Source organism: Bison bison, unplaced genomic scaffold (genome assembly GCF_000754665.1).
Source record: "Bison bison bison isolate TAMUID 2011002044 unplaced genomic scaffold, Bison_UMD1.0 scf7180017864328, whole genome shotgun sequence".
NCBI classification, from domain to species: Eukaryota; Metazoa; Chordata; class Mammalia; order Artiodactyla; family Bovidae; genus Bison; species Bison bison.
In genome coordinates this window covers 3,632,177-3,733,538 of record NW_011494900.1, presented here as the reverse complement: position 1 = coordinate 3,733,538, position 101,362 = coordinate 3,632,177, and the positions used below count along the sequence as shown (strand labels likewise).

At 37.6% G+C, this 101,362-nt stretch overlaps 1 protein-coding gene across 3 annotated transcripts; it reads left to right on the top strand.

Moving 5' to 3' along the window:
• Positions 1-11,342: 11,342 nt before the first annotated feature.
• Positions 11,343-76,709, top strand: GPBP1 (GC-rich promoter binding protein 1). 3 transcript variants are annotated; one of them, XM_010853491.1, is made up of 13 exons: positions 11,343-11,665; positions 12,860-13,822; positions 46,014-46,133; positions 57,835-57,958; positions 58,091-58,314; positions 59,186-59,252; positions 60,299-60,358; positions 67,219-67,403; positions 68,009-68,149; positions 69,954-70,121; positions 70,577-70,764; positions 73,950-74,052; positions 75,740-76,709. In XM_010853491.1, the coding sequence occupies exons 3-13, from the start codon at positions 46,071-46,073 to the stop codon at positions 75,896-75,898; spliced, it is 1,482 nt and encodes a 493-aa protein (XP_010851793.1). In that variant the 5' UTR covers positions 11,343-11,665; positions 12,860-13,822; positions 46,014-46,070; the 3' UTR covers positions 75,899-76,709. The 3 variants fall into 3 exon arrangements, with proteins under 3 accessions (XP_010851793.1, XP_010851794.1, XP_010851795.1); XM_010853492.1 differs by having other exon boundaries at positions 12,860-13,836; XM_010853493.1 differs by lacking the exon at positions 60,299-60,358 and having other exon boundaries at positions 11,344-11,665.
• The last annotated feature ends 24,653 nt before the right edge of the window (positions 76,710-101,362 follow it).

Sequence of the window (101,362 nt, the reverse complement as noted above, 5' to 3'; positions counted from 1 at the left end):
GATGGCTGGATGGCATCACTGACTCGATGGACGTGAGTCTGAGTGAACTCTGGGAGTTGGTTTTGGACAGGGAGGCCTGGCGTGCTGTGATTCATGGGGTCGCAAAGAGTTGGACACAACTGAGCGACTGATCTGATCTGAAGACACCTGGGAAGACCAGTTGATGATTTTTAGTGATGTTCAGTATATGCTTGAAAAGAATGTGTAATACTGCTTTTTTCAGTATTGCTACTGCTACTGCTAAGTCGCTTCAGTCGTGTCTGACTCTGTGCGACCCCAGAGACGGCAGCCCACCAGGCTCCCCTATCCCTGGGATTCTTCAGGCAAGAACACTGGAGTGGGTTGCCATTTCCTTCTCCAATGCATGAAAGTGAAAAGTGAAAGTGAAGTTGCTCAGTCCAAATTTATATATATACATACACAAGTAATCTATTACATATAATAGATCACATAATTATGCATTATAATACTAGATTATATTATTATACAATATATGTGTATAAAATGTTATATATTACATATAATATGCTAAAAATTATCACTATATTAAACTTAGTTAACATCTGTTACTATACACAGATATTACATAATTATCAACCATATTTCCCACACTGTAAATTTCATACCCGAGACTTATTTTGTAAGTGGAAGTTTGCACCTCTTAATCTCCCTCACCTATTTCTCTCCTCTCCTCAATCCTGCCTACAATCAAACTTTGATTTTTATAAATATAGATGGTGTTATGGGTATCTTATTCCTTATTGCATCCTCAGCATTTAGCCTCTGCCTAGGTCGGAATAGGCTTTATAGGACTTTGTTGTTTGTTTTTAATGGATGAATGATTATGGAATTGATAAATAAATTTTTTACATGTAAGTTAAGGCAAAGAACAACAAAGAAAATTCTAAATAAGGTTATTTTTCTGTTTCAGTTTTCTTCTCTCTTATCCAGTTTATTTTCTTATTCCAGTTATGCTTTTCTCTCACTCTTTGAGTCACCAACTTTTTCCCCTTAAAGTGATTGCCTTCCTTCACCTATTCATTTTACACTCCAGAAGTCTGGCTGAATTCATTCTTTACAGTAGAAAAGAATGCTAACTGTAGGGAGACTTCCTAGAGTCTTTCTCAGATGCCCTTTTCATTCTGTGGAAGTGAAAAGAGTGTCTGCCCTGGGTAATAGAGGAAAATTGGATAGGATAAATTGCTTCCTTTTCAATTTATTTTCCACAAAAGAAATCCTGCTTTAAAGGGAAACTTATTTATAGATAGGATAAGTGAATTTGATTCTTCTTTGGGTTAGCCACAGTGTTGACACAAAAGGGAGAAAAACACCGGAATTGTTACACTTACCCCATTGGTGGTTTCAGATGGCCAGTTCCTTTACCAGAAACTGAAGGTCTTTCACAACTGACTTTGGATATCACGGATGAAAGAAAACATTGCATAGTATCAGCCAGCCTACAGGACAAAGACCCTAAATTCATAGACACTCCTAAACTGAAAGTGACAGAAATGTAAAGCAAACTAGTAAAGCAATAAAGAAAATTTGTTTGCATTACTCTTAAACCCAGGGATGGTCATTATTTCAGGTAGGACTAGGTCTAAGGACTGAAAGGACGTTAGGGTTCTGACTATGTTTACCTGTAAGAGCCACATAGTAGGCAGGATGAGAATTCCAGAGTTTCTGCACTGGAAATTCCAGATTTGGCCTCCCTCCGTTTTTAGTAACCCTAATAGAGAATGTTTTCTTGATAGTTCCTGTAAAAAAGTCTCAGAGAAGGTTCTGATGAGTCTAGCTTGAGAGAGGTGCCTCAAATCAGCACTGTGGCAATGGAGATAGTATTCCGATTAGGCAGGGATAGGATCCAGCTTCATACCTGTAACTGAGGGGTGGGGAGGCTAATGGCTAAGGGGTGGGGTCAGCCCCAAATCGTACAACACAGAATGGGTCCCTTTCGGAACAGACATTCTAGAAGTTTTCAAAAGAAAGGAGTACTGGCCAGCTCCCACTCTTCCATCAATATTTTTTTTATTGGTCTCCACTTTAAACTTTTTTCAAGTTTGACACTTAAAAGATGGCAATTTCTTAAAGTATCCTATTATTAATTCCAATATTTAGTAAATTTTTATCAGAAATCATCTCTATTTCCAATCAAGATTACTCATGCTCTAATTTACTTTTTTGTTGGAATCTTGAGAGATGTCAAACTTTGACAACTTTGTTTTAGCGACTTTATGGCCTGGAAAGAGAGAAAATTAGGAAAAAAAAAAAAGACACAAATAAAACAGATGTAAAATAACTCCAAGAGTGCAGCAGCATAATTATTACTGAGAAAATTGGTAGCCTTAGTTATCATTGGAGTCAGCAAGGGAGATTCTGAAATTAACTGGGATATAGGGCTTTTTGTGGAAAGCTAGCTGAGTTCTCATTGCTGTCCACTGGAGTTTGTGATCTGAGATTCAAATTCACAGTAAGTCTCAATCTGAATTGGGATTCCCATCTTCCACCTAATTTGTTTCTCTGCCTTGATTTCATAACCCAGAAAATGCTACCAGCATCAACACAGATGACCAAATTAGAAGCTAGTTTTTACTTGCCCATCTTCACAAACATTTAAACATAACATTTTCTGCATCCACCCTTGAATCTGTTCGAATCTTTCCCTGTCCATTCACCTACTCCACTCACTCAATTCCTCAAGAAATCTTGAGTCCACTGGGCCAGGTATATATCAAATGAATAACCATAAAAATAACTTTAATTTATAGTTATGATCAGTGCTATGAGGGTGAGTACAAGGGGAACAAGGAGCTCAGGGATGACTACCTAAGGAAGTGACATTTAAATTGAACCTTGAAAGCTTGTAAGAACTGGCAGAAAGTGGGAGATCACCTGTGTTCCAGCCAAGAGGAAGTTTGTGTGATGACCATTTACACAGTTGTGATGTGTTATACGCAGAAGGCAATGGCACCCCACTCCAGTACTCTTGCCTGGAGAATCCCATGGATGGAGGAGCCTGGTAGGCTGTAGTCCATGGGGTCGCTAAGAGTCGGACACGACTGAGCGACTTCACTTTCACTTTTCACTTTCATGCATTGGAGAAGGAAATGGCAACCCACTCCAGTGTTCTTGCCTGGAGAATCCCAGGGACGGGGAAGCCCGGTGGGCTGCCATCTATGGGGTCGCACAGAGTCAGACACGACTGAAGCGCCTTAGGAGGAGTAGGAGGAGGATGTGTTAGAAGGATCGTGGAGAATTACGGGGTGTAGGAGAAACTGAAAAATGGCTGCAGCAATCTCAAGACATCATTGTCTTTCACCTGGATGACTGCCATAGCATTTTAGCTTTTCTCTTCGTGGACTTTCATTTTCCTAATCTCTTCTTCAGAGGATCACAAGGAGGCTCTTTGTAAAGCATGAATCCAACATGTTTCTTTCTTACTTAAAGACTCTCCAAAGCCTTCGGGATAAACACCTAATCTCCCTAGCACAGAGTCAAGGCCCTTGGGATTTGTTCTCACGTGTTTTTCTGCCTTCCTCCCTCATGGTTCCTAGCAGTCTATGTGGTGGCAGTCGCTTCATCTGCGTCTTTGGAAATGACTTGCGTGTGTGTGTGTGTGTGTGTGTGTGTGTTAGTCGCTCAGTCGTATCTGACTCTTTGTAACCCCATTGCTCGGGCTTATTTTCATCCATGTACCTCTGACTGTGCAACAGATTCTAACTAGGAGGCCCTTCCCTCCTGGAATTATGTTCAACTCATCAGACTCAGTTTTTTAAAGGTTTCTTCTTGGAAAGCCACCTCACAGCACTCTGCATGCCTCTAACATAACACTTGGCACAAAGTCTTGTGATCCATTCATTTGACAAATATTGAGTGGTTACTATTGCTAGCACTGTTTTAGGCACTGGAGGATACAGTAGTGAACAAAACAGATATTAGGTCAGCTTTGCCCCTCAGGTTATGAGAATCTGGAGCACTGATTGTGTCTTAATCATTTCTGTATCCTCAACAGATGTACAACAGTGCCAAATATAATTAAATCTGAATTGAATTGAGCTAGTATTCAAGCCCAGGTCTGCCTAATTTCAAAGTCCATGATCTTTCCACTACTATGTGGAATCCAGATGAATCCGAGTCTATTAAAGTAAAAATAGTAACACTATTAAAGAAAAATGGCATGGATCATAAGTAATCAGGACTTGGTTCATTTTAAATGCTCAATAAATAATTTTGCCAAATCGTCCTTTTAAACTACCATCTTTGGCTCAATGAGTCACCCTCTGGCATATTAATTTTCCAACACTTCTCTCTCCTTCCTCTCCAGACACACTCTCTAAATTCAGAAACATTTATCACTATACAGTTTAATAGAAGAAAAAATTAGATACAATCTAAATGTTCTTCTATAAGGTACTGGTTACATAAGGTAAATTCTTCCAAAGGATTATTATACAATTCTTAAGTTAGCACTAAGTGCAACTGACAAAGAAAGATGACCATATATTACTAAGTTGAAAAAACAAGTTGCAGAATAATGTGTATAGACCAATTTTATTAAAATATATATGGATATGATACATACATGAATAAGAAAAAATCTACAAGGATCATAACTATTGACAAAATCTTCATTCTGGAGGTATAGTAGGATCTTCTCATTTATATATACTTTTTCAAAACAAACAACTTTTTACTAAAGTATAGATGATTTACAATGTTGTGTTAGTTTCAGGTATACAGCAAGGTGATTCAGTTATACATACGTGTATACCTGTTCTTTTTCAGATTATTTTCCATCATAGGTTATTATAAGATATTGAATATAGTTCCTTGTACCATGTAGTAGGTCCTTATTGCTTATATGTTTTATATATAATAGGGTGTATATGTTAATTCCAAACTCCTAATTTATCTATCCCCTGTCCTTTCCCCTTGGTAACCACAAGTTTGTTTTCTATAAGTAGGACTGAGATTCTTAGTTTAGAGACACCCCTGACTCTCCTAGAGCTTTGTCACCTGGGCTACGGGGGACTGACTGTGCACCCTCTGACAGAGCATATACCTTTTGCATGTATGTAGAAATGTGCTTTTTTCCCCCGGGGATGGTGTGCATTATCATCATTAGGTTCTCACAATGATCCTTGACCTAAGATACATTGAACCATCTATGCAGAAGACGGATGCTTAGGAAGTCCTCCATGAACGTCTTTTATCTCCATTAGGTTTTTAAATTTTTTTAATGTTTTATTGAAGTATCATTGATTTTCAGTTTTTTTAAGTTTTTGGTACATAGCAAAGTGATTCAGTTGGTATGTATATGTATTTTTGGATTTTTTTCCATTATAGTTTATTATGCAGGAGACTCAGCTTTGATCCCTGGGTGGAGAAGATCCCCTGGAGGAGGAAACGGCAACTGGCTCCATATTCCTGCCTGGAGAATCCCATGGACAGAGGAGCCTGATGGGCTACAACAAAGAGTCGGACACGACTGAGTGACTGAACACAAGATATTGAACATAGTTTTCTGTGTTATATAGTAGGAGATGGTTGTTCAATTTATATACTTTTGTATTGTTTGATTTTAGAATAAACTTGTATCGTTTTCATAATTAAAAAGGAAGATAAGGGTGAAAATATAAAAGATGCTCTGATAACATAAACTATTACCATATTAATTCCTATGATTTTGTTTTAAAAGCTGGTTAGTTTGAGCATAGCTTCTAGTCTTAGCAAAGTTGAAGTGATCTAGTACTCTTGCCTGGAGAATCCCAGGGACAGAGGAGCCTGGGAGGCTGCTGTCCATGGGGTCGTACAGAGTCAGACACGACTGAATTGACTTAGCAGTATTACTTAATTCTGAAACTTAAATGAGAAATCTTTAGTTTTACTTCCAGATCTGTTTGACTGACTTTTGACCAGGCCATTTAGCCTCCAGTCTGTATCCCTATATGCTTATTAGGCAATTAGACTTAGTGTTACAAGTGGCATTAACACATTTAGAATTATTTGCCGGGGTGGGGCGGGGGGCGGGCAGTGTTGCCACTCATTTTTACTGGGAAGCTATTGATTCAATAAACCTTCTAAAGTACGTGATGGATTTCCTTTCACTGAATGAATATTCAGAGCCAAAAGAGGATGGAGCTACCCCAAGATGAACTTGGAAACCTAAGAGGAAAAAACCAGGGAAATTTCATCATGGAGATTATTCCTAAGCAGTTTCCCACATATTGATTGTACCTAGAGTCAAGAGGTAGCAGAATAGCCCAGATCTTGACTCAGTTTCTCTAAAGTCACTCAGTCAGTAACAAGGTGCAGGGGATGGTGGCTATTGTACCTCCAGGACTCCTCATGTTTCATTTTCAGAGATCACAGAGGAACATATTGCAATAGATCTAAGACTTTTAAAAACTCTACAAAGCGTTTTCTTCACTTTATCATCAGTGATTTACATGCATTTACATGTTATAGCTTTAAATTATAGATACCATGCAAGAAGAGTCTGTGTTTTGAAAGTCACATATTGGAGAGAACATTTAAAAATTTTCTTGACAATTGTGCCCAAGCTAATGGTGTTCCTCCATATCTCCTAGAACAAAGAGAGGAACACAGATGTGGAAGTGCCAATTAGCAAAACTGGGCCACCCATAACTGGAGCCCAGAGAATATTTGTCAATTCACATATATGCTTTGAGTAAGGAGTAAGTGGTCAGTTCTCCAGCAATTAGTTCTATGCTCAGACAGTAAAGAATCTGCCTGCAATGCAGGAGACCTGGGTTCGATCCCTGGGTCAGGAAGATCCCCTGGAGAAGGAAATGGCTTCCCATACCAGTATTCTTGCCTGGAGAGTTCCATGGACAGAGGAGCCTGGCAGGCTACAGTCCATGGAATAGCAAAGGGTTGGACATGACTGAGTGACTAACACTGTCACAACTGAAAAACTCATCAAAAGGAGAAAATACATGGTAAATTTAAATTTATAATCATGAATTGAGTGAAACTTAATAGGAGCAGGGACCTTTTCTAGGGAAAGGTAGGTTAGAAAAGTGGCTCAAAAATAATGACCATCCTTATTGTGTTAAAATAAACAGATCATAAAACTAGATATCAAATGTTATGCTAATCCTGAAAATGAACCGTAGACAAAAGGAAGAATTTTTGAAATGTGGGAAGTTTTGAACATATGGAATAAAAAAGGGATATAAAGGTTAGCTTTACATATACGATGATACAAAGACATACTAAGAACAAATCCTTGAAAGGAATACATTAATAAAACTTAAGAACCATTATTTCTGGGTCATGGACTACAGGTAATTTTTATTTCTTTATACTCTTCTGTATCTGTCAAACGTTCTGCATGTACAACTTTTGTACTTAAAAATTGTTATTGGTGGTGGTTTAGATGTTATGTCGTGTCTGACTCTAGTGACCCCATGGACTGTAGCCTGCAAGGCTCCTCTGTCCATGGGATTCTCCAGGAAAGAATACTGGAGTGGGTTATCATTTCCTTCTCCAGAGGATCTTCCCAACGCAGGGACTGAATCTGGGTCTCCTGCATTGCAGGCAGATTCTTTACCAACTTAGCTACAAGGGAAGCCCACAAGTATAATAGAATGTGGCAAAAACAAAGAATAAGGCGGGGAAGCCATGCAGTTAACAAATATTTATGCTGTGGCCAAAACTATACTAGTTGCTATGAATAAATATGAAAAACATAATTGCTGCTTTCAGGGACCTTTGAGTTCTGTGGTAGAGACAAGTAAGGAAATCAGCAACTGTAATTATATGTAGAGGTATGATAAGGAAGTTCCTAGACACTTTCCAGGATCAAGATAGAGGTAAAAATGGGTAATCATAGATATGAACACAGGATTGCATAATGGGAACACAGAAAAGGAACACTGGATATAGTTTGGAAAGATTCAAGGTTTCCTGCAGAAATATTTTGCTTCCCAACTGCTTTAGATTTTTGGCAATTAAGTTTTAAACATCAAATTATTATAAAATAGTATATTCAAATAGCACAAAAGTGAATAAAACAAAAAAATCTTGATCTGATGAATAGTAAAGTTATTCTTTCATTATTGCTATATACTTTAAAAAAGATTCTGATGCTATATATATATATATATATTGTTTTGTCACATACTTTTACCTCTTGACATATTGAGTATCTTTGCATATATTGGCCCACCTTATTCTTAGCAGCTGTTTTCTACTATATGTATGCACATTAATTTTTTAACCAGTACTTGGCTGGTAGGGTCTTCCCAGGTGGCACAGTAGTAAAGAATCCTTCTGCCAGTGCAGGAGATGCAAGAGAGGCAGGTTCATTCCCGAGTTGGGAAGATACCATGAAGTAGGAAATGGCAACCCGCTCCAATATTCTTGACTAGAAAATCCCATGAACAAAGGAGCCTGGTAGGCTACAGTCCCTGGGGTCGCAAAGAGTTGGACACCACTGAGCGTGCACTCACACACACATTTGGTTGGCAGACATTTAGGTTTTCTGGTTTTCACTATTACATATAAGTTGGAATGAATACCTTCATTTACACATCATGTATACTTGAGCTAACATTATTTTGAAGCAAGTTACTTAATCTCTTTATGACTAATATTTATAAAATCACTGAAAGAGTTGTCAAATTTATCACTATTTCTTATATAAAGTGAAGCGTGTGTGCATGCTCAGTTGTGTCCCAACTCTTTGCGATGCCATGGACTGTATCCCGGCAGGCTCCTCTGTCCATGGAATTTTCCAGGCAAGAGTATTAGAATGGGTTAACATTTCCTACTCCAGGGTAATCTTCCCTACCCAAGGATCGAACCTGCATCACTTTAATCTCCTGCATAGGCAGGCAGATTCTTTACCACTGAGTTACCTGGGAAGCCCTTATTTCTTATACGGGGATTGGTTAAAAAAGAATTTTTCAAACTATTATAATGCTAGCCTAACTAATAAATTAAAATAATCTATTATGTGATAAATCCTTTGTTTACATTTCACTAAATGAATAAAATAATGGAAACCATATTACTGGTTGAAGACAGATTCTTGTATTTTTTTTAGTTAGCTTGTTTTTTAATGACTGGAAAAGTAACACAGGCCCTTAACAAGTATAAAGATTCTCTACCTGGAAATAAACATTGGTAACATTTTGATATCTATTCAGTCAGACAATCTTTTGATGTAAAGTTTTTCTAGGTGACAGAAAATGGACAGTCCTGTCACTGATTTACTTTTCAGTAATGTCTGCTGTGAACATCTTTTAATGTTATCATTTTTTACAAAAAGTGTATCATCATTTTAAATGGCTTTTGTAATTATAAGCAATTTATCAATGGATATCTTTATAAGTTGTTGGACACCTTTCCTTTTACTAATAAAAATTCTCAGATGTAGAAAGGCTGTTGATACACAAATGCCTATTCCTTATACCTTCATCTAGTTTTTATTCTTTTTAAATCTTTGCCAGTCTGCTAGGTGAAATGTAGTACAGTAGGTCACTATTAGTATTTTTTCATTTTTTCTGATTTTTAGTGAGGTAGAACATCTTTTCATATAATTACTGACACACGACTGGCTTCTTCATGTACTTTGACCTTTTTAAAAGAGTATGGTTGCCTGTTCCTTAATAATTTGTAAGAGCTCTTAATGTATTTATTATGTAAATTAAACATTATTAGATATTTCGAATAGTAACCAACTGTATATAATTAAATATTAACACTTTCATCATCCATGTTACAACTGTTTCTCCATTCACTATTGGGTTTTCAGCTTTATATCTTTTGCCATATGAAAGGTACAATTCGTGTTTTCAAAGCATCAATATTTTCCTTTGTTGAATTGACACCATGCTTAGAAACAGAAGCAGCAGCAGGTCTTGTCCCAATACGTAAGTTATTTCTATGGAAGCAATGTGGTGTGGTGTAAAGAACGTGAATTAAGACCCAAACACATTTGAGTTCAAGTCTGGTACAGCCAAGTGGTGGCACCCACATTCTATGTTGTGTAACCTGAACCAGTTTCCTCATCTGCAAAAAGAGGAAAACAACACCACTTCAGAGACTAGAGTAAGAATTAAGTACTTGGCACAGACAAGGAATCCAGCAAGTGTTAATTCTCATTTCTTTGCACTCAGCGAGGCATTATTAATTGCCAAGTGTTCACGAAAACGAAAAGACTGGGAGGTGTAATTTTTGGTGAGTTTATATTCAAACATTCTTTCAGGTAGCTTTTAGAAGCATTTCATTAAACTACAAACCCCATAATGCACATAAAAGAACCATAAAGTTTCCGTGTATGAAATCTTCATGGCTTGGAGGAGGGCGAAGAGCCAAGGATTTTTTCTTCTCTGGTTTTTCCCTCGTTAAGACACCCTTTCCCCACATACTTCCTAAAGAAATACGGTTACTTTTCTTACTTCGCGATAACCCTTGAAAGGCTGATTTCACAGGTTTCAACGTGAGTCTTCAGTTTCAAGGCAAAAAGATATCGCGATTAGAAAACGGTGACGCCCATAAAATTCATTATACCGAATCTTACGAGCTGTGAGGGACCGAGACACTGCTGAAATAATCCTACCCTGCTGTAGATTTAATAAAGAGAAAAACGATAATTAACACGGTCATATCCAGTAGCCACTTTTATCCCTGAGAATCTGGGCTTCGTTCCCAACCAGCGAGTCTCGTCTCCTCAGTCACTGGCTTCGCGTATATTATTTATGTCCGACACTCTCGTATTTGCATACGACAGTGAATCCACTGCTTCACGGCGCCGGATTAGTCCTGCGCCAACTCCGCCGGCGCTCCGCCCGCGCAAGGCTGTGTACCGCCGAGCATGTGATCTCTCAGCCTCGCAGGCCTGAGAGAGGTATCCGGCGCCTCGCGCGCGCCGCGGCTCCTCAGAACATCCAGCCAGGGTAGACGCCGCGGCGCGAGCCACTCGAGCCGGCGCGGCCGCCTCCCGAATCGGCGTTCCCCTCTCGCCCTCCCGCAGCCCCACCATCCCAGGCTCCCCGGCGGCCGCGGACCCGGGGAAGGGCGGGAGGAGGGGCTCCTCAGGGAGCAGCGGGGAATTCCCCCTTCCACCGAACGTTCCCGATTGTTCACCATCCTCACGTCAGCAGCAGGGGGTAATCCCCGACTCCAGCTGCTCCTGACGTCACCGCGCGGAGCCACCGCCCCCCGCGCGCCCCTGCCTCCGGGACCTCCTCGAAGCCCCTCCCCTAAGCATAACCACGCCCTCTTCCCCTCCCCCAGCCGCTCGACGTAGCGGGCGGGGCTTCTTTGGCCGAGGCGTGAGCGGTTGCTTAGGCCAGAAGGTTCTCTGGTGGAGACGCTCCTCCTGCTGCCCCGCCCAGTAGGTTTGTTCGCACCGCTTCTTCCACACCCTATCTCCCTCCTCCTTCTCCTCGCCCCGCCTTTCCCCTCCCTTATCCTCAGCCCTTTTAGTTTCTTCCCCGCCTCGCCACCGTCCACGATCTCGCGAGACTTGGCCCAGAACATTGCGGATCGGGTCGGCGCCATTTTGGGACTGAGACTGGTTGTGGGGGAGGGAAAAGCGGCAAAAGGGGATTATTCAAAGTACCGAAAACCTCCTCCCGGGATCGAGCGCAGCGGCACCCCTAGGCCAGGGGCACCTCTGGTGTGGCAGAAGGTAATAGCGTTCTCTGCGCTCGGCGCCAGGGTCTAGGGATGGGAGGGGGTACCCGTGTCGGCGTTGAGGTTTGAGGGGTCGGGAGCGGCGTTGGCGGCGTGAGGTGTGAAGCTGCCCGAGGACGGGGGGAGGGTGGCGGGAGAGCGAGGACAGAGAGGGAAGGACGGCGCGGCGAGGCCCCTCTAGGTATTGGCTTGGTCCGGGTGGAGCGGAGGTGGCGGTTGTGGGAGGGGGTGGGTGGCTTAGCCCGGGCGGCTTGAGGGTGGGGGGTGTTGTTTGGCGGAGGCTGGGAATGGGTCCGACGCCTTTCGTGCTCGGTCTTCCTCCCTCCGGCCTCTCGCAGGCGCCCGCCTCCTTTTGCACCGCTGCCGCTGTCGGAGGGTTGAGAGAGTCGAGGCCGAGTTGTGGCCTTTGGTGATTTCTCAGCGCACCCGCTCAGCCCGCCTCTCCAGGTCCGTGGCTGTGGACCGAGGCGAGCGCAGCCTTGCCCCTCTGAGTCCTGTAGGGTCTGATGGGACTCGGTCTGGTTGGGGAGAAAAGCACTCTTAACGTGGTATACGAGAAGGGCTCAGTACCTTCCACCCCCTCAGTGTTGAGAGAAACCTGTTTTCTTAATTCAAGGAAATGGGAACCCTCACATCTCGTGGCTGCCGGGTAAGTCTCACCCTCGGGCGAATTTAAGGAATGTTCTTGTCCCACTTCTCGGCCACTTACCTTCCTACTCTGAATGGGGGAAATGTGCCCCTTTCCTCTGGACATTCTGGTTTGGAGGGAGCGTCTTTCTCTTTATATCCCTCATTCGCTAAGTTGCATTTAGTAATGCTCGGTAGCAGCACACCTGTCTTTGCGTTTTCTTTTGGTAGATTTGAATAGAAAATACGGAAGATCTCTTAGAAGATTGTTTGCTCGTTTGTAACATTTACTCAAAGTATAGGAAGGTTTGCTTATATAATCCCTCTACCTTATATCCGCACACCCTTCCCAGTTGGAATCAGCACTTGTCTTCCATAATACCGTTTCCCACCGTTTTTTCTCCCCCTCAACATATTTTGAAGTCCTTTTCATGCAGTAGACCTTTTTTTGGGTGCGGAAGTGCATTTCTCTCCAGAGGTTGACTGTTGAGGATGGGGATTGATTTTTAGTTCAAAATTAAAATTCAGTGTGTAATTTAAATTTTTTTTATAACTTTTACAGGTGATTGAATTACTCAGATATGAAGATCATCTTCTAGGTTTTGTGTAAAAGGCCCCGGATATTTCAAGTGGCCATTTTGGAATTACAATGTTTTTGGATAATTTTACCCCAGAAGTTTATTAAAATTGGCAAGAATCATCTCTGAAGTGAATTGATAGTAGTGAACAGTTCTGCAAGCTACTTAAAAAGAGATCCAGGCATTTCTTCAGTATTTTGGTTCAAACGGATTATATAACTGGTTTAAAGTGTTTTCAGCTGGTGGTATTTTTGCCTTCCCCCCAACCCCTCCCCTGTTGTTGTTCTTCAGCCAAAACTGTAAGATATGTTTGATTTGTGTACTGAGTAGTTTCGGCAGTTTCAAATTACTGTTTAAATATTGCTGAAGTTTCATGGCAGTTTATTTTTACCTTTATTAAAAGTTTTAGGAATTTTTGACCTCAGCCCTTTTCATGTCACAATGGGACCGCTTTTCTAAATGAAGACATTGAATGAATACAGAGTTTTTTTGCTTTTATCTTTTATTTACGTGGAAATTTAAGATGTGGCAGTTTCCCAGCAGCATGGTAGTATTGAGATAGCTGTGTGTCTCTTGTTTATGCTGATGTTTAGGAATGCTCTTCAGATGTGAAATTTTCTTTTTGTTTTTTCTTTTTGACTCATAAATTGGATTATTTCATCTGGAGTGGATAAGTACAACAGTGACAAGTACATGGAATAATAAAGAAGACTTTAAAATCTTAAAATCCAAGGAACTTGGCTAATTCTGGCGATAGCCATATGAAAACTTTAAAACAGAAGTATGGGTAGCTGACTGAAGTAACTCTATGTCAAATAGCCATAGGTTAAGTGTCTTCAAAGAACTTGGATATTATTTCAGAGGATACAGAATAAAAAAACAAACTGGAAAACATAAAGATTACAGAGACAAATCCAACACCTTCCTGTGCAGTCCTGTTGGAATTTGTAAGTACTATATGGTGAGCAAATCAGATGTTCATTTGTAAACTGTAATGAGTCAACTTTATCCTGTGTTATTCTTTGGAAGCCTTTCAGTTTCTTGCAGTACGATTCCTTGGCTTCAATTTCCTGGGCAGTCTGAAAAGAACTGTTAAGTAAATTGAAATGCAGAAAGAATTGTTAAGAATATTTCAGATGAAACTGTTCACATTTGAAGTTTTTGTACTTCTGAAGTAGACAAATCCATATGGTCAGTATGGCTTTATGGATTAATAGAAAGGTAGGAAAAAAATCAACAAATAGTCATTTTACTTCCTAAATATGAGTGTAGATTACATTCTGAATGCAGTTTAGTGTTCCAGTGTAGAATTAGGTAGTTGTTTAAACAAATTACAGGGCTTGACTTTTAATCTGGTCTTTCATGAAGTAAATTGTTTTAAGGGATAACAATTCCTATCCATTACAGAAATTTTTTGAAACACATTTTGAAGTGGCTTTGTATTTCAGATTGTTCCTTAAGTTCCAAAAAGTTTCAAAAAGTCATTACTAGGAACAGAAACTGAGAGGAAGAGAAGGTACACTAAGAACCTTTAACTTAAAAAAAAAAAAGAGTATACATTCTCTGCCTCCAGAAGGTAATGTTGCCTTAAGTTATAAACAAATCTTGGTTAAAAAAAAAAGTTGTGAATATTAATTGCTGTAATAAAAATCCTTTGACAAGAGTATCTTTTAATTGTTTATTTGAGGATTGACTGGTATTATGATTTGTTACTGCATTTAATTTTTTTTAGTGAGTCATAGGCATTCAGTAGAAGTGTTTTTAAAAAATTGACTAAATTTATTTTTGAAGCAGTTTTTATTAACAGACGAATGTAGCTAAAGTTAAGGTTTTTTTTTTCACTTAATTATCTCTCTGAAATTAAAAAATACCATAATGTTTGCACACTTTGCCAGGATAGCCTAATAACTGGTCATTTGGCTCATTTATTGTCTTGTTGTTGTTATGCTGTTGAATCCTGTTAGCTCCCTTAAAGCAGGAGAGGTAGGAGAGTCCAAAAGATGGTAGGTATTTAGATATACGTGGTATTTTATTTTCTGATACAAAATTGAGATTAGAGTTAAATAAATCTGTCAGAAAAGAATAGGATATTTCTAGTGTTCTTTGTCAGAGCTTTGTGTAGTACTTCTAATTGAGTTTCCACTTTGGTTTATATAAACCTGTGATGAGAACAATCCCCCTTCTGCCCTTTTCTTTGCTTCGGAGAGCCTGTATTTTATATATTCCTCAAACTTAGTGGGTTTTCAAGTTACTTATCTAAGAACATACATTTTGAATGTGATTAGGAATTTGAACTGGAAGTGAATGGCCTTTTTTTTTTTTATAGAAAAGAACACATAAGATTTACTGTTTGTGATTATTTTTCTTTAAATTTCTCCTGTTGCTCCAAGCAGTAGTATCAGGATAAAGATGACTCTAGTGATCAGGGTTTTTAACAATTAACTTTAATCCTTGAATAGTAACATTTGCTTACAGTAGTTGTTCAAGGGCAGCTTTATTCGACTTGAGTGTTTTCATAAATATTTCATTATTTTCTTGGCATTGAAATATACAGTACCAGAGTAATTGAAATAATGGCTGGGTTCTCACCCCTCACCCTAAGTACCTCTATCTCCCTTTCTCCCATTTTTTCCCCTACCTCTGTGCCTGAACAATATATAGGTCTAAAATAACAATTACAATGATTAACATTTATAGATGATGATTGTATGATACATAGTAGTGTATCGTAGAGAAAACTATTAGTTGTATAGGTGAGAAATTAAAAGTTTTAGAGAGACTGAGACTGGTGTAGGAGTCTTGACCAAGTCTCCAAGCTGGACTAGAGAGACCCAAACTTAATCACTAGCCATGTTTAATACTGTCTTCATGTGGATTTTATGTTTATTAATTCAGTTTGAACATTATCACTGATGTTTTTTTCTTCTCATTTACTGCTTTTCTTTGGTAAATAATGATTACTGGTGGAGCTTGGAGACCAGCTAAAAGAAGAAAAACCACTGTTTTACTATTTGTTAGTAGCTATTTGAGTGCTAACTTTGTTTAGCTAAAAATTAAAATATGGTTTCAGATTATGAAATGTGAACAGAAGAGAGAAGAAAATAAAATTCAACAAGGGAAGGGAATAAGGATGGGAACCTTTAATCTGAAAGTAAAATTACAAGTGAGGATAGAACCTAAACAGGCCAGATTATCTAATTGTCTTTAACTCAACCACTTTTTAATAAACGGGTTTAGATAACAATTTAGATCCAGTTGGGGTAGTGATGTAGGAAAAGGGTAGTTTTGGGGAATTAGGAGATTTTTGATCTAGGATTTGGAATATTAGAAAAGGGTCTTTGTGACCTTGCGTATTTACTTAAGGGCTTCCCAGGTGGTGCTAGTGGTAAAGAACCTGCCTGTCAGTTCAGGAGACCTAAGAGATGGGAGTTCGATCCCTAGGCAGGAAAGATTCCCTAGAGGAGGGTGTGACGATCCATTCCAGTGTTCTTGCCTGGAGAATCCCATGGAACAGAGGAGCCTGGTGGGTTGCAAAGTAGTCCTTTGGGTTGCAAAAAAAAAATAGTCCTTTGGGTTGCAAAGAGTCAGACATGACTGAAGCGACTTAGCATGCACGCACATATTTACTTAATCTCTTGGCTTTACTTTTTTCATAAAAATAATGGAAATAATGTATGTGAAGGCTTTTTTGTTAATTGTGAGGTGTAATTAATATACAGGTAAAGTTTTATTTGTAACATAAAATTCTGTTTAATATATTTTACATGTTAAACTAGTATTATGGGCTCTGAAATTATTTCTGTCTCTTGTTTCTGTTAACAGTATTACCTGCATCCTAGTCACGCTTTCCTCATTTCCAGTTTAATCTGTCGTCCTAGCTTGATCTTTGGCTAAGGAAATACCCTACTTTAGTTGAGTTTGTGTGTGTGCGCTTCGTCGCTCAGTTGTGTCCGACTGTTTTCAACCCCATGGACTGTAGCCCACAAGGCTCCTTTGTCCATGGGGATTATCCAGGCAAGAATACTGGAGTGGGTTGCCATGCCCTCTTCCAGAGAATCTTCCCAACCCAGGGGTCGAATCCAGATCTCCCCCATTGCAGGCAGATTCTTTACGGTCTGAGCCACCAAGGAGGTCCTTAGTTGAGTTTACAAAGTCTTTTCCTGTGGCCAGAGAAATCTGCCTAAATTACAGTTCTTGGTTTTGTTACTTTAGCAGCCTTTCAGCTAATGTTTTTGGAATATTTCGGAAAGAGCAAGTTGCAAAGAGATTATCTTATGTCCTCTCCTCTTTTAATGTTTCATGTGTGAGAGGCTCCTAACATGAATTCTTTTTTGGCTATGTGGATGGGAGACTGATTTGAGAAGTCTTTGAAATAGATGTATTTGAAGGTGCTTCCATGTATTTTTTGGGAGAGCAGTTTCAACAGCAGGATCATGAGACACAAAATGTTATAATTACTGATAAGACCTTTTATGATTGGATCTCCTTTTCAGTTTTACCTGCCTGCTTTTCCCCTTTTTGTTAGCTCTCCCACCCAGCAGAATACTTAAAGCTTATGTGCTGTATCTCTTAAAGTAATTGCTGTTTTCTGCGTCTTTTTATATAAGAGATCATACTCAGTTTCTTTAAAAAGTTTTTATTTATTTATTTTTGGCTGTGCTGGTTTTAGTTGCTGTGTGCAGATTTTTTCTAGCTGTGTTGCTTGGACTCCAGAGCACTGGAGTAGCTGCGCTCCTGCTGTGAGGCATGTGGGATCCTCCCAGGCCAGGCCAACCCATGTCCCGTGCATTGGCAGGTGGACTCCCAACCACTGGACCACCAGGGAAGCCCCAGTTTCTTTAGTCATCTTTCTGTTCACAACTTGGGCAGTGCAGTGTTTTCATCTTCATTTCCTACCTGTTAATTCAGTTTCCAGGTTATGTATTTTTAAAATCATATTTAGAAGTTGTTCCATACTTGTTTTTTTTTTTAAGCAAGATCTTAAAAATTCTAGTTAAATGGATTGTTTTGGTTGTACCTTGCAGATGCCTTTAGAAAATTATTTAACTGAAACATTGTCATTTTTTTGGTCTCTACGTATGTATGTATACTAGTAAAAACAGGTTAGCTTTCAGTGAACATAAATAACACAGTTGACTCTTGAATGACACGGGGATTATAGGCACCTGGATGGCATCACTGACTCGATGGACGTGAGTCTGAGTGAACTCCAGGAGTTGGTGATGGACAGGGAGGCCTGGCGTGCTGCGATTCACGGGATCGCAGAGTCAGACACGACTGAGCGACTGATCTGATCTGATCTTTGAATTGGAAGATTTGCATATAGTAGGCCAGACGTCTATATCTGACGTTTCTTGATATCTGCAGTTTTGCATGCACAAATTGAACCAGTTTTGGATAGTGTAGTAGTCTAATTTTTAATATTGATAAAAATCCACATGTAAGGTGGCCTGCACAGTTCTAATGACTATGTTTAAGGGTCAACTGTATGTTCTTGTTTTTTTCTTTCTAATGTCAAAACTTTTTTTTTTTTTGCTTAAAACTGTATTCTTTAAACAGGGGAGTTAAAAGAATACTATTGCACGTGGATTTTCTGTGGGTCAGAAATTTGATCGCAGTTTAGCTGAGTGGTTCTGGCTTCTTCTATGTCTTGCATAAAAATCTCAAAGGTTGCTGTCATTTGGAGGCTTGACTGGTGCCTAGAGGATCTCCTTCTAAAAAGGTGTTCCTCTTTGGGCTAGCAGGTTGCTGCTGGCTGGTGTCTAGAGCACTCAATTTCCTTAGCATATGTAGATCTTTAGCTGTTTCCATGGCAGCTGCATTTCCAGAGGAAGTCATCTGAGAAGAAAGGTAGGTAGAAGTGTGCAGTGCCTTTTATGACCTAGTCTCAGAAGTCACTTCTGCCACATTCTTTGCATTAGAAGCAGCCTATTAAGTCTAGCCCACAGTCAAGGAGTGAGAAATTAGGTTCCACCTTGTGTCAAAAGATTTTGTGGACATAGTTAAAAAAAACTAGGGGGTAATTCTTCACAACCTGTTGTTGTCAAAATGGGGGCTTCCCAGGAGGCTCAGTGGTAAAGAAATCTGCCTGCCAGTGCAAGAAGCAGGGGTGCGTTGGTTGATCCCTGGGTTGGAAACATTTCCCCTGGAGTAGGAAATGGCAGTCCACTCCAGCATTCTTGCCTGGAAAATTCCATGAACCCGAGAAGTCTGCAGTCCATGGGATTGCAAAGAGTTGGATACTACTGAGTGACCGAGGATACCCACATGTTGTCAATATAATTAGCTAAAGTCTTCACCCCCACAAATAGGTTGTTTTAAGTTTAGAGAAGAAAATAGATTCTAAATTTGTATCAGTTTAGCAGGTATAAGTCTTTTCTGCCTTTTGAGCCACTGAATGAGATAGAGAAGTAAAATCTTCGGCCCCCTTTGCACTAATCTCCCAATCTGTGTAATGAGGAACTGTTCTATCATGGTAAAATAAACATAAAATTTACCATTTTAGTCATTTTTGAGTGTACACTTCAGTGACCTTGAGTACCTTCACATTGTGCAATTATCACCATCCATCTCCAGAACGTTGTTTTATCTTAAATTGAAACGCTACCCATTAACTGTCCATTTTCCCTTCTCCCAAGCCCCTGGCAAGCACTGTTGTATTTTCTATGAGTGTGACTACTCTGGGTACCTCTTACCTATTGATACTGTACTCTTTGAAACGCTTCTTAAATATTTTGAAGGATATCTTCAAGGAAATCAGGTATGTTTATAATAAAATAGACTTTTGGGTTCTAATTAATTTGTGGCAAAATATGCATAACATGAAGTTCAGCATTTCAGTTATTTTTAAGTGTATCGTTGTGTGGCATTTAGGTACATTCATGTTGTTACGCAGTCATTACCAGCACTCACCTCCGGAGCTCTTTTCATTTTGTAAAACTGAATCTCTGTACCCATTAAACCATAACTATTCCTTGCTCCTCCCAATCCTTGGAAATCACCACTCTCCTTATGTCTCTATGAACTTAACTACTTTAGGTACCTCATATAAGTGGAATCATGCAAATTTGTCCTTTAGTTACTGGCTTATTTCCTTTGAATGTCTTTGAGGTTCATCTGTGTTGTACCATGGGTCGATCAGAATACCCTTTTTTTTAAGACAAAATAATCCATTATATGTGTACGTACCACATTTTGTTTATTCATTATCCGTTAATGGACACTTGGGTTGTTTCCACCTTTTGACTGTAGTAAATGCTGCTGTGAACATGGGAGTACAAATATTTGTCTGCATCTTTGCTTTCGATTCTTTTGGATAGATACCCAGAAGTGGAACTGCTGATCATACAGTAATTCTATTTTTAATTGAGGAACCACCATATTGTTTTCCATAGAGGCTGCACCGTTTCTTATTTCTACCAGCAATGCACAGGGGTCCCAATTTCCTCAAATTTTTCTCAGCATTTGTTGTTTTCTGTGTATTGTGTTCTAATGGTTGTGAAGTGATATTGTTATGGTTTTGGCTTGGATTTCCCTAATGATTAGTAATGTGATAAGTGATGTCTGGTGTGCTTATTGGTCATTTGTGTCCTTTAGAGCGATACCTATTCAAGCCTTTGGCCCATTTTTAAACCAGATTGTTGTTGAGTTATAGAAGTTCTTTATTCTTGATATCAACATCTACCATAATGGGTGGGTTAATCCATGTTAATGCTTACCGTGTTTCAAGCAGTATTCAAAGCTTCTTAACTATATAAACTAATTTGATCCTCATAGGTGCAGCTTGTGGAAAGGTTCTATTCTCATTTTATAGGTAAGAAAATGAAGTCAGAGGTTTTAAATTGCTTATTAAGGTTACACAGCCTATAAGTGGGATTTCTGAATCCGTACATTCTGCATCCAGAACCTAGAACTCCCAACCATTATGGTTCATAATTTTAGGATGACAGTAGGAAGAAAGTAAAATTCTATTCTATTTCAGGAATTTAGAAACTTTATTCTTAAGCAGCAACTAAATTTTATTTTCCTTAATGTGATACAGTTGTGACTTGTTAATAAAATGCTCACATAAGTTCTTTTTCAGGAATATTTTCCTTTAGAATCACCTCATTACTAATGTTTATATAGCAGTTTAATTTAGAAAGTGTTTTCCCCAATTATCATGTAAAATAAATGTTATTTCCGTTCAGTGGTTTAAGAAAGTCAGTCTGAAATTAAATAATTTATGCAAGCTTCTCACTAAGTGAGGGAACCATAATTTGGATTATTTGCATTGTTCTGTTACAATCAGCTTCCTTAGCAGTCTAAGGTTCTAAGTAGTAGGTCTTATTCTATCCAACAGAACTTTGTGAAAAGGTGTAAGATTCTGTGTCTCTTCTTTCAGTATAATAATCACTAGCTATGTGTCATTGGAGAAGGAAATGGCAACCCACTCCAGTAATCCTTGTTTGGAAAATTGAATGGACAGAGGAGCCTGGTGGGCTGCAGTCCATGGGGTTGCAAAGGGTTGGGCACGACTGAGCGACCAACACTTCAAGACTTCATATGTCATTATGGAGATTTGAAATGCATCTAGTGCAGATGTGGATTTGAATTTTAAGATTTGTTTAATTTTTGTTTAAATTTAAATTACAGCCTATGGCCACTAGCTGCCATATTGGACAGCACAGCTCTAGAGCAGTGGTACAGAATTCTGTCAGATTCCTAACCGTTTGTGACAAATACTTTTTAAAGTGCTCCTGGAATAAAATAGCCTATGCATATAGTAATATCACAATGTTATACAGCTGTAATAAGAAAATAGACATTTATGATAATGTATTTGAATATATAATAGCATAAGTATGATCAGATACCCTCCTCTCTGCCCCCTAATTTCCAGACCATACTCTACAGGTTATTTGCCCTTCTTAAAAAGAAGCAGATGATCTAATAAATACTCTTGTCCTTTAAGGAAGAAAAGTTCCTCAAGTTGATTAATTTTTCCTTTAATAGTATTTACTGCTAGGGTAGTTGAATGGGTAGTTAGCCAACATTAAAGCTATCATACAGTGTAGTAACATGATAAGCATCTTTTAATGTGCTTTGGTGAAGTGTCTATTCAAGTCTTTGATCCATTAAAAGATTATCTTGTTTCATTGTTAGAATTCTTTGTTTTGGCTATAAGTGTATTAGATAATGTATTTTGCAAATTTCTCCCATCTATGGTTTGTCTTCATTTTCTTAACTATGCTTTGGAGATCAAACATTTTAAAACTTGTAGTAAAACTGGTTATGTTTCTTTCATGATTTGTGCTTTTTGTGTCATAAGAAATTTGTACTTAACCCGAATTCATAGGATTTTCTCCTTTTTAGCTTTCTTCTGAAAGTTCTGTAGTTTATATTTTTAGGTCTGTGATCCATTTGGAGTGAATTTTTTTTTTTTTTACTTGTGAAAGGGTTGAGGTTCATTTCTTTCTTTTTTAAATATAGATGTCCTACTCTCCTGTTTGTTGAAAAGACTTTGTTTCCCATGAATGATGTTGAAATCCCTCTGTTGAATGTCAGTTGACTTTATACATGTGGAACTATTGTGGCTTCTCTGATATATGTCAGTTCCACAAAGCAGTAGTTGATAAATACAAATGGTAGCTTTTGACTTTTTGCTTTATTTTAAAACCTGATTGACATCTTTTATAGGAAATTTGGATTAAAAGGGGAAATTGTTTTTGTGGGGATATGAAATATGACCTGTTGTAAAATAATACCATCTTGAATTCATGGAGCAATTGTCTTTTGAATAGCTTGTGATGTTAGATATTATCTAATTTATACGTAAGCGTACTTGAAAAATAAATGACAACATTTTCATGTGGCAAATGAGAAAGTAAGATACAAGCATATCATCTTATTTATGGTAAAATATTGACTCAACAGTGGATCTGGGATTTTTATTTGAGTGTTAGTCTGTGCTAGAGATGTTTATTGCCTGGTAGATGTTTGTCTGTTATGTGCCTGTACTTTGATTGGTGCTGGGCATTTAGTAGCAAACAAGGTGATAATATAAGATTCCTAAACTCATGTAGTTTGTCTTCTCTGAAGTTCTGTGAATATAGAGTAAACACAGTCCTTAAATTTGAATGCTGATTTCATATCATCTAGTAAATAATAACTGTTTAATGTTGGCCAGGCCAGCCTTTTTAAGACTTTATTTTCTGCTCAGGTAAAACTAGTTTTTTTTTTCCTGTTTCACAAAGTTATCATTACAATCAAGTGAGATAATGAATGTTAAATGCTTTGAAATTGTAAAATGATGGCAACATAGTATTGTTATGGCTGGGCCATATAGATAGTAGTATTTGAGGATCATGTGATCAGCCAGGAGGGAGATTGTAGATAAGGGAAAGTAGGGAACTGAGCAGAAACCAGGTATATTTAGATTGCATTTATGACCTGTTTAAAATTGTTGAGCCATAGTCGTTTCACTCTTCTGAGGTAATTGCTTAACTTGCAATATGGTACCATAATTTTAAATGGCATCTTTATGCAAAAGATCTCAAATTTAAATCTCCAGTCCAGGCCTCCTCCCCATATTCTACGCTTGTAATTTACCAACCTTGACCTCTTTAACATATCCAAAACTGAACTTGTCTTTGAGTCTTTCCCAGCCCCTTTGTCCCTGCTTCCATTGCTCAATAAATGGTTACAGTATCCGCCTATTCAGACTAAATAATCAAGTCTTATGTTTGATTTATTTCCCTCCCATCTAGTCAATTGACTAGATGGGAGGAAGTCTCTTTGCTCTCCCAAATATATCCATTTCTGCTCCACTGTCACTGGGCTTGTTACAAGCCTTGATTTTCTCCTACTTGAACTGCTTGTTGTAGCCTCGTAACTTTGTGTCATTCTTGCATTCTTATAGTTCATTATTCCCAGAGGATGGTCTTTTCATCGGACCTAAGAATAACACGCAGAGGATATAGCCTACAAGCAACTTCATTGTCTCTTCTTTTTCTCTGCAACATTGGTCACTGTCATCCTAGACCATTGACTTCCGGCATTTTCTTCCTTAAATACACCAGGCATTTTCCTTCCTGTCTTTGGGCCTTTATGCTCTGCCTCTTTTTCCTTTTTTTAGCTGAGTTTTGACTCATATGTTATGTTCTGAATGACTGTCTCTAATCATTCTGTGTGAAGTGGGCAACCCCCTTCCTATAACCTTTGATTTCTCTTGTTACTGTATTACGTTCAGATCAGTCTCTTAATTATCTCCTCTCACCTATCTTTATTGCATAAACTTCTGAGGAGAGGTACCTTGTCTCGTTTGTTTATTGTTATATGCTCCGTGCGTTAATGTAGAGCAAAGACATCTTAGATAATGTAATCCATTCCCCACCTACGTTACCACCCTCGGTATTTTATTGTAGAACTTCTATTTAACTGCCTGGGGGCTAGGTAAAATTTGTTAGGGGATTATTTACAGGTGAATTTCTTTGTTGTCTGACCATTTAGAAGTGGTTTTATCTGCCTGAGAGTAAGTGTTAGTTGCTTAGTGGTGTCTGACTCTGTAACCCTATGGACTATATATAGCTTGCCAGGCTACTCTGTCCCTGGAATTCTCCAGGCAGGAATACCGGAGTGGGTTGCCATTTCGTTCTCCAGGGGATCTTCTGAACTGATGAGTCAAACCCAGGTCTCCTGCATTGCAGGCAGATTCTTTATGGTCTGAGCCACCAGCAAAGTTCTTAATGTGCCTGCTGCTGCTACTGCTGCTAAGTCACTTCGGTCGTGTCCGACTCTGTGCGACCCCATAGACAGCAGCCCACCAGGCTCCGCCATCCCTGGGATTCTCCAGGCAAGAACACTGGAGTGGGTTGCCATTTCCTTCTCCAATGCATGAAAGGGAAAAGTGAAAATGAAGTCGCTCAGTCGTGTCCGACCCTCAGCAACCCCATGGACTGCAGCCTTCCAGGCTCCTCCGTCCATGGGATTTTCCAGGCAAGAGTACTGGAGTGGGGTGCCATTGCCTTCTCTGCTTTATCTGCCTAGACTTAAATAATTGTTACATGAACTTCTAGTCTGCTTGCTAGATTCAAGGCTAACTTTGGGTTTGCTGTAACCTTTCTGAAGGGACTGCTTGATAAAGACTTCTTTTTATTATAATCCTGGCCTTTTAAAAAAATTTCCATAGTTTTGAAATGTTCAGTCAGAGGGGTTGAAATCTAGTGGAATTGGCCTCTCAGGCTTAAGGAGATAGAACACTTTACATTTCAAGAAGTGACCTTGAAATACGTGGGTAGCCAATTTTGGGCTCATTTTCAGAAATCAGAAAGGCCATGACAATTCATTTATATTAACTGATGTCTTTATTTAAGGAAGAAACATAATCCTTTTACGTTTCGTCCTCGGAGATGGCAAATGCAGATTTATGTCCATAGAGCTTTAATTATTTTTAGTATTGCAGATTTTCTCAGTTTGGTTTTGGCTTTGAATCTTTTAGATCCCTTCCAAGGGGGCTTATTTAATAAAACTCTGGTAGGATGGTAGACTTAAGGCTGCTGTAGCAGATGTCATTAGGTGAGTAATGAAATCATTGCTTCATGAACACTAGCTAGGTTGAAAACTACTTGATTATCAAGATATCTTAAGGACTTTTCCTATGCAAGCTTAGTTGCCTTAGGTTTTTTTAACTCATAGTTTAGATCGTTCACATTATGTACTCTTTGATCTACATTTAAAATGAGTTCCTTTTATAGGCACTTTGTGGAAATGGAGAAAAGTGAGTAAAAATGTTTTCACCTTAGTACTTTAAATTAGGGCCTTCCAAGGATTGAATCTGATGAGAAAATGAGTCTTATTTGAAGATAAAGTTGGCTAGGTTAGTGGAAAGCAAGTTGTGACTGTTGTAGAAGTTTAGACTATTTGTCTTCTTTTTGCCACCTAAAAGACTTTTTGTCTGGGAGATTGAGATCTGTATTTTCTATGGTTTGATATAAAGCTATAACTCAAGATGGTGCCTGACAGGTAAGGCAGAAACTTAAAACTCAGAAAATAGAGACTGACTGAAATACTTGTTAAACTTAAAGCTAATATTTTATATAACACACCGTCTCTACCTGATGTACCCTGGGTTATTTACAGTACGTGTAGGGTGTATATAGAGGTTAAGAATTTGAGCTACCACTGATTAGTACTGTGACCCTGGGAACTTCAAAATGTACTTCACATCTAAAAACCTGTTCTTCTTGTTTGAAGAAAAGATAATATCAACCTCCTGGGGATAGTGAGAACTAAATGAGATAATACTTGTAAAATCCTAAGCAGATTGCCTAACAAATTGTGTGCGTGTGAATATATATATTTATTGTATATTTTGTCTTCATAACCAGTTTGCTGTTGTTGCTGTTGCTAAGTCAGTTAGTTCCTTTAAAAAGTTCCCTGAATTATTTTCTAAAAAATTAATTTTTTACTTTTAGCCATGTTGTGTAGCCTGAGGGGTCTTGGTTCCCTGAGATTGCCCCCTGCAGTGGAAGCAGAGTCCTAACCACTAGACCACCAGGGAATTCCCCAAATCTTTAAATTAAAGATGGATTATATTAAAGTGTTTGAGGAGTCAAGAACTGGTAAAGCTGAGTCAGACTTAAGAGGATTTAAAATTATTTTGAATACATGCACCTAGTGCAAATTACAAATCGTACACGAGTTTTTGTTTTTTTTTTTTAATAGAAAAGTCACCTCCTTTTATCCAGCTATAGTTCTTGTCTGAAGAAACTGTTTTCTATGAATTTTTCTAGAGATTTTATAGATATATAAGCACGTGATATTTTTCTTTCTAATACAAGTAGTAGCATGATGTCCACTTGGCTTTTTTTTTTTTTTGGTCTGAGTTGGGTTTCATTGTGGTGTGCACGTTTAGTTGTGCTGCAGCATGTGGGATCCTAGTTCCTAGACCAGGGATTGAGCCTGTGTCTCCTGCATTGCAAGATGGATTCTTAACCATTGGACCACTAGGGAAAGTCCCTCCATCTTGCTATCTAACCTTTTTTACTTAAGGAATTATCTTGGAAGATTATTCCATATTAATACCAGTAGACCACCAGGAAACTCCTGAGAATGAAGATTTTATATATAAGATCTTTTTCTGTGAACTCTTTATATCCTTTTCTCATTTTTCTCTCTTTTCTATGAGTTCTTTTTCTGTTGATTTATAGGAACATTTGTGTATAAAGGTAAAAGACCTTTATATATGCTTTGTGTGACAAGTATTCCCTGCCCTCCTCCAGTATAATGATGTTTTATTTGACATTGATTGTGATTTTCATCAAATAGAATGCTTTTTGAGTTTATATGTAAATATGTTTTTATTCTCTTCTTGTGTGTCATACTTAGGAAGGCCTTTCTTCCCTTTTCTGAGATAATAAAAATTTCTCTTACTTTTTCTGTAATGACTTTGCCTTTTTTCTCCTTTAAATCGTTAATCTGTTTGATTATTTTAAGTAAACTTTGAAGTAGGAGACTTGTCCAGACTTTCCTCTTATACTAAATTTCTGTATGTGTTGTCTATGTGGACTTTTCTTTCTTTCACTGAGGTTTATTTCTGTTCACATATTAATGTTATGGTGCCTTAAAGTCACTGTGACTTTTAAAGTTGAGTTACGTTAAATAAAAAAGGAGTTAAAAAGCCATTTAATCCGTAATTAAGGAACTGCATATTTAATGTTTAATTTTTTATTTCCTAATTTTAGAAAATTGATTTGCCTTTGAAATGGAAATTATCAGGCCCATTATTCTCTAAACAGGACATGAATTCTTCCCTCCCTCTCTCCTGTTCTCCATCCAGTTCTTCATTCATTCCGTACTATTATGTGTTCTTTTGAAGGATGTTCTTTAAAGTGTTGGTTTGGAGTTTTGACTCCCTAGATTTCATTTTTGTTATACGAAAACAAATGTCAGATATTTCTTTATGGGAAGCTTGTTTAATAGAATAGCATATATTTATGCTGAATCTTTTGATAACTTGTGAAATGATTAAGGTTTTTCTTATGGAAAATTTTTATGCCTTTAATCTTTTCTAAGTTTTATTGAGATATAAATTGACATATGTAATTTGTGTAAGTTCAAAGTCTACAACAGCATGTTTTCACTTAACATATATTGTGAAATGATTACCACAGTAAGTTTAGTTAGCATCCATTTTCTCATGTTGTGCATAACATCCTGAGTACTTATCTTGTAACTGGAAGTTTGTACCTTTTGATTATGCTTCTCCATTGGGTTCCTCATTCCATCTCTGTAACCACAAATCTGATCTCTTTCTAGTTTTTTTCCTTTTTTTTAAGAGATTCCACATAAAAGTAAAATCATATAGTATATGCCTTTCCTTGACTTATTTCACTTAGCATCATGCCCTTAAGGTCTACTCTTTTTTGTTGTCACAAATGGCAAGATTTCCTTTTTTTTTGTACCACATCTGCTTTATCCATTCATCCGTGGATGGAAGAGTTTCTTAGAAAGGTAATAGTTGTTTATCACGTTGAGTTGAATTTTGAATGCTTGATATTTAAAGCACAATTTAAATTATAAACCAGTCTTAATGTATATTTATTTACTTTGCAGTACTGTAGAGTTCATATTGATACTTCCAGTTCAAGTTTAGGGCCACTGGGTTTTTGTTTATCGCCTTCTGTCTTACATGTGTATTTTCCTTTTTTCAACGTTTAGAATCTTCGTTCTCAAGGACACTTTAGTCTGTGTTTTTTTTTTTTTTTTAGTAATGGGATGCTTTCATGGTAATTTGTTTAGATTTTCTCTTTACTGGGGATATTTTTAGTAAATTGTCTTTTTCTAAAAATTGTCTATTTCTATATTTTCAGCTTTAATTACATAGAGTTGTTCAGATGGTTTATGATTTTAAATGTTGTCATTTTTTATTTTATATATTTGTGCTAGTAGCTTCTCTACTGATCTGTCCGAACCCCCACCCCACAGCAGTTTTGGATTTATAGTTCTTCAGCTTTTCCAGTTTATTAACTATTGGTTTTGTGACTTTGCTTCTTTTTATTTTGTTTTAAAATTGCACGTGGAAGAGGCTTGATTTTGTTATTTTTTAAGTTTAATTGAATTTTGGTCAGGTAATGTCATTTGTAGGTATGTTTGAAATTTATTAAAGATTTCTTGGTGACCTGAGATGGGTGCTTGAAAAGAAGATATACTTTCTGTGTTTAGGGGTTTAGCATTTGATACATAAAATCTGTTAAAATTTAAATGAGTATGGTTTAAATCTTCTGTATGCTTACTAATTTTTTATCCACTAGGTTTGTGTTGGAGTGAGCAAGATGTGTTCAAGTCGTCTGTATTTTTCTTGTATTACCTGTATTTTATGCTTTATGAAAGTGTATCACTGTTATTGGGATCATAAATATTAGAATTACCTTGTTATTGTACATTTCAGTTATAAAGTCTGTCTTTGTCTACTGCTTTCTAGTTTGAATGCTACCCTGTTAGTACACTTACTGATCATTTTCTTGTACATTATCTAATCTGCTGTTAATCCTGTCCAGTGTTTTTCACTTCAGATATTACATTTTTTATTTCTAGAAGCATTATTTTATGTTCTCTATTTTTCCTTTATGTTCCTATTTTCCCTGTCCGTAAATATTTTTATAATAGTTGGTTTAATGTTCTTGTCTGCTAATGCTGTCATATCCATCATATCTGGCTATCTCTTTAAGTAGATTCTTCCTCTTGTTATTGGTAGTATTTTCCTGTGGGGGAGCCACCCCCCCTTTTTTTTTTTTTGCATGACAGATACTTTTAATTATTTTTGTTTTGTTTATTTGGCTTCTCTGGGTCTTCATTGCTGCAAGCAGGTTTCTGGTTGTGGGGAGCTGGGGCTAGTCTAGTGCGGTGCGTTGGCTTTTCATCATCGTGGCTTCTCTTGTTGCGGAACACAGGCTGTAGGTGTGCAGGTTTCAGTAGCTGCAGCATGTGGGCTCCAGAGTGCAGTCTCACTAGTTGTGGCGCACAGGTTCAGTTGCCCCACAGCGTGTGAAATCTTCTCGGACCAGGGAGCAAACCTGTGTCCCCCTGCATTGGCAGGCAGATTCTTTACTGTTGGACCACCAGGGAAGTCTTGAGTGACTGATAATTTTTGACTGAATGCTAAAGATTATGAATTTCATATTGTTAAGTGTTAGGTTTTGTCATTGGACTTTGCTTTGGGAAACAAGCTGGAATTAGTTGGATCCTTTCAAGAAAAGTTCTAAGAGGAAATTTATACAAGTAAAACTTTGAATTTTGTGAAAATCCTGTAATAGTAAAATTGAATTGGCATGCAGTTTTTAAATTCTGGCTATGACAGAGTAACAGGTAACCAGATAACCAGATTTACCCACTCATCTCGGAAATTTAAAAAGCCAGACAAAACGTATGTTGCAGGCTTTTATACATTGGATAACAGGAGGTGGTCAGTCTTATAAAAGCCCTCATTGCTTGAAGAAAAGTAATAGGTTATAGCACGGGGCGGGGGAGTGGTGGGTTGAATTCAAACAGTCTGGTGGTCTTACTACAAGTTGAGGAGACAGCTGAAAATTTGGAAAGGTCAAAGTAGATAGAATTTGTGGGGCAAAGTAATAGGAAACTGTTGAGTGGAGAGAGAACTCAGAAGAATCTACTCAAGGCTTGTGACTTACAACTGGACCTGCATGTGCATGTTTGGAAGTGACTGAAGCCAGGGAATACAACCACCAGAAAGGAGTAGGTGTACCAATTCCAAAGATTTACGTAGGGTCAGGAAAAGTTTATGTTTACATCAGCTTCAGTGGAAAACCCACCTAAGATTTGGAGCATAGGCAGTAAGTAGAATATAGGCAAAATCTTCAAAAGGATTAGCTCCAATTAGTGGTGCAAAATTAACTCTAAACTACAAGCTTTTCTGGACCCACTCTAACTGGACATGGAACAACAGACTGGTTCCAAAGAGGAAAAGGAGTACGTCAAGGCTGTATATTGTCACCCTGCTTATTTAACTTGTATGCAGAGTACATCATGAGAAATGCTGGGCTGGAAGAAGCACAAGCTGGAATCAAGATTGCTGGGAGAAATATCAATAACCTCAGATATGCAGATGACACCACCCTTATGGCAGAAAGTGAAAGAGGAGAGTGAAAAAAGTTGGCTTAAAGCTGAACATTCAGAAAACGAAGATCATGGCATCCAGTCCCATCACTTCATGGGAAATAGATGGGGAAACAGTGGAAACAGTATCAGACTTTATTTTTGTGGGCTCCCAAATCACTGCAGATGGTGACTGCAGCCATGAAATTAAAAGACACTTACTCCTTGGAAGGAAAACTTATGACCAACCTAGACAACATATTGAAAAGCAGAGACATTACTTTGCTAACAAAGGTCTGTCTGTTTTTCCTTTGGTCATGTATGGATGTGAGAGTTGGACTGTGAAGAAAGCTGAGTGCCAAAGATTGATGCTTTTGAACTGTGGTGTTGGAGCTGACTCTTGAGAGTCCCTTGGACTGCAAGGAGATCCAACCAGTCCATTCTAAAGGAGATCAGCCCTGGGTGTTCTTTGGAAGGAATGATGCTAAAGCTGAAACTCCAGTACTTTGGCCATTTCATGCGAAGAGTTGACTCATTGGAAAAGACTCTGATGCTGCGAGGGATTGGGGGCAGGAGAAGGGGTCGACAGAGGATGAGATGGCTGGATGGCATCACCGACTCGATGGATGTGAGTTTGAGTGAACTTCGGGAGTTGGTGATGGACAGGGAGGCGTGGCGTGCTGCAATTCATGGGGGTTGCAAAGAGTCGGACACAATTGAGCGACTGAACTGAACTGAACCAAGAGTTTTGTAAGTTTGGTAGCTGAGTAGTTCCAGTATTTTAATTTGTTATTAAAATAGCTGGACATCTTTTCCCATCTAATAGTTTTTTTCTTTTTTAATTTGCCTCGGGTTTTTAGTTGCAACATACAGGATCTTTGTTGCATTGTATGTGATTTTTGTTGTTGTGCCTGGGTTTTCTAGTTGTGTGGGGCTCAAGGCTTCCAGGAGTCTTGAGCCACTCTCAGTCTTTAGAAGTTGTGGCAATTGGGTGCTCTAGTTGTGGCACACGGGCTCCATAGTGGACCGGCTCCATAGTTGTGGTGCCTGGGAGCTTAGTTGCTCCATAGCATGTGGGATCTTAGTTTCCTGACCAGGGATTGAACCTTCATCCCCTGCATTGCCAGACAAATTTCTTAACCACTATACCGCCAGAGAAGCCCCTAATGGTTAATTTTTTTTATGAACTGTCCATAAAGTGACTAGAAAATGTTGGTCACTGGTCTTAGTCTTTTTTTCTTTTGGCTGCGCCACACTGCATGTGGGGTCTTAGTTCCTCTATCAGGGATCAAACCTGCACCCCCTGCAGTTGGAACCCTGGAGTCTTAACCACTGGATAGCCAGGGAAGTCCCACTCTTCTTTTTCTTTCCTCCCGGTTGTTAGGAATTGCTTGTCTAAGAATGTATTTATCTGCTTCACTTTTGATACTTTGAGTATAGCTTTCATGATTCAAAATACTTTTTCCCTCAGCACCTTGACTGCCATTTTGTTGTCTTATAGCATGAGATGTTTAAGTAGTTTGATGCCGTATGATTTTTTTCCCCTTCATGTGGAAATGTTTTTATCTCTCAAGAAGTTGTTCTGTATTTTTGGGGTTCTGAAAATTCCATTTTGCTAGTTATTTCTTGAATTATGTGTTTCCTCTGTGTTCATGGTTTTTAGTGGTCTCCTTGCTGTTGCCACTTGTCTTAAAATGTTTGGTTATTACTTCACATTTAAAAATGATTAAAAAGTTCTTTGGGACTTTATGTGTGTAAACAGTGCTTTTTGAATGGCTGTTATGTTGAAGGACTCTGGAAAGCCAAATATCTTTGTGGTGTTAGTGCCTATTTTAGCTGTTTATTTGGAGAATCTACCCTAATTCCGTTCTTTTCGAGTACTGCTCCATACTCTATGTACATTCGTATACCAAGCAGCAAGCAGTTCTCCAGTTTTTTTTTGTGGATACTCAACTGGGTTTTCTACAATTGAATTCAGTTCGGATTTTCTGACACTTACCACCTGGAGTTAGTTTAGACTGTACAGGTTAAGGGCTCAGTCCCATAGGACTGCCCTTCTGGTCCCACTTCAGATATGAATCTCAAGTACTAGATTTTCAGGTTACCCACACTTCTGTCTGATTTGGTTTTAAAGTAGAGATGCCCATGGACACCCCTCCCACCACCACCAGTTCCCCCCTGCCATCCCCCAGGTTTCATATTTTTCTGTAATGGTTCACGGAATGCAACAGAACACTACTGTTACTGGTTTATTGTAAAGGATATTCTAGAAGACACAACTGAACAGCCAAATGAAGCAGTACATAGGGTGCTGTCTGGAATAGTCCCTTTGGAGTTTGGGGTATACCACTGCCTCAGCAAGTAGGCACATTCAGCAACCTGGAAGTTCTGCAAACCCGTTCTTTTAGGGTTTTTACAGAGGTTCTAGTACCTAGGAGTGAGTGATTAAATCATTGGCCTTTAGTGATTTGCTGCAAGTTGCCCAGTAGTTCTTGAAATTTTTGTTTCTGGTTTTCTGTTGGTAAAAAGTTTTCATTTGTAACACACATGCACTAATGGACACTGCACACAAAATTTTAAGTATGCAGTGTGTTCACAAGTGAACACCCTGTATTAACACCGTTTACCAGCACCCCCAAATGTTTGTGTCCTTCTCATTTTCTAACTTTGAAATGTTTTTCATCTTCCCTTTCTGTCTCCACATCCAGTTTCTGTCTTCACATCCAGTCCTTTGCAATCACCCACCTATAGGTTGTGTTTCTGCAGTCTCCCTCTGTCTCCCCCCCTGCACATCATTTCCATCGTTAATACCCCCTTATTCTTTGTTGTTTTTTTCTTTACTTGAAGTATAGTTGGTTTACATCCTTGTTGTTTATTTTATATATGGTGGTGTGCATCTTTTAATACCGAAATCCCAGTTTATGCCTCCCATTCACCTTTGGTCACTGTAAGTTTTTTCTATGAATCTGTTTTGTAGTAAATTCATCTGTACTATTTTTTAGATTCTACATATAAATGATATATAATATTTGTCTTTCTCTGACTTACGTCACTTAGTTTGATAATCTCTGGGTCCATCCATATTGCTGCAAATGGTATTTCATTCTTTCTTATGGCTGGGTAATACTCCTGTGTGTGTCGGTCGGTACATGTTCTTTATCCTTTCATCTGTATGGATAAATGTCCATGGTTGCCTCCGTGTCTTGGCTATTGTAAATAATCCTTCTATGAACATTAGAGTGCATGTATCTTTTGGAATTAGAATTTTTGTGTTTTCCATATGCATGCCCAGGAGAGGGATTTGCTGGTCATACAGTAACTCTCTTTTAGTTTTTAAAGGAGCGTCCATACTCTTTTCCACAGTGGCTGCAGGAATTTGTATTCCCAGCAACAGTGTAGGAAGGTTTACTTTTCTCCACAACCTCTCCAGCATTTGTTATTTCTAGACTCTCTGACGGTGGCCATTCTGACCAAGTAAGGTTGATAACTCATTGTTTTGGTTTGCGTTTCTCTAAGAATTATTGTATTGGGCGTCTGTTGATGTGCTTTTTTGGCCATTTGTATATCTTCTTTGGAGAAGAATATCTCTAGATATGGAGGACAAATATCTTATTTAGGTCTTCTGCCCATTTTTTTGTTTGGGTTTGTTTGTTTTATGTTACTGAGTTGTAGAAGATGTTTGTGTGTTTTGGAAATTAAGCTCTTGTTGGTCACATTGTTTGCAAATATTTTCTCCCAGTCTGTAAGTTGTCTTTATGGTTTCCTTTGCTGTGTAGAAGCTTATAAGTTTTATCAGGTCCCTTTTGTTTATTTTTGCTTTTATTTCTATTGTCTTGGGAGACTGGCCTAAGAAAACACTGGTACAATTTATGTCAGAATGTTTTGTTTATGATCTTTCCTAGGAGTTTTACGGTGTCACGTATTATATTTGTTTATAAGCTATTTTGAGTTTGTTATTGTGTGTGGTATGAGAGTGTTCTGACTTCATTTATTTGCATGTACTATCTCCTTATTCTTGCTCTCTTTACTTCCATTCTTTATAAGAGAGCTTTGAGTTTGGCTTTTATATTACAGTTTTTAGAAAATTGAAGGAAGCTAGCTCTTTTTCACTGAAATTGGAATTTTTTAAGTAACACATCTTTTGAAAGCTTCTGTTATGAGTGAGTGGTAATGGGAACCAATACCTTTCCTCTCAAGGTGATTTTCTGAATCCTCCCTGCCCCCTTTATTTTACAACAAACTATACCAGATTTGTTTTTTCTAAGCACATTTCCAGACATACAGTTGTAACTTTAAAACTTCTGGGTGCTTCCTTTGCCTGCTGAATTTAGTTCCGATTTCTCATTCCTGTGTGCTGTTCAAGGCAGTACGTAGTGTCCTCAGAGTACTTTCTCTACTTGGTTTTAGATATACTGGCGTGTTGAGTGGTGTTGGTTGACATTTTCATTACTGGGTTGATGTGTTGAGAGTCTATTGGCTAGATTCATTAGTTCAAAGAAGTTTGTAACAGAATGACTTAGTACCATTGAGAAAGGAAACCCCTAGTAGTAGTGGTTGTTTTTTAAATTACTTATTTTTGGTTGTGCTGAATCTTCGTTTGCTGCTCACGAGCTTTTGCTAGTTGCAGCGAGCCAGGGGCAACTCTTTGTTTCGCTGCTCAGGCTTCTCATTGTGGGAGATTCTCTTGTTGAGGAGCACAGGCTCTGGAACGTGGCCTTCAGTAGTTTCAGTACTCGGTCTCCGTGGTTGTGGCCCACAGGGTTAGTTGCCTGCATCATGTGGAATCTTCCTGGACCAGGGATCAAACTCATGTCCCCTGCAGTGGCAGGCAGATTCCTATCCACTCTACCACCAGGGAAGTCCCCCAGTGGTTTTAAGAGACCTGTTTAGAAATATTCTGTGCTTACTCTAAATTATTCACACAAAATGATTCCTTCAGGTTTTTTATTTTTTAGGATTATGTTACTGGCCAAGGTGTGGGGACAGACAAGGAGAAGCAGTGATAAATTCCATTTCCTTCCTGTGTCAGTGCCAGAGAGTGTAATTTGTTTTCTGCTTTGTACTTAATTGAAACATGACATTAAACATTATGGTTTTGTGTCTTGGGCTAAATAAATTTGAAGATTTTAAATAACAAGATCTTTAAATCTTAAGGGATGGTAATTTAGAAGCTTCTTGGTAATTATTCTAATTTATAATACCGTTTTTTTAAAATATTCTATATTATATGAAACATTGTCAGTTGTATCTAAGATATATATCTGTATTTAACCATAGTTATACATCTTTCTGTTTTTTTTCTCATGTTTATATTCCAGTTGAACTAAGTCATCTTTGGGATTTTACCTTGTTATAGCAGTGTTTTCTCAAACACACGGTTTAAGAAACCTTAAGGTAAACCAATCATCTCTGATCCAAGGTTATTTTAGTTGAATAAGTAACTTAAAATTTTTTATATTGAAACATATATAAAGTACCGTGCAGAAATTTCATGAGTTTGTACAATAGGACTTGAGGACGAGTTGTTTTGGTTACTTTCTGAAAATACATTTTGGAGGGTGCAGGTTTGTTAATTTTGTAAGTAACTTCTGTGGGAAAAAGTTTGAGAAATATACTGATAATGAACAATGAGCATGGTTTTGAGGCAGGAAGATTTGAGTTCATATCGTAACAGGCTCTGTAGTTTTTTTGTTGTTGTTTAGTTGCTAAATTGTGTCTGACTCTGTGACCCCATGGATTGTAGCCTGCCAGACTCCTCTGTCCGTGGCAAGAATACTGGAGTGGGTTGCCATTTCCTTCTCCAGTGGTTCTTCTGACCCCCAGGGATCAAACCTGCTTTCTCCTGCATTGGCAAACGGATTTTTGACTGAACCACCTGGGAAGGACCTAGTCTGGGGGTAAATTATCTCTTCCTATTCTGCGCCCCACCCCACCCCTTTCAGAGAACATATATAAACTGATGCCACATTTATTTTTTAAAGTGTATCTGTTTACTTTATTTGAACTCTAACAATATTGGCATTTTTTTAATGGCAAAACATCATTTTTTTTCCCCTTAAACTGTATATTCTTTTAACAAGGGAGTTAAAATACTTTTGCACGTGAATTTTCTGTGGGCCAGAAATTTGGTAGCAGTTTAGCTGAGTGGTTCTGGCTTCTTCCATTTCTTTCATAAAAATCTCAAAGGTTGCTGTCATTTGAAGGCTTGACACTGCTGCCTAGAGGATCTCCTTCTAAGAAGGTGTTCTTCTTTGGGTTAGCAGGTTGCTGCTGGCTGTTGTCTAGAGCACTCAAATTTCCTTTGCATATGTAGATGTCCAACTGTTTGCCTGGCTTCTGCATTTCAAGAGGAAGTGATCTGAGAAGAAAAGTAGGTAGAAGTGTGCAGTGCCTTTTATGACCTAGTCTTAGAAGTCTCTTCTACCACATTCTTTTCATTAGAAGCAAGCTATTAAGACTAGTCCACAGTCAAGGGGTGACCTGGGTTGGGAATATTCCCCTGGAGTAGAAAATGGTAACCCACTCCAGTATTCTTGCCTGGAAAATTCCATGGACAGAGGAGCCTGGTGGGCTGCAGTCCGTGGGGTTGCAAAGAGTTGGATGGGGCTGAGTGACGAAGTGCACACGCGTGCGCACACACATACACACACACACATAGTTTGCGCTTTTCTTTGGTTAAATACTTCAGATGGATAATTTGCTTATACCTTAACTTATGAAGGATATGAGGCAGCAACTTTGTTTCCATTTGTTAGCTGTTAAAGAGGGAAGACTGCCCTTTTAAATCTAGTATCTTCAGCAGTGTTTAGCGCTGCTTGTTTTTGCTTACATTGGCTGTTTAGTAAATGAGCTGATTTGAATTAAATTTTATCCTATATAGACCATATTGTTTGCAGTATAATTCTAAATTAAAATGTATCTTTACCAGCCCTTAAAAAAAGATCTCATTCAGGGATGACTTAAACTGTTTAGTATTGTGAGCTTGACAGAGAAGCTCAGTGAGTAAAAATTTGTTTATAGAGTAGGGGTTGTTTTTTTGTAGTGGTACATTTTGTATGAAAATTGTTAGCTCATTATAAGTTTTGGAGTACTTCAGTTATATTTTGTGTATTAAGCCTTTAGTAATCTAAAATCTCAAGAATTGAAAGCATGCTGTTTCCAGTCTTTTTTTTTCTCCTTAAATAGAATTCTTTTTGTAGGGGTGAAAGTAGCAATTTTCACATGTAGCAATTTAGCAAATAACAATTCTCATAAAATTCTTCTGTTTTGTTTTTTATTTTTATATGTAAGTAAAACAGGTTCTGAGCAACTTAATAAGAGATAAGCTGAGGGAGGTAGGGAACCTAACAAAATTCAAGGTTAAAGCAAGCCAATAATATGAAGCTTTTTAAAGGATGGAAATTTCTAATACTCTAGATTTCTTGTGAAATTTGCTGATGTTTTATATTTGAGAGTCTAATCTATAATTGAGAGTTTGATAACTAAGAAAAGATACTAGACACTTTGTTTCATAACTGAAACTGCAAAAAACAGTAGAGCAGTAGATTATTTTCCTGTGTTTAGAGGCCATGTTCCTTAGGCAAGAGTTTTTTTCTTGGTAAGTATTACAGTACTTACCATCTTTTCCTGATTATCATTACTTAAAGTACTCAAGAATAGAATTTTCAGCCTTAAGAACCGCTGAGTCAGAATCTATAGTGAAAGGATCTTTTACTTTTTATTAGGGAAATCTGGAAATCACCTACGTTTACTAAATGTTAATCAGACTTCATTAGTGGTATTGCAGTAGTGAAGCAGACACAACAGTGGAATAAGATGTCAGAATATACTTTTCAAAAGTTAAAAATATGAAACTTCCCTGGTGGTCCAGTGGTTAAGACTTCACCTTCCAAAGAAAGGGGGGTTCAGGTTCCATCCTGGTTGGGGAGCTAAGATCCCACATGCCTTAGGGCCAAAAAGCCAAAACATAAAACAGAAACAATATTGTGACATTCAATAAAAATTTTAAGAATGGTCCACATCAAAAAAAAGAAAAAAAACTTTAAAAAGTGTTAAAAACATGATGCAAAAATACAGAATAAACATGTCACAGCCTTATCATTTTAGAAAAATGATTTTTAAAAAAACCTGATTCTTGAAGATTTTGAGCTAGTTGTTAGAGTACATACAATGTGTCTCATATAATATCACCGCTCCAGGAGTTGGTGATGGACAGGGAAGCCTGGCATGCTGCAGTCCGTGGAGTCTCTCAAAGAGTCGGACATGACTGAGCAACTGAACCGAACTGAATGTCTCTCAAGTTAGTGCCTCTCCTGTTGAAGACAGGCTGTGCTTTGGTTAGGATATTACAGAAGTGAAATGGTGCCCTGTCTTGCTCATTGGCACACAATTTCAGTTTGTTCTTTTACTGATGATGCTTACTTTGGTCTGTTGATTAAGGATTTCCCAGGCTATGTGCCAGGCCATTTCATTGCAAAACTGTAGTAACCTTTTTTTTTTTTTTTTGAGGTACTTAGAAATTGTATAAATAACCTCTTCCTTCTAAAATTTTTCAGTTGTATATATATCTGGATTCATAGTGTTTTATTCAGGGGGTTATAATATAGCACATTTATTTTTATGGGGTGAAAGCCATGTTACATGAAATTAACCATTTAAAAATGTATAATTCAGTGTCATTTAGTACATTAACAATGATGTGAAACCAAGTTCCAGAACATTTTCATTACCCTCTAAGAAAAGTCTGAATCCATTTAGCAGCCAGTCCCATTCCTCCTTCCCAGCAGTCCCTGGTTAGGTCTCTGCTTTTCATCTCTGAATTTGTCTGTTCTGGATATTTCATAAAAATTGGGATTGTATAGCATGTGATCTGGCTTCTGGATGTTTTTGGTGGCTTAGCATATTTTCATGGTTAATCATAAGAGAATATGTCTTCTATTGAATACGTACACGGTTTGTTTTTTATTCATTTATCTATAGGTGGACATTGAGATGTTTCCACCTCTGGGCTGTTGTAAATAGATCTGCTGTGGACATCAGCATTCAAGTATTTAAGTATCCATTTTCAATTCTTTTGAATGCAGTGGTATTACTGAGTCATGTGCTATATGCTTTTAGCTTTCTGAGGAATTATCAAACTGTTTCCCCAGCACTTGCATCAGTTTACCTTCCCATTAAAAATGTACCAGGGTACCAGTTTCTTCATATATTTGACGACACTTGTTATTATTTTATATACTTTTAAATTTCATTTTTATATTATTTATATATATATATTTAAATTTATTTATTTTCATTGGAGGCTAACTACAGTATTGTAGTGGTTTTTGCCATACATTGACATGAATCAACCATGGGTGTACAGACACTTGTTTTTTAATTAATTAATTTTTGGCTGTGCTGGGTCTTTTCTGCACTTGGGCTTTCTGTAGTTGCTGCGAGGTGGGGCTACTCTTGCTGCAGTGGGCAGGCTTCTCATTGCAGTGACTTCTCTTGCATTGTGGAGCACAGGCTCAAGGCATGCAGGCTTCAATAGTTGCGGCGCATGAACTTAGTTGTCCTGTGGCATGTGAAATCTTCATGGACCAGGGATCAAACCCATGTCCCCTGCATTGGCAAGAGGATTCTTAACCACTGGACCACCAGGGTTGTCTAACACTTACTGTTTTACTCTTTTGTTTCCTTTCCCCTTTCTTGGAGGGATGCTGAGAAATGTCTGTTCAAGTCCTTTGCACATTTTTACATTGTCTTCAAGAATTCTTTATATTCTGAACACTGGACACCTGTTAGATAAAATTTGAAAATATTTTCTTCCATTTTGTTGTCTTTCCACTTTCTAGATGATATCCTTTGTATAGAATTTTTAAATTTTAGTGAAATCCAAAGGTGCTGTATCTAAAATTCTATTGCCAAATCCAAATTAGTGAAACCTTACTTCTGTTTTCTTCTGCTAGTTTATAATTTTAGCTTTTGTAGGTCTTTGATCCATTTTGATAGATATCAATAGGAGTTTATTGGGTATCCACTTGTTGAAATCCATTTGTTGTGGTCTTAGCAGTTTGGTTAAAAAAAAAGTCAATTGGCCATACATGTATGACTTTTTCTGGATTCTCAGTTCCGTTCCATTGGTTTATATATCTATCCCTTACACTATACCAGTAAGACATCATTTTGATCATTATAGCTTTGTAGTAAGTTTCAAAATAGGGATTTGTGAGTCCTGTAACTGTGTTCTCCTTTTCCAGTAGTGTTTTGGCTGTTTGGGGTTCCTTGCAGTTCCAAATGAATTGAGAATGGCTTTTCTGTTCCTGCAAAAAGGGCTTTTGGAATTTTAATAGAAGTTATGTTGAATCTGTTATTGCTATCTTAACAATACTTAAGTTTCCCAGTCCTTGAACAAAGCGTGTCTTTATATTAATTTGGATCTTTAAAATTTTCCTGTAGCAATGGTTTGTAGTTTTTAGTGAACAAATCTTAAACCTCCTTGGTTAAATTTATTTCTGGATAATTTTTGAATAGACTTGTTTATTCATTTCCTTTTGGATTGTTACTGCTAGTATATAGAAATGCTACTGAATTTTCTTTGTTGATCTTGTATCCTACAATATTGCTGAGTTTATTAGCTCTTATAGTTTTACCCACAGATACAGAAATCAGGGTTGTTTTCCTTTAGGATTGACTGGTTTGATCTCCCTGCAGTCCAAGGGACTCTCAAGAGTCTTCTCCAACACCACTGTTCAAAAGCATCAGTTCTTCGGCGCTCAGCTTTCCTTATAGTCCAACTCTCACATCCATACTTGACTACTGGAAAAACCATAGCTTTGACTAGATGGTTATGTGTCTTGGTGTGAATCTTTTTGTGTTTATCTTTCTTGGAGTTCAGTTAACTTCTTGGATATGTGTATTTTGTGTTTTTAGCTAATTTGCTAAGTGTTTAGCCATTATTTCTTGATTTCTTTTTCTGTCCCCCTTCTTTTCTCTCCTGAAACTTTTGTTATGTGTATGTTGGTATGCTCGATGATGTCCCACAGGTTTTTGTTCAGTTTTCTTTTCTTCTAGCTCCTTAATCTGGTAATTTTAATTGACCTCTTCACTCTTCAGGTTCTCTGATTCTTCTTTCTGCTGGCTCAAATCTGCTATTAAACTGTGTAGTGAAATTTTCATTTCAGTTAACGTACTTTTTAGCTCCAGAATTTGTTTGGTTCTTTTCTGTATTTCTTATCTCTTTATGATACTGTTTGTTGAGACATTGTTCTGGTTTCCTTTAGCCCTTTGTATTTAAGACAATTGATGTCTGTTTCTCATCAGTGGCAGTTTCTGCTAATGTCACAGCTCCCCCCCCGGCCCCCACCCCCCACCCTCGCTGCCCCATGGGCTGTACTGTATTGTTTCTTTGCATGCTCTGTAATGTTTATTAGAAAATCAAGCATTTTGAATACTGAATCAATAAGTTGGAGACTCTAGGAGTCAAATATTTTTTTCTTCCCATCGTTGGAGTTGCTTACTATTGGGTTGTGGTTGTGTGTTCATTTAGTGACTTTTCTAAACTATTTCTGAAAGTCTGTATTCTTTGTTTTGGGTAGTTTCTGAGGTCTCTGTCCCTCAGATTGTAATCACCTAGTGTTTTGTTGTTTGAGAGAAATAATATTTTAATAAAGTTTAATGCAAAAAGTCCATGGTGAATAAGAAGTTATCAGGCTCAGTATATTGTCTAAAGGTTGCAAATCCTTCACACATAGGCAAGCAAGAAATCAACTTAGTGCTCATAGCACAGCTGAGACAGGTTGCAGCCTTTAATAAGACTTTACTAAAGGTTCAGTGGTTATAGAAAGTAGTTTCAAGGCAATATAATAGTTTTATTTCAGCTGTCCGTAGATATGGCTGTTGTCAGAGCTCTTCAAACAAGAGCCATTGTTACCTTGTCCAGCTTGTGTTTTGTTGCAGATACGTGTCTGGAGCCTAAAGGGAATGAAAATGAAAGAAATAAGAACTCTCCCAGTCATTGTTTATTGGATCTGTGTTAGGGTACTCTGTGTTTCCTTTAAATATTTATTTATTTTTGGCTGCATTGGGTCTTAGTTGTGGCAGGCGGGATCTTTCTTTGTGGTGCCTGGGCTCTTATTTGTGGTATATGGACTCAGTAGTTGCGACTGTAGGCTTAGTTGCCCTGCAGCATGTGGCATCTTAGTTCCTCTGTTGTTCACCCGCTAAGTCGTGTCTGACTCTGCAGCCCTACAGACTGTAGCCTGCCAGGCTCTTCTCTCCATGGGATTTTCTGGGCAAGAATACTGGAGTGGGTTGCTGAGCCTGCCACCAGGGGATCTTCCCTGACGCAGGGATCAAACCCATGTCTCTTGTATCTTCTGCACTGCAGGTGGATTCTTTTACCCCTCAGCCACCAGGGAAAAATTTCTTTTCTCCGTTCCTGTGTTCTCTGGCTGGGGCTCTGTAAATTAAACTGAGGAAAGACATATTAACAAGAGAAAACAAACAAGTTTATTAGCATGCGGTCACTTGGCAGTACCTCTCACCGTGAGTAACTCAAAGAGGATGAGTAGAACTTGGGGTCTGTGTGTATACGTAACTTCACAGGGGGAAAGAATACTTAGTAGAAGAAAGCAAATGATTTTTGAGACAAAATGGATAACGGGGTCCTTAGGCGTTTGTGGCAGTGTCTGAGTATGGTGCTGAATTTTTTTTTTCTTTTTTGTTCTCCCAAAAAGAGAAGATGAGTTGCTCCAGGAGAGGAGATTAATAAATTCTTTTGGCAGTTTCTGCATTTAGGTTGATAAGAAATTTTAGGAACTCGCATGCCTTCAGCTCAATTTTTCTTATATCAAGGTGGCTTGTTTAGGGGATGGCATAAATGTGATATTAACTAGTATTGCTCTTTACCTTTTTTCAGAACAGGAAAACTTATACCATTAGCTATCTATGCTTTATTATTTAAGAATTGATTTAAATTAGAATTCATAAAGACACACAGAAAGAGATAATAGTAGTGGTGTGTCTCTTAGGAATAAATTTAGTGTGTAACTTACCATTTAATCTTTGGTTTTCTGTGGTTCCCGGGGCTACTCTCTAGTTGCTGTGTGCAGGCTTGGTATTGCGGTGGCTTCTCTTGCATAATGCAGGCTCTAGGGGCGCAGGCTCAGTAGTTGCAGCACGCAGGCTTAGTTGCCTTGTGGCATATGGGATTTTTGAGGACCAGGGATCAACCAGTGTCCCCTGCATTGACAGGCAAACTCTTAACTACTGGACCACCAGTGAAGCCCTGCTCATTTAATTATGTAAACATTTTCTTTACCTTAGTGAGTTAACCAGTTTCTGTTTCTTATATCTGACGTTTGTTGACCTTCACTCCGCCCCTTCCCCTTTCCAGTACATTGGATAGTAGAAGTGGAGTTTTTGTGTATTATCTCGAGAATTTTTATTTTAGGAAATACTTTGGTATGACTTAAATTCTGCCATAGCACTTACATTTGAAAGAATTTTGAAAAAGGATGATTATCAGTAGTATTGATACTTTTGCTTCTTAAAATTTCCCTTTTGAGATTATTCCGCAGTTGTAATTATAAGACATTAGTAAATTTAGACATTAATGTTCAGAAAATTTGATTTCTTCATTGACTAATTTCTAAGCTCTATATTGAAATGAGTACAGTTGCCCAGTTGGCTTCTTCCCCATTTTAAAAAAATCTGTGAATTTACTGTGTTTAGATTGGGCTGGTGACTTGAAATTTTTGGTGCAATTGAGAAAGGCTTCCAAAAAGTTAAATTTAGAATGTAGAAGAGTAGTGGATGCCCATTGTGATGATTGTAATTTTAAAAATCATTTTAACTGTGGAAATTTTCAAATATACATGCAAGTAGAGAGACTACTTAGGTACCACCTTGTACTAACATTTGTAACACACGGACAACTTTGTTTCAGTGACTTCCATATTCCTTGTTTTTTTCCCCTAAAGCAAGTTCCAGATACATGGATTTAATTGCAAAGACTTCAGTATATGTCCTTTTATATACAGTTGACCCTTGAATAGCATAGAGGTTGGGGTGCTGTCCATCCACGCAGTTCAAAAGTCTGACTTGAGAAATCAAAAAATCTTTACAGTTGGCCCTCCCCACTTGCTGCTCCACATCTTTGGATCCAGCCAACCTCAGGTCATGTAGTGCTGTATTACATATTTAGTGAAAAAAAATCTGTATATAAGTATCTCAAACCATGACAGTTTGAGACCTTATTATTGAAGGGTCCACTGTACCGTCATTGCACTAACAGTTACATCTACAGTGACTAATAATTTCTTAAAGTCATTTAATATTCAGATCATGTTCAAATTTTGGACTGTTTCATAATTTTCACTTTTTGAATTTGGTTGGAATAAGGATCTATGTAAGTAAGGTCCACATGTATTTGATTGATCTGTCTGTGAAATCCATGTATTTGTTGAAGAAGCCAGGTCATTTGACCTGTAGAATATCGTGTCATCTCCATTCGATGGGATTACTTCCCTCAGTTGTCCTTTAACTTATTATCTGTGTTGAATTTCCTGCAAATTGGTAATTAGATCAGAATTCAGATTCTGTATGGGCCGGGGGGAAGAACATGTGCTGTGTACATAGGTAATGCTGTGTGCATCATATTGTGTCACATCAGGAGACACTTTATAACTAGTCTGTTTCAAGACTATTATAATTTCAAAACTAAGCTTCATTGAGGTAGTTTATAATAAAATTATCCAGTTTTAAGTGCATAATTTGGTGAGTTTTAACAGGTGTCAACATTTGTATAATAACCTTCACCACAATTAAGATAAATACCCAGTTACCCTTGAAAATTTCTTTCTTCCCTTTGTAGTCATTTCCCTTCTCTCCAGGCCCTTTACCCTCCACTGTGCTGATCTGGTTTGTCACTATATTTTTGCCTTTTCTAGAATTATAATTGAAATCTTATAGTAGTCAGATCATTGTAATTTAAAGGAGGTATAAGATACTTTGGCCAGGAACTATATAGATCTAATGTTTTCCGCTTTTGTATGACAGGGACTTGCCATGAGGTGTTGAAACCTTGTTTCGCTGAGTTGGAGAGACTGGACCTAAATGGCGCAGCATGACTTTGCTCCAGCCTGGCTTAATTTTCCTACCCCACCATCATCAACAAAGGTATTCTTTCTTGCATCTCTCTTTTCTTTTTGTCTTTCTATCTGCTTTTATTTAGTTCATGTTGTGCACAGATGTAGTTAAACCAAAGCTTAATGTTTTGCAGAGAAACACCTAAACTTTCTAAATTATTTCATATTTAATGTGTTGGTTTATCTATATATGTCAATTTTCAGTATACCATCAACATTCTTAAACCATTTACTTCAAAAGTTATCTTTTGTGCTAAAGTTCTGCATTTTACAATTCAAGCCAGTTAAATACATTGCATTTTACTTTTGCGGCTTACCTCTCTGTGTACTATTCTTCTGATAACTAACTTTGCTTACTTTCCTATAGATAACATTAAAAAAAATCAGAAGTTTTTTAAGTCTTTCCTTAAAACTGGAAGAATTCTTTTTCAAATAATAAGACTTTGGCATATTACTCAGTTTTAGGAGTTATGAGAACATTGCAGTGTTGCTACATATCAGATGACTCACTGATTTTAAAATGTTCATTTTATATAACCGAAACAGAACTTAGTGTATAAGACATGCTTGACATGCTTGAAATTGTCATCTGCTTATAAGCCTTGCTGAGAGGGATGTTGAAATGGATTAGAATCAATCTATCTGGCTCCATACTATCTTCCACTTCGTTTTTTCCATAGTGCAAAGGAATCAAGAGGGAGGTCTTAATCATCTGCTTACCTTTTAATCAGTCTCTACCATGCTAAAGCATTCATCTAGGACCTTTTGGGGGTCCAAGCAGTTCTTACAGAACAGTTTGCTGAAACAGCTTTTATGGGAACAATTTTAAATTTGTAGAGTTGTTCCCCAGTAAGGACTTGTCAGATCATAATATATTGGAAAAGTTGCATTGGAGAAACAGCATGTGAACTGACTTTATTTTATGCAGATGGATTCTCTGGAAGGCTCATTGACTTGCCTCTTTTCATATGATTAGTGTGAGCCTAGACTAGAATCTAGGATGCATTTTCTATTTTGTAGTATTTTCATTTGTGAATTTTGTAAAATGATTAAACATTTTATTTCGTAGATTATAAAATGGGATCACAGTTGTTAGGAAATGGGAAAACCATTTCTTAGTTACAGACTCTGTTTGCCTGCCTTTCCTCTTCTATTTAGGTCTCTGAAATTTGCTTTGCTCTTGTTGTTTATGTCTACCCCACCCCCCTGGTTGCTGTCAGCTATGCTTTTCCTGGATTCAGTTTTTTCCAGACCTACTTCAGAGCCTGGAAGTACATGAATTTCTTGCTCCTCCGTTTGTTTCCCTTTTCTCTTTGAAATGAGTTAAGATTTGTTTTCATTTTTAAACATATCAATAAAAATTATCAGCACCTGGAAAATTAGTTACAAACATTATTGAGGATAATTCTTGTCTTCATTGAAGTGTTGATTAAGGTTGATTAAGATTGACTTTGTTTTGTGTGGTGGAATTCTTAATGTTTTCTAGAACCAGACATTTGATCTGAATATAGGCCCTCATGAAACGAAGTCTTGATTTTGCCAATTCTAAATTTTCAATTAATTCTAATTTATTTTAGCTTACCTACAGAAAATAATGTCACTTTGAACTCTTAGCTAGCAATATTTGAAATTACCTTCTTAGACCTTTCGCAAAGTGGTTTTAACAAATAAATACACACATCGTTGGGTATTAATGCTGTCTGTATCACTCAAAATCACTATTCGTGGGTTTTCAGTTGTAATTCTTGTTTTCTGACAGAGCCCTTTTAATCTTTTCCTGAATAAATGGGATAGTCATAAATAACTGTTGGGTTCTCTTTTTCAACTTTGTGTTAAGTCTTTTCTTTTATTATTTGAAGAGATGATAAGAGTACTTGAATTAAGGGTTAACAATGTTTTCAACACTGCACCTGAGCAGTTTTCTAAGGTGTGCAGAATTTTAGCCCCATCATGTGGTGAAATTTTAAACTGCATGTGGTTGTTTCTGTCTATGAAATAGCCATACTGGCATTTGAACTGTTCATTAGGACCCAGTAAGAAATTTTACATCATGTTTTCATATTCACATAGCTGTAACTAAAAAGTCATTTACCTATGTTCTTCTTTCTCTTGGGGTCTTTTTATTCCAATCAAAAAAAAATGCTAAAAACAAATTGTTACTAATTATGTGTCTTATTTATAATGAGACCTCACCTGCAGTTTGAAAAATAGAATTGTAATTACTTGCCTTCAATAATATAAGTAGTATCAGTTTGCATTGAAACTGTGCTTTTTAAACTTTAGGCTAAGAAAGGATGAGAAAATTTAGACTGGTAGCTGAATTCATTGAAACTTCTTGTTTACTAAGTAGTTTTTAACTGTTGATTCACATATTCTGGGAATCAGAAAATTATGCTATTATTTTTAAAAATTCAGAAAAAGATTTAAAATGTGGTAACTAATATTTCTCAAGTCATTACTGTATACCAGTCACTGTGTAAAGCGCTTTATAAGAAGGCAAACAAAAGCATAAAAGGTAAAATACTGTTCGGCTCTTCCACCACTACTTGCCCCAATCCATGTAAACAGATGGGGAACTGAGGTTGACAGAGACAAGTAACTTGACCCAAAGTGCTTGCGTTAGTGTAGGAACATATGTGTGCTTGACTTTAAATATTTATGTTTAATAACTTCCTTTTTTTGATTATTAAGAAATAGACTAATTTTCAGAAGTGAAATACTGGGATGTTTTAATATATATATCAGAATATAATTTTATCTTGGTTTGGGTAAGCGAATGAAATTGCTTTTATTTTTCCTTCAAGGGTAGCATCTCCAATAATCTATTTCTGAAAAAAAAAAAAAATCTATTTATGTAGTTAGTACATGGGTGTCTTCACTCTGCAGTAGCTGTGTACAGTTGACCCTTGAGCAATATGGGTTTGGGCTATTTATGTCCACTTATGTGGATTTTTTCTCCCCAATAAATATATGTACTGTACAACTCCGTGATCTGTGGATACTGATTTTGACCATACATAGAGTCGGCACTCCTAACTCCCTGCATTTTTCAACTGTCAACCTTAATCTTTTATTGAGTGAATCTACATAGATTAATTGGACCTATTAATGGACTAAGTTGCAGGAATGCTTGGCCATCTCTTGAATGTATTTGTAGGGGAAATTCCTAGCAGCAGAATCTGTGAATTAGGAAGTTTATACCTTTTGGTAGATAGTGCCTAATTGTTGTCTAGAAAGATTGTACCGGTTTATAATCCTATAAAAATTATATGGAGGGGGGTAGATTTTTCCCTATTGGCAATGCTGGCTGTTGCCCCATTTTTTCATATTTGTGAAATTCAATGAAAAACGACACTTCATTGTTTTGATTTGCATTATTTAATTATGACTGAGCATAGTTTTGTCTTACGAAATGTTATTCATGTAATTTATTTCTTAGTGATTTATTTGTAATAGCTCTTTTCATATTGAGGGGTTTGTTGCATATTCTGCATATATTTTCCTACAGTATATTTGTCTTAATAATTCTAAAAGAACCATATGGATAGTTCTAAAGAAATATTTAAACGTACAGAGAAACATGGAGAATAAGTCACATCATAACATTTTGCAGTTTTATCTTTGTGTCTCTTATGGAAATAAACAATTGAAGTCTGCTGTTGACTTCTTCACAGTCCTTTTTCTGTCTTCGTTTTTTCCCCAGAGATATTCTCAGTGCATGTTCTTATATTGTTACTAGGTATGTGAATATCAAAAGAGTTTTCTGTATATATAGAACATTAATATAAATGATTAACATTTATATTCTGAACCTTGTTTTTATATTTGTTTTTTATATCTTTTAGATTTCCCCCCATGTTGATATCTGCAGATTTGCTGTAATTACCTTAAAAACTGTTCCCGAGTCTCCTACATTTCAGGTGGATTCTTCAGTCTGAACCACCAGGGGAGCCTCAAAACTCTGTATTCTATTTTTTGCCTCTGTATCACACTGTGTTTATCTCATTAAGTTGAGATTGTTTATATCGCTGGGAAGGATTGAGGGCAGGAGGAGAAGGGGACGACAGGATAAGATGGTTGGATGGCATCACCAACTCACTGGACTGTGCTGTGGTTCATGGGGTCACAAAAAGTCGGACATGACTGAGCGACTGAACTCTATAATGAATACTGTATTGACTATTCTTTTACTGTCTCCTAGCATGCATAGATAAGAATTCTTTAGACTCCTTCTCAGACTTTAATGGCTATGAAAGTAACCTGGGGATTTTGTTAAAATGCAGATTCTAATTTCAGTAAATCTCTAATGGGGTCCTAGTCCTGACAATCTTCAAAGTATTGTTGATTCTGCTTGTCTCTGGACCACATTTTGAATAGCAAGGCTCTTACCTATAGTTAGAAGAAAAATTGCTGGAATTCAGTTCCATACTGCCAAATTTCTTTTCCATCTGGTATACTGATTTATACTCCTGTATGCTGTACATTGGAGAAGGCAATGGCACCCCACTCCAATACTCTTGCCTGGAAAATCCCATGGACGGAGGAGTCTGGTAGGCTGCAGTCCATGGGGTCGATAGAGTCGGACACGACTGAGCGACTTCACTTTCACTTTTCACTTTCATGCATTGGAGAAGGAAATGGCAGCCCACTCCAGTGTTCTTGTCTGGAGAATCCCAGGGATGGGGGATCCTGGTGGGCTGCCGTCTATGGGGTTGCACAGAGTCGGACATGACTGAAGTGACTTAGCATAGCATAGCGTGCTGTACATAACTATTCTTTTTACTTTGTACTCTTGTCAAGACTTTGTCAGATTATCAGGGTTAACATTTTTGCCGGTCTTTGTTATGAAATGTATTTTTACTGTTTCTTGGACATTGGGTTATATTTCTGTGAATTGCCTATTCACGTTCTTTGTTTATTATTTCTTATGGGCTGCCTTTCTGGGGGGAGTACTGGTTTGGCGGGGGAGAGAAAAAGAGAGTGTGTGTGTATGTATGTCTGTGTGTCATCTTTAACTGTTTTACATAAAGTTGCATAGTTCTTTTTCAGTCACCCAAGTATTTCTCTCTCTCTCTCTCTCTACACACACACACATGTACCCACCATATTCAATTGCTTTATAGTAGCTGTTCCTTTTTTTTTTTTCTTTCTGTAAAAGTCTTATTTATTTGGCTGTGCTGGCTCTAAGTTGTGAAATGCAGGATTTTTGGTCTTAGTTGTGGCATGTGTGATCTAGTTCCCTGACCAAGAATGAAACCTGGGTGCCCTGCTTTGGGAGCATGGAGTCTTAGCCACTGGACCACCAGGGAGGTTCCTATTTGTTGCTACCTTAAATGCTATTTTAAAACGCTTTCTTATTAAGTCTTTCTAGCATATATATTGTATCTTGAAGTATTAATGTTGTTGCTAGCAACATTGATTAATTTTTACTTGAATGCTTTTGGAATTTTTAATGTGGAAAATCAATCATTCACAAATAATATCAGTTTTCTTTCTATATTTTCAATCCTGTTTTGTGTTTCTAATTCATATTTTACTATGCTGGCTATATGTCAGAGTCTGAAAGGTCTGAAATTTTATCCTGCTTTCAGGATAACTGTAATAAGCTAGCTTGTTACTGTCATGGATGCTGGCAGAAGATGAGACTTGCAGGTCTCATGAGATGAAGTGCATTATTGCCACTATAAAGCCTGCCACCAGATGCGGCCCTGTTGTGACTTGACATTCACTGATAGGGTTTTGATGATAATCTGCAAGCAGTTGATTTATTATGGTCTCTGTGCAGTCAGGAGTCCATACCTTGTGGCTCAGCTGGCAAAGAATCCACCTGCAGTGCGGGGACCTGGGTTTGATCCCTGGGTTGGGAAAATCCCCTGGAGAAGGGAAAGGCTACTCACTCCCGTATTCTGGCCTGGAGAATTCCATGGACTGTATAGTCTGTGGGGTCACGAAGAGTTGGACAGGACTGAGCAACTTTCACTGTGCAGTCAGACCTCTCTGCTAATGGTAATCTGTATTTGCAGATGCTCCCCAGTGCTAGCATCACCATCTCAGCTCCACCTCAGATCATTAGGCATTAGATTCTCATAAGGAGTGTGAAACTTAGGTCTGTTCTGTGCGTGGTTCGTGGTAGAGTTCGCAATCCTATGAGAATTTAATGCTGTCACTGATCTGACAGGAGGTGGAGCTCAGGCAGTAATGTGAATGATGGGGAGCAGCTGTAAATACAGTTGAAGCTTCTCTCACTCACCCACTGCTCACCTGCTTGTGGGTTAGTTCCTTACAAGCCATAGACCTGTAGTGGTCCGTGGCCTGGCGTGTTGGGGACCCTTGTTCCAAGGGATAAGGAGATCATTAATTGTTCTCCTTTGTACCTGTGCTTTCTGGTGTTAAAGATGTTTGTTCTCCCAATTGCTAGGGTTTTTGCTCTCCCTGTATAGCCATGTAATCTGTATGCAGTGTGTCCCATTCCCATAGCTCTAACTTCACTTAAAAACTCTCCTTGTACCTAGATATTTTAATCTAGAGGAACTGGATGTGAGTGGGACAGGGGCATTTTTAAATAATTTTCAGAGACCCCATTTTAAAGATATCTCACCCTCACCTTCGTCTGCTTTGGATACTGTAGGCAGGGACTCTGTGAGAAGTGTACACAAGCAAATGGCTGTTGTCTACATGTCTAGGACTATGCCAGTTCAACAGGAGAATCCAGATGGCCAAACTAGATTTGTTTGAATTTCATTTTGGTTAGCCATCACCCTGTGGGTTGGCCTGGCCTGTAGTTGTTCTTAGGGAAAAGAAAGAAACATTATATCTAGGGATAATCAGAGCAGAATTTTTAGTGTAAGTCTGTTTACTGTCATAACTCTTCCACTTCTGTCATCCTGATTACTACACAAGAAGTGGCCAAGAGGAGATGATCCCCTTTTGGTTATGCTGCATTCATTCATCTTACTAAGATGTGGGAAGAGATGAGGGGTGTAGAGGTATAGTATAAATGGTTCTGAGTTGAATTTTGAGGGGACTGTTAAAATCCTTGTCTATACTTGTGAATAATAGTATGAAACATCCATTGAGTACTTTGAATATTGATTCATTGCAGGATGACCTTTTTGACAAAAGATGCACTGTTTAATGGACTGTTCTGGTCTGAATATACCCATTACGTGAATTAATTTCAGGAGACACAATACTGTGACCAGAGTTAGCCCATCAGACTGCAGCAGTAATAATGTAACCTGAAAAAGTTTCAGTAGTGATATAATTCCGTTGAGGACTCCATGAAGAAGTCAGATCTTTGATGTAGTTCCGTGTGATGTGGTGTTCTTTACAGTGAGACAGATGGACCAGCTTTTGGCAGGAGTCACAAGCTGGCATGCAGTAGAGGTTTCTGCATCAGAAAGATAAAGTCCTTTCTTTTGTAACCAGTCTGTGATAGTGGGTGTGTTCCATGTCTGGTGTGATAATGGGTCTAGGTGGTATGCTGAAGATTTGATCAGCATTCTAATTTCAGTCACTCTCAATGCCATTCACTCTCATCAGATAGCAAGCCTTACTGAATCAACATAAATGACTCAGATTGTCTCAGCAGCAGCTGCAGTTTCCCATCATGTGTGACCCCAAGAGATGTTTTTAATTGGCTAGTGATAGATGATGAGGCCATTGGCAACAACACAAGAGTTAGAAAAATATAAAATGTCTTGTCCTTAAGAATATCTAAGGCAGGGATCATAGCTTTATTCCATTGAGGTGATTGGCACTTAACCATTTGGTTTTCCAGAGTTGTTGGGGCTGGGTGGCTACTGTGTATACCAGCATCTTTTAACTTAGCTGAACTATCAGTGAACCAGGCTCAGTCATTTAGGGGAACTTTTCTGATTTGAGAGTTTATTGAAACACTGGCTTGTCATGGTGGCAGGAAGGGGAATAAAGTATACTGCAAATTTATGGTTGGCACTTCAAGGGCGAGGCCAGCTGTGTTGTTGAACACATGATTTCCATTTGATCAAGAGCCCTCTTGGGTTCTTTTATTGGTTAGTCCTTAGTTTAAGTTTGCTTTCAGTAAGAGCTCAGCATTATGGCAGGAGCCACATTCTTTTTTTTGGCCGACTAGGGATTGAACACTGAACCTTGGCCATGGCAGTGAAAGCCTGGAATCCTAACCATTAGGCTACCAGGGGAACTCAGTTTTTAAAAGGAGTGTGTACTTGGTGTGTGTGTCAGGCAGATGGTATTGCTGTACTGGAAAATAGTCTTTCTGAATACTGCAGAGCCAAGTCTTCAGCCACATATGATTTTATTTTCTTTCCTTCTGGAAGCTGTACTTTTTATTAGACCATTTTGAAGGGGATGGGAATCATCTTTCAACCTGTGACATTTCCTGAATGGGAGAATCTAGAGCATTTTTAGTACAAGCATGTAACGTTAGCACCAACTATAAAACACACTGGTACATTGAATTGGCCTAGTGGCTCCACCTGCAGGATCACTTTAATTTCCCACTCTTAATGCTGAGATTTTTTCAAATTTTTATCAGCCATGTTGGGATACTAGGGTCCATTCCATTCCCACCATGGGCACACAGACTAAGGTGTTTGTTTATTTATTTCTTTAAATTAATTTATTTAATTGGAGGCTAATTACTTTACAGTATTCAGTGGTTTTGGCCATACATTGACATGAATCAGCCATGGGTGTACATGTATTCCCCAAACTGAACCCACCTCCCTCCCCATCCCATCCCTCAGGGTCATCCCAGTGCTCTAGCCCTGAGCACCCTATCTCATGCATCAAACCTGGACTGACGATCTATTTCCCATAAGGTCATATACATGTTTCAGTGCTGTTCTCTCAAATCATCCCACCCTCGCCTTCTCCCACAGAGTCCAAGAGTCTGTTCTTTACATCTGTTGTCTCTTTTGCTGTCTCACATATAGGGTCATCGTTACCATCTTTCTAAATTGCACATATATGCGTTAATATACTATATTGATGTTTTTCTTTCTGACTTCACTCTGTATAATAGGCTCCAGTTTCATCCACATCATTAGAACTGAATCAAATGTATTCTTTTTAATAGCTGAGTAATATTCCATTATGTATATGTACCACAGGTTTCTTATCCGTTCGTCTGTCGATGGACATCTAGGTTGCTTCCATGTCCTGGCTATTGTTAAATAGTGCTGTGATGAGCATTGTGGTACATGTGTCTCTTTCAATTCTGGTTTCCTCAGTGTGTATGCCCAGCAGTGAGATTGCTGGGTCGTATGGCAGTTCTATTTCCAGTGTTTTAAGGACTCTCCACACTGTTCTCTATAGTGGCTGTACTAGTTTGCATTCTCACCAACAGTGTAAGAGGGTTCCTTTTTCTCTGCACCTTCTCCAGCATTTATTGTTTGTAGACTTTTTGATCGCAGCCATTCTGACCGGCGTGAGATGGTACCTCATTGTGGTTTTGATTTGCATTTCTGTGATAATGAGTGATGTTGAGCATCTTTTCATGTGTTTGTTAGCCATCTGTAGGTCTTCTTTGGAGAAGTGTCTGTTTAGTTCTTTGGCCCATTTTTTGATTGGGTCATTTATTTTTCTGTAATTGAGCTGCATGAGCTGCTTGTATATTTTTGAGATTAATTCTTTGTCAGTTGCTTTGTTTGCTATTATTTTCTCCCATTCTGAAGGCTGTCTTTTCACTTTGCTTATGGTTTCCTTCGTTGTGTAAAAGCTTTTCAGTTTAATTAGGTCCCATTTGTTTATTTTTGCTTTTATTTCCATTACTCTGGGAGGTGGGTCATAGAGGATCTTGCGGTGATTTATGTCAGAGAGTGTTTTGCCTATGTTCTCCTCTAGGAGTTTTATAGTTTCTGGTCTTACATTTAGATCTTTAATCCATTTTGAGTTTATTTTTGTGTATGGTGTTAGAAAGTGTTCTAGTTTCATTCTTTTACAAGTGGTTGACCAGTTTTCCCAGCACCACTTGTTAAAGAGATTGTCTTTTCTCAGTTGTATATTCTTGCCTAGACTAAGGAGTTTAGTATGTATATGCATATCAGAGTTACAGTCTAAGCTTTCAGGACCGCTCATGATTTCTTTAGCATGGAATGTGGGAAAGTTCAGGGTGGAGGGGGAGACTGTTCCTTTGGGGGTTGCATGGGTGGCCTGGAGGCTTTTTTCTTTTGTGGCTTCTCAAGCCAAGATTGGTGTTGATTTCTCTTTTATGTACCTCCTGGCCCCAGGAAACACCCCAGGCTGGGACCTTTCATGCCCCCGTGTACCACAATGCCATGGCTTTGCCCTATATGGAAAAGTTTGAGTTACTCTTGTGCTTAATGCTGTCTCCCCTCCATGGGAGTGGGTAGGATGGTAACTTGGGTACCTGTGTGTAAGAGAACTATAAGAGTTTGTTTCTTTCTTGCCTTAACTTCTGGCGCACACTGACTTTCTTGTTAAAGCAGCTGAGTTTGATGTGGGGAAGAAAGGAGTCAGAAAGTACAAAGAGCACAGAATACATCCACTCCAGAAAGCTAGGCTTTGCATTTTTCTTTGTTTCCAATGTCAGTAGCAGTTTGGCCTTAACAGATTTACTTCTAATATTTTCAGTCTTTCCCAAACTCTCTATTCTCATTGCTGTTCAGCTTTGGTGACCTCTTGACTTCAGCGGCTGAAGCTGTATTGCCTTTCAGATGGGACCCCATCTCATGATGATACATCTCTTTCTTTTACTCAGAGGAGAGTTTCATCATTAAAGCACTATTGGGACTATCTTGTTTCAGTCCTGCCCCTTGCCACTTACTTAGTTGCTGAACAGTGAGGAACCTTTACTTCTACCCATCATTTGGATGAGAACAATTGTTGCCAGGTCCTGAAGAATCTTATCCTGTGCCCCCGTCTGGCCTAAGAGACCCTACCCTTGTTTTTCTAGAAAGTTTTAGCTTTGAGAGCATGGTATCTTCATCACCATAACTGGTAGGGTTGTGAAGTGTTTGGGTTTTTACCCTACTTAAAAGCTTAGCAAGCCAGGTTGTCACTGTTGTTTCATGGATGCTGGTGGAAGACAGATGAAGGGCTTTGTCCTTCATGCACAGAAGCAGCATGAGGATGAAGCCAAGAGCAGTAGGGGAACTTGCACCAGTAAGTCCCACAGTGGCCATGTGGAGGAGCCTAGTTAAATGTAAAGAGTGTGTGCAGTGTGTTTGTATTAAAACTGAGGAGCTTTTCTGTTTGTCCTGGAGAGAATTGTAGTAATTGTTTTTACAACATTCTTCCTTTGACAGATTTTTTAAAACACTTGTTTTGGGGAAGAGCAGTTTGGAAATAAATCTATAGAGAACTTAAAATAGAACTGTAGCTTCATTCACCATAATTTTCTGATCTTGAAGAAAACCTTGAGCTATTTAAATCAAAGAATGTGAAATACACGATACTATGTTTTATTTTAAAAGAAGTGTACTATATTTGTCTTGACGCCTTTACAGTGGCTTTACCTTTAAAGTTTTCTGGTGAATGTAGTTGTTAAACTCTTTAAGAATGGTGCTGTCATTTATCTTAAGTAGAAAAAATAGATGAACAGTGGAATCCCTCTTACAAGTTTTCAGTTACCAAACACATTGAAATAATTATAAAATATTCTTCTTAACCATTTAAAATTCTTGGGAATTAATTAAGCCAATTACTAGTTTCTAAAGTTAGTCAAGTTTTATATGTATGTTTATCTGTATGCTTATACTTTGTTTCAGTCGTCATTGAATTTTGAAAAGCATTCTGAAAACTTTTCATGGACAGAAAATCGTTATGATGTGAACCGCCGACGACACAACTCTTCAGATGGCTTTGATTCTGGTATTGGACGTCCTAATGGAGGTAAGTTGCTGAGAAATAGTAGAGTTTAAGAAGAATTTTGTTCACATTCTTGCAAGAATTGTTTTGATTGTGATTGAGTCTTTAAGAATAACCATCTTTGAATTTGTAATACTTTGCCATTATTTTTCAAAGGTAACTTTGGAAGGAAAGAAAAAAATGGATGGCGTACACATGGAAGAAATGGTACTGAAAACATAAATCATCGAGGGGGATACCATGGTGGAAGTTCCCGTTCTCGTAGCAGTATTTTCCATTCTGGAAAAAGCCAAGGACTTCATGAAAACAACATACCTGACAGTGAGACAGGGAGGAAAGACGACAAGAGAGAACGCAAGCAGTTTGAGGCTGAGGATTTTGTAAGTTGCTTGTAATTTTAATACGAATGAGGTTTCTACAAGTGCTATTTAAGCATCAAATCTCTCAGGAGATTTTATCAGTACATATCATTTTCTCCAGAGATCACACTTGACAGGTTCAATTATTTTTTAATTTTTATTTATTTATTTTGGTTCAGGTATCTTTAGTCTTTACATTTCGTGAGACTTTCTGTAGATAACTCTTTCATTCCCCAATCTTCTTCATTCCTTACATCTACTTATTCCTGTGTCTCACCATGTGGTTTTTTTAAACTTTGGATAAATTTGTCATATTATTCTTCATAGAAGTTTAAATTTCCCTTTTCTAAAGAGCAAACATCTACTAAGCTAATCTTAGAGTACACATTCAGCGCTCAACTCAGTTTCCTTTTAATAACCTGAGCATCACTATTTGAAGTAATAAACTTGTACTTTGCTTTGAGTATGAGCTTGTTAACTAAAGCATTCAGTGATGCAAACCTAACAGAAGAATTAAGGAATGGTCTGATTTCCTCTTGTCTGCTCTTAACCTTATGCTAAGAAAGGATGGTTTCTCATAATGATGCAAAGACTGCATTCTCCTACATTTGCTTTCTTCTTTTTTTTAACAGTTTTTCTTCATGTAATTGAGGATGAGGAGAGCATTTAAAGACACTTACCTTGTTTTTTTCAACTTAGCTTGAGTATAGATATTAACCATTTTAATTGTTACAATGAGTAGAAAGTAAGGTTTATGAATAATTAGTGTTGTTAAGAGTTCATTATGTCAAATTTGTCAGTATATTCTTGAGATTACTTTTAAAAGGAATTTTTTTCTTAAATAGGATTAGTTTAAACATTTGTTCTTTTTATTCCACCTTTTTTTTTCCAGCCATCTCTAAATCCTGAATATGAGAGAGAACCAAATCAGAATAAATCTTTAGCTGCGGGTGTATGGGGTAAGTAATTTTTGATCTATTGTTGAGGGGTATAAAATGTTATTTTTAGGTTTCACATTTGTGTTTTTTAAAATAGTAGGCTAGAATTAAACTTTATCTTTTAAATACCTGTTTTTGATGTGCTAAGCTATAAAAAAAAGGTAGCACTTTAAAAAAACAAGATATTGGGGACAGAAGAAAAGCTTGATTTGGATAATTATACATATTAGTACCATTAAATATATTCAGGTATGAGTTTTTTTAAAGTAAGTTAAATGTAATGAATTGATATCATTTGGAGAGCAGCTTGATAATCTGTTGAAACAAAAAATTTACTTTAACTCAATTTATAGTTTTTCAAAGTTGAAAACTTAACTGGAAAGATAAGTACTTTTAATCATAGTGTGCTATAAAAATAATTTTTTTACTTAATGAAAATGGTTCTACATAGACAGTATTAAAAGTAATTGTATAAATTTTGCCTAGAACTAGTCTATGTTTGAAATTATTTGCCTTTTTGGTTGTCAAATCTTGACAGTTTTTCTGGTAATGACTCCCTTTTCTTTAAAACTGCTGAAAGTTTAATTTGATAGCATCTACAGAAGATTAAACTGCACTTAGAGTAACTTAATTAGCTTTTTAGAGATTCAAGTGAAGTTTAAAATAATGGAATAATTTAAAATATGAAGATTTGATATCTGAAAAATAAATTTAATTATTTGATACCAAATTCAGAGGCGATGCATCCGCTTTGGAACTTGTACACACGTTCTTGTGTTTTTCTGTTGAAAATAAGCAATTTACCAAAACAAAAGGATCGTGGCTTATGACAGCATAATAGTCCTAATGATAAAGGCATTATTTTAAACTTTGCCACTTCCTGTGCTGTTCTTTATTGTATTTGGGGGTGATATGCTGGGGGAATTATTTTGTTTCTTTTGATCTCCCAATATATTTAAGGGCTTCTTGAGGGTGGGGGTGGGGGTGGTCAGACACTTTTGTTAGAACCATGTGAATGGCATTGTTTTTTCTGTATTGCAAATTAGTATTTCTACCACTCTCCCCAGGCCTACACGCCCAGACACACACATACCCAACCAAAAAAATCTCCCAAGCTCCTCTCTTAGGTATGTTTCCTTATTATTCAGTTTTTCTGGGAACAGCTGATTGCATAAGAATATAGAACCACCTGCAAGGTGTTAAATAAAATCTCTTAAGAAATTAGGAATAATTTGGATTTGATTAAAATGAAAGTAAATAAAATCAAGAATGTTAGTGAGCATTGTCATATAAAACTACCTATAGATACTACTGGTACTGATCCTTGGTTAATAATTTTAGAAATGATTTAGAAATACATTTTTGAAAATATTGAGCATAAAATGTATTAATATAAAGATTTTGGTACTACTGTTTCAGAGTTGGTCTAAGGATTTTGAGCATTAGTTGAAAAGATGTTTAAAAGGACGATGTACTCTTTACTGTGTCTTAGGTAAACTAAAAAGTGTGTCTGCATTAGGAAAAAAAACTGTGACTTGATTAATTGTTAAATTCCCAGTACTTCCCATAGGAATACAATGAAACTTTCACTGTGTTACACTTCACTATTCCTTTCTTAATTTATGCCCTGGGTTCCCAAATATTGTTATCCCCATTGCAACATTTAAAATAGCTTTGTTCCTGAGGAAGACAGAAAATTTTCAGTAGAACTTTTCTAGTGCTACTTCCTTCCAGGTAAGTCAAAATTTAATAATGGAAATGTAATATATATTAAAAACAAATACCACCAGTTTATCCCTGGAACTGTCCTTTTGTAAATCAAAAATTGCAAGAGTCTAAACATAATATCCCAATTTAAAAAAATAGTTTGAATGAAGTATTAATAGTTAAGCTGTTTAAACCTGTTGTTAAATATGTTTAATTCTACCTAGAACTTAGTTTTATTGGAAACTCCTTGTAGTTTGTAATTGACTTTTGTAGTGTTTTTATCTTAACCAGGATTACTGTTGCTTGATTCATACTAAATTTATCTCCTATATCTAGCAATTTAAATCTAAAACAAAAAATCAAGGCACTTCATTGTTCCTTTGAGAATTTTAAAATAATTTAGCTGGGTGATTGATTTGAGTAGTGAGAAAGAGAGAAAATGATAAGTGTGTGTATGCAGTTTGAGACATTAGTAACTATCAAATTGACTTGTGTTTTTAGAAGTCCTACTGGCTATTCTGTGTTGACATAATATGTTAGCAACATAGTATTAACAGATCTAACATTTTGTGCTTAAGATACTAAATAATGAAAACCTTTAGTCACTATTAATTAGTTTTGTTGCAACTCAGCATTTACATTTGTGTTTATCCCTTGATAATTTGATGAACTTCCTAATTTTTGCTTGTTTTTGATACAGTACTATGAACTTTATTTGTTTAGCCTTCTAAATTAAAGCAAATTGTTGACCAATTCTTAAAGATGGATTGTTTTCTAGAGAATTCTAATGATACTAGCCACTAGCATACAGGTTGAGTGACATGATAACACTAAATGAGGTTTTAGGTCATGAAAACAAGTGAAGTGTTTAAGGTGACTTTGTAAAGGGATTAAGAGAAGGGAATAATCAGATTGCTCTATATAAAAGTATTCTGTAGGTAGATTATATATTGGTATGAGTCTATGTTCCTTCAGTGTCTCTGGTGAAAACAGTTGTTAACAGTAAGAAAAAGGTAACTACAACACATGTTCAAAGTTGAGAAGGGAAAATTAAGAGTTTGATTAGATGACTTGACATAAGTAAGAGTTAGAGTTAGAAATAGTGTTCGTCAGTTAAGTTGTTTTTGTTTTAAAAAGCCTGCTCTTTTTCATATGAGTAATGTGGGTACCTTGTTAAAGGAAAGAATATCATGCCCCTTCTTTGACATTATGTTAGTGAAACTCATGTGACTAAAAGCCTCATACTACTGTGAAACAAAATATTTGTACACTATATAAAATATCAAAAATAGCAATATTCAAATAATATCAATCTATAGAAAAATAATCTTTAAAATCTTTTTGTCTTTTAAAATTAGTGTTCAGATGGCTTTATTGCTATGGTACCGATTCTTATGCTTCTGATATTTGTATGTTATTATGTCTTATGTGATTGAGTTTCTTCTTCAAATTAATGTGAAAACAATTAAAATACTATTTATCCTTCACTTGACTACTATTCACACAGTAAAGTTGCCTCTTATATCACTACAAGGAAGCTAAACATAGTAATTGTCATCACTGTGATGAGGGGAAAGGTGGACCCTGACTTGGTAGTGTACACTTTCAAGCCTCCTATTTTGACCATTCAGTATAGACTTACTAGTAGTATTTTAGTTGAGAATCGTATACATTTTGAACTGTTTGACCTAGCCAATACTCTAATCCATTTTCTCCAGTAATATAATATAGTGGTTAAGTGCATTATCAGATAGTTCTGGGTGCTAACATTAGGTCTTTTACTTTTTAGTTATTTAGACTTTGGGAAGGTTACTTAATCTCAGTGAATTTTCTTGTCTCTGAGATGAGGATGGAGCACTATGCTAATACTAATGAGAAAAGCATTGTTAATATTAAGTTGTCTATTAAATTGGTATCCTTGATCATGTTAACAGCTGTTTAATATGAGTTAGCTAATTAAGTTCAAATCTAGTAAGTGAGGAAGATTCTTATAGATTTACAAAAAGATGAAAAGTGATAGATTCAAAAATAAAAGTGAAAACTGATTGACTCAGAATATAAGCCAACTGTATGGAGAGCATGAAAACAGAAAAGAGAATAAGGAATTGAGATGTCAGCTCTGACTTATGCGTGTGGCCAACTTACTTTGTATTATACGTGGCAGTGTTTTAATTCTAATTTTTCTTCAAAAGATTGAGCCTCTCCCCTCCACTATTGGCTTTGTATTTAAGGAACAAAACTTACTACAACATTCAAAGATACTGGGAGAGCATGAAATAACAAGATGATAAAACAATATTTAAAGCCAGGTATCATCAGATTACAGTTGTTGGTGAGGATAGAAGGAAGTAATGAAATGAAAATCCACAACTCATATTTGCCTTTAGGTATTTTGAAGGCAATTTGAATATTTGCTTTATATGAGCTTGATAAGTAAGCATATATGATTTATAGAAGGAAGTCACCGAAGTCACTAATTCTTCCTTATAAGTGTTACTGTCTTTCATCAATGCATAGATTTTCTCTTTAAAAAAAAAATGAGCAGTTTGAATCTTTTTCAGGAAGTTTACCAGTTGATAAAGTGAAGAAAATATAGAAGGAGTTATTGGATACTGTTTGAATCCAACAGATTCAGCACCTAGCTCAGAAGGTTCATGTCAGGAGAATTTGTAGAGATAATCTATGAATAGATAAACCAGTTTATAAGTAATAGAAATGATGCAGATTTAAGTTACTAGTGCTGCCATCACCTTTGCTATTGTTTAGATGTGATATTACCATCAAGAACCAGCTTTCCCATTCTTCCTGTTTCCCTTCTTCCTTCCTTCTCCCCCTCCCTCAGACCTCTTCCCCACTCGTCTTTTTGGCTCCTGTGTTCTTGTATTGATGTTTAACACCTTAATTTGAGCGCTTATCAAAAAGTAGGGATTCTGAAGTCTGAATTCTCAATTTTGGTCAGCCAGTCTCATGATACCAGCAGTTCAATAACCAGCATCTGCTGCTCTTGGAGAGTCTCCCAGAGCAGCAGGGAAGGCTGGTGGGAATTGCCTGCAGCTCACCCTGAGGACACAGACACTGGTGGCACACACAGTTGGGAACACTTCACCAGGTGAACACCTCTGCTGGCGGCCGCCATGCCATCCTGGCCCATCAGACTAAGGACACATTTCTTGTTAAGCAGGCAGGTTTATGTAGTGTGTTCAGCATAGATATATATGATATAGGTTAGTCTTTATTTTGTTTATTTCTGTTGTAATTTTTCTCATCTTCTATACTCTTGTGGTTGTTCAGTTTAAATTTTAGGTTTAAAATTCTTCAAAAAGACACCTTTAATTTGAAATACAGTTACCTATTACAGTGGAGATTGTATATGACTTTTCTGGACATTTTTCTTTAAAGAGACCATTTCACTGTAACTCTTGAGACAAGAACTGTTGTTTTTCATTTTATAGATGAGATTAACTAGTGATGTTGGAGCAGGTATCAAAATTCTGTAAATCTGGTACAAAAGCACATGGTCTTAATTTCTGTACTACTTGAATATGAATGCTTAGTAAGTAAATCAGCACTGTGTCTGCTTTCTTTTTCCTCCCAGTCCCTTTCATCATCTTTTAGGTACATTTATTATCTTTTACTTTACTACCTCTTGTCTGTGATTGATTTCTTAGGCTTCATCTTTCTTTGTAGGATTTCCTTTCATTCTTTGCACCAAAGACCTCTTTGAGGAAACTGTGAAAGTATTTCTTAGGTATCTAGAAATCCAGTTTTAGGAAAGGTGAACTTTGTATTCAGAAATTATATTGAGGCTTAATCATCCCTGCGTGCTTATCTGTTCTCCTCTTCTGTCTTCTATTTTTGATCAGTGATGACTTATGTACAAAAATATTATTTCTTATCTTGTATCCTCAGCCTTCAATGTGAAATCATTTACTTCTCCCTAAAGTGCATTGTTTAGGATTTGCTTTAGTAAAGATTTTACTTTAGTAGATTTACTTTACTTTTCTTGGTGATTAACTTTTGTCTGAAAAGATTTGATTTCCTCCTTTTGCTTTATATGGCATTTCCAAGTCCCACTCTACAATCCACTCTACAGCGGAAATTAGTCTCCTCCTCAGCTGTTGAGTTCTTTGTGCACACACTAAGCTGAAGTTTCTTTACTTTATTTACTCTCTAGAAATATGGGTTGATATCATTCATTGCTGAGGAACCTCCTCCTGTTCTTCATTGCTGTATTTGTTTACTCCCGCATAGTTTGGGGGGCTTCCTGGTAGCTCAGATGGTAAAGAACCTGCCTGCAGGCAATGCAGGAGACCTGGGTTAAATCTCTGGGTCGGGAAGATCCCCTGGAGAAGGGAATGGCAACTCACTCCAGTATTCTTGCCTGGAGAATCCCATGGACAGATGAACCTGGCGGGCTACAGTCCTTGGGGTTGCAAAGAGTCAGATGTGACTGAGCGACTAACACTCATTATGATAATTTTAACATAAGGATCTAAAAGGGAAGGAAGATAAACTTGTGTGCTTAATTGACGATATTGGAATAGAAGTCTTTGCCAGTCATATATGAACTTATTGTGGTGCACAGATAAGACCACCTCCTACTTCAGCACTTGGATTTTTCTGAGATCAGACCTTAGAGACTTAGATTTTTTGCATTTCCCAGCATCAGTCAGTCATCCCTCAGATTCTTGAGGTTCATTAACTTAGATTTTGAGTACTAGACTGTTAAGATTTTCTCTTATATTCTAATTTAAAGAATTGGTAATTTCAGGAGTCTTTTTATTATTTTATTTATGGTGTCACCTTCTGCTTACCAGAAGTAATCGTAAAACTTAAAATTGTTCAGCACTATTTCTAATGTTCTTCATTGGATCTCTGTGTAAGAACATTATTCTTCATTTTCGTTTTGACTTCAGTGTGTTAGTTTTTCAGAAAAACTATATACTGGTGATGTAATTAGTGTCTTTGTGTGCCTGAAAATATTTTTCTTAGCCTTCATATCTTGGGCCTTTGTAGGTAGCTGAGAAGTTGGAATGTTTGCCCTAGTAGATAAACTTTCAGTGTTTAACTTTCAGAAAGATGAATCTTTTCTCAGTTGCTTTAGGTTCTTGGGTGGTATGTTTTTTCATTTGTTTGCTTGTTTTTGCTATACCACAGGGCTTGTGCAGTGAAAGCACTGAGTCCTAACCATTGGACCACCAGGGAATTCTCAGGTTCTTTTATTTTTTTAGCATTACAATAAATGAACTACTTTATCAGCTCTGTAGTTTGAAGAGTTAAGTTTCAGAGGGACTTTGAGAATGCCTCTGTATCCCTAGTAGTCCTTGTTTAGTTTCTGAGATAAATCAGTAGAAAGTTTGTTTGATGTAGGCCATCATTATGTACATTTGTATTACTCACTGTTTCATAGGATCATATCTTAAACTAATTTTAATTTACATTTTCTGCAGTTTTGTTTCCAGTTAATTCTTTTCTTCAAAACTCTTCAGTGGCGAAACTGATGGCTTTCAGAGTATTTCTGTAGGCAGAAAGACATGTCACTGCCATTGTTGGGAACGTGCTCATTGTAACACCTGTTTAATTACACATTAACTGTTTGGTTACACATTAACTGATTAAACTCTAGAAGTTATATTTCATATTTTAGCAAATTCAGTTGTCTTGAGAAAATCTTTCTAGTATAATCTTGAGAAGCAAAGATTGAGTTGGATCCCCTACAGCTTGCACAATGCCTTCAGTTTAGTTTGGATGGCTAGTAAATATTTGAATGAACTGGTATTGTGAAAACATAGTTCCCTTTTTCATTCGTCATAAATTAAGCAGGAATTTAGAAATAGAGGGACTGTAGATCCTTTCTTATTGGTAGTAATTTTATGAATGAAATAAAAAGAATTAGGAAAACTCTTTTCAAAATAGAAAAGAGGAAAATGTATCTTGTATTTCAAGTCTTAAGAGCTTGTTAGGATGAAATTTATAATCTAAAAATATACTCAAATGTAATTAATTTTGGCTTGGTCATAGCATTCTAGGCTACTATCTAACTGAATTCATCTCTGAATGTTACTTGACATTGCTCAGTTCCTTGCTGTGGTCTGATGATTGTTGAAGCTTTATTTCTCAAGCAAGGATATAATTCATACTTACATAGCTTAGTCATTTTATCCAAGAAGCAGCTGTTATTTTTAAATATAGTAAAGTTTGGAATATGCTTTTCTTTGGTGATTTAATTTTATGCTAAAATCTAAACTGTATAACTGTTGCTCGTGCTTTATTTATACAGAATATCCCCCGAATCCTAAATCTAGAACTCAAAGGATGCTGGTCATTAAGAAAGGTAATACAAAAGACTTACAACTATCTGGATTCCCAGTAGTAGGAAATCTTCAGTCACAGCCAGTTAAGAATGGGACTGGTCCAAGTGTTTATAAAGGCTTAGTTCCTAAACCTGCTGCTCCACCTACAAAAGTAAGTTCTAAATTGTTTAACATGCAAGTTACAGGTTGATATCAACTGAGTTACTTTGGCCAAATGTTGAAAAATTCACATCAAAGTGGGGAGGGTATTGATGGGCTGCTGATTTCTCAGTGGAAAGTGTTGGGCCATTGTGTATCCTTAATTATCTTTTAAGTGGTTTGTGTGTTTGTCTGTGTATGTTTTCTTGTTTTAGTAGTCAGTAGTAAATGAAATCTGTAAATACGTGTTTGCCAGATGGGTCTGTGATATATTTGCTTAATAATGGTATAAAATGCTGTCCTTCATCTTCAGTTTTAGGCTTTTGAAACTCTCACTTGTGTTCTCTTGGTATTAGGCAAAGGAAACCTAACTTAAGGTTTATAAAAGTTGGAAAAAAGGCAAGGTAGTTAAATGTTTTATCTGAATACCAGATTTTGATTTTATTTGTTTAAAAAAAAGAAGAGAGAACCATGTAGAAATGATTAAGATACAAAATAATTGTTTTTTTAAGTCATATTTAGTCATCTTTATTTTATAGTTATTCATTTTGTTCTCTCTTTCCTCTATGTAATCTGTTTAGATACACATTAATTAATGTTTGTGTGTTTTTTCTTTAGCCTACACAATGGAAAAGCCAAACTAAAGAAAATAAAGTTGGGACTTCTTTCCCTCATGAGTCTACATACGGTGTTGGCAACTTTAATGCTTTTAAATCAACTGCCAAGAATTTTAGTCCATCAACAACTTCAGTGAAAGAGGTATGGCATTTAATGAAAAGTAGTCCTGAGAAGCCAAACGTATCTCAATCATGGTAATTTAATTAACAGTGAACAAAAGGCATAGATTCATTGAACAAATTCATTAAAGTAAGAGACTTTAGTTCTTCTAGAATTCAGATACTTCTCTCTGTTTGCTAACTAATTTTGCAATTTAAGGAGGATTAATTTAAAAAATTTCTAACACAACGTCCAAATAACCTAAAGTGTAGAAAATTCTATGGTAAAATAAACATGTGTAACCCATTAACCAGAAGGAGTTTTTAAAGTATTTATTTTTGGTTCTGCTGGGTCTTACTTCTATACAGGCTTTTCTTGAGTTTTGACAAGCGGGGGATACTCTCTAGTTGCAGTGCCTGGGTTTCCCTTGTGGAGCACGTGCTCTAGGGTGCTTAGGCATCAGTGTTTGCAGTATGTGGGCTCAGTAGTTGGAACTCCTGGGCTCTTGAACACAGGCTCAATAGTTGTGGTGCACACGTGTCGTTGCTCCTCGGCATGTGGAATCTTCTAGATCGGGGTGGAACCCGTGTCTCCTGCTAAGTCTGTGTCCAACTCTTCATGACCCCATAGATGTAGCCCACCAGACTCCTCTGTCCATGGGATTTCCCAGGCAAGGATATTGGAGTGGTTTGCCATTTCCTTTTCCAGGGGATCTTAACCAACCCAGAGATCGAACCCACGTCTCCTGCTTGGCAGGTGGGTTCTTTACCACTGAGCTACCAGGGAAGCCCCAGAAAGAGTAGTTTTTAAGAAAAGAATTATGAAAACAGATGTTTTTACTTTTGTCATAAAGTTATGCTATGATGTAGGATTAAACCTTGACTAAAAAATCAGGATTTATATACTCTTCTTTTGGGGATTATGGACATTTTATTAGTATCAACACTCAGGATGGAGAGGAGGAAGAAGAGAGAAAGATGTATATTTACTGACTTTGAATACTTAATAGCTTACACATTTCTTTCTCATTTGGCCAGCTTTCTGAAACTTTTAGATGAGGGACTTTCCTGACCAGTTCAGGGACAAAAGACACTTGTGACTATATTGTAATAACTGAGATTGTTCTGGGTACTATAATGGAATATTATAACCCCTCATTGACTAGTTCTCAGTCATAGAATTTTAGAGCTGTGCTAGAAGGACCCACATTACCAGCTGGTTAATTGTGGCTTCAATTCATTATAGTCTGCAGATGTTATTGCTAAGTTAAGCATTTTGATGTATTCCCAAGGCTTAAAATTCCTGTGACACAGAATTCCAACATTCTCTTTCCTTCTGTATTCCACTCTCAATATATGAAAAATAAAAGGACTCCAATACAAGTCCCTTTACCACGCTCCTCTGCTCTTCCACAAAACTTCCCTTGTGAAATTCTATATGATAAACCCTTAGTGTACCTGTGCATAAATAATTATACTAGTTCGTTTTGGAAACTATTATTAGAACCTTCGAACTCTGTGGAACACAGTTTTAAAAACTGCTTTTTAAAAAATATATATAAAAATATTTAAACAATTTCAGGATCCATTTTATAAAATAGTATTTAAAACTCCTAATTTAGAATCATAGGTCTTAGTATTATCAGACTTTGTTTCTCAGATAAGAAAGATTTTATATTTAGTCATTCAGTGCGATAGATTAAAAATAACAAGGATAGGAGAAAATACAATTTAAAATCAATTTTGTATATTGTGAAGAAAGTGAAATAGAAAGTCATTATAGTTGTGAACTTTATGTTGATATTAGTTCTCTATGTATTTATCAACATTCTAAATTTTTTTCTTAGTGTAATCGCTCAAATTCTTCTTCACCTGTTGACAAACTTAATCAGCAGCCTCGTCTAACCAAACTGACACGAATGCGCACAGATAAAAAGAGTGAGTTTTTGAAAGCATTGAAAAGGGACAGAGTGGAAGAGGAACATGAAGATGAAAGCCATGTAGGCTCAGAAAAGGTAATTGAACCTGTAGTGTAATTCTTGGGCTTGACATTAGCATGTCATTGGAATAGTTGGACAGATATTATTTAGGATCTTTGAATATTTTTATATTTATGAAAGCAAGGCCTAGTTAGCTATTTGCATAAATAATGAATTCCTTTCTTAATAGATTTTTCTTACTCTAGTTGATGTGCAAAAATGAAATTTAAAAGATTGCTGTTCATATTTGTATTTTTGGTTTTCCCCATCTTGCCTGCCTTTGTCCTTTTAATTTTTGGTTGAATAGATGTGAATACTTGAAGTTAGTAAGTTGCCTTCACAACTTAGTTTTACATCTTACGAAACTGTTTTCTACATGATTATATAAACATTACAGTTATGTTTTATCCATGAAAATCTAACCAGGATCTATTAAAGTTTCCTTTTTTAATAACTATTCTCTAATTTTTTTTTAACTCTTCGAAAATCAGGATGACGACTCATTTAATTTGCATAACAGCAATAGTACTCACCAAGAAAGGGATATAAACCGAAACTTTGATGAAAATGAAATTCCACAAGAGAATGGCAATGCCTCAGTAATTTCCCAACAGATCATTCGGTCTTCAGCCTTCCCACAGACTGATGTTCTTTCTAGTTCACTTGAAGCAGAACACAGGTCAGTGTTTTTACATTTTTCTCTACCCAAACTTTTGATTTTACATGGAAAATTGATTTTTTTTAAACAACTTCATTGAGATATAATTTATATACACTCTTAATTTTTTTACTCGGTTCATTAATTTTGGGTATATTTGAAGTTGTGTAGCTGTCACCACAGTCTAATTTCAGAACATTTCTTTCACTCCATAAAGAAACCCCATGCTCATTTACAGTTACACCTCATTGTTACTCTCTTTCCTGGGTAACCACCAGTCTACTTTCAGTAATACTTTCAAGGTTCATCCATATTGTAATGTGTTTCTCTGAAAATTGAGTGCTATTTATTTTCCATGGCTTCAGATTTTCTGTAAATCTCTTGGCGGGGAGCGAGGGGGAGGGCTGTGGGATATGTTTCCGGACCTGGGATTGAACCCAGCCCACAATAGTGAAAGCGTTAATCCTAACCACTAGACCACTAGGGACCTCCCTGTAAACTTTCTTAAGTTACATACATATTTAAGTACTCATGTTGCTTGATTTAAAAAGTTAGGTATCAGTGATACAGTTCTCATGGATGACTTTTTTGTTCAAATGCGTAAATTAAAATTTAAAATGAAATAATTTGGCATATATATTACTAGTTATTAACAAATTTCAGTATATCATCAAAATATTGAGGATAGTTTCAACATCAGAGAGGTAATTGTTACCTTGTCTAAGTACCAAATGATTTAATAGAATTGAGTGCCAGAAAAATTCAAAGGGATTTGGGGTTAGATAGCATTATGGCTTGAGTACCAGTTAGAAAGTTTTAATTGGGACCTAAATTAAATCTTAAAGGCTGAGACAATACAGGCAAGGGTACTGGGTAGTCATTTTTAAATGGGGGTATGAAAGGATGTTTAGAATAGAATACATGCATGGTTTGTTTTAGGGGTGATGTATAGCATAACTTGACAAGAGTGTGGAGTCCTAAATTGAGTTAGAGATACATTGCAAAGACAGGATCTTAGAGATCTAGTCAAACTCTGAATGCTTTAGATGAAGAAGGAGCTCTGTCTTATACCTAGTTTTTGATAGAGTAGGATTTGTGACCCAGGTCTTCCACTTCTAGTGCTGTGCTTTCTCTAAGGAATTTGAATTTGTGGTCATTGTGTGTTACGGAGTTTGCTCTTTTAGGAATTGGGGAGCTGTTGAAAATATTTGGCAGAGGATGGTCATTGTGAAAGTGGTATTAGAGTGATTTGATAATAGTTTGAAAGAGAATGAGAAGAAATGCTAATGAAAAGGGACAGTGCAGATCACTGTTATGATCTGTTCCTAAGTGTGGGTTTAGTCCAGAGGCCACAGAGTTTGGTGCAGTGTATATTAACTTGGGAGGCAGAAAACCAGAATTCTGCTTCTTTGCTATCAAGTAGGCAAAATTTTTTACTTACATGATCATGGTTCTTGATCTATAAAATGTGGGTATAGTGTGGTGGTGTTCAGTTGCCAAGTCATGTCCGAGTTCACAACCCCATGGACTGCAGCACTCCTTGTCCTTCACTGTCTCCTGGAGTTTGCTCAAACTCATGTCCATTGAGTCAGTGATGCCATCCAGCCATCTCATCGTCTGGTGCCCCCTTCTCCTGCTTTCACTCTTTCCCAGCATCAGGCAGGGTCTTTTCTAATGAGTTGGCTGTTCGCATCAGGTAGCCAAAGTATTAGAGCTTTAGCAGTAGTCCTTCCAATGAGTATTCAGGGTTGATTTCCTTTAAGATTGACTGGCTTGATCTCCTTGCTCTCCAAGGGACTCTCAAGAGCATTATCTAGCACCACAATTTGAAGGCATCGATTCTTTACCACTCTGCCTTTATCATCCAGCTCTCAAATCCATGCATGACTACCGGAAGGACCCTAATCTTGACTATATGGACCTTATCAGCAAAGTGATGTCTTTGCTTTTTACTGTACTATCTAGGTTTGTCATAGCTTTCCTGCCAAGAAGCAATTGTCTTTTAATTTTATGGCTGCAGTCACCGTCCACAGTGATCTTATAGCCCAAGAAGAGGAAATCTGTTATTGCTTCCACCTTTTCCCCCTTCTATTTACCATGAAGTGATGGGACCAGATGCCACGATCTTAATTCTTATAATACTGAGTTTTAAGCCTGCTTTTTCACTCTCCTTTACCCTCATCAAGAGGTTCTTTAGTTCTTGTTCACTTTCTGCCATTATCATTCGCATATCTGAGGTTGTTGCTATGTCTCCTGGCAGTCTTGATTCTAGCTTGTAACTCGTCCAGCCCGCCATTTCGCATGATGTTCTCTGTGTATAAGTTAAATAAACAGGATGTCGATAAACAGCCTTGTTGTACTCCTTTCTTAATCCTGAACCAGTCAGTTGTTCCATAAAAAGGTTGTAACTGTTGCTTCTTGACCTGGATACAGGTTTCTCAAGAAACAGGTAAGATGGTCTAGTATTCCCATCTCTTTTAAGAGTTTTCTACAGTTTGTGGTGCTCCACATAGTCAAAGGCTTTAGGTGAAATTGTGGGTATATTTCAAGTCTCTGAGCACTGATTTTTTATGAGATTGTTTGACAGTGTGTAAAGATCTACAGAGTAGTCAGTTTGTGACAGGTTCAGTTTGAAAAATGAGTTAGGTATAAAAAGGAGTAACAAGTGCTTAAGGGATGTAATTATTAAAAAAAAAAAAAAACAAGTAGAAAACCTAATGAATAGCTAAGAACATGATGAACTGTAGTGGCCCTAAAGAAAATGGGGAGGTGTATTGCTTCTACTTTTAGTGTAAGAATTTAGCAAATTTTCTTCAGTTTTTATCCTAAAGAACCTTTTGCAGGTTTCCAGCCTTAGAGAACCTCTTACACCAAAGATAAAGTAATTAGGCATTTCATTCTGATCTTATTATTTAAAACAGTTTATTGGGCATAATCTTACCTATTCATTTTCAGAAAGATATTTAAAGCATAAACCCTAACATCTTTTGTGTGGACTTTGTATAATGGATCATATTTTCTTGCACAAAATATAAAATATAAAAAATGGATCATATTTTCTTGCATATAATGGATCATATTTTCTTGCACATAACATCTTTTGTGTGGACTTTGTATAATGGATCATATTTTCTTGCACATAATATAAAATATGGACTTAATTTGGGTGAAATTCTAAATTAAATGTATTCATTTCCCCTTTCCAGATTGTTAAAGGAGATGGGTTGGCAAGAAGACAGTGAAAATGATGAAACATGTGCACCCTTAACTGAGGATGAAATGAGAGAATTCCAGGTTATTAGTGAACAGGTAAGAACTGAATCATGTAAGCTCACTTTAAAAATAGCCCTTCCTTAATCAGAACAACATATAACTAAGCATTTTTAAGGGGTAAGATAGTTTTATTTAGGGATTTGTTGAGCATCACATTATAGGTCAGATTTGCCTTTGTTTTAAATAGGTCTTCAAGGCTAATTTCTTTAAATCCATGGATCCACAGTACTTAGAAATTAGTGTAAAGAATGTGTCTGATTTATCATTTTCCAGGCATTTAAAAAATGACTTGGTGATAAGTAGAAAACAACAGTAGCTTTCTCAAATGTACTTTCACTTTTATCCTTTTCTTGGCACAGGAATTTTGATATCCTATAACATCTTATATATATTTTAATGTCTGCATAGTTGCTTTTTTGCAACTGTGTTGTTTAGTTGCTAAGTCGTGTCCGACTCTTGACCCAGTGAACTATAGCCATTCTGGCTCCTCTGTCCATGGAATTTCCCAGGCAATAATATAGGAGTGGGTTCCCATTTCCTTCTCCAGGTCATCTTCCCAACCCAGGGATCAAACCTGATCTGCTGTGTTGCCAGGTGAATTCTGTACCACTGAGCCACCAGGGAGTGTTTCTTAGATGTATGGTAGAGTTGAGGGAAATCTGAGGGAGTTTTTCAAATTTTTTTTCAAATCCGTTATACTTTTTGAAAATAGTTCTGGTCATACAGAAGTGATTTTCAAGTATTATTAATGTTAATAATCTTCCAAACACTTTTCACATGCTTTGAATGAAATTTTTGAGGAAATTAGTTATATTAGTAGATTCATCATCCTAAAAAAAATTTGTGCCAAAATGCAAATAGCATAAATTTTACCATTTAGATCATTTTTAAGCATACAGTTCTGTGGCATTGAGCTACATTCACATTGTTATGCAGATATTACCACCACTCACCTCCAGAGCTCTTTTCATTTTGTAAAATTGAACGTCTGTACCTATTAAACCATAACTCCATTCCTTGTTGCTCCCAACCCTTGGAAACAACCACTCTGCTTTCTGTCTCTATGAATTTGACTGCCTTAGCCCCTTATGTAAGTGAAATCATGCAGTATTTGTCCTTTTGTGACTGGCTTATTTTACTTAGCAGAATATCTTCAGGGTTCATCCATGTTGTAGCATGGGTCAATCAGAATATCTTTTTTCCGAGACACAATAATCCATTATATGTGTATGTACCACATTTTGTTTATCCATCGTCCGTTGATGGACACTTGATGTGCTTCCACCTTTTGGCTGTTGTAAATAATGCTGTGTGAATATGGGTGTATAGATATCTATCTACATGGCTATAGGTTGATAAGTAGTGTCTCTTTCTCTGTCTCTCTCTCTCTCTACACACACACACACACACACACACATACACACACACACACACCCCCCCCCCAAAACATTAGAATATATATGTGTATATATATAAATGGTTTGGTATGCTGTAAATGCAGCTCTCCCAAGAGTAGTGATTTATTCCTAGGATATATTTTGTTATATTGGTTTGATCTATAATTACCTATATAGCTAGTTTTTCAGAAATGATACCATAATCTGTGGAGTTCTATTTACCTTTACTGTGTTCTTGATTATGTTTAATTACTAGAGGATTCTTAGTTTGTAGTAACTCTTGGAGGATAATTTATTTATTCAGTTTATTTTTGTTGATATTTTAGTTACAGAAGAATGGTCTGAGGAAAAATGGTATTTTGAAAAATGGCCTGATCTGTGACTTCAAGTTTGGACCCTGGAAAAACAGCACTTTCAAACCCACTATTGAGAATGACGACACAGAGACAAGTAGCAGTGACACATCAGATGACGACGATGTGTGAAGGATTTCCTAACAGCTTTAGAAATTTTAGTGTGATACATCTCTCATACAGTTTGGGGTGAATTGTAAAAATGAAGAACTATAATTTATGTAGTAAAATACCCCATTAGAAGATGATTTTTTGGGGGACTTCAATATGAAGAAAACCAAGAATGTTGTGTTGGGCTGTGTTGAACATTATTTCTTTGTAAATGAATGTTGTAGAAATGAGGACTTTGGTTGATCCAACATTGACTTTCTTCATCACTGCAGCATTTCTCTGACTAGCAATGTGACGATGTAACAAATGAGAGTTTCTCATTTAATAATAAAAAAATTGTGTAATGTTTTGCAAAGCTTCTGTCTTAAAATGTCCAGGTCTTAAGAAAAAAGGCAGCTTACACTGTTCTGCTTGCAGAGTCATATCTTTTCGTACAATGGAAATCCTCAAGTCCACTTTGTGTGGCGCTGTCCCCAGCCTTCCCCCTCGTCAAAAAAGGACAATGTAGCATGTTGGCTAAAACTGGAGCAAAGTGCACTAAAACGTTAATTTCCTGAACTCAACTGTTGTGCTAGTCACGTTTTAAAACATAAATTGCTCTTTAGCCATTTGTAGTTCAGTAAATATAACAGGAAAGACTTGCCACACTTTCTTCCAAATTTAAGGAGGTGATTTTCAAGAGCTTTATTTGGGTATGTTGTAAGACCAGGATTTTCAGAGTTGATGGAAAAGAGTCTGTGGGAAAACTTATTTTGATAAATTATTACACATGCAGAAAACTGATCACACTGACTGGATCTGTCCACATGGAAAATAAACTGGATTTTCAGAATATTGTCGTTCTCTGTAGTGTTCAAGATATTGGTCTCTAAACACATTGTGGTTTATTCACTTTTTAAAACAAAGTTATACTTTATTTATTTCTTTATGGTGATTACTTTTGAGTTTAGAAAAAGAAAACTACTTAAAATAGCCCTTTTATTATCAACTGCTTAACAAGTTTATTAAATGAATGGTAAAAAAAAAAAGACACTTTATTTTTCATTTGCACATTAATTATAGAATTTTCTCTTTACTGCTCACTGTAAGAGTAATTTTGTTCTCCTTTTTTTAGTATTTTTGACTGTTCTAATTTTGTTTACCCACATTTGCTTTTAGCTTCTTCCACCCCGTTTCCATGTTTAAATATATTCTGATTGTAAAGAGCATAATCTGAAAGCAAAAATGTTTAACATCCTCAAGATGTCTTCTCAGAAAGCTGCAGTGTTTTTGCTGTTTTCCATTTTAGAAATCCTTTGCAGGATCCCCAGCTTTCACCAGAAGCCAGATTTTTTGGTTCACGTTGAGACTGCTGGTGATGGGGAAATTGAAACAAAACACAAGTTTCACCTCCACAGAACTTCTGAGGATGGATTAAAGTGGATATTAGTATTAAATATATCTTAAAATTTATCTTTTATATAGGCTTTTATTATATAATATGCCATAAATCAGTCTAATCACTTAAAGTGAATGGTAGCATTAGCCACAGTGAAACTGAAACAAAGCTTTGTCAGTATCGAATGTTTTTGGAACCCTTAGATTGCACTGTTTGGTTTATGGCTTAATAAAATTTATCAGATGCAAGTTGTATTTGCTAACACAAGCTCGAAGGGATCTGAAAAATGTGGTTTATGTTTGAAATTAATTTATTGTTTTCTAAATAGCTTTTTGAAAAGATTCTATAATTTTCAATTTTTTGTCGTTTTCTGCTTTCCGATAATTTTGCCTTAAGTCTCATTTTTCAGCAGTTACTGTTTATTGTGCATTCACATATTGTGATATTGAATGTTTCCATTGTGGTAAGATACAATGGTATGGTTATTCTGTGTATTTAATGATAGCATTAACCAGTTTGGCTATGGAGTAGATGGAGCCATATGGATGTATTTTATTTTGATAGAATGTTTAAAGCATAGCATGATTTAAACTTGATTTTGAAATATGGGCAGCTGGTAGAGTTTGGACTATATTGTTTGAAAGGGAACCCGTGAGTATTATGGAAACTAGTTAAATTGTACATCTAGTGTGAAATTGTCAAACCCAGGACATGGAGGCCTGGGGGGAAAAGTTACTGCTTTTAATTGCTTCAAACTGTTTCTCTGTGGTAAGTTCTTTTTTACAACCACTTTATTGTGGTATAAATTGGCATAAACTACATATTTAAAGCATATAGTTTATCTTTGCCTTGTGGAAACCATTGCTGGAGTCAGGGTACTGAATATGTATGTCACGCTGAGAAGTTTTATGTTTCCTCCATTGTAATCTTCCCCTTTTACTACTACTACTACCCCCTCTTCCCAGCCTTTTTTTAATGAGCAAAATTCTTACGCTAATGGATTTTAAATAGCATTTCCAAAACTGTATCTTGTCTTATATTCAGGATTAGGGTAACTTATTTCCATAAATATATTTTTATTAAAGTTGAAATGAATATAGAAATGTTGAGCTAAAAAAAATCAGATTTGAAAGCATCAGGTATACCTTATTAAAATACAGTATGTTGAAGGGCTTGGTGTCTATAAACATTTCAAATTTCTTGGCTAGTGTTTGTACTCTTGTTAGAATAAGATTACATAAGCATTTTAAAATTACTTAAGGATAAGTTTAAATACTAATGTCCTAAATATCCTAATGTCACTCAGTCATGTCCGACTCTTTGCGACCCCATGAACCGTAACACGCCAGGCCTCCCTGTCCATCACCAACTCCCGGAGCCCACTGAAACCCATGTCCATTGAGTCAGTGATGCCATCCAACCGTCTCATCCTCTGTCGTCCCTTCTCCTGCCTTCAGTCTTTCCCAACGTCAGGGTCTTTACAAATGAGTCAGCTCTTCACATCAGGTGGCCAAAATATTGGAGTTTCAGCTTCAACATCACTTCTAATGAACACCCGGGCCTGATTTCCTTTAGGGTGGACTGGTTGGCTCTTCTTGCAGTCCAAGGGACTCTCAAGAGTCTTCTACAACACCACAGTTCAGAAGCATCACTTCTTTTGCGCTTAGCTTTCTTCACAGTCCCAACTCTCACATCCATACGTGACTACTGGAAAAACCATAGCCTTGACTAGACGGACCTTTGTTGACAAAGTAATGTCTCTGCTTTTTAATATGCTGTCTAGGTTGGTCATAACTTTTCCTTCCAAGGGGTAAGCGTCTTAATTTCATGGCTGCAGTCACCATCTGCAGTGATTTTGGAGCCCAGAAAAATAAAGTCTGACACTTGCCACTGTTTCCCCATCTATTTGCCATGAACTGATGGGACCAGATGCCATGATCTTAGTTTTCTGAATGTTGAGCTTTAAGCCAATTTTTTCACTCTCCTCTTTCACTTTCATCAAGAGACTCTTGAGTTCTTCACTTTCTGGCATAAGGGTGGTGTCATCTGCGTATCTGAGGTTATTGATATTTCTCCTGGCAATCTTGATTCCAGCTTGTGCTTCGTCCAGCCCAGTGTTTCTGTACTAATGATGTACTCTGCATATGAGTTAAATAGGCAGGGTGACAATATACAGCCTTGACGTACTCTTTTCCTATTTGGAACCAGTGTGTTGTTCCATGTCCATTTCTCACAGTTGCTTCCTGATCTGCATACAGGTTTCTCAAGAGGCAGGTCAGGTGGTCTGGTATTCCTCTCTCTCGAAGAATTTTCCACAGTTAACTGTGATCCACACAGTCAAAGGCTTTGGCATAGACAATAAAGCAGAAGTGGACATTTTTCTGGAACTCTTTTGCTTTTTTGATGATCCAGTGGATGTTGGCAATTTGAATCCTGGTTCCTCTGCCTTTTCTAAAATCAGCTTGAACATCTGGAAATTCATGGTTCACATATTGCCGAAGCCAGGCTTGGAGAATTTTGAGCATTACTTCATTAGCGTGTGAGGTGAGTGCAATTGTGTGGTAGTTTGAGCATTCTTTGGCATTGCCTTTCTTTGGGATTGGAATGAAAACTGACTTTTTCCAGTCCTGTGGCCACTGCTGAGTTTTCCAGATTGCTGGCTGATTGAGTGCAGCACCTTCACAGCATCATCTTTCAGGATTTGAAATAGCTCAACTGGAATTCCATCACCTCCACTAGCTTTGTTTGAAGTGATACTTCCTAAGGCCCACTTGACTTCACATTCCAGGATGTCTGGCTGTAGATGAGTGATCACACCATTGCCATTATCTGGGTCATGAAGATCTTTTTTGTATAGTTCTGTGTATTCTTGACACTTCTTAATATCTAATGCTTCTGTTAGGTCCATACCATTTCTGTCCTTTATTGAGCCCATCTTTGCATGAAATGTTCCCTTGGTATCTTTAGTTTTCTTGAAGAGATCTCTCAGTTCAGTTCAGTTCAGTCGCTCAGTCATGTCCGACTCTGCGACCCCATGAATCGCAGCATGCCAGGCCTCCCTGTCCATCACCAACTCCTGGAGTCACCCAGACTCAGGTCCATCGAGTCAGTGATGCCATCCAGCCATCTCATCCTCTGTTGTCCCCTTCTTGTGCCCCCAATCCCTCCCAGCATCAGAGTCTTTTCCAATGAGTCAACTTTGCATGAGGTGGCTAAAGTATTGGAGCTTCAGCTTTAGCATTCCTTCCAAAGAAATCCCAGGGTTGATCTTCAGAATGGACTGGTTGGACCTCCTTGCAGTCCAAGGGACTCTCAAGAGTCTTCTCCAACACCACAGTTCAAAAGCATCAATTCTTCGGCGCTCAGCCTTCTTCACAGTCCCAACTCTCATATCCATGCATGACCACAGGAAAAACCATAGCCTTGACTAGACGAACCTTTGTTGGCAAATAATGTCTCTGCTTTTTAATATGCTATCTAGGTTGGTCATAATTTTCCTTCCAAGGAGTAAGCGTCTTTTAATTTCATGGCTGCGGTCACCATCTGCAGTGATTTTGGAGCCCAAGAAAATAAAGTCTGACACTGTTTCCACTGTTTCCCCATCTATTTCCCATGAAGTGATGGGACTGGATGCCATGATCTTTGTTTTCTGAATGTTGAGCTTTAAGCCAACTTTTTCACTCTCCTCTTTCACTTTCATCAAAAGGCTTTTGAGTTCCTCTTCACTTTCTGCCATAAGGGTGGTATCATCTGCATATCTGAAGTTATTGATATTTCTCCTGGCAATCTTGATTCCAGCTTGTGCTTCTTCCAGTCTAGCGTTTCTCATGATGTATTCTGCATATAAGTTAAATAAGCAGGGTGACAATATACAGCCTTGGAACCAGTCTGTTGTTCCATGTCCAGTTCTAACTGTTGCTTCCTGACCTGCGTACAAATTTCTCAAGAGGCAGATCAGGTGGTCTGGTATTCCCATCTCTCAGAATTTTCCACAGTTGATTGTGATCCGCACAGTCAAAGGCTTTGGCATAGTCAAGAAAGCAGAAATAGAGGCTTTTCTGGAACTCTCTTGCTTTTTCCATGATCCAGCAGATGTTGGCAGTTTGATCTCTGGTTGCTGTGCCTTTTCTAAAACCAGCTTGAACATCAGGAAGTTCACGGTTCACATATTGCTGAAGCCTGGCTTGTAGAATTTTGAGCATTACTTTACTAGTGTGTGAGATGAGTGCAATTGTGCAGTAGTTTGATATCTCTAGTCTTTGCTAGTCTGTTGTTTTCCTCTATTTCTTTGCATTGATTTTGAGGAAGGCTTTCTTATCTGTCCTTGCTATGTAGAACTCTGCATTCAAATGGGTATATCTTTCTTTTCCTCCTTAGCTTTTTGCTTACCTTTTCACAGCTATTTGTAAGGCCTCCTCAGACAGCCATTTTGGTTTTTTGCATTTCTTTTTTTTGAGGATGATCTTGATCCTGTCTCCTGTACAATGTCATGAACCTCTGTCCATAGTTCTTCAGGCACTCTATCAGGTCTAGTCCCTTAAATCTATTTCTGACTTCCACTGTATAATCATAAGGAATTTGATTTATCCTTTATGATTATACATAGGAAGTGTATATTACTGACTCCCAAAACATAACTAACCTTGACCTTCAGATTCTGCCTAAATGATTCATAATCCCTTACTCTAAAACTTTGTAAAAGATGTTTTATTAAATGTGTTTTATTAGAATTCAGCTACCTGGATTAGAAAAGGTACTTGTGAAATTTTTCATTAAAGTGAGGTTTTTATTTTGCCATATAAATTTAGGAATATATTGCTTCTGCTGCTAAGTTGCCTCAGTCATGTCCAACTCTTTGCAGCCCTATGGACTGTAGCCTGTCAGGCTCCTTTGTCCATGGGATTCTCCAGGCAAGAATACTGGAGTGGGTTGCCATGCCCTCCTCTAGGGGATCTTCCCGATTGGATTGAACCTGCGTCTCTCTCTGTCTCCTGCATTGGCAGGCAGGTTATGACCACTTGTACCACCTGCCCATGCGATTCTCCCGGCAAGAATACTGGTTACCATGCCTTCCTCCAGGGGATCTTCCTGACCAGATTGAACCCACGTCTGTTATGTCTCCTGCATTGGCAGGCGGGTTCTTTACCACTAGCGCCACCTGGGAAGGCCTAGGGATATATTGCTAGGTTTTTAAATAAGAATATCACTAATTGTGAGAGGTGGGTATTATGATTTTTTCTTTTGAAAACAGTTACATTTCTGGAGGTTGTAATCATTACTTGGCTCTTCAGGAGTGAGTGAGCAGGACATTTCAAGCAATAGCAAAATCCATTAAAATCTCCGAGGGCTGTAAAGAAGTTTCCATTATTCTATTTTGCTACTTAATGTAAATTTGCCTTAGGGCTGAATGCTAGAATTTAGAAAAATGATGGGTCTCCCAAGAGAACTTTTGATTATTTTAGTAGGTAGTTTTGTTTGCTGACACATGGACCCAAAGTGTTACTACTTAAGGGCTTGAGAATATGTATAACTCACTTATCTACTTTAAAAGGTTTTCTAATTGAAATTCTGTCCTTATGAGATATAAAGTGCAGTTAATCACTACTTGTGCAGTTCATCACTTGCTGACATTTAATTTATCCTGTAGATTTCACTCTACCTATCCATTTATAATCTTTGTTTTGTAGAAACCTAATCTGAAACTGAAATTCATAATGTTAAATCATGTTAGAAGGGCATTACTGTAGCATGTTTAATGGCAGCAGTGTATACCCAACCCTTGGGTATACATAAGACCCCCTGTAATAGTAGTTCTCAAATTTGTCTACACATTAGTGTTACTAGAGAACTTAAAAAAGATTCTAATGTATTGACATGCAGTATGGTAGAGTAGTCACACTTGGATTTGAAACCTGGCTTTACCCTTTATGTGAGCTTTGATCTTAATCCAGATAGTTAACTTCTTGAGATGTTAATATCTCTTCTGTAGAATTACTGTAAGGATGAAGAGAATCACTAACACCTAGTGTAAATCCTGGGTACCCAGTAGGTGTTCATGAATTTTAGCTGTTAATCACTACTGTTAATACCATGTAATTCAACAGGATCCCAGTAGCATGTAGTTCAGTCGCTCAGTCGTGTCCAACTCTGCAACCCTGTGGGCTGCGGCCTGCAGGGCTTCCCTGTCCATCACCAAACCCCCAGAACTTGCTCAAACTCTTGTCCATCGAGTCGGTGATGCCATCCAACCATCTCATCCTCTGTCGTCCCCTTCTCCTACCTTCAATTGATTTCCCAGCATCAGGGTCTTTTCAAATGAGTAAGTTCTTCACATCAGGTAACCTTCAATATTTCCCAACATCAGGGTCTTTTCAAATGAGTAAGTTCTTCACATCAGGTAGCCAAAGGATTGGGAGTTTCAAGTTCAGCATCAATCCTTCCAATGAATATTCAGGGCTGATTTCCTTTAGGATGGACTGGTTGGATCTCCTTGCAATCCAAGGGACTCTCAAGAGTCTTCTCCAACACCACAGTTCAAAAGCATCAGTTCTTCAGTGCTCAGCTTTCTTTATAGTCCAACTCTCAAATCCATACATAACTACTGGAAAAACCATAGCTTTGACTAGACAGACTTTTGTTGGCAAAGTAATGTCTCTGCTTTTTAATATGCTGTCTAGGTTGATCATAGCTTTGCTTCCAAGGAGCAAGCATCTTTTAATTTCATGGCTGCAGTCACCATCTGCAGTGATTTTGAAGCATGTAGTACATATTTTTTAAAGTTACATGTTAGATTAAACAGAAACTATTCTAAATGGTTATATGTGGTGTAAAACAACTGGTTGAGTTCTTACTAAACTGACTTCCTTTCTACTTCATTTATTTGACATTATACTCAGTTATGAACTAAACTTGATATATATTTTTTTTACTCTAAGGAGAAGTTTACCAGTTTTCTGAAATGCAGTCATTAAACTTTAGTGGTAAATCATATTCTTGTCAACTAATTACAAAGGTGGGCTTCAGTACTTTCAAATTTTTAAAAATAGAATTGCATTTAATAGTGACATTTTTTGTAGAAATAATTTTAAGCTGGAGTTTATTTCTCTCAAGGTTTTATCCTTTTACTAGGATGCTAAAGATGATCAGAGATAATGTGGAGAATTTTGATGAGAGGAATATGACTTTTTAAAAGCTGTTTACCCTTAAATGGACACTAGATCATGGGACAAGCTTACTAGGTCTGGGTCACAAGAAAATTAAGATTATAGGTATCAACTTTTAAGAAGTTTATGATTCTGTAATATTTAAAAATTTTTTATTGGAGCATAGTTGATTTACAATGTGTTTCTGCTGAATAGCAAAGTGAATCAGTTACACATATATCCACTTTTTTTTAGATTCTATTCCCATATACATCATTACAGAGCCTTGAGTAGAGTACCCTGTGCTACACAATAGGTACTAATTATGTATTTTATTATAGTGTTGTGTATATATCAACCCAACCTTCCAATTTATCCTTCCCAACTCTCCTGCCTTCCCCCTTGGTAACCATAAATTTGTTTTCTACATCTGTGACTTTCTGGTTTGTAAATAGGCTCATTTGTACCATTTTATTAGATTCCACATATAAGCAGTATATTTCTTTTCTTTGCACTCAGTATGACAATCTCTAGGCCCATCCATGTCACTGCAAATGCCATGATTTCATTCTCTTTTTCATGACTAATATTCCATTGTATGTGTATGTATATATCTAGATAGATATCTATATATTTAGATATAGATCTAAATATATAGATAACTATCTAGATTGAGGGCAGGAAGAGAAGGGCCAACAGGATGAGATAATTAGATGGCATTGTTGACACAACGAACATGAATCAGAGCAAACTATGGGAGTTCATGAAGGATAGGGAAGCCTGGTGTGCTGCAGTCCATGGGGATGCAAAGAGTTGGACATGACATAGCAACTAAGCAGCAACACACACACAGTGGAGTGGACACACACAGACATACAGATACACACATAGACACGCACACGCACTCTGGTTCCAGTCTCTTAGAGTATCTTCCTGAATCTGGTTCTCCTACAGGCAGATTCTTTATTGTCTGGGCTACAGGGAAGACCTATGTGTATGTATTTACCATATTTTTTTAATCCATTCTTTTGCCAGTGGACATTTAATTTGCTTCCTGGCTATTGTAAATAGCGCTGTAGTGAACATTGGGGTACATGTATCTTTTCGAGTTATGGTATTCTCCAAATATATGCCCACGAGTGGAATTGCTGGATCATATGGTAGCTCTTGTTTTTAGTTTCTTAAGGGACCTCCATACTGTTCTCCATAGTGGCTGTACCGATTGACATTCCCACCAACAGTGTAGTAAGGTTCCCTTGTAATGACATTTTAGATATTAGAGTATTTTTTCAGTAAGGGATTTACTTTTGTTGTTACAACTTTAATGCAGCTTTAACATGGTTTTGTAATGCTCAAAATTCTCCAAGTCAGGCTTCAGCAATACATGAACTGTGAACTTCCAGATGTTCAAGCTGGTTTTAGAAAAGGCAGAGGAACCAGAGATCAAATTGCCAACACCCGCTGGACCATGGAAAAAGCAAGAGAGTTCCAGAAAAACATCTATTTCTGCTTTATTGACTATGCCAAAGCCTTCGACTGTGTGGATCATAGTAAATTGTGGAAAATTCTTTTTCTTTTTTCATAATTAATCCATTTTTATTGTAAAAAGAAATATAAGTAAAAAGATCTTAGTTCTTTTTAAATATAAGTCAAAAGTAAGAAATTCATTTTGCTGCTGCTGCTGCTAACTCGCTTCAGTCGTGTCCGACTCTGTGCGTTCCCATAGATGGCAGGCCACCAGGCTCCCCCGTCCCTGGGATTCTCCAGGCAAGAACACTGGAGTGGCTTGCCATTTCCTTCTCCAATGCATGAAAGTGAAAAGTAAAAGTGAAGTCGCTCAGTCATGTCCGACTCTTCACGAGCCCATGGACTGCAGCCTACCAGGCTCCTCCGTCCATGGGATTTTCCAGGCAAGAGTACTAGAGTGGGGTGCCATCGCCTTCTACAGGAAAATTCTGATAGAGATGGGAATACCAGACCACCTGACCTGCCTCTTGAGAAACCTATATGCAGGTCAGGAAGCAACAGTTAGAACTGGACATGGAACAACAGACTGGTTCCAAATAGGAAAAGGAGTACGTCAAGGCTATATATTATCACCCTGCTTATTTAACTTATATGCAGAGTACATCATGAGAAACGTTGGACTGGAAGAAGCACAAGCTGGAATCCAAGATTGCCAGGAGAAATATCAATAACCTCAGATATGCAGATGACACCACCCTTATGGCAGAAAGTGAAGAGGAACTCAAAAGCCTCTTGATGAAAGTGAAAGAGGAGAGTGAAAAAGTTGGCTTAAAGCTCAACATTCAGAAAACGAAGATCATGGCATCTGGTCCCATCCCTTCATGGGAAATAGATGGGGAAACAGTGGAAACAATGGCAGACTATTTTTTTGGGCTCAAAATCACTACAGATGGTGATTGCAGCAGTGAAATTAAAAGATGCTTACTCCTTGGAAGGAAAGTTATCATCAACCTAGATAGCATATTAAAAAGCAGAGACATTACTTTGCCAACAAAGGTCCGTCTGGTCAAGGCTATGGTTTATCCAGTAGTCATGTATGGATGTGAGAGTTGGACTATAAAGAAAGCTGAGCGCCAAAGAATTGATGCTTTTGAACTGTGGTGTTGGAGAAGACTCTTGAGAGTCCCTTGGACTGCAAGGAGATCCAACCAGTCCATCTTAAAGGAGATCAGTCCTGGGTGTTCATTGGAAGGACTGATGCTGAGGCTGAAACTCCAATACTTTGGCCACCTGATGCAAAGAACTGACTCATTGGAAAAGACCCTGATGCTGGGAAAGATTGAAGGCAGGAGGAGAAGGGGACAACAAAGGATGCGATGGCTGGATGGCATCACCGACTCGATGGACATGAGTTTGTGTAAACTCCAGGAGTTGGTGATGGACAGGGAGGCCTGGTGTGCTGCGATTCATGGGCTCACAAAGAGTCGGACACGACTGAGTGAGTGAACTGAACTGAATGTGGTTTTTTTTAAAGATAGGAGGAATTTGCAGACTAGCAATTAACTGGTGTTTTCCCTGGTGGTTCAGATGGTGAAGAGTCAGTCCACCTGCAATGCAGAAGATCCAGGTTTGATTCCTGGGTTGGGACGATCCCTGGAGAAGGAAATAGCAACCCACTCCAGTATTCTTTCCTGGAGAGTCCCATGGACAGAGGAGTCTGGTGGGCTATAGTCCACAGGGTTGCAAAGAATCCTGGCAGACTAAGCACACTTTAAACGCCTCCTTCAGTTAGTCTGGGTACTGAAATAGTAGTAGTTGCTTTACAAGAAGCTGATTTGGTGAGGTGAAAAAGTATTTTATTTGGAGTTAGTACTTTCTCCTCAAAATTGAGCTGAAATGTCCTGACAATGGCACTGCTATTTTTGGTGAAGTGAGTTGTAGAGCAGAGAGTCATTTGGTGGAATAGATAAAACCTGGGTAGTGAGAAGTGAGGCATATAGGGCCCATCTTTATGCCCAAATAGAGATGTAAAGGCTTCATGCCACCCATCAAGATATCTATAATTTCCTTATGGGGGACTTTTTTTTTTTAAGTTGGGTGTTGGCAGACTTTCTATAAAACGGCAGATGGTAAATATTTTAGGCCATATAATCTGTTGAAAAGTGTTAAGTCGCTCAGTCATGTCTGACTCTGTGATCCTGTGGACTGTAGCCTGCCAGCCTCCTCTGTCAATGGAATTCTCCAGGGAAGAATATCAGAGTGGGTAGCCATTCACTTCTCTAGGGGATCTTATTGTAAGTGGATTCTTTACCATCTGAGCCACCAGGGAAGCCCCATATGGTCTGTTGCAACTACTCAAATTTGCCATTATAGCATGAAAGCAGTCAGAAAATACCTGAATGAATGGATGTGTCCTGTGTTCCAATAAAACTAGCTATCTAGGGGCAGTAGTTGGCTAGATTGAGGGCAGGAGGAGAAGGGGGTGACAGGATGGGATGGTTGGATGGCATCACTGACTCAATGGATACACGTCTGAGCAAACTCCAGGAGATAGTGAACAACAAGGAATCCATCTGGCGTGCTGCAGTCCTTGGGGTCACAAAGAGTCGGATATGACCTGGTGACTGCTCAACAACTTTTCAGTCTTAAGGACCAGAACTTTGGAAATGAGTAAAAGTTGGATTGTGGTATTTGATCTTTGCACCATTACCTGGATGATTTTTTGTCTTGTTAAAAAAACCTTTAAAATATTTTTCCTGTTTTTGTAAAGATGATTGTAGTAATGTATCTACGCAGGATAAAATACATTGCATCCTGAATCACATCGAAAGAAATGCAGATTTATCAATACCATATAAGTAGAGACTACTGAGAAAATGGAAAAACTTTAGTAACACATGGAGAGTTTTAGAAGTACAAACTTTTTTCTCCTCTAAAAGTGCAGTAATTTCTTTCCTGACTTCTGTTACTCTGCCAGCATTCTGGACTTCATGTGTTTATAAACATAAAAAGAAACTTTTTTTTCATTTTTTATTTTGTCAACAGTAATATGAACCATTTATTTTAAAGGAAAAGCCTTTAGGCAAAGCCTTCGGTAGAAATTAGAATTTTTCTCTGAAGCGGCAGTTTATGGTGAAGAATAGTTTATCTGTTAAACATGAGAGAAGCAACTCTGTTTGGTACTGGAAGTTACTATTACAACACATCAGGTTCCCATTAGATTTTGGGTCCCTTCATTTGAAGTATGGTGGCTGCTTAGATGACTGCCCAGATAATAACTTGGATAATCTCTCATTAGTGCATGTTCAGAATAGCAGTTTGGCACAGAAAAGAGGACAGTACAAAATTATTCCTCAAGTTGGAGTGAGGGAAAGGTCTCAGGTCTCTAACAGGGAAAAAGGTAAGACTAGTGTATTGAATCTGAACCCAGAAATTCATGATAGGAAACAGCTTCCTCAGCTAGTAAAGCTGCAAAACAGTGCAGTCAAGCCACTGCACAGATACCGCATGGGGTCTAAATCCATAGAAAAGAATAAGGAGTAAGTTCCTGCAGCAGTGACTGAACCCAGCCATAACTCACAAGAGACAGGACTAAATGGTCTTTAACTGGCTCCAGGTTTAAATACTCTGTCATCCAACCTAGATAAGAGGGATTTGATCTAAAATGGAGAATGAAAAAATGTGGAGATATAAACTCTTGTTAGCTTACATTTAAATTTGACCAGTGACTTATTTAGCAGTAAATACTCCTTATATCTGGAACTTCCCAAGTTAAAACAAATAGAAAAGTCAGTAAAAGGAGGGCCTGCTAGGCCAGGCCCTGTGCTGAAAGTACAAAGAATAAAGATAACCCCTGTGCTGAAATTGATCACGGCTTTGTAGGATAAATTAATGTAAATGAGTTTTCAAAATATGTGCAGTGTGTAGAGTTAGGGGTAGGGTAAGAGGTCTCAGGGGAGGCTTTCCAGAAGATGTCTTAGCTTGGTTTTAACGAATAATAATTTATAAGGCACACAGAGGACAGAAGGGAATTGTAGGCGAATTATGGGAATTGGCCCATACTGAGTTCAGGAAACCTTACGGGGTTCAGTGTAAGCTTGAGCTTTAAATCTTTTTACGTCAAGGTTCATATGTATGCTTTCTTAAATCTCAGGGACAGGTAGGAGGGAAAGCTTGCCAATGTCTCATGCAGGTTTGCGTACATAAAGTCATCTAGGTTGAGGGGTGCATGTTAGCAATAGAAGAGGCAAACTAAAACCGGCACGTTGGGAGAAAGGTTGAACAGGGGTCTGATTTGCACAAGAGAAGTTCCCCAAGGCAGCCCATCAATAATACCATGTTAGATAATGACCCCAGAAAAATGAGGTTCTAATGAATGATTTTTCTCTTTCAATAAGTAAACTTCTTCTCTCTCCTTTGTACAAAGTCAGTTCAGTTCAGTCACTGAGTCGTGTCTGACTTTGCAACCCCATGGACTGCAGCACACCAGGCCTCCCTGTCCATCACCAACTCCCTGAGTTTACTCAAACTCATGTCCATTGAGTCGGTGATGCCATCCAACTATCTCATCCTCTGTCGTCCCCTTCTCCTCCTGCCCCCAATCCCTTCAGCATCAGGGTCTTTTCCAATGAGTCAACTCTTCACATCAGGTAGCCAAAGTATTGGAGCTTCAGCTTCAACATCGGTCCTTCCAGTGAATATTTAGGACTGATTTTCTTGAGAATGGACTGGCTGGATCTCCTTGCAGTCCAAGGGACTCTCAAGAATCTTCTCCAACACCACAGTTCAAAAGCATCAATTCTTCGGCACTCTGCTTTCTTTATAGTCCAACTCTCACATCCATATGTGACCACTGGAAAACCATAGCCTTGACTCAACAGACCTTTGTTGGCAAAGTAATGTCTCTGCTTTTTAATATGCTGTCTAGGTTGGTCATAAGTTTTCCTTCCAAGGAGTAAGCATCTTTTAATTTCATGGCTGCAGTCACCATCTGCAGTGATTTTGGAGCCCAAAAAGATAAAGTCTGACACTGTTTCCACTGTTTTCCCATCTATTTGCCGTGAAGTGATGGGACCAGATGCCATGATCTTTGTTGAGCTTTAAGCCAACTTTTTCACTCTCCTCTTTCGTCAAGAGGCTCTTTAGTTCCTCTTCACTTTCTGCCATTAGGGTGGTGTCATCTGCATATCTGAGGTTATTGATATTTCTCCTGGCAATCTTGATTCCAGCTTGTGCTTCATCCAGCCCAGCATTTATCATGATGTACTCTGCATATAAGTTAAATAAGCAGGGTGACAATATACAGCCTTGATGTATTCCTTTTCCTATTTGGAACCAGTGTGTTGTTCCATGACCAGTTCTAACTGTAGCTGCTTAACCTGCATCGCATTCCTCAAGAGGCAGATCAGGTGGTCTGGTATTCACGTCTCTTTCAGAATTTTCCACAATTTATTGTGATCCACACAGTCAAAGGCTTTGGCTTAGTCAATAAAGTAGAAAAAGACGTTTTTCTGGAACTCTCTTGTTTTTTCGATGATCCAGCCAATGTTGGCAATTTGATCTCTGGCTCCTCTGCTTTTTCTAAAACCAGCTTAAACATCTGGAAGTTCACGGTTCACGTATTGTTAAAGCCTGGCTTGGAGAATTTTGAGCACTACTTTACTAGCGTGTGCTGCTCCTGCTCCTGCTAAGTCGCTTAGTCGTGTCCGACTCTGTGCGACCCCATAGACGGCAGCCCACCAGGCTTCCCCGTCCCTGGGATTCTCCAGGCAAGAACACTGTAGTGGGTTTCCATTTCCTTCTCCAATGCATGAGGGTGAAAAGAGAAAGTGAAGTCGCTAAGTCGAGTCTGACTCTTAGCGACCCCATGGACTGCAGCCTACCAGGCTCCTCCGTCCATGGGATTTTCCAGGCAAGAGTACTGGAGTAGGGTGCCATTGCCTGCTCCAATTAGCTTGTGAGATGAGTGCAATTGTGCAGTAGTTTGAACATTCTTTGGCATTGCCTTTCTTTGGGATTGGAATGAGAACTGACCTTTTCCAGTCCTGTGGCCACTGCTGAGTTTTCCAAATTTCCTGGCATATTGAGTACAGCACTTTCACAAAATCATCTTTTAGGATTTGAAATAGTTCAACTGGAATTCCATCACCTCCACTATCTTTGTTTGTAGTGATGCTTCCTAAGGCCCACTTGACTTCACATTCCAGGATGTCTGGCTCTAGGTGAGTGATCACACAATCGTGATTATCTGGGTCGTGAAGATGTTGTTCATACAGTTCTTCTGTGTATTCTTGCCACCACTTCTTAGTATCTTCTGCTTCTGTTAGGTCCATACCATTTCTGTCCTTTATTGAGCCCATCTTTGGATGAAATGTTCCTTTGGTATCTCTAATTTTCTTGAAGAGATCTCTAGTCTTTCCTATTCTATTGTTTTCCTCTATTTCTTTGCATTGATCACTGAGGAAGGCTTTCTTATCTCTCCTTGCTATTCTTTGGAACTCTGCATTCAAATGGGTATATCTTTCCTTTTCTCCTTTGCTTTTTGCTTCTCTTCTTTTCAAAGCTATTTGTAAGGCCTCCTCAGACAGCCATTTTGATTTTTTGCATTTCTTTTTCTTGCATTTCTTGGTCTTGATCCTGTCCCCTGTACAATGTCAGGAACCTCCGTCCATAGTTCATCAGACACACTGTCCTTCAGATCTAGTCCCTTAAATCTATTTCTCACTTTCACTGTGTAATCATTAGGGATTTGATTTAGGTCATACCTGAATGGTCTAGTGGTTTTCCCTACTTTCTTCAGTTTAAGTCTGAGTTTGGCAATAAGGAGTTCATGATCTGAGCCACAGTCAGCTTCCGGTAGTCCAAAGTAACTCATACTAAAAAGCAAATAGTTGAAAATTATTTGACAATTACCATAAACAAAATGTAGGAATAGTGAATGAGGAGACTCAACATATAAAGACATGGTCCTTCCTCGAGAGACATGCTCTTTTTACCTAAATATCTGTATTTTTAAGACCAGGGAAGATAAGTCTGATTCTTTGTATAGCTTACTTAGATACATTCTTAGTATCTGAACGTTTGTTTTAAAAAAATCTCTTTGAATAGGTATTTGTGTTATTTCCAAAAATAAATTGAATTTACACTTAAAGCTTGTTCAAATTCTTCATATGTTGTATGTAATTTTCTGTGGTTTATTTCACAATTGAGAGGAAGAAATTCACAAAGTGCTAAGCTGTATCCTCTAAGGCCAAGAAGTGTTCCTATCAAAGATTATTTAAAATAAATACATGTCTTGACTTTGGAGGACAGAACCAAAAGAATTCCAAAAATGATCTAAATAATGGCAATATCACCAAAATCATTTGCACATCTAAGCAACTTTGGTGTGTCCAGGTCCTCTCCTGAGTCTTCCGAAGTGTACAGCCTACCAATGTGATTACTCTGAAACAATAGTCATTTGGATGGTCCAGTTCCAGTGTGCTTGTTAAAAAAAATAAAAATCACATGTTTTATAAGATGTAATGTTAATAAAAAAATTCCTAGAGTATTACTTGTTGTTTGCCTTGAATTTTAGCTACTGATTTGGTAGACAGGAGTTTTGCTGAAATTGCAGTTGCTAACTTTGGCAAATTTCCAAGCTGTTGTTTTTGACTTGGAGATAATTATGAAGAGAGGTTAGATTTTCCTAGCATCTCTCTCAATGCAGGCTGGGTGACTCTTCATAGGCATTCATTCATCTTGTTGAATCTAATTAGCACAGGCATTTTTGGGTCTCAGAAGGTCCATCTATCAATTGCTGAGACTCCAGGCTATTTTTAGCAAAAGATAAATGTGTGTGCAAGGGTCCCCCAAAGATGAGGCAAGTAGAGAGCAAGTAAGAAGGCTGGTTTTAAGAGTTTGCAGGACTCTTGGAAAAAGAGGGATTAATTAGATAGTTTTTGTGCAATGTTGGTCCAGTTACCTAACTTGTATGTACTTGTTTCCTTAGGTAAAAAATTGGATACTATTTGGAGCTGTCTTATAAAATTTGGGGGAAGACTAACAAAACCTCTCAAACATGTAAAGCCCTTTTAAGAGCTTGGCAGGTAGTCAACAACCAGCAATATTAGCTTTTGCTATTGTTTTTCCCCTATGTAGCTTATTGAGAAATCTAGCAAGTATTTTTCTAAATAAATGTGTCATATGAGTAAACATTATTTTTATGTTTAACAAGTAGTTTTAAACATATTCTTCACTGGTCCTTACACCAGTTGCTGGAGTGTAGTTGAAAAGACTAAGTACTCTTATTTTTACAAACTGAAATCCAAGGAGATTAGTAATTTGCCTCAAGTCACCCTCCTAGCACGTGGGTACGCTGGAAATTATGAATGGGGCTGTCTAATTTCCTAATTCAGTGTGCTTTCTACTAGGTTAAGGGCCAGTCCGAGAATGCTGGATGAGGGATGGAGGTTTCAGCTCACTGAATGAAAAATCTTCCTACTAGAGTTCTTACAAAGTGGTTTCCTTGAGAAGGTATGAGCAGTGACAGTAGTCAAGCAGGAGCTGGGTGACCAATTTTGATAGATATTATTAAGGGCTTTTTGTATTTGGGAAAATCTTGACCTAGATAACTGAAATGGCCCTTTTGACTTAGATTGTGTGGTTTCATGTAGGGGAAATTTGTTAACTTGTGCTCTTTAAATTGCCATTTTTCACTGTGACTCATTACAAGGTCATAAATAACTTCAGCTGCTTCTCCCTTGGATGCTCTGTGTAATTCATTTGCCTCATGCTTTCTAATAGCACTCTATGACTAACATGACCTGGAATATTTAGCCTTAGGTGTGTGTCCCTTTGCATCACACAGAATATTAAAAAGACATGTATTCAAGAATTGAAATCTGGTAAAAATAACTTATTGTTTTATGCAGAACATTTTTAAATGAAGCTGGTGTTTTGTTTTGTTTTGTTTTCCTTTACTGTTAGTACCTGGGAGTGAAAAGATACAATGATTACTAATATTGTTTGGTGCCTCCACCTCGATTCATGCTGAAGTACGATTGGTGTACACATTCAACACAATTGTTCTACTATGAACTATATATTTTAAAGAAATCATTCAGTGTTTGACTGTTTAAGCACTGAATAATTTTTTTGTTGGCAAGCATTTACATGAAAGAAGAAGATATTCTTTGGTAATTAATTGATATTGATACCAGGTGAATATAAGCAAAACAACAAATCCCAAATTCAGTCATTTACATGGCAAGTACAATTTTAAAGATAAGCTATTAATTCAGTCTCCATGTTTGCAGCTAAAATTTTAATTCAACAAATTACCATATCATTGGAAAATAGCACGCTTGTGATTTCTTTACTTAATTTTCAGGCATTCCATATTGTCTGTTCTATCAGGGCTTGAAATTAAATGCCTCTCAGCTAATGTGTGAGTTTCTCTAGTTAGTGGAATACAAAAACCTGTGAGATGCTTTGATGACCTTTTCATTTCCAGTCTGGAAATGCCTAAAACTATTTTGGCTTTTAAAGAGCTCATCATGTCCATGTTAAAAATAATAGGGCTGCTATAACAAAGTACCACAAATTAGGTGGCTTTTAACAACAGGAATTTATTGTCTCTCAGTTCTGGAGACTAGAAGCCTGAAATTAAGGTGTTGGCAGGGCCATCCCCTTCCTGAAGTTTCTAGGGGACGGTTCCTCCTTGTCTCTAACTAGCTTCCGGTGTTTTCTGACAATGCTTGGCATTCCTTGCTTTGTGGCAGTAACAAGAAGTAACACGAAATCTCTGTTTGCATCTTCACATGGTTCTTTTCCCTCTGTGTATCTAGTATCTGTCTTCTTTTAGGACATCAGTGATTAGATTAGGGCTTAAGCTATTATGATTCATCTTAGTTGATTATGTCTGAAAGACCCTGCCTCCATCAAATGACATTCTCACTTTCAAGGTAGACAGGAACTTGAGGGGGGGCACACAACTCAGTGGGAACTCAATCCCTTTTTCTTTAAACTCTTTATATACTTTCTTTAAACTCTGGTCTCAAAATGATGTTGCAACTTAAGTAGCACTATAAAACTATTTGAAAAACTATATGAAAATATTCTCCTGTATAAGGCACAATAAGGCAAGTTATAAACATCTGTAAAGCCAAGGGGAAGATAGTTTTAATTGTACTTTTGTTTGCTTATAGTTTTGCCCGGTTTCTTTGGAGTAGATGTAGATTCTTCTCCCTTCCATGAGATAGGACCCTTCTATGGGTGTCAATTTCATCTCTTTCAACATCTTTAAATGTAGATGGCACAAGCGTGGATTGAAAAAAACAGTCTTTCAATCTCCCTATTTTAAGGCATCTATGCTAAAACATAAGAAAAATATATAGTTAATTTTCATATAAAATATTAAGCTACCCTAATATTTTATGTAAAACTCTAAAACAGTTTCAAGAATTTTAAAATATTGAATTTTATATTCAATATTAAAGAATATAAAAATATAAAATTATACTCAGTAGTATTGTTTCCACAGAGTTACAAGAAAATATTGTGGGCTTCAGAATCATGATTTATTGGATAATGAATTAGCAGAAAACATAGCAAGTATAACTGAAGATAGCTAGCAAGAGCCCTGTAGGAGAACAGAGGACAAAATTAATCTTTGAAAATGCAGGGATTCATACCCTAAACCAGTTATGCCTTAGAAATTTCTAAAAAAAATTACAATATACAAATACACATTGCATCAGTCAGCAGAGCAGTAACACTATCATGTGTCACGTAGCCTCTGGAAAACTCCACTGTACATGTATGGAAAAATGAAAGTTACAGAAGCAAAAACATGTTAGTATTACAGTGAAAGGAGTTCTGACTTTTCCCAACCTGAAAAGGGAGTCATAGCCTCAGGAGTCTGGCCCCTACTTAGAGAACCCCTGTAAAGGCTAGATTAGATATGCTTATACCTAATGCCAGTAGTTAGTTCACCAAATTACGTTCTCCATTATCTTAATAGTGCTAAGGCCACTCCCACCAGACCTTGAGCTCAGTCACCAAGGAAGTGATCATGTTTTGTTTATCTTTGCATCTTTATTATGGCTCCTTGTCCATAAAACATATTAACAGTCTTCAATAAATGTTCATTGAAAAAATTTGAGAATTTTTAATTTCATCAGAAAACATGGTCAAAGTATTTAAAAATCTTTGGTGCCCTCAAGAGGCATAGTAGTGCAAAGCAGCTTATGGAAAATACTGCATGCATTATTTTTTAATTTTGAGCCTAATTTGGGTTTAGGTTGCTACCTCTCTGGATTGATAAGAGTTTTCTTCCACTCCAAATTATCTTACAAGTGTCAAACAGATTCTTGTATTCCACTTTTTATGTCCCATTTCATGTTGATACAGGTTGAAATGATAATATTCTTTACTGAATAGTTTCTTACTAGCATTAAGATGCTGACCAATTGACTATACTCCACGGTTTCTTACTTTCCTGTTGCCAAGAAAAGCTGATCATTGCAGCTAGTTTTCTCTGATGAGAGAGGTGAGTTTTGTACTTGATATTCTGAAATTACCTCTTGCCTTTGATTCAAATCTTTGTTATTTCACCCTGTTATGGGTCTATATTTCTTTTGAGAGCAGACATTATTTCATATTACGAATGTCTGGCATATTTAAAATTTTCTTTTAATTGAGTTTAATTATTTTATCTTGTTGTACCTGTTCCAAAATAAATGAGTTTTTTTACTCTGTGGTTTTGTAGGTGCACATACTTGTAACCAAAAGAGCAAAGGTGACCGCATTTATTTTCAGGGAACTCTTACATAAATGGAAAATGTGGGTGATCTCCCCAGTTATTATTAACAAATTTGGCAGTTCTGATGTGCCTTAGGTGTATTGAGTTCCTTATAATACCCAAATTATTAAAAAGACTTTCGGATCACTCAGTCACACTGATGGTCAATGTAGTAGAAAGAACCAAGAATTTTATACTTGCTTTAAGGTTGAATGCCATGTGAGGACACTGAAGAGATTTTTTTGTTTGGTTTTTGGTGGAAGTTCACCAAAGTGTTAAAAGTTTGGAAGAACTAAAATTTTTATCTGGATAGAGAAAAGTCTAGGATAGATGCATCCACAGAGTATATTTACAACATGACCACCCTTCCATTTTTAAAACATTTTATTTCATTTATTTGTTCAAATATTTATGGAGAGTCTAATATGTATCAGCCATTATCCTGGGCTCTGGGAACACGGATATTGAAAAGGGAGTCTTGTCCTTCACGAAGCTCTTCTCCTAGAGAGGCCAGCAAAGTTAAAAACAAGGCAGCGTCGTAAGTGCTGTGACAAGCATATAGACATGTCAGAAAATCCTCTGCAGACGTAAAATTCTGATCCTGTCTTGCAGAACAATTAAGTGTTAGTTGGATGGTGGAGGAAAGGATGTTTCAACAACGGGGCTAGTGTGTGGATGGTATTGGAGGACTGTGTGGAGGAATAGCTGTAAGAGGCAGGCAGAGATCTTGACTATTCAAATAAACATCTGGCAGGTTTTCTTGGAGGCCACAAACTGCCGAAAAGTTTTAAACTGGGGAGTCATATGAGCAGGTACACACATTTCAGAAAGTTCACTTTGGCCACAGTGTAAAAAGAAGATGAGAAGGGGGTAAACTGAGGAGTGGGGAGTGAATTTGAAATGTTGCATTTTGGCAACAAATGGAAAAGAAGTGAACTCAGGCAATTCAATAGGAATGAAATGGAAACGTTAAGGAGAGAGAATCAGTAGGATTTGGTAGGTAAGGGAGTGAAGACGTCCAGGATGCCGGCCCTGTGTTTGGTTTAGATGGTTGTGTCATCACTAAAATCAGAAATTCAGAAGGAACAGTGTATTCTGGGAATAAGGATGACTGCATTTGAGATATTCAAATAGCAATGTCTCGAAGGCAGTTAGTCATCAGATTTGGAGGGCGGAAGACTAGGGCTTCTTTGTGGCTCGGGTGGTAAAGAATGTCTGCAATTCAGGAGACCTGGGTACAATCCCTGGGTGGGGAGATCCCCTGGAGAAGGGAATGGCAACCCACTCCAGGATTCTTGCCTGGAGAATCCCATGGACAGAGGAACTTGACGGGTTATGGTCCATAGGATCACAAAGAATTGGACACAACTCAGTGACTGATACACAGAGGGGCACAGGCAAGAGACCATCCAGAAACACCTGGATGGACGTTGGCTCTGAAAAAATGGATAGCACTGTCTGAGATTTCTGTTTTCTGGCATCTAGCCTGAGTCAGGCCCTAGTTACGAACAGCTAGAACTCCAACAGAAAACCTGTATTCTTTCTGGCTGAAGAACCACAGGACAGAAAGTTAGGGGGGATATTCCAGAAGGAAAAGACCCACAAAAGAGAAGCCCTGAATCCCATCTATAAAGTCTGTTTAAATCTTTCAACAGACTTAGGTTTGAGCCTTGGTGGCTGACCGGGGGCAAGGTATTTCCCCTCATAGAGCCTTAGCTTATTCATTTTTAAAATGCAAAAACTAATATTTTTTGCAGAATGGTTATGAGGATTAAAAAAAATGCAAGTGCGTGGGAAGTGTTTCACAGTGCTTTCCATATAGTAGACTCAATAAATGACTGTACTATTAATCAGGGTTCTGCTGGTGGCAAGTGACAAAAACTGAACTCAAACTTGCTCAAGTGGAAGGACAAGGAAGAACAGTGGGCGGAGTCAGGGACTCGGTGTGACCAGGGCTTGTGAATGCTTCCTCCTTCTCTCCTTCTCCCTCTCTTCACTGCACACCTTGCCCACCTCCTGGGGTTTATTCTTGTTTTCTTTTCTGTTGATGGCTTTGGCCTTTGGGGATGGGTGTGGAGAAGTCTGGTGCACAGTAGTCCAGACTGACAACCCTCTGTGGAAGGCAGAAGAATAAGTCCCAAAGATGTCCACGTCCTGAGTCCAGGAACCTGTAAACATGTTACTTACATAATAGTAACAGGGAATTAAGATGGCAGATGGAATTACAGTTGTTAATCAACTGACCTTAAAATAGGGAGACATCCTGGATTATCCAGGTTGGCCCAATGGAGTCACAAAGTTCCCTAAATACGGAAGAGTGAGGCGGGAGGCTAACAGGGTGCTGTGACTACTGAAGGTCGGAGTGATGCGATGTGAGAGGACTTGACTGTCATTACTGGCTTTGAATATGGAGGAAGGGCTCACAGCCCTCAGAAGACAGAAATAGCAAGGAAGCATATTATCCCCTGGGGCCTCCAGAAAGAATATAGCCCTGCTACTGATTGTAGCCAGTGAGACCCCTGTGAGACTTCTGATCTACACAATTGTAAGGCAAATCTGTGTCGTTTAAGCCTCTAAGTGTGTGCTAATTTGCCTGTACAAAACTAATATACCATTTCAGCTTAGTTGGGGTGATTCAGGTTTTGTGGTCTAAAACTTATACAATTTGGGGAACGTTAAGAAAAATTCAAAATTACAAAACAGACTATTTAGAATGAGAACAAATCACAACAGATCATAAATTTTAAAAAGATGACAAATGCTACAAACTGAAAATGTCCAGAAAGATAATATTTTAAAATTATTAATAGTTCCCAGACATACCTCTATATAACACTTCTCCCAGTACAGTTTTTGGCTGCTTTTTCTCTGATCTCTTTTTCATATGATGCCATTTTCTTATGTTTTTTAGTGGAATAGAAAGGTAATCCCCTCTTCCCTCTAATGTCATTAACTGGAATTTATCTTTGACTATTGAGAAACTTGTATGCAGGTCAGGAAGCAACAGTTAGAACCGGACATGGAACAACAGACTGGTTCCAAACAGGAAAAGGAGTTCGTCAAGGCTGTATATTGTCACCCTGCTTATTTAACTTATATGCAGAGTACATCATGAGAAACGCTGGGCTGGAAGAAACACAAGCTGGAATCAAGATTGCCAGGAGAAATATCAATAACCTCAGATATGCAGATGACACCACCCTTATGGCAGAAAGTGAAGAGGAACTCAAAAGCCTCTTGATGAAAGTGAAAGTGGAGAGTGAAAAAGTTGGCTTAAAGCTCAACATTCAGAAAACGAAGATCATGGCATCCAGTCCCATCACTTCATGAGAAGTAGATAGGGAAACAGTGGAAACAGTGACTGACTTTATTTTTCTGGGCTCCAAAATCACTGCAGATGGTGATTGCAGCCATGAAATTAAAAGACACTTACTCCTTGGAAGGAAAGTGATGACCAAGCTAGACAGCATATTAAAAAGCAGAGACATTATTTGCCAACAAAGGTCTGTCTAGTCAAGGCTATGGTTTTTCCAGTGGTCATGTATGGATGTGAGAGTTGGACTATAAAGAAAGCTGAGCACCAAAGAATTGATGCTTTTGAACTGCGGTGTTGGAGAAGACTCTTGAGAGTCCCTTGGACTGCAAGGAGATCCAACCAGTCCATTCTAAAGGAGATCAGTCCTGGGTGTTCATTGGAAGGACTGATATTGAAGCTG

Coding starts and splice junctions, on each gene's coding strand:
- GPBP1 (XM_010853491.1), top strand. CDS start 46,071: ATGGCGCAGCATGACTTTGCTCCAGCCTGGCTTAATTTTCCTACCCCA. Junction 67,404..68,008: donor CTGCTGCTCCACCTACAAAA/GTAAGTTCTAAA, acceptor TTTTTTCTTTAG/CCTACACAATGGAAAAGCCA. Junction 70,122..70,576: donor GCCATGTAGGCTCAGAAAAG/GTAATTGAACCT, acceptor TTCGAAAATCAG/GATGACGACTCATTTAATTT.